General features: G+C 44.3%; 5 protein-coding genes, 1 long non-coding RNA gene and 1 other non-coding gene across 12 annotated transcripts; 5 read left to right on the top strand and 2 right to left on the bottom strand.

The window, feature by feature from the left end:
* The first annotated feature begins 4520 nt into the window (after positions 1 to 4520).
* On the top strand, positions 4521 to 67235 carry LOC135982408 (uncharacterized). The gene is made up of 3 exons (XR_010599756.1): positions 4521 to 4752; positions 66414 to 66479; positions 67066 to 67235. It is a non-coding gene; the product is annotated as an uncharacterized LOC135982408 (long non-coding RNA).
* On the bottom strand, positions 64865 to 72957 carry PSMB1 (proteasome 20S subunit beta 1). The gene is made up of 6 exons (XM_005291258.5): positions 72419 to 72957; positions 69278 to 69385; positions 67842 to 67923; positions 67116 to 67245; positions 65914 to 66020; positions 64865 to 65161 (listed from the first exon to the last, which is right to left on the bottom strand). Exons 1-6 carry the CDS (start codon positions 72517 to 72519, stop codon positions 64976 to 64978), a joined length of 714 nt encoding a protein of 237 aa, XP_005291315.1. The 5' UTR covers positions 72520 to 72957; the 3' UTR covers positions 64865 to 64975.
* A 13178-nt stretch (positions 72958 to 86135) lies between these two features.
* On the top strand, positions 86136 to 87443 carry LOC135982596 (uncharacterized protein F54H12.2-like). Its single transcript, XM_065589975.1, has 2 exons — positions 86136 to 86951; positions 87111 to 87443. The coding sequence occupies exons 1-2, from the start codon at positions 86136 to 86138 to the stop codon at positions 87441 to 87443; spliced, it is 1149 nt and encodes a 382-aa protein (XP_065446047.1).
* Positions 87444 to 90690: 3247 nt separating this feature from the next.
* LOC122174848 (uncharacterized) lies at positions 90691 to 106601 on the bottom strand. Of its 3 annotated transcripts, XM_065590480.1 has the most exons (7): positions 105651 to 106601; positions 104147 to 105524; positions 103992 to 104048; positions 103795 to 103860; positions 102672 to 102791; positions 93801 to 102545; positions 90691 to 93431 (listed from the first exon to the last, which is right to left on the bottom strand). In XM_065590480.1, exon 6 carries the CDS (start codon positions 101755 to 101757, stop codon positions 97741 to 97743), a length of 4017 nt encoding a protein of 1338 aa, XP_065446552.1. In that variant the 5' UTR covers positions 101758 to 102545; positions 102672 to 102791; positions 103795 to 103860; positions 103992 to 104048; positions 104147 to 105524; positions 105651 to 106601; the 3' UTR covers positions 90691 to 93431; positions 93801 to 97740. The 3 variants fall into 3 exon arrangements, with proteins under 3 accessions (XP_065446552.1, XP_065446550.1, XP_065446551.1); XM_065590478.1 differs by having other exon boundaries at positions 103992 to 105524; XM_065590479.1 differs by having other exon boundaries at positions 103992 to 106601.
* LOC135982597 (uncharacterized protein F54H12.2-like) lies at positions 93941 to 95248 on the top strand. The gene is made up of 2 exons (XM_065589976.1): positions 93941 to 94756; positions 94916 to 95248. The coding sequence occupies exons 1-2, from the start codon at positions 93941 to 93943 to the stop codon at positions 95246 to 95248; spliced, it is 1149 nt and encodes a 382-aa protein (XP_065446048.1).
* A 615-nt stretch (positions 106602 to 107216) lies between the features above and the next one.
* TBP (TATA-box binding protein) lies at positions 107217 to 126595 on the top strand. 4 transcript variants are annotated; one of them, XM_005291255.5, is made up of 9 exons: positions 107245 to 107351; positions 108075 to 108113; positions 109988 to 110228; positions 112054 to 112379; positions 114145 to 114232; positions 120495 to 120586; positions 124043 to 124210; positions 125033 to 125127; positions 125733 to 126595. In XM_005291255.5, the coding sequence occupies exons 3-9, from the start codon at positions 110175 to 110177 to the stop codon at positions 125810 to 125812; spliced, it is 903 nt and encodes a 300-aa protein (XP_005291312.1). In that variant the 5' UTR covers positions 107245 to 107351; positions 108075 to 108113; positions 109988 to 110174; the 3' UTR covers positions 125813 to 126595. The 4 variants fall into 4 exon arrangements, with proteins under 4 accessions (XP_005291313.1, XP_005291312.1, XP_065446554.1 ...); XM_065590482.1 differs by having other exon boundaries at positions 107275 to 107351; positions 107998 to 108113; XM_065590483.1 differs by having other exon boundaries at positions 107316 to 107427.
* On the top strand, positions 116162 to 116233 carry TRNAA-UGC (transfer RNA alanine (anticodon UGC)). Its single transcript has one exon. It is a non-coding gene; the product is annotated as a tRNA-Ala (tRNA).
* Positions 126596 to 127766: the final 1171 nt, after the last annotated feature.

A 127766-nucleotide genomic window follows, 5' to 3' on the forward strand; every position in this document is an offset into this window, starting at 1 on the left:
CATCCATCTGGTATCAGGCCTCATGTAGTTCTCCCACTCCTAGACTGGGCTCTGGGCTACAACACCCTGTATATTAGCTGTCCTTATCCAAGAGGTCCAAATGGGTTCAACCTCTGTGGTCCTTTCCTTCAGCAGTCTGTGACCCGGGATCAGACAGCCTTCTTAAACCAAAATATTGGTTATTTTGCAATGGGAACAAAGCTTTGATAGAAAAAGGGATTTTAAAACAACAGTCTACATGCATGTCTATATTACCTAAAGACATCTTACCCTGATGATAATCTGTCTCCTTCAGTCCACCCAGTGGGTGCCTGCATTTTAATCTGATTCCCCTGAACAACTCCCATCTCTCTTGACAGAAAGTCCCTTTTAAATCCACTATAGTCCCTTTGATCTTCTGTTTCCCAGGCCTTTTCCTTTCCTGGCATTGTCTCTTAACAACCCTCAAGTGGTTGCCAAGAAGTGTCTTATCTTAAGTCATTCTTTTTCCTTTCTGCTTGCTTTTCCTTACAGCCCCTCATTAAACTAAGTCAACATATTCATATAGTGAACATACAGTATTCATGAATTATTATAGAGCAGATCCAGTTGCATCACAAGCTCTGTAAATCCTCTACAGCAGCTGTTAGAGGAGTCAGCTGGAATTGGGACCATAATCTCTGCACTTTTCCTATGCAAAGGTTTGTAGATGCGTGGTCCTTCAAGCTGTAGATACAGTGGCCACATACCCTTAACCTAGGGTTACCATACGTCTGGATTTTCCCGGACATGTCCGGCTTTTTGGGCCTCAAATCCCCGTCCAGAGGGAAATCCCAAAAAGCCGAACATGTCCGGGAAAATAGGGACCCCGTGGAGTGTCCTCTTTTTGGACACTCAAAGTATGGTAACCCTACTTAACCCTACCATCTCTGGAGCATTGACACAGAGCAATGTTCTGACACACAAAGGAGTTGTGAAGTCACACCTTCCCTCCAACAGCAGGTCAACCAGGTTCCACAGCCTGGAAGCCTATACTGATGGATAAACTTTACCTACTGTGAAGTTTCTCTCTGAGGGGAAAAAACTGCATCATGTATAAGAGTATTCCACTGCTTGTTAGCATAAAAACACAACTGTCAGAGATGGAAAAGGTGTTAGATTATATGGTCTCTCTCTCTCTCTACAAATGTAAAGTACCTTGTCATAGACTCTTATAAAGATTCATTCATGATTTTCATACTTCAGATCTTCTTTGTTCTTAAAAGACAAATCGTGGGAATTCCCTTAGCCAAGTATTGTATTTTTAGTTCATTTTAGAAAACCACAGACTCTGAAATGGACAAGGGGTTATGTGAATGTTCTCTTTAAGTATTTATTTTTTTAACAAGAAGGAATAAAATAAAGAATTGTCTGGCCAGCAGACTTTTTACTTTATGTCCAGAATTCCTGGAACCTGGTTGTATTTTGATGAAGAACCTTATTTTGTGTGCTCCATTAGAAGTGGCTACTTAATACAAGATGGCAAAGTAGAGTCTGGTTTTATGCTGGAGAATTAAATTGGGCTCCATTTGATTCTTGGTTGGCATCAATTCCTTTGCAGTGTTGCCAAAGATGCTCATGAAATCTGGTTATGTCTGGTATATGTGAGGCAAGCAGATTTTCATTTTTACAATTATGTATTAAAAATTGAGTTGATCGGGTAATAGACCATTTAGTGTACTACCTCATGTTAGCATTTCCCAGTCCCACCTGGGTAACTATCTGATTTTGACCTTTTTCCAATTTTGACTTCTTTTTTATGATGATTATTTCAGGCTAAAATGAAACAGATGCCTCTCACTAAATGTCTGAGAATCCTCCATCCTATTTCAAATGATTATATGGCTAAACATGCTGCTGTAACAGAGAAAACAGATGCAGTGATAATTATCCCAGTGTCTTGCATATCAAACACTAACCAGTGGTGCTGAAAAAACGGGGATGAAATCAAGACTAAGTAGGATTGGCTGTACCAGATCAGACCACCGGATAATGGAGTCTGATGTTTTGCCTTCAGCCGTGGCCCATGCTTTGTGATTCAGAGGAAGTAACGAAGGCTTTTTAAAAGTGTTGCAAGTAGGATGCATTCCTGAGACCCAGTTATCTCATCAGTTTTACACATGTGACTCTTGCTGATTATAGTGAAACTTGAATGCATGTAATTAATGGGATAATCTGTAACCTGAATGTTTTTTTTTAATCAGCTACCTGAGTTATTTGGACAGTGTTACTCCCATTGAAATCAATAGCAAAACAACTGCTGACCTCTGATTCTGTAGTCCAGCTTGGATTCTCAGCACTTTCATTAGGTCCCCTGTTTCTCAGGAGTTTGTGCAGAACTGTGACCATTATAATTGGCTCCACTCTGTTACCATCATGGAACATTAGCTACTCCCCATGCATCCACAACCCCAGTTGCTGATGTTCCAAGACCCTCAGGAGCTGAATCAGGTAGGGTGGAGTGAATGGTATTTGCAAGATCTTAGACCAGAGTCGGGGATGAATCCTTTGGCCAAAATCACTCAGCTGTTTCTGACTGCTCCTGTTTTGTCCTTGTGTAACTCTGCAGATGATTCAATTTCAAAAATGCAATTTGGCCAAATAATTAGCCCTTAATATGGTCTAATCTCTTCTGCTGCTTACTTTAATTCATTTAAAAAGGGTTGAGATGCTGAAGTTTTAAAAATCATCTACTGAGCTTACACAGAATGTTATCCAGCAAAATTTTTTGGAGGAAAGAGAGGGTGCACCTGAGCCCTGAGAGATTGGTTATTGCCCCCAATAACTCTCCACCTTCAGAATGCCCTCTCTTGTGCCAGCCATTCCTCTCGCTGAGGAAGCTGTAAGCTGTACCCACTGCATCACACAAACACTACTCCTGACTTGGCCAGAGGGTTTCCTTATGGAGTTGCGGTAAATGCTTCTCTGACGGACTAGGCAGCCTGCTATAAAATCAAGGCAATGGATATTCATGTGCAGGAATAAAAAAAGCAGGCACATGTGTTTTAAAAATTAAAAGGGAGATATAACATTCTGCATATACCCACATATTTCCCCTTCCCCTGGCCTCCCCACAACAGCCCTAGGCACATTTATGCTACTTAGAGTTTTATAGTATGGTTTTGTGCAGAGATGATGACCCTACCCACCAATAGTGGGGGAGGGGGCAGAGTGGGGACAGCACCTTCAGCAGATGTTTCAGAGCATGCTCAGTACAAGCCAAGTGCGTTCTCTCCCTCCCCCCTGGCATTGCCTCTGGTTTTGTGGTTAAGGCACTGAATTGGCACTCAGAAAATCTGGGCTCAACTCCCAGCTCTGCTACAAGCTTCCTGTGTAACCTTGGGCAAGTCACTTAGGCCCTCATCCTCAAAGTTATTTAGGTGCCTAACTCCAATTGAAATCAATGTGCCATCCCCCCATCTGTAAAACAGAGATCCTAAGCCTTCCTTCTCCCATCTTTGTCTGTCTGGTCTATTTAGACTGTAATTTGTATGAGGAAGGGACTGTCTGTCTTTCTGTGTGTTTGTACAGCACCTGGCACAATGGGGCTCTGATCTCAGTGGTAGCTTCTCAGTGCTACCATAATACAAATAGTAGTAGTAATAGGGTATCTTATAGAGCTGCAGTTCTATGAGCAAAATTTTAGTCACTCATCAGCCTGTTCGTCTCTTTTGTCTTCACAAAATGCTGAGCATTTATATTTGACAAAATATTTGGAAATGTACTCCAGGCAACAATTTATCCTGACAGGGAAATTAATCCAACGGGTCTTTTGCCTCTCTAATTTCTCTTAGCTGTATGATGCCAATCAGGAGGGGGTGGGGAGAAGGATCCTGCCAAGAAGCATGTTAAGATGCACTAGTAGAAATAACTGCACAGCAGTCCTGGTGAAGCATGTGAAAAGCAATGCCATATCCACAAGAGGGCATGATGAAAAGAACAAGATGGCAGAACCCCAAATCTGCACAAATCCTGTCAGAACAGATGCCTGGATGTGTATAAGGTGCTGTGACTTGTGCCTACCACAGGAGAAGGGAACCAGTTCTGAACGTGGTGTAACCCATGATGAGCCCCACACAGCCAGACCAGGTCTAGATAGTCCCTGTGTATCCCAAAGTGCATTGATGGACCAATGATGTGCACTGCACAGTGAGATATCAATTTATTGCTCCTCAGGGCGATCATATTTTCCTTCTCTTTTCTGGAGGTATGTGTGTGGCTTAACTGGATGCACTCTTGACTCCTCCCACTTTTGAAAACCATGCCTCCTAATGAGGAACAAAATGGTCTCCCTGCTGATCACCATAAGAAATGTTGCCCCCAGAAAATTCAAAAATTGGAAACCATGTGTGATAGGGTGTATAAACCCCACACTGGCAGTGACAGGGTTAAGGAGAGTCAGAGAGCCCAATTAGCTCAATCTGTGGCACCTGGAGGGGAGACAGGTAATTATGAATTAGACCCAGCTGGGGAGAACCAGACTGGCTGGTTCCTATGAAAGAAGGACTGCCAGGCTAGTCAGGAAAGACTGAAAGAGGAGAGCTGTAGTAGGGATCTTAAATCCTGGGAGTAGCCTTGAAGTGAGAGCTTAGTAGCTGTGAAGAGGTCCTTCTAGCTCTAGGTAATTGCCAGAGAGAATAGGAGCCATCCTGAGACACTTTTTCAGTAACTGTGAAAATCTGTGGCAAGAGGAAACTTCAGGGAGGGAGGCTGGATGCCTACAAACAGACAAAGGTAGGAAGCAGGGAGAATTCATAAAGAACGGACCTTAGCTGCTTATTACAAGGGCTCTGGCCTAGAACCCAGAGGGCTTGGGTTCCCCTACAGGTGAATGAAAGCCTTAGAAGTAAAGGGGTGAGGACCGTTCAGTCTAGTTGAAAGCCTGGTACAGTATCAGAGGGGTAGCCGTGTTAGTCTGAATCTGTAAAAAGCAACAGAGGGTCCTGTGGCACCTTTGAGACTAACAGAAGTATTGGGAGCATAAGCTTTCGTGGGTAAGAACCTCACTTCTTCAGATGCAAGTAAACTTGCATCTGAAGAAGTGAGGTTCTTACCCACGAAAGCTTATGCTCCCAATACTTCTGTTAGTCTCAAAGGTGCCACAGGACCCTCTGTTGCTTGGTACAGTATGTGGTTAGCAAGGTGTTAAGTTACTGCCTTTTTTTTTTTTTTTTTTTTTTAATTACCCTAGAAGTAGAGGTCTGCTCAGGTCTAACTTTAAAGCCTTACTTAGACCTAAACATGGCCTAAGAGTGTTGTGATGTTTTCAGACCCAACTGAAACCCAGTGCTTCCCCCAAACCTGTGCCAGTGCTCCTGCCTTGGTGTTGGAGCTTTATTTGGGGGCTTCTTGCTCCCTGTGCATGGGATCTGTCTCAGGCTCCCTCCTGCTAATGGAGTTGGTGTGGCAGCAGTTGTGTGCCCTGCTGCTGCCTCACTGTGCTGTATGTGCTGAGATGAGAGGCACTGTGATTCATTGGTACCCTCACTCTGTAGCACACACACAACATAGCCAGATGGTGGTGGGGAGCAGGGTGTACAGGCAGCCACTGCCTTGCACCAACACCATGGGCAGGAGATTGGAGACAATATCACTGAAACACAAGAGGGTTAGATGTTTTCAGACCTGAACCCAACACTTGTAGCTAATTGCTTCAGGTCAGGTTGCATGGCTCTGCATAGAAGGGATGAGGCTTTAAGTATCCTGGTAGGAGGTCTGAGTCATGAGCAGTAACAGGCCACTGAGTGGCCTCAGTAGCTGCTGACAGAGACAGAAAGGCTATTATGCCACACCCAGCCATGAGGGGGCACACCAGACAGTGACTGAACCTTCTAGAAGACCCTCGTGTGGATGGCATGTGCCACATACACCCATGTCCATTATAGTGCTAAACTTCTCTTGCCATAGACACTAGAGATGAGGGAAAATTTGTTTAGCTAATCTCGCAGCCAATGAAGGAATGTTCTCTACAATTTATTGCAATGAACTTGCTGGCTTCTTGCTAGGTGCTCTGTTAATTAGGGTTACCATATTTAGTGCCTCCCAAAGGAGGACACTCCACGGAGCCCCAGCCCTGCCCCCGCCCCAACTCCGCCCCCTCCCCTGCTTCCCGCGAACATTTGAGTCGCGGGAAGCCTGAAGCAGGTAAGGGGGGGTGTGGGGGGAGGAGGCGCGGCCCAGGCTGGCCCCCCTGGCGTTTCCAGCCTGGGTCGGCTCGGGCCCTGGGGTGCCGGCCCCCGGCCCGGCCGAGCACCCCCGGCCCGGCCCCGGAGCCCCCGCCCCGGAGCCCCCGGCCCAGCCCCGCTCCGATTTTCCCGGACATGTCCGGCTTTTTGGGATTTCCCCCCGGACGGGGATTTGGAGCCCAAAAAGCTGGACATGTCCGGGAAAATCCGGACGTATGGTAACCCTACTGTTAATACCAAGTGCAACATTGAGCCCAGCACAGGAAAGGGGTGCACTACTTGAGGTTAGAGGGTCCTGGCTCGGGGGGCATCCTGGATTGGAGATGTAGGACAAAAAGCAATGGGCTTAAGTTGCAGCAAGGGTGGTTTTGGTTGGACCTTAGGAAAAACTTCCTGCCAATACTGGAACAAATTGCCTAGGGAGGTTATGGAATCTCCATCACTGGAGCTTTTAAAGAGCAAGTTAGACAAACACCTGTCAGGGATGGTCTAGATAATACTTAGCCCTGCCATGAGTTCAGGGTATGGTACTAGAGGACCTCTCGAGGTCCCTTCCAGTCCTATGATTCTATGGAGAGGTAGGTGGCTGGGCAGTTTGGGAGCTGAGCTGGGAAGCAGCTTGTTGGCAAGGGCACCGCTGTCAGCCTCAAGCAGCACATACCTGAGTGGCCTTCAAACAAGGGGGCTGCTTGGATAGGTCTGAACAAGACTGAGTGCTAATAGGAACTCACTGAGGGCTAGAGCCTGAAGGGCCTAGTTCTTGGAGTGCCTATGGCACTTGACTCTGAGCACATCTGACTCATACACCCAGCATATTACCAATCCTCTAGGGCACTGGAGTGTACCTCAGCGTTCACAGCAACTCCTGGCTGGGGTTTGGTTAAAATATTTCCCCGTGCTTTGCCCAGTTGTAAATAGAACAGATCCCCTTCTAAATGACATAAGAAATTACCCTTGCCAGTTGGGGGCCAAGCCGTCTGATGGTAATGTGTTAAAATGTAGTAGTTTTTCCATCATGGGGGGTGGGGGGACTGGACCACTTTGAAACATGGTAATAAGAGAGAAAGAGAGAGCACTTCATGTTGAGGGTCACCTCTTCATATCCAGCCCAGAGAGAAAGAGAGAGCACTTCATGTTGAGGGTCACCTCTTCATATCCAGCCCCAGAGAGCTATTACAAACATTTGTGTGGTTCATTCCCCATCCCCCAGTAGCTTATGTGAAAGGGATTAGTTAGTTTTCCCATTGGACAGAGACCCATATCCCCAAACCCACCACCACAACTGAAATTAATCAGCAGTCTCTCTAGCTGCCTCAGCATAGACATCAATAACTGAACGAACCACAGAAATAATTTCTCTCGTGCCCCTCTGGGTGAGGGCTGGGGAAGCTTGTATAGCCCAACACTGTGGTGTTGTCTTTGTTTGTTTTTGTTTTCCCCTGGGTGTAACAGCCATGGGGGCTATTGCAGCATTGAAGGGGCAACCTTGATACCAGTCATAGCTGCAGAGTGGCCTGGGGTGGACCTTGACCCTGGCACAACTGAGACAGATCATCAGGGGACAGGGTATGAACCTAAGGCCTTGGCTACACTTGCAGATATACAGCGCTGTGAGTTAAGCCTGACTTCGTGCAGCTGAGTAGGGAAAGCGCTGCAGTCTGTCCACACTGACAGCTGCCCAGTGCACTGTCATGGCCACATTTGCGGCAATTGCAGCGCTATTGGGAGCAGTGCATTATGGGCAGCTATCCCACAGACCACCTTTTTCCATTCTGGCACTGTGGGTTGTGGGAAGGGGGCGTGGGTGCAGGGGATTCTGGATCCTGTCCCAATGCCCCGTGATGCATCACTTCGCATCCCAGAAATCCCTTTGTTTCGGTCCACCTTTGGCGCCATCTTTCAACGGTTTCTGTGCAGCGCGATCTGTCTGCGGGAAATGGAGTCCGAACTGCTGAGGCGTATGCTGACAAGTCTCGCCAGCGCATCACGTTTGACTGTCGAACTATTCCTTAAGATCCAAAGTGACAGTGAGAGTGAGGAGTCCAACGATGCTGTCGAGCCGCGTAACGTGTACGGCACAAAATTGCTTGTGGCATTCACGGACATACTCAGCACCATGGAACGCCGCTTTTGGGCTTGGGAAACAAGCACCAAGTGGTGGGATCACATCGTCATGGAAGTCTGGGATGACGAGCAGTGGCTGCAGAACTTTCGGATGAGAAAAGCCACTTTCATGGGACTGTGTGAGGAGCATACCCCCACCCTGTGGCGCAAGGACACAAGATTGAGAGCTGCCCTGCCAGTGGAGAAGCGGGTGGCTATTGCAATCTGGAAGCTGGCAACTCCAGACAGCTACCGGTCGGTTGCAAACCAGTTTGGAGTGGGAAAGTTGACCGTTGGAATCGTGTTGATGCAAGTTTGCAAGGCCATTAATCGCATCCTACTCAGAAGAACCGTGACTCTGGGTAACATGCAGGAAATAGTGGATGGCTTTGCACAAATGGGGTTCCCTAACTGTGGAGGGGCAATAGATGGGATGCACATTCCTATTCTAGCACCACCCCACCTAGGATCCAAGTACGTTAATTGGAAGGGGTATTTCTCTATGGTTCTCCAGGCGCTTGTGGAGCACCGTGGGCATTTCATTGACATTAACACAGGCTGGCCCGGAAAGGTGCATGAGGCACGCATCTTTCGGAACACTTGGCTGTTCAGGAAGATGCAGGCCGGGACTTTTTTCCCAGAGCGGAAGATCATGGTAGGGGAAGTTGAAATGCCTGTTGGGATCCTTGGAGATCCCACTTACCCATTAATGCCGTGGCTCATGAAACCCTACACAGGGAGCCTTGATAGCAGCAAGGAACGGTTCAACTACAGGCTGAGCCGGTGCCGAATGACTGTGGAGTGTGCCTTTGGCCGTTTAAAGGCTCGCTGGCGATCTCTGTACGGGAAGATGGCTGAAAACAGCATCCCCGCGGTTATATCCGCGTGCTGTGCCCTCCATAATATTTGTGAAGGGAAGGGTGAAATCTTCACTCAGGCATGGACCTCCGAGGTTCAACACCTGGAGGCTGAGTTTGCACAGCCAGAGAACAGGGCTATTACGGGGCCCAGCGCGGGGCTGCAAGGATTAGGGATGCCTTGAGGGAGCAATTTGAGGCTGAAAACCAGCAGTGATATCTGGTGCCCTGCATGGGAGTGAAGTGCAGTAGTTCCAATCTTTAGGAATCAGTGTCTGCTAAGCAGACATTCAGTGCCTGTTTATTTCCTGGGATAAGGAGTCTTTTACTTTATGCAATAATAAAGAATGTTTTCAAAGCCAAAAAATCCATTTATTGAAAAGAAACAAGAGGGTGGAGTGGGGAACAGTACAATCACAGATTCACGTATGTCCTGTCTGGTGTGCTGTGCAGTGAGTGCTGCACTTCAGGATAGCTATACTGCATGGTGATGGGGGTTGAGTGCAGAGGGTAAGGGTCGTGGTTTTCAGGGCTGGGTGGTGAAGATACTGGTGTTGGAGGCAGCGAGTGGCGTGAAGAACACGGAAGTTTGGGAAAGTGGGTTGGAGGTGACAGTGGGGCACAACGGAAAGAGTTTTGGAGCAAGGGCTGTGGGAGTGGGGGGGGGTGGCGCTCCAGGATGCTTATGAGCCTATCAGTGCTTTGCTGCCGCTGCACGGTGCTTTGCCGCAGGTGCGCTGCGTTTTCCTGGCAGATCCTGCTTTCTCTCTCCCTCCAGTCCTGTGCTTTCTCATTCTCTTTAATAGATTGCCGGATCACTTCTTGCAGCATGTCGTCTTTGCTTTTTCGCGGTCTCTTCCTGAGTCTTTGCAGTCTCTGAACAAGCGATAAGAGGGACGGCTGAGGTCTCAAGGTTGATGCAGCTGTATAGGCAAAATGCAATATTTAACAGAGGCAGCATTGTTTATACCAGACAGAGTAATGATTCTCCCCACACTTAAGGAGTAGAAAACACACAGCATCTACACAATAGCATAATTTTCCCGTCCGAAACAGAGCGCATACATCCCACGGGAGCCTCAAAATGGTGAGTAAGGGGGACTGATTGTTTCAGGGCTGCACTGTCCTCTGGGTTTCTGTGCCTTGGGGAGAGCCAACAGCTTCAGGGGGCACCTACACTGAACACTGTCCCAACATTTTCCACAGGAGTCCATCCTGGACGATATCTTGCTGTTGAGAGTGACCTAGGAAGCAAGGGAGGGTCTTCTATTGCAATGCGGCTTCCGCCCTGGCCCATATGCAGCTTGCCTATGTGCAGCAATGGTCCCCCCGCCCCGCACGGCACAGTGGCGCGGACACGTTGTCCTGGGACAAGGACAACGGTGGCTCTCCCGATAAACCTGTGCAAGCGCATTGCTCACGTTCTGGATGAGACATTTGAGGAGATTACTGAGGCCGATTACCGCGATGTGATAAACCACATCAATGCACTATTCCGCATCTAGGCATGCATGCCTAACCCTCCTCTCCCAAAGAGCCCGCACCGAAAAAATTCCTTCCTGGGGGGGGAAAAAAAAAAGCTTACTGGGAACCTGCTCTTCTGTTTGTCCTCCACCAAGTACCGGCCGCTGCGACTGGCTACCTTCCTCCTGGCTCGAGAAGAGCTCCTGGCTGCATGGCTCCAGGGATTCCAGGGTGTCTCCATCTGGCCCACCATCATCACTCCCGTTTTCCTCCTCCTCCTCCTCCCCCACACCGGCTCTGAAGTGTCCATGGTGGTGCTTGGAGTGGAGGTGGGGTTAACCCCAAGGATTGCATCCAACTCTTTGTAGAATCGGCAGGTCGCGGGGGGCGCACCCGAGCGGCCGTTTGCGTCGCGGGCTTTGTGGTAGGCGCTCCACAGCTCCTTCATTTTAATCCTGCACTGCAGGGCGTCCCAGTCATGGCCCCTTTCCATCATGTCCTTTGATACCTTCCCGAAGGTATCGTAATTCCTACGGCTGGAGCGCAGCTGGGACTGAACAGCTTCCTCCCCCCAAACACTGAGGTCCAGCAACTCGCCATTGCTCCATGCTGGGGCTCGCTTGGCGCGTGGAGGCATGGTCACCTGGAAAGATTCGCTGATAGCACTCCACGCCATGCCGGGCTGAGCAAACTGGAAGGGGATTTTTAAAATTCCCGGGGAATGTAAAGGGTTGGTCACATGGTTGGTTACCTGAGGCCAGGGCAGTAGAGTTTGAACTGATGACCAGAGTGGCTAGAACAGGTTTTGTGGGATACTGCTGAATAATTCTGGAGGCCATTCACAGCGCATTGGGCGGCCACACTGGCGCCGCAGCGCGGCAGCGCAATACTTGCTATTCCTCTCGGAGAGGTGGAGTACGTGCAGCGCTGCAACCACGGAGATGCAGCGCTGCAAATGCCTTGCCAGTGTGGACGGGGAGTGAGTTACAGTGCTGGGGGAGCCTTTACAGCGCTGTAACTCAGAAGTGTAGCCAAGGCCTAAGAAACTTCTCTGCATTCTTCTACACAGCAGTAACAGTAGCAGGGTTGCTTCAGCAGTAATTGCCTTCCTAGCCTTTTATTATCATTTGACACTAATTAATATGCCTTGTGCTCTTTTAAGAACACAAGATAAGCACATGCAGCTTTCACTAGCCAGATGGTAACTTATATTACTTAGGCCATATTTACTGATCTCATGTTAGATATTTTTCTCTCTTGCACAGCTCTGTGGTGAAGCAGCCTGATAAGGCATTATATTCTCCGCTATTAAAAACAAACAAAAAATCCTGCTTGAATGTAATAAATTTCTCAAGAGCCACCACTTAGGTGAAATTCTCCTGTCCTTACTCAGGCTAAACTTCCACTGACCTCAACAGGAGTCTGACCTGAGTAACGACAGAGAAAAGCCTGCAGGATTAGGCTCATTGTGAGCAGCTAATTCTCTCCCTCATAAAAAGGTTTTGTTTTTCCAGGACTCAGCTGCATCTTGTTCTTAGTCAGGAGAGGAATGCAGCTTGTAAACTTTTTTTACATGCCCTCCTTTCACACTTCTAGGAGTGAAAATAATATGGTGGCCAGCTAGGCCAGTCTCTGAATAAACACTTGTGCTGCTGATTCCCATTACTGCAAAGGTGTTAAGATAACATTCTCATGCTGATGCCTCTCTGTCCTTCAGCATCTCCATGCTGGAGGTTCACTTCCGAGGCTTTGAAATGCTCATGCTCTCACCTCCTCTCATACACATGGAAATCAAATCACTGAAGGTGGAAAGGGAGAGACAGTGAATCACAAGAAATTGATAGGGCAGAAGAGGGAATATCACTTCTAAATAAATTATGAGTTGATTGTGTAGTTCTATGCTGCCAAATAAGCAGCAATAAAAGTGTAGGGGGTTTTGAGTCTGGATAGGTCAGGGGATGGGGTTTGGGACTGATCCTGCTACCAATGAAATCCATGGGACCCTTTAACTCCCTGGAAGCAGGTTCTTGCCACATAGGGTATATCTGTGTGGCAAGTCTAGTATTCCATGGATATGAGCTTCCCAGCCTGTGTTGACAGTCAGGTTAATGGGGTTCACACTAGTGCTCCAAAAATAGCTGTGTAGATGGCCGATTGGATCCAGCGTTTTGATTTGACCTGAGATAGGATCATCTGCAATGCTCAGGTCCAGATCTACATTTGAACTTCCCCAGAGTTTGGGGGGGTGCGGGGCGGGATTTGAATCTGGGACTTTTTGTTTCAGGCCCATCTCTAATACAATGCAATAAAATCTGTATTATCAGTCATTCATAGGACAAATACAAATCATATGTCTAAGAGGTGGATTTTAACCAAAGTTCCTGCAAAGTTGTGTTGAAAATCTTAGGATGACTTTAATGTGATCTCTCAAAATGGTGAGAAGCCTCTTGAAGATGGTTCTTAGTGCAGGTGTCTCTGTAGATATTAGAAAGAAACTGAAGAGCAAGCCCTGCAGTTCTGCACAGACCACCTGCCCTTTGAAACCAGTGCACTATTTGGAGTTCTCCCTTCACCAGTCAACTTGGACCCTGTGTTCCAAGACATGCATATGGAGTCTAGCAAAGTGTTTTATTACTGTTTACTAGTTATATTAGAGTGGCACCCATAGGTCCCAATCAGGCCCCTTTGTCCTAGAAATTATACAAACACACTGTGCTTAATTTGTGTCAGTGCTTGCCAGAGCTGAGCCCTCTGGCACCGCTAGGCTTGCTGCATCAGTTATGAAAATAAAAATATTGTGTGATTCCTGGCATCTCCTTCAATCCAAATTAAGCACTGCAAACCCATAGTAAGACACTTCCTAGAGCAATGAAAATGGAGTAGCGGTGGTCATTTTAGGTCTCCTTAATTTAGTCATTCCAAGGGGCATCAGATCTATACTGAAGATTGGGGTGTGTTTAGTATTTTTAGAGCTGTCTAGCATCAGAAAGACTGTAACGCAAAGAAAAGGAAACAAGGCCCTGAAAACACTTCCTCATTAGGCTGGAGGTGGAAATGGCATGTTCGCTACAGTGCATGGTGAGAACTGTTGAATGTTGGCACATAAATGCCATTGTAAGGATCATCTAGGCATTCCAGTGGTTCTGAAGTTTGACAGGTTATCTGAATAGAATAGTCTGACAGATAACTCTCGCCATCTATGCAGAAGAGGATAGCAGAGAAATAGGAAGGCAGGCAAATGGAGGGAGTGGAGCTAAGAGGAAAAGAGACTTAGGAACAAGGTAAGAGGGTCTGGACATTCTTGATGTCTTCTGGGTCCAGACAACATTTTGTTGGTTTTATCTGAATCAGGGCTAGAGTGCAGTTCCTTGACATAGCTAATAAATGGCCATGCAGGCAAGACTAAACTCTGTTATAGCATAGTTGGGCCAGTCCTGTGATTAGCATAGCATCATGCTTATCCAAGACTGACTTTGTAATGTAGACTGGAGGATTATTTTCACTGCTGAGCATTGTGGTAGGGGTCTGTTCTGGTGCTTAAACCCTGCTGTTTTTGCAGTGTAGGTGGGGACCTTAGATGGAATTTACTATGCCCCACTAGGATTCATAAGAGCCCAGATGTTATTAATTGTCTGGCATTTATAGCAGATGAGAGAGAGAGAGACAGGATTCTGGATTCTGTCCCCAATTTTGCAACGGACTCATTGGGATTGTCACTGGAACAATCTGTTCTTCCTATCCCCCATCTGTACAATAGGGATGATAATGCCCACCTACTACACAAAGGGTTTATGAGAACTAACTTTTGTAAATTGCTTGGATGGTGAATCAGACAGTTATCAGCATGTAGATACCAAGGGAATAAGCACCTGAGATATCTTAACACTAAATAGAGAGAAAAGATGGACTTAAGACATTATTGGACTGGCACTATGTAGACTTGGGTTCTGTTCCTGGCTCTGTCACACATTTCATGTGTGACTTGGGGCAAGTTACTTTCTCTGTAGCTCTGTCCATCTGTAAAATAGAGATAACAATAATTCCCTGCCTCATGGAGGTATTGTGCTGGTAAATTCATTAGTGTGAGAAGTACTCAAGATGCTCTAGTGATGGGGGGTAATATAAGTACTCAGAACTAGATGAAAGGTGATAAGTTTAGCTTTTTAGTAAGTAAAAAGCTGGTCCTGTGGGAGAACTCAGTATATCTTTGTGCGCATCATATTTTGTAAAGCACGCAGATTCCACCACAAAGAATGCTGCATGCGAGCTGAGATAGATGATAGTAAAACGGCCCTGAAACACTGAATACTGCAGTGCTATAGAATAGTGAAGTGTGAAGCAGAGTAAATTTAAAGGAAGCAGAACTATGTTGGCATCATAAGGGCAGCCCAGCTGCAGCCCCATCAATATGTAATGAGGCTAACATAGGTTAATCACGTCTTGTTTAAGTTAAATTAGAGGCTGGGAAGGAGGGTGTTGGTGCATTATAACTTTATCACACATTTCTAAAGAGGTCTGAAAGAAGCTGACTCCCTGCTGTGGGGTTCTTCTCATATCGGTGTGAATAAGCATCACTCTATCACCTGCAAAGCCTTTAAGTGAGAGACTGACACTTTACTATTCACAGCCTGCCTTTGAAAACCCAAAGGGAAGGAAAAGAAGGCTGAAAACCATGCAAGTCAAAAGGGTGCTGTTTCCATTGTTCTGTTTTCTTGACTCATCATGGGTTGCTCTCGGAGGCTCATCTGAGAAATTTTCCATATCAGATGTTTCAGATCTTGTTAATCAATAAAATACACCATGAAATATCATGTTAGTTAGTCCCCCTGACACAACTTTGGAGGAAATAGATGAAAAACACGATTTTTTTGAAAAACATAATTAAAAAAAAAAACAAGCTGATGACAATTAGATTAAAAGAACAGGAGTACTTGTGGCACCTTAGAGACTAACAAATTTATTTGAGCATAAGCTTAGGTTACATCCCACTTCTTCAGATGCATAGAATGGAACATATATTGAGGAGAACATATATTGAACAATAAATTTGTTAGTCTCTAAGGTGCCACAAGTACTCCTGTTCTTTTTGCAGATACAGACTAACATGGCTGCAACTCTGAAACCTGACAATTTGATTTTTCCTCTACACAGGAGGAAATCTTTTCTGTGTGTGGATTCTTAGGGCCTATCTACACTAGAAAATGGAACCATGTTTTAACAGTGTCCGGGGAACAAGCAGGTAATGTGGTCCCTTTTGCAGAGTAGACAGGCCTTAAATTACTAGTTGCAGTGTTTGCTTGAAATGAATGTACCACTCAGACATTATTCCTACATGAGACTGGCCCTGGTTCCACAATGAGTGGCTAGTGACAGTAAAATCAACTGCTGCAAAGTGGAGCTTTCTTTCTTCATGCATAGGGTTTGCAGTAGTGCAGCTACACTGGTTGCTGGCCACTGATTGCTAAATCCCAACCACAGCCAGGGCTTCAGGTAACTGTAGGTAGGCCTGCGCTGCATAGTAAACCTGGGTCCATGTTTCGTCTGGTTGTAAACCCCATTCTTTCAGAGCTTACCTTTTAGATGATTACTTCTACCAATCAGTGCATTGCCAAAGGCTGACTTAGTTTAAATATAGCCATTAGGTTAAGGGCTGGGGGAAAGCTGACAGGTATGGAAGACCAAACAGTTCAGACAGATGCATCCCTTAGTGGAGAATTTATTAAAGGGGATACTCTATATCCTAGTAAAGAGGGGAGGATAGAAATTGATAAAGTATAGGTAGGAGTTGAAGAGAAACAGCCAAACAAAATAATCCCATTCAATTACATCACGTGAAGGCAGACCACTAAATATTGACAAATTTCATATGTGCTTGTAGATAAATGCAAGAAGTCTAGATGGATGAACTTGAGTGCTTGGTATTAAACAGGCATCACAGAAACAGGGTAGAATGAGCCTTCAGCCTCTTGTGGAGGTAGAGTTATTATCTCACTATAGTAGGGCGCTTACAACAGTGGGATGCTGCCTTATGTCGATCTCACTGTGTAGTGTAGGCCAGCCCTCAGTCTCTTCTGTCCTACGTAATTAAACCATGTATTGGGCTAGAGAAAGTGAGACTTAGTGTTGGCTTCAGAGTTGGCAATCCTTGTTAAATCCCTTCTCATCAGGCACAGTGGGACTTAAACCAGGGGCTCCCACATCCTAGGTGAGCACTCTCACCACTGGGCTAAGCCTGAAAGTTATGAGGTACGTGATCCCCCTCTTCCCTTCCTCCCCCCGCCATTTTCTGTGGAGCTATGCAGGTGCCTAATTCATTCTCTCAAGAAATGACATGGGAGCTTAAGCTGCCTGATTCTGGGAGAGGGGCTTCTGGCTATGGATTGCTAGCAGAGACAGGTGTCTCCCTGCAGCCTGGACTTGGGCCAAACTCTGTGAGAGGTGGACACTCCACTTGTGTCAGCATCTCCCACTGGCTAATTTAGACAGCTCCCTGCCTAATGGGTTGGCTTTTGTGGATTGCATTCTAAGGTGCCTTTCTCTCCCCATTCGTTCTGTAGGAGCCTTGGCACCTAACTCAGGCTTGCTGGATCCCTGTGTTGTTCCAGTGACTGACTAGGTGCCTAATAGTTAGGTGCCAAATCCCTCTGTGGATCTGGATCTTTGTGGGTGGTTTTAGTAGCTCCTCATTTGTTATTCCTGGTTTAGATAAGCTTATTTGTTTGGTGTCTGAGCTTAAAAAGGAACCTGAATAAGGATACACGAATACATAATCTTCCATGCACCCATTCTTCTTTCATTAAAACTAAGCAACTCTGAGAAAACTGTTTGCATACTTGATGCATTATTAGGAAAATTATACTGTAGTGTCACTGACAAAACAAACAAAATGCTCTTGTTTTCATTCCTTTTAACCTAGGGAAGTCACTTCTTGTACTCAGGTAAAATGGTGTTGCTGTTTGCTGTAACTCAGGCTGAATAGCTCAGCAGCTGATCTGCATTTTTAAACTAATTAGTAAAATTAATTCCCATTTTCTTTAATGGAAATTCTCTATTTCTTTCCCTCTCCTTTAGTCATTTATTTCTCATGCCTTCCTCCTCCTCTGCTAACTGTGGGAAAAATCTTCACTTTACTAGGGTATGCCATGCATTGTAAAAGTAATTCAATTTTACACCATAGCAATGACATGATCAAGGGAAGTCTTAGAAGGCTTTGTGGCTAAGAGCATTTAACAAGTATGTGAAAAGCTTCCAAAGAAACTCCACGAAAGATAGATTATGACAATAGGACAGATAGTTTGATAGTGGCAAATTGAGTCATGGAAGTGACTCAAGCCAAGTTAGACAGAGAAAGAGCAACACTGCTATTCTCCCTGCAGGGCTGGCTCTGGGGGCCTGCTCACACCAAGAATTGTTGAATGAAGCGTTGGAAAAATGTAATGATCAGTGTGTCATGGAAGGCCTGAGCTTCGTCCGATTTAAAATCAATGGGAGCAGGAACAGGCCCTGCGAGACTAAAGAATGTGTAATAAAAAGGACAAATGTAGTTAGATTTTGGTAGCTTCAAAATGTAAGGCTGATCCATTAAGCACTAAGCAACAATGTTTTCGTTAACATCTGGGCAAACTTACAGGTGTTGAATTAGCTGCAGGTAATCTTCCATTTTGTTCCCTGTATGTAATGGAAACCTATTGAAAATTGCAATGTAAGAAATATGGGGTTGCAAATGTGTAACAGAGTGCAGGAATATTCTGGTCCCACTGAAGTCAATGGCAAAACTTCCACTGACTACAGAGGGGCCAGAATTTCATCCCATATGTGCAAAAAGTCATGCAAACTGCACTTAATTTATTGCAGTGTGTGCATGTGATTGAGTCTGTGCAAAAACACTAACACATCTCTACCATGCAAACAAGTTTAAAAGGAGAGTTCAACTATTTTTTTTTTAAAGTAACGTCTATTCAAACAGCTATGTTAGAAAAATGTTTGTCTCTTAAACAGCCAAGTCAAACAAGGTACAACTAGGGTTAGGTTTGGTTGAGGGCGGGAGAAGGAGGGCGGAGGTTTATAACTTGGCTCTTTTTCACATATGAAGTATTTTGGACCTGAATCTTTGCAATTGAGCAAAATCTACAGGAAGAGAAAATTAACACAGTGGCATATTGGCTGTTTTCTGCTTTATTTGCTCACAGCTTGAGTCTATTACCTAATAGAGATACTAGAAAATAGCCCATCTGTCCATGGTGGATAAATGTGCAAGGATTACTATACGGGGCTGGCTGGAAGAAGGGTTGCCTTTAAAGGACACCTCCTCTTTTTTTCTCCCCTGTATGTTTTCTCAACAGTAAGTATAACTTGATACTAAAAGGCTAATTTGCTTAAGAAAACCAAATGTGACTTCTATAGTTCATTGATTATAGACAACCTGTGGGGACTTCATGCCGTCTGCATGGATTGCTGAGTATGGCGACTAAAGCCAGAGTGAACCCAGATGCATCACTGGCTCAGAGGCAGAGCAGTAGGCAGTAGCTCCGCCAACAGCTGATTAGCTCTCAGCCTGCTTGCCCTGGCTAGGTTTCAATACTGAAGTGGGAATAAGGATAAAGGTCAAAAAGAGCCAGCATGGTTTTTGTTCAAACTTCACCATGGGACAAAGCCCTGCCAAAGCACTGAAAATATCAGACCTATTTCATAACATTATGAGCATCTGGAAACAGGGTTACCATGGGGGAAAATATGAAGGGGAGGTAGCATTTGCTGGGACCATTACTGCTAAGGCCCTACTTGAATCAAGGGACGATGGTCAAATAATTGCAGCTGAGTTGCAGACAAGACATGGAAAATTGCGGAAAAGTCATAATGGGCTTTTATTAATTGCCGTAATTTGGAAAAGCCAGCCATGTGTGGGGCTGCCGGCGGGGCTGACTATTAAAATGTAACATACACCTGAATTCAGCATCAAAATTGTGGTGGAAACCGAATGTTGTGGGATCCACAATATAGTGAATTAAGTAGGGCCTTAATTATTGCCAATCCCAACTCTTCAAAAACAACCAGTCCAGCCCGAAAACATGGGTGGCTTAAAAATCAGGAAGTTGGGGGTGTGGGGTTTTTTTGGGGTGAAGGGGGTTAATATATGTTGTCTCTGGGTTTTTGAGCCTTTTAAGCTTCTCATTTTCAAGCCAAGCTTTTCTGAACAGCTGTAAGGGCTAAAAACCTTTTTTAATGAAAAAGCTCTAGGAGCTGAAGCTTTAAGAACCCCCCCCCCTCAAATATCACAAGAGTGGTGAGAGTTGGTAACACTGCCAGAGCCAAAGACCTCAATCTGATAAAGTTGTCCCAAAAGGTTGGGAACAACTGGATTAGAGGAAAAATGCTCTTATCCATCCACATGTGTTGCCATTTTTGCTAATGATCTAACTTTAATCAGTTTTGCGTAGGAGGGGTGGGTGTGAGTTTGAAGAAAACAATATAACAATAAGGCTTGCACCGATTCTGTTAAATTTTCTATATGCTTAGCCTAGGTTGGAGCTCCATGAGGCAGGGACTGCAGACAGGATATTTCAAATGTGACTAGTTATGTAGGGTGCTTCAGTTTTTGATTAGACATCTTGACACCTTAAAGAAGCCTGACTTTCAGAAAGTTCGGATCACTTGCCCTCTGGTCCCTTTAAGATATCTCAAGTTGGGCACCCAAAAATGAAGGTACTCAAAATCACAGGCCAAGACTTTCAAAATGTATTAGGCTGTGTCTACACTAGCACTCTTGTTGGTCAGGGGTGTGAAAAAACACCCCGACTGACATAAGTTTCACTGACAAAAGCGCCAATGTGGACAACGCTATGTTGGCAGGAGATGCTCTCCTGCTGACATAGCGCAGCTGTACCTCAAGGTCTGTAGTGTAGACATTGCGTTAGTCTCTTTTATTGCATGTCTGCATTTTGGTTCTGCTGTGGAAGGACTGATCCTTGATTAGTTCTCCTATGTGCTAATTCAAATATAATAATAATGTGATTTTTTTTTTTTTGCACAAAATTTGTCTGCCTTTTTATCAGCCTCTATGCCAACTGCCTCTGTGCCTTCTTCCATGTGATCCCTTATGCATGGTTCATCCTCCCTGAATTGGTCTCCAAACTCACTATCCTCTCCACTTTTAAGTCCCTTTTGAAAAGCCACTTCTGCCATATTACCTATAATATGTCTTGGTGATTTATATAGAAAACCCTTTTTGTTGTTCCCTTTACTGACCTTTGTCTGCCAGTCCTTAGACTGGAGTCCTTGGGATAGGGATCATCCCGTCATGTATGTCTGAAAAGTGCCTAGCACACATGGTGGGAGCTACCATACACAAATAATACTCTAAGCCACATGCAGAGTGTCCAGAGACTGAAGTCATACAAATGTCTGTAATAAATAAGTGAACAGTGCCACCTCTCTATCTGTAGAGAGCCATGACTTATATCTTATGCAGTGTATGTATTTACACACACACATTAATTCCATCAGCTCATTAACAATTTTAACAATGCTCTTTGTTTCATAAACACTTCTTCTGTTCTGTCTCCAATAAGCTGGAGACCATCAACACTTTGATGATGATCTGTGAACTTTTATCTTCTTCCATCCTCACCTTTGAAATGACCCATGAAAGAGGCCTTGAAGATCAAAGGACTCTCCTGTACTCCCCACCCCTCTCACTCAGATATTGATGGTATTTAGCACCCATGTGGGAATATGGATACTGGTATCCAGAGGAGGGGGAGGGGAAGAGAGGATAGCCAAGGAGATGAATTACCTGGGGAGGGGGTTGTCCTAAACTTTCCAGTTGGGGTCTCAGTAACTATCACAGCAAGGTGAGAAGTCAAAAGAGAAACTACTTCCTCTGTAACAAATAAAGCAGTGGTTCTCAACCAGGGGTCTGTGGCACCTTCGAAGGCCTTGAGTTGGTTTCAGGGGGCCAAGCATGGCTGGTGTTAGACTCGTTAGGGCCCAGGGCAGAAAGCTGAAGCCCCACCATGAAGGATTGCAGCCTGAGGCCCTGAGCTCCAGCACTTGGGGATGAAGCTGAATCATGAGCAACTTTTAGTTTCACAGTGCTCCTTGTAGCATGGGCCCCCAAGCAATTGCCCTGCTTCCCACCCCTTAATGCCAGCCGTAGCTTTTATATGGAGAAAAACAGTTGTTGTGGTACAGGCAGGCTGTGGAGTTCTTATAGCATGTTGGGGGGGGGTCTCAGAAAGAAAAAGGTTGAGAACCACTGAAATAAAGTGTGTGCTGCATTTTCACTCAAGTGGGTTAGTTTTTCACATATTTCCTCCTCATTCATTTTTTACTTGAAATATTAGCTAATTAATTGCTCTGAATTCTTGTCTTGCAGACAGTATATCTGGAGGGCTTTTTCAGTAGTTAAGTGTAGACACATGTCCAGATGCTCTGTGTTTCACTGTCCAAACAAAGTGAAAAGAAAAAAGTGATTAAACAGCATATATTGGAGGGGAGGAGGGAGTATGAGGATTTTAATAATTCCTGCCTTTTTAATCATCTAGGGTATAACAGATTTGTCATTATTTCTATGATAAGAGGGGCACAGGTAAGAACAAGGGATTAGGAGTACTGCCTCTTGTGTATTCTACTCCCATTCTGCCACTGATTTGATGGGTACCTTGGGCAAGTCACCTTGTTTGCCATACCTGTGTCTACCCTACATTTATTCTTCTAAAATGTCCTCCTGTTGCCACTGCTCTACTGGTGATGTCAGCAAGCGCACTGGTGAAGACATTTAATCATTGTGTCACCTAACTCTGTCCAGGATGGACAACACAGTGGCTAAAATGCTGACAACAGCTGGCACCCTAACACTTCCTCCATTTCTACCAGTGGTAGGAACAGCTGGAAATTTTAGGGGTAGGGCAGTGTAGGTCGAAAGCAGTAGAATTATGTTTGCAACCATGTTGAAGCTTGTCTGTAAGCCTTGCTGAAAGACTTGTGTAGATAGGGTCTTAAATTGTCTTCACTTCAAAAATAGGTATGTGTTTATATAGCGATAGCTCTTTCAGTGTAAAATTCTAGTGGAGACAAAGCATTGTAATTTTTACCTCAAGGTAGGTAATGGAGATAAACCCCAATATGTGGATGGGATAGAGTTGACCTTGACTAGGGTTACCATATGTCTGGGTTTTCCGGACATTGCCTCTGTTTTGATCCTTTGCCCTCTGTCTGGGAGGGTTTTTCAAATAACAGGCAATGTCTGGATTTTTTGTAGAGCAGGCATTGCAGCTCAGAATGATTCCCAATTGGTCCCTTGCAGCTGCTGGATCCCACCCACCCAGGCCCCAGCCCTGGGGAGGGGGAGAGTCCAGCTGCGAGGCACTGACTGATGGCTGTTGCTGTGTCCCAGGTCTGTACCTGCCACCATGATAGGGAGTGACACTTCCCTCCCCCCCCCCCACACACACTTCAAGAGTGATGCCCCAGGTATGCCCTCCTGCACCCCTCAAATACCCCCCAGTACACACACACCCCTCCAGCATCCCCCAACTATACCTCACCCCCCCACACACCCCAGCAGTGTCCTCTTCTTGGAGTTGTGCCAGGAATGCACCATCAATGGGTTTTGGTTTTTTACTAGGTTTGCGGAATGAAAGAGAGAGAAACTCTTGGCCGGATCTCACTGTCACCAATAGCAAAGTACACCTCTACCCTGATATAACACGACCCGATATAACACGAATTCGGCTATAACGCGGTAAAGCAGTGCTCCGGGGTGGCGGGGCAGCGCACTCTGGTGGATTAAAACAAGTTCGATATAAAGCGGTTTCACCTATAATGCGGTAAGATTTTTTTGGCTTCCGAGGACAGCGAGGTAGAGGTGTAGTGTAATTTTTTAATAAAAACACCTTTGTGATTAACAAATAAACCACTGTCCATCTAATAGGCATCTTCTGCAAATGATAAATCATCTGTAACCAGAGTTATTTTGGGTGGGGTTAATGATCTACATGTTGTCAGAGCAGAGTGGTGCTTTCTGGTCTCTCTATTTTAATGTTATTTTTTAAAGGGTGGATTAATTAGCTAATGTATTTATCCCCTTCTGTACCACTTATCAATCAATAGTCAATCCTCCAAAAATATAATGCAAAATGAAATATGAAATTTATACATAATAGTGAAATCCTCTAGCTCAACCACAAATTACTGGACTTGGTGCAGGAATCACTGGGTGAATTTATTGGCTTGTGCTATGCAAGAGGTCAGACTAGATGATCATACTGGTCCCTTCTGGCTTTAATGTATATCAAAAGAACAAGAACATTTTTTTAAAAAGAACACTTTATGGATTAAAAACTGCTTAACTGATCGCAAAAGTAATCATAAATGGGGAAACATTCACCAATGGGGGTGTTGCTGGTGGGATCCTGAAGGGATCTCTTCTTGGCCCAATGCTATTCGATATCTTTATCAATGATCTGGAAGAGGAGGAGGAGAGGAAGGTGATCAGGAACAGTCAACATGGATTCACCAAGGGCAAGTCATGCCTGACCAACCTGATTGCCTTCTATGATGAGATAACTGGCTCTGTGGATATGGGGAAAGCAGCGGACATGATATATCTTGACTTTAGCAAAGCTTTTGATATGGTCTTCCACAGTATTCTTGCCAGGAAGTTAAAAAAAGTATGGATTGGATGAATGGACTATAAGGTGGATAGAAAGCTGGCTAGATTGTTGGGCTCAACGGGTAGTGATCAACAGCTTGATGTCGGCAGCCGGTATCAAGCCGAGTACCCCAGGGGTCGGTCATGGGGCCGGTTTTGTTCAACATCTTTATTAATGATCTGGAGGATGGGATGGATTGCACCCTCAGCAAGTTCGCAGATGACACTAAGCTGGGGGGAGAGGTAGACATGCTGGAGGGTAGGCATAGGGTCCAGAGTGACTTAAACAAATTGGGGGATTGGGCCAAAAGCAATTTGAGGTTCAATAAGGATAAGTGCAGAGTGCTTGGGACGGAAGAATGCCATGCACCGCTACAGGCTGGGGACCGACTGGCTAAACAGCAGTTCTGCAGAAAAGGACCTGGGGATTACAGTGGATCAGAAGCTGGATATGAGTCAGTAGTATGCCCTTGTTGCCAAGAAGGCTAACGGCATATTGGGCTGCATTAGTAGAAGCATTGCCAGCAGATCGAGGGAAGTGATTATTCCCCTCTATTTGGCACTGGTGAAGCCACATCTGGAGTATTGCATCCAGTTTTGGGCCCCCCATTACAGAAAAGATGTGGACAAATTGGAGAGAGCCCAACGGAGGGCAACAAAAGTGATTGGGGGGCTCTGACACATGACTTATGAGGAGAGGCTGAGGGAACTGGGATTGTTTACTCTGCAGAAGAGAAGAGTGAGAGGGGATTTGATAGCAGCCTTCAACTACCTGAAGGGGGGTTCCAAAGAGGATGGAGCTAGGCTGTTCTCAGTGGTGGCAGATGACAGAACAAGGAGCAATGGTCTCAAGTTGCAGTGGGGGAGGTTTCGGTTGGATATTAGGGAAAACTATTTCACTGGGAGGGTGGTGAAGCACTGGAATGGGTTACCTAGGGAGGTGGTGGAATCTGATCCTTAGAAGTTTTTAAGGCCTGGCTGAGATGATTTAGTTGGTGTTGGCCCTGCTTTGAGCAGGGGGTTGGACTAGATGACCTCTTGAGGTCCCTTCCAAGCCTAATCTTCTATGATTCTATTATTCTAAGAAAATATAAAATAATTACTGGTGAAATTTGCCCATGACACACACACTTGGGGGAGTGATTAAATAATGGAGTGGTAAATAATGATGAACAAGTCAGTTATACAGGCCAACCTGGATCGCACAGGCTTTTTAATACAGCCAAAGGCAAGATTATATGTCTAGGAACAAAGAATGTATGTCATACTTCCAAGATAGGGGGACTATATCAGAGAATGCAGTGATGCTGAAAAGGACAATAGTGTTATGGTAGAAAACCAATTGAACATAAGCTCTCAGTACAATACTGTAGCTAAGAAGGCACTGTGGAAGCAGAGAAAAGGATAAAGGGAATTTGAACGCAGATATCTTAGCCTAACTCCTACTTTATTCCTAAAAGTTAACACTAGCTCTAATAACGTGAGATTTCAGGCAGGGCCTGGGCAAGTGGAAAGCGAGTGAAACAAACTGTAAGAGATACTTTTTTTCGACCTTGTGTTAGATAAGAATGGAATACGGACTGTAGCAGGAACTGCTGAGAAAAGTAAGATATCCGAAGGAATATGTATAAACAAGATGCGGTTGTTGATCATTGTTATCTGTAACAAAAGGTATAAATGCTTGCCTTAATTGTTTACCGAATGGAGACCTGCCTGGGACGGGGAGAACCCCTGTCCGGGTGTTCTCTCCCCTTGCAAGTATTAGGAAAATAAACTGTCTCTGATTTGTTGCAACCAACCTGAGAGTGAAGACTGTTTTCTTCCACAGCACAAACAATCATCTGATGCATTATCAGGGGAATATCAAGAAGAAACAGGCAGGTGGTCTTACCTCTATTACGGCATTAGGGAGATAATGTCTCTTGTACTATGTCCAGTTCTGGTGTCAACGCTTCAAAAAGGATGTTGAATATTAGGAAAGAGTTCAGAAAAGAGCTACAGGAATAATTAGGTTTTTTTATGCCAGAAGAGATCATGTAGTCTAACCAACTGTATAAATCAAGCCATAGAATTTCACCCAGTCACCTGCATATTGAGCGCAATAACTTGTGTGTGATTAACCAGTGGAACAAACTGCCAAAGGAAGTAGTGGAGTCTCCATCTCTTGACCTCTTCAAGACTAGATGGTTTTCTAAAACAGTGCTTCTCAAAGCCGGTCCGCTGCTTGTTCAGGGAACGCCCCTGGCGGTCCGGGCCGGTTTGTTTACCTGCCGCGTCCGCAGGTTCGGCCGATTGCGGCATCCACGATTGCGGCATCACCGTCCCAGGCCAATGGGGGCTGTGGGAAGCGGCGCGGGCCGACGGACGTACTGGCCGCCCTTCCCGCAGCCTCCATTGGCCTGGAGCGGCGAACCGCGGCCAGTGGAAGCCGCGATTGGCCAAACCTGCAGACGTGGCAGGTAAACAAATCGGCCTGGACCGCCAGGGGCTTTCCCTGAACAAGTGGCGGCCCGACTTTGAGAAGCACTGTTCTAAAAGATATACTGTAACTCAAACAAAAATTATGGGACCAATGCATAGAGCCCTGCGTGGATACAACATTTGTATCTGCAACTGATCCACAAAAATGGTCTGCAGATATCTGCATTTTTGCAGGATGCTATTGATGCAGTGATCACTGGTGAGGTCTTTTGGCCTATTATGCAACAGGTATTACCAGATGATCAGAGTGGTCCTTTTTGGACTTAAAATCTATTAATCCAGGCTTAACTTCACATACTGTAAGTACAGTCCCATGGGCTTAAAGTTAAGCATGTGCTGAGATGCTTTGCTTGATTGGGGCATATGCTCCCAATGCCTTCTCTCCAGTAGGCTTTTCTGGCTAAAAGTTTCCCATCTCTGCTACCAGAGGTTCTGCTTCACCAGTGCTATAAGCAGTGAGAGCACTAGTGTAGACACAATGCAAGCAGTCACTGGAGGAGAGTTAAAGGATGATTCGGACACTAGCTGCCAGTTGGAATCCTGTCTGCGCTAGTAACTAGTGCTCCACCATTGCTGTCTCCAGTGAAGCTGAACCGGCAGCAGTGATGGTAGGAAGTCTGGGGGGGTGGGGAGTAGTCTCAGCTATTGCCCAATTTCCAATCCATGACTTTTTCTCCACTACACCGGTTTTAAAAACTGCCACATTTCTTCCTTTTGTCTTTGTTGCAAACCTTGATAAGCAAAACATTATCAAGCATCAGGCAAAAGTTCATTACATGTAACCAAAGCTTCACCAGGTGGTTCCTTGCCACTGAGTAATAATGGACTTGATGTTTTTCTTCACACGGAAAGTCATTTAATTTAAAAATCCTTTATCACTCAGCTTTAGGAAATGATTTACATTTTTTCACAAATGCCAATTGTAAGTAAATAATCCTTGAGTCAAAATTAAAAAATTCTTTTGATAAATTAAATGACTTCCTTCGACAACTTTCTTTTTTGGTTAAGACATCAAGTAATTTTCCAGCAGTGCACACAACAAAGCAAGTCCCAGTCCTGCAACTGGTTCCATGTTGGATGTACCTTTGAGCTCATCGAGAGCCAGATGCAGGAGCCACACCTAACTGGGTAGACAGTAATTCAAGTGGTTGTCATTGTTCTTTGTCCTTTTTAAAAATTAGTTGAAAGGAAAAATGTCTCCATCCTCACCACCGGAAAGTTTCATGTGGTAATTCTGTCTTAAGGCAAAGTAAAAAGGCAATCAGCCCGATGAACACAAGCGTAACTGTTTCTGTTATCATAGGTTTTCATGAAAGAAAATTCAGAACAGAGGACTTGTTTGTTAGGTTTTTTTTGTTTTGTTTTTTTAGGGATACATACAACCATGAAAGCGTTTCCATCATTTACTATATCTCTTTCCTCCACTCCACCTAACCTAATATCAATTTTTATTAGGGATGTCAAACAATTAAAAAATTACTCGCAATTAATTGTGAGATAAAAAGTAATTGCAGTTTTAATTGCACTGTTAAACAATAATAGAATACCAATTTAAATTTAATATAAATATTTTTGGATGTTTTTCTACATTTTCAAATATATTTATTTCAATTACAATGGTGAATACAACGTGTAGAGTGCAAACTTTATATTATTTTGATTACAAATATTTGCACTGGCAAAAAAGAGCTACAAGTCAAAGCATGAAGGGGCATACAAATGTTTAGCATATCTGGCACGTAAATACCTTGCAATGCCAGCTACGACAGTGCCATGCGAACACTTGTTCTCAGTTTCAGGTGACATTGTAAATAAGTAGCAGGCAGCAGCATCTCCCATAAATGTAAACAAATTTGTTTGTCTTTGCGATTGGCTGAACAAGAAGTAGGACTGAATAGACTTATAGACTCTAAAGTTGTACATTGTTTTGTTTTAGAGTGCAGTTACATTAAAAAAAATTCATGATAGAGATTGCACTACAGTATTTGTATGAGGTGAATTGAAAAATGCTATTTCTTTTCTTTTTTACAGTGCAAATATTTGTAATAAAATAATATAGTGAGCACTCTGCACTTTGATTTCAATTACAACACAGAATACAGAATATTTGAAAATTTAGAAAAACATCCAAAAATATTTATAATAAATTTAAATTGGTATTCTATTATTAGCGCAATTAAAACTGCGATTAATCACGATAAATTTTTTAATCTGGTTAAATTGTTTTGAGTTAAACATTTGAGTTAACTGCAATTGACAGCCCTAACTTTTATGCTTGCTTTTGTTCTCCTGCCTTTCCATCCATGCAATATAAAAATTCTCCCGTTTCAGAAGTTTTCAGTTGCATACTCCTGCCTTAAAAAAACTGGCCAAATCCTCAGCTGATGTAAATAGGCACAGCTATTTAGGTCAAAGGAACTACACCAGTTTATGCCAGCTGAGGATCTGATCCCATACTATGTGGGGTTAGACAACTGCAGGACCAAACCTGCCTTAGTAACTTATAGACTTTTCTCTGGACTTTATCACACACATATATCAGTAGATTTTATCCTTCATACAAAATATGAATAATAATAAGGGGATGAAAATATGAAAAAATAAGGGGATCTGAATTAGCTGTTACCACTCAAGAAAGAGATCTTGGAGTCATTCTGGAGAGTTCTCTGAAAACATCCGCTTAATGTGCAGCGGCAGTCAAAAAAGCTAACAGTGTTAGGAACCATTAGGAAAGTGATAGATAACAGACAATTTCATAAATCCCACTATATAAATCCACGCAACATGCACACCTTGAATACTGCATGCAGTTCATAGAATATCAGGGTTGGAAGGGACCTCAGGAGGTCATCTAGTCCAACCCCCTGCTCAAAGCAGGACCAATTCCCAACTAAATCATCCCAGCCAGGGCTTTGTCAAGCCTGACCTTAAAAACCTCTAAGGAAGGAGATTCCACCACCTCCCTAGGAAACCCATTCCAGTTCTTCACCACCCTCCTAGTGAAAAAGTTTTTCCTAATATCCAACCTAAACCTCCCCCACTGCAACTTGAGACCATTACTCCTTGTTCTGTCATCTAGTACCACTGAGAACAGTCTAGATCCATCCTCTTTGGAGCCCCCTTTCAGGTAGTTGAAAGCAGCTATCAAATCCCCCCTCATTCTTCTCTTCTGCAGACTAAACAATCCCAGTTCCCTCAGCCTCTCCTCATAAGTCATGTGCTCCAGCCCCCTAATCATTTTTGTTGCCCTCTGCTGGACTCTTTCCAATTTTTCCACATACTCCTTGTAGTGGGGCCCAAAACTGTACACAGTATTCCAGATGAGGTTGCACCAATGTTCAATAGAGGGGAATGATCACGTTCCTCGATCTGCTGGCAATGCCCCTACTTATACAGCCCAAAATGCTGTTAGCCTCTTGGCAACAAGGGCACACTGTTGACTCATATCCAGCTTCTTGTCCACTGTAACCCCTAGGTCCTTTTCTGCAGAACTGCTGCCTAGCTATTCGGTCCCTAGTCTGTAGTAGTGCGTGGGATTCTTCCATCCTAAGTGCAGGACTCTGCACTTGTCCTTGCTGAGCCTCATCAGATTTCTTTTGGCCCAATCCTCTAATTTATCTAGGTCCCTCTGTATCCTATCCCTACCCTCCAGCATATCTACCACTCCTCCCAGTTTAGTGTCATCTGCAAACTTGCTGAGGGTACAGTCCATGCCATCCTGCAGATCATTAATGAAGATATTGAATAAAACCGGCCCGACCCTTAGGGCACTCCGCTTGATACCGGCTGCCAACTGGACATGGAGCCATTGATCACTACCCATTGAGCCTGACGATCTAGCCAGCTTTCTATCCACCTTATAGTCCATTCATCCAGCCCATACTTCTTTAACTTGCCAGCAAGAATACTGTGGGAGACCGTATCAAAAGCTTTGCTAAAGTCAAGGAATAACACGTCCACTGCTTTCCCCTCATCCACAGAGCCAGTTATCTCATCATAGAAGGCAATTAGGTTAGTCAGGCATGACTTGCCCTTGGTGAATCCATGCTGACTGTTCTTGATCACTTTCCTCTCCTCTAAGTGCTTCAGAATTGATTTCTTGAGGACCTGTTCCATGATTTTTCCAGGGACTGAGGTGAGGCTGATTGGCCTGTAGTTCCCCGGATCCTCCTCCTTCCCTTTTTTAAAGATGGGCACTACATTAGCCTTTTTCAAGTCATCCGGGACCTCCCCCAGTCGCCATGAGTTTTCAAAGATAATGGCCAATGGCTCTGCAATCACATCCACCAACTCGTTTAGCACCCTCTGATGCAGCGCATCCAGCCCCATTGACTTGTGCTCGTCCAGCTTTTCTAAATAGTCCTGAACCACTTCTTTCTCCACAGAGGGCTGGTCACCTCCTCCCCATGCTGTGCTGCCCAGTGCAGTAGTCTGGGAGCTGACTCTGTTCGTGAAGACAGGGGCAAAAAAAGCATTGAGTACATTAGCTTTTCCCACATCGTCTGTCACTAGGTTGCCTCCCTCATTCAGCCACACTTTCCTTGACCACCTTCTTGTTGCTAATATACCTGAAGAAACCCTTCTTGTTACTCTTAACATCTCTTGCTAGCTGCAACTCCAAGTGTGATTTGGCCTTCCTGATTTCACTCCTGCATGCCTGAGCAATATTTTTATACTCCTTCCTGGTCATTTGTCCAGTCTTCCACTTCTTGTAAGCTTCTTTTTTTGTGTTTAAGATCAGCAAAGATTTCACTATTAAACGAAGCTGGTCGCCTGCCATATTTACTATTCTTTCTACACATCGGGATGGTTTGTTCCTGCAACCTCAATAAGGATTCTTTAAAATACAGCCAACGCTCCTGGACTCCTTTCCCCCTCATGTTATTCTCCCAGGGGATGCTGCCCATCAGTTCCCTGAGGGAGTCAAAGTCTGCTTTTCTGAAGTCCAGGGTCCATATTCTGCTGCTCTCCTTTCTTCCTTGTGTTAGGATCCGGAACTCAACCATCTCATGGTCGCTGCCTCCTGGGTTCTCATCCATTTTTGCTTCCCCTACTAATTCTTCCCTGTTTGTGAGCAGCAGGTCAAGTAGTTCTGGTCACCCCATCTCCAAAGAGATATTAGAATTGGAAAAGGTACATAGAAGGGCAACAAAAATGATTAAGGGTATGGAACAGCTTCCATATGAGGAGAGAGTAAAAAGACTTGGACTGTTCAGCTTGGAAAAGAGATGACGGAGCGGGGGGAATACAATAGAGGTCTATAAAATCATGAATAATGTGGAGAAAGTGACCGAGGAAGTTTTATTTACTCCTTCACATAACACAAGAACCAGGGGTCACCCAATGAACTTAATAGGCAGCAGCTTTAAAACAAACAAAAGGAAGTACTTCTTCACACAGTGCAGTTAACCTGTGGAACTCATTTCCGGGGGATGTTGTGAAGGCCAAAACTATAATGGGGTTCAAAAAAGAACTAGATAAATTCATGGAGAATAGCTCCATCAGTGGCTATTAGCCAAGACAATCAGGAATGAAACCCCATGCTTTGGATCTCCCTAGCCTCTGACTGCCAGATGCTGAGAGTAGACACCAGGGGATGAATCACTTGATTGCCTGTTCTGTTCACTCCTTCTGAAGCACCTGGCATTGACTACTGTCAGAAGACAGGATACTGACCTAGATGGATCATTGGTCTGACTCAATATGGTCATTCTTATGTAGAACCTATAGTTCTCTCCACTCCACACTTCTTCACTAAAGATGGCTGCAGCTCCTAGGTGGCACTATAGATTTGTCTGCAGGTTTTTGGCCCACATTTCCATCAACCTGATGTATCTATTAATCTTTTATTCATTACGCTGTAGCTTTAATTAACTGAAATACAGTAACCAATTTTTTAGAAGATAAATCTGCATAGGTGGTCAGTTCACCAGAATACAAGACTTGAGAGACTGCTAACAGGATATTCATTCTCCATGAACCGTCTCAACTCAATTTATAGTGTTCTATTGGTTTTTAATAGAAAAATGCAAGTAAGAGAGCACAGCAGTTATGTTCCTAACCCAGCTTGCCACTTTTGTGCCTTTCCCCATCCCCAGCAGAGTACAATGGTTTCTCTAGCTGTGAAAATCCATGGGAAGCTGGTGGCTGACAATACTGTCCCAAAGTTGCTTTTTTTTTTTTTTTTTTAACTGATTAAGTTAGGAGTCACCATTTTTTTTATCCCCTCTTCTTTTTTTACCACTTTCCTCCTTCCCTTCTCCATACTTTATGTATGTATTTTACTTGTTAGCACAGAGTTGCCACTTACCAGCTGTTGACAGTTCCTTTACCCCTTCCACTTTTCAGCACCACGCCACCATGAAACACACTTAAGGGAAATTGCTTCCACTCCAGCAGGCCCCTGCCCATTGAGCTGATTTAATAAAAACGCTTTTCTCTGTCTCGCTCTCTCTCAAGCTGCCTTCTTGAAAAGCTCTTTCCTACCTTGGAGGGAAAGTTGTTATATTTGCCATCCCAGCACAATTCAGATTTGCCAGTCTGTCATCCTTTAATTGATTTAGATTGATCTGGTGACTGTTTCTCACAGTCTGGGACTATTTGTCCTCCTCTCCTTTTCTCTAGTGAGCTGACCTCATTCACAAAGTGAACGAACATTTGATTTTTTTTTTAAAGGTTTCTCCCACCAATTCATAAATTCAGTCTTGAGTAATTACATTTTTCCATGATGCAACTCTACCAATTACATGTATTCCCACATCTCCAGTTAATGGTACGCAAATGAAGGCAAATCGGAGTAAAATTGCTAATCAACCAATTGCACTTTCCCATAGACACAGTAATATTGTCTACTGAAGACAGCTAGACATCTGTGAAGAGCTAATGGCTTGATGCGGAGCAACCCCATCTCCCACTGAAGCTGATGGGAGTGGAGGTTGCTCAGTTCCTCCAAAGAATGTGCTCTTTGTTTTTTATCTGGGTTATTTATTCACTTTTTTTAAAGAAATTACCCCATGGTTTAATCCCTTCTTTTTCATTCTGCTTCTTTAAGATGCCTCGACCTAGTGAGATTACTTGCTTTATCTTCTTTGAGTACAAGAGACTTTGCCAGGCCCAACCCACACCTCACCAGATACACACTTAGTCTGCATCCTTTACTCTGGAACTGTCTCTTCCTTGCCCTTCCTTTATGTCTGAAGCAACTTCATATATACTCAGAGAAATGAGTTATATTAGTAACCAGCATAGATTCCCGTCCTCATTTGTCATGTCAAGTTTCATGTCAATCTTTAAAGCACCTAAGGCTTTTAATTCACTTAAAAACCATTAGATTTTTGGGGCTTATACCCACTGGTCTGCTTACCAGTGATACCACTTCTTTCTTTTCCTATAGCTAAGGACCAAAACTAAGCATTGAAGGTTTGGTAGACCTAAAGGTGAATGGAAATATAATTCAGAAGATATCTATGGTCAGGATATGAGCCAGTACTTTTACTGTCTTCCTTTGAAGTTATGGTCAATATCCATCATCTGGAGATGCTTCTAGAATAGGGAGGATTGGATGCTGAATTGTGCTGTGAGAAGTAATTGACAGAGATGTCTCAGTTGTACAGTTTACTATAGTGTGTCCTTTCCATAGGCTCTTATATAAAAAGATACTACTCATGTCAAGTAGTTTAATCTCCCAGTTCCTCTGTAAATTAGCACCTTTAAATCATTCCTCTTGCTAAAACAGTTTTGTTTGTTTTTTTCAAGAAAACACAGAGCAGCTTTGTAGAATTGCATTATTATTAGAAATGCAGCTGGAAATGCTACCAGCATTCCCAAAACCAAACATGACCTATAAAAGAAATATTGTAATGACCATAAGATATAGAAGTTAGAGATGGAAAAGACTTATTGACACAGCTATGCCAAGGAGGAATTTTTGGTTGGGGGTTGAAATCACATGAAACTCAGAAATTTTGCCCAAATTTCATGTAACGAAGTAAAACTGAGGAGGAAGGGGAACCCAGACAAGCTAAAAATAAAGATTTTTTTTTTCCAAAATCCCTGGCAAATAAAAACTCATGCATTTCATACAGCTCAACCAATCAGGTCATTTAGTTCAGTGGCTCTCAACCTTTCTAGACTACTTTCAGGAGTCTGATTTGTCTTTCATACCCCCAAGTTTCACCTCACTTAAAGTCTATTTGCTTACAAAATCAGACACAAAAATACAAAAGTGTCACAGCACACTATTACTGAAAAATTGCTTGCTTTCTCATTTTTACCATACAATAAAATAAATCTATTAGAATATAAATATTGTCCTTACATTTCAGTGTAATATATATAGAGCAATATAAACAAATCATTGTCTGTATGAAACTTTAGTTTGTATTATCTTTGCTCATGCTTTTTATGTAGCCTGTTGTAAAACTAGGCAAATATCTAGATGAGTTGATGTACCCCCCTTGAAGACCTCTGCATACCCTAAGGGGTACGCATACCCCTGGTTGAGAATCACTGATTTAGTTCACCTTCTGGCTTATGCAGGATTGTTCTCTACAAAATATATGTGAGTGCTTTTTCTGTGAGGATGTGTGTTTTGTTTCTTTAAAAATGCAGCAGGAGATAGGCCAGGAGGATGCTGGTGAAAGTTCTAATCAGAATTTTCTCTGGTGAAGCAGAGAGAGAGAGTTGCAGAGTTAATATGGTTTTCTTTAGTCTATTAATGTTTCTTGTTCAGTGTTAGTAGCACCAACCACGAGCAGTTTTTAAAAAAAAATCATGCCTCAAGCCCCCAAAATCAGGAGATTAGCTCAAAAATCATGAGATTTTAAAAAACAAATATGTTTTGGGTTCTTTTATTTCCGTTCTGATTTTTGAGCCTTTAGGGCATCATACTTTCAACCTTTTCTCCACAACCATGAGGGCTAGATGCTTACAGGGCCGGCTCTAGGCACCAGCAAAGCAAGCAGGTGCTTGGGGCGGCAAATTTGCAGGGGCACAAGAATCCAGCATGGGAGCTGAGAACCAACAGGGAGCCCTGGGAGCTGTAGTTCCTTGGTTAGCTCCCTGCCTATAGAGCCAGCCCTGGAGCAGGGAAAGAACTACATTTCCCAGCATTCTCTCGGCCGCAATTTACAGGAAAGGGAGGGGGAAGGAGTGTGGAACTGAAATCTCATGCTGCAGCTTGCTGTAAATGGTAGGAACAGAGCCAACTCTAGGTTTTTTGCTACCCCCCACCTCAGCCCTGGGCTCCCCCCGCACCCCTGTGTTGCCCCAGCCCTGGACTCTCCCTCGCCCACACCCCCTGCTGCCCCAGCTCCGGCCCCTACCCGCACCCCCTGCTGTCCTAGCCCTGGGCTCTCCCCCCACCTGCATCTCCTGCTGCCCCAGCCCTGGGCTCTTCTCCCCCCCCCCCCGCACCCACACTCCCTGCCGCCCCAGCTCTGGCCCCCACCTGCACCTCGTGCCACCCCAGCCCTGGGCTCTTCCCCCTCCCCCCCGCACCTCCTGCTGCCCTAGCCCTGGGCTCTCCCCCAAAGAAAGAATTGGGTGGACTAAATGGACATTGCACCTCTCTATCTGAAGCCTAGCAAGGCAGGTACGTGGATCCCACTAGAATTTAAAATGAAAAGTCAGGGAGGGGAGGCTCTGGACCTGGGCAGCTTTAGATACAGTACCAGGCACGTAGGAGGATTTACACTTCTGAGCCCTGGAAGCAGAAATTGACTTTTCTTTTCCAGATTTAGCTAATATTCAGAAAGGGAATCCAGCACCTGCCTTCCAGATTTGAACACCTCAAAATTCAGGAGTGCTCAAGCTCAATTTGGGCAGCTGTTACTTCATTTCTCCCAAATCAAATATACTGATCCACTGTAACTTGCTGTAGAAAAAGTAGAATAAATTGAGCAAGAAATGCTTCCCAGTGGTTATTAGGACTGGAATTGCTATTTTCAACAGCCATTGTTTTTTTTAATTATTATTATTATTATTATTATTTTAGTTTTATTTGTTTAAAAGGAAGACAGTGATATTGCATTGGCAAATTCCCCACAGAAACAAAGAACGGAACAAAAGAATAATAAAGGCACCTCAACTTTTCCTCATTTATGGAGGACAGTCTTATAATATGCATCCAGATATCCTCCAATCACACAAGCTGAAAATTGTTCCACTTTACTGCAGTTCTGTAGCCATATGGGAACCAATCCTGTCTGTGTTCTGTGCACATCCAAAATTCCTGCTGAATGACCCACCCTGGGAGCGAATTACCAGTGACCCAGGGCTGGGGCGGCAGGAGGGTGCAGTGGGGGGGGCAGCCAACATTTTTTTTGCTTGGGGCAGCAAAAAAACCTAGAGCCGGCCCTGGATGCTTACACTTTTTATTTTAATAGAAGTTTAGATTCTTAAGTAATACGTGATCTTTGGAGCTGGGGCTTGAACAAAAATATTGAGTATCACAAGGGTTGGCAACACTACAACTGGGATATAAAAGGGTGATGGCATGCCTGTCTGAGAGGCAATGGAAACTGGCATTTGACTGGAGAGGATAAGCAAGGCAATGGAAAAAACTTAGAAACAAGAAAATTTAGGCTGAGATTTTTATTTTTTCCACAGTTACTAATAAAGCTACTACTGGGGTAAGCTGGGACTCTTTCTATAGTGCATGTATATCTGTCTGGAACAGAGTGGAAACGTCCCCTTGCTTTCAAGCATTTGTAGTCGAAGTAGTGACACTGCAACTAGACTGCTCAAGTATATTGTATTGTGCCCTGCATTAGGATGGAGTCTCCTTCCCTGTCCTGCTGCACTGCTCTTCTGGCACAGGCACAGCATAGCCGCCTGGAGCAAGCTCTGTCACTACATTTTCCCATAAGGAGGCGAGAGTTAAACAAGCCCTAAGCTGTTGGACTTTTCCTAGCCTGGGAGGCTTCGCTTCCTCCTGCCATCCTGTGAAAAGTGTAACCCGCCAGCCTGCTCCCTCCCACAACCCTCCTAGTAAATAGCATGTCCCCTGAGTGTAGGGGATCCTCAGAGGCCTCTTCTGCAGTCCTGCTCCTTGAGGGAGAGGAGAGCAGGGCCCCAGAGCCACAGGAGTTAGCAGCAGCAAGGAACTCCTGGGGGACAGCAACAATGGGGCCCAGCAGACAGATAAATATGACTAGGCCTAAAATAAGTATTTTAGGGAAGGACAACTTCCTAAAAGTAAGCCCTGAGAAAAGCACTTCCTCTTGTTATAGGGGGAAAGTGAGGCTTCCAGTAGGGAGCCCCATGACTCATAGGCAGAAGGACAACATCAAAAATATGAAAGCCACTTGGAAGCCAAATAGGATTTGGCCCACAGACTCTATTGGCAGTTTGTGTTTTTGTTGGAGATAGTTCAAAAACCGGCATTGTGTGGCAGGGATCTGATGAAATATGCAGATGCTAGATGCTATTTAATCCAGAGAGCATGATTTTTTTCTTATTTCTATTACAATGTAGCTTGTTGTCAGTTATGTTGCAATCTCTTGGAATGTTCTCACAATATTTGGAGGTGGTTTTCTTAAAGTCCCAGTTCTGTGAGAATCTCAACTTGGATTTACAAAACAAAAAAAAAAGTTTTACTCCCGTGGTTGTGGTGAAAAGCTTGAAAACATGAAGCCTAAAGGCTCAAACCGGTAGGGAAATAAAAAGGAACCTCAAATGTATTTATTTTAAAATCTCACAATCTGGGCGGGGCCTGACTCAGAATTCTGAACACTTGGAGTTGGCAAAAGTGTATCAGACCAAGAGAAGAGTATTTTAATCAAACTCATAATTCTTCTATAGGGCCATTTATATGAGGACTTCAGGTGTTTTACAAACATTAATCAATTTATCCTTACAGCATCCCAAAAATAAGTTTTGATTTTCGTTGGAGCTATCCCACATTCTATAGGATGGGGCCACAATTCAGGAAAGCACTAAAGTACATGCTTAACTTTAAGTATGTCCTTATGTCTCCATTGACTTCAACAGAATTTACATATGTGTTTAAGTGCATCCCTGAACTGAGGGCTGGGTTTGGAAAACAAGTATCTTCAGGGATTGCTGTAACATCATCACATTATGTTGGCACTAAAGCTGGACTTCTGCCCCCCCCAAAATCTATTTTCTTGCCTTTAAAAATGAATTTGCTTCATCTTGGCTTCTGCTCCCTTTGTGTTAACTTCCTCCAAACATTTGAATGATTGAGCTAAGGCTGTGTCTTCACTGCCAAAATAGTGTGTGTTTACAGCGAGATAGCTAACTTGAGCTAATCCTAGTAAAGACACAGCTCAGGTAGTTTTTACCTCAGTGTAGCTAGTCAAGATCAACTCTAGATGGCAGATTAGATGGCCTGTACAACTCATAAAGCAGCGAGGGCCATATTACTCCAAAGAAAACAGCTGAGGGCCGAAAGCCCCCGAGCGCCGCCAACCCCCCTCCCCCCCCGCGCCACCCAGCCCTCCTGAAACACAACATCCCCCCCCAGCGCCGCCGAAACACACACACACACACACACACAGTGCCACCTGCCCTGCAGAAACAAACCCTCCTTCCCCAGCGCCGCCCCACCGAAACAGCAGTATTGAACCTCAGTAATATGTTATAGCGGGCCCCTAAGGTAGTATAATTAAGGTAAAAGAAAAATGTCTTTTTGCTAGAAGTGTAATAAGATCTTCCCCCCCACTTTGTAATCAATTGCTTGTTGAATGAATGAGGTGTGAATGAGGAAGGCGTGGAAGGCAGGCACCTCCAGACAGCTGCAACCCTTGGAGAGGGCAGGGCCGGTTCTAGAATTTTTGCCACCCCAAGCAAAAAAAATTATGGGTGCCTCCCCTTTCTTTTTCGTGTCCCTCTGACCCTGGCACCGCCCCAACTCCACCCCTTCTGAACCCCTTCCCCAAATCCCCAGCACCGCCTCCTCCCCCAGCGTGCCACACTTCTCCCCCCGCATTGCTTCCTGCGGGCCCTCCGTGACCTCCCGCCCTAGCTCACCTCCACTCTGCCTGCTCCCCCGGGCATGCCGCTGCTTCGCTTCTTCCCCCTCCCTCTCAGGTGAGGGAGGGTGGAGCAGCGGCGCGTTCAGGGGAGCAGGCAGAGCGGAGGTGAGCTAGGGTGGGGGGGCACAGGAAGTAAGGGGGGGTAGAGGAACCACTCCCCGCTCCAGCTCACCTCTACTGCCTCCCCCGAGCGCCCCGCTGCTCGGCTTCTCCTCCCTCCCAGCCTTGCGCAGCAAGCCTGGGAGGGAGTGGGGAGAAGCGGAGAGGCAACGGCGTGCTCAGGGGAGCAGGCTGGGGCGGCGGGGGCACTTTTTCCCCCATGCCCCGGAGTTCACACCTATGATGGCCAGCGCCAGAATGCCACCCCTAGAAATGTGCTGTCCCAAGCACCTGCTTGTTTTGCTGGTGCCTGGAGCCGGCCATGGGAGAGCGGATGGGAGCCAGACCAGATCAGTAGAACAGGTCAGCCACCGATTCGCCGCTCACCTCCTCAGCCACCATCCCCCGGCTCGCCTACTCACCCCCCACCACTGCCCACTCACCTCCTCAGCCCCCCCCCCCCCGCCACTGGCTCGTCTGCCCCCCCCCCCGCCACTGCCCGTCCACTCGCCTCCTCAGCCCTCCACCCACCCGGCTCGCCTACTCACTCCCCGCCAGTGCCCGCCCACTCGCCTCCCTCACCCGCCGCTTGCCTACTCACCCCCACCACGGGCCGCCCAGTGAGCCCATCTACTCAACCCCCACGGGCCGCGCAGTGAACCCACGTGGGCTCCATGTTGTGCAGGCCTGGATTAGAGGTTCACTTACTCAGATAATCACACCGGAAATGGTATCGCTTAGCTCTTTGGGGCAGGGTCCATCTTTTTGTTCTGTTTGTACAATGCAAAGCACAGTGGGGTCCTGGTCTAAAACTGGGGCTTTTTGGTAGCGGCAGTGCTATCACAAAGTAATAATAATAATATGTTCTCTGAGACTGGACACTGCTCGACACAGCAGAAGACTTCCCAAGCTGCTCCCCAGGGCCCTGGCACAGAGGCATTTTAAAATAATTTCATATTGCCAATTCCAAGTGCTCAAAAATCATGAGTCAGGAACCAAAAAATCATGAGTTGAGAACACTGTAATGGAGATTAGGATCTAAGTGCACTCTTCATAGCTAGGATCCTACACAAACACACAATATTGTTTGTGAACATGAGGTGAGGAAATTATGTTCAAGTTCTACTTCCAGATAATAAATCTTACAGTAGCTTCATTCTTCTAGGATCAATGCTACAGTAAAGACCTTGGACAAACAGTGCTAAGCACAAAGTATGAGGGATTTTTTTTTTTCAGTAAGTGTTCAAGGAAATTAACTAATGCATCCAATCTCAAAATACTGCTATTTCCACTAGTGAATGCAACTAGCATGATGGCCAAACTCTATCCTACTAAAAAAAAAATTGCAATATTTTTGCTAATTAAGACCAAGTTTAAAAAAGTCACTAGCAAACAGCAACACTTCTGCATTGAAACTGTAGAGTTTTGGCCCTTGAATGAGCGTAAAGAGAGTTTTTTGTTTTGTTTTTTTATGGTAGAATATGGTTTGAAGTAAGGAGCAAGAAAAAGCAAATGCTCTCTTTCAAAAGAGGGGAACATTTTGAAGTTGAAATCATGTTTGATTTTACTTTGCAGGTTTGACTGAGACCACTGATGGGTCTCTTGTTTTTTTTGTTCTTTGCACCTGGTTCCAAAAAGGAAATCAAATGCTGTTTAGATGGGACAGTTGTTTCTGAGCTCATTTGCTAATGTAAAAATGGGGTATCAAGGAGAGACGTAGAAGATTATTTTGGAGCTGATCCCGAACTCTTCACACAGCCACAACTCTCATTGGCATGTAGAGCAATTTGGAGTCCTTCCGGGTAAAAAGTATCTCATGGGGTGCAGTTTCTACTTCACAGAGGTCTTGGGGTCAGATTGTGTCCCTTTTGCTCATGTAGGTGAGCAGCTAGTCATCACTCAAGTGAGTAATTAATCCCCAATGTGAGTAAGAAGTTCACAATCTGGCCCTGAATCTTTGTACATTGCTTTGAACACTAGCATTTATTAAATGTGCGGTATAAAAGTAAGATGATACTAAAAATATTTTCAGAGTAGCAGCCGTGTTAGTCTGTATCCGCAAAAAGAACAGGAGTACTTGTGGCACCTTAGAGACTAACAAATTTATTAGAGCATAAGCTTTCGTGGACTACAGCCCACTTCTTCGGATGCATATAGAATGGAACATATATTGAGGAGATATATATATCTCCTCAATATATGTTCCATTCTATATGCATCAGAAGTGGGCTGTAGTCCACGAAAGCTTATGCTCTAATAAATTTGTTAGTCTCTAAGGTGCCACAAGTACTCCTGTTCTTTTTTTAAAAATATTTTGATATGCTAGAGCGAAGATTTGTCATCAACTTCTTTAGTGCACTGCAGTTTCTCCTCTCCCTCTACCCCCCACTATCTGACCCTATAGAATGTTCTGAATTTTCCATATCTACTTTTTTCTTTTTGCCCCTTTTGTCTTTCGGTAACAGCGTTTGGCATTTCCCGGACAGCCTATACTCCATAAGGCCTCAGTGTTTGAATGCTAGAACGGCTTGAACGTTGCCTGCTGAGACTGAAGAAGAACTTGAGTGAAAATAATCCTCTCCTTTGTTCCGCTTGGTTTGCTTTTTGTTTGCCTGACAGATGTTCAGCCCCTGTGCGTGTGCACGGAACGGCTCCTCCGAAGAGTCGCCAGGCTCTGTGATCAGTCAGCTTATTGATTTCTGCATATCCGTGTTGCTTATCATCACTTGCACATGCAAGGGCTCCGAGGCTGAAACCTTTCTCCCTCGCACACAAATAGGGAGAGCTCCTATTGTGAAGATACTGAGGAAAGCAGATCTCTCTCCCCCTCTTGTACTATTGTGCCAAATCTAAACAAGCTTAGAAAAAAGGGAAACGGGATAGGAGGACTTTCTGTCAAACAAGCAGATGTGATGCTCCATTTTGATGTCATGACACGTAATGTCACACAGGTGAATGAGTATAAGGGAAGGCAATGTCCTGGAGCCCAAAAGGCCTGGGTGCCTTACGACTCTTACATTTTATTTCAAGTTTAGATTTATTTCACTTGACTGATGGGTGTGCGGGTCAAAGAATAGCTAGGGATCACCTCATAACCCATGGCGCTGGTATCCTTGTATGTTTTCCATTGTGTTGCTGTTTGCTGCCCCTTATTCTGATTGGTCATTGCTTCTGGTTTGTAATGACATGAGTACTACTGATACAAGATTTACTGCATTGCCAACTTGCACTTTGAAGTTAACCAACACTTATTTACCTGTATCCTTTCCTTTCCACTGTGTTCATGAATGGCTTGCTTAACTGTGCCACCGTTGCTGGCTCTGGATTGAGACTTTTCTCTTGTCACTGGCAGCATACTGAATCCAGAGTTAAACAGTGAGCAGGGCACATCTGATTGCCTTGCATAGATACACACTGCAGGCAGTTGTCCAAGTTGGGACCCCCTTGCAAAGTTTCCTCTAGGGAATATCCTGTTTCTGTGTGTGTGTATGGAGGAGTGGGGGAGGTTTTGTTTTTTGCCCTTGTCTCTGCATGGGTTTGAGCTTCTATAGACTTTTGCATAATCTATGTAGGAATAAAATCTAACACCTTTGCCTCTGCACCCTGACCTTCTCACGTGGGATAGACAACTGCTGGCTGGCCTGTAAGTAGTGATCACTTACCCTGCTCTTTAGGCACTTAAAACAATCACAACTATTCATCAGTGTCCAAGACTTTGTCTCCATTATGGGTGGACTGTCATTGGACAAAGTTCATCCAGTCCCAAGGGAGTGGGATTGGAGACTACTCTGTACTGTGCATAGGGCTAGAAATACGGCTCACTGCACCTTTGTCTTGCATTTTTCCTGCTGTAGAGGTTAGGTGCAAGTTGCTGCATAGATTTGGGGGTATGTTTGCCACTTCGTTGCCAACCCCTTAAAACTTTTTGCTATCGACAATGAGAATTTGCTCCATAGACCAGCTTCCCCTTGGAGGCATATCCTATTCCGTTGACCTTTTTTTCCCTACAGCATATCGTTTATCACAAAGCTTTTAGGAGCCCCAGTATTATGATTATTTTCAAGTGGAGGAGGAGGAGGAGGGTTTCCTTTGAATTTCATTAATGTGATTAGCATTTTATGGTCATTTAATACTGTAGTAGCTCACCATTAGTTATGAAAACAGAGTAAAGTCTGCATTAATGACTTGTTGCGTGACAAGATCTCTTACGCTGTAGAAATAAATGCAAACATGTTTGGTGCTTTGAAGTTCATCCATTTTCTGACTGAAGTGCTGTTATTGTTATGCCAAAGCCTGAGTTCCATACTCAACTTTCACTCGGTCCTTTTTCAGGCAAACCTGCCACTGGCCTCAGCAGGAGTTTGCCTGACTTCATTGAGAGCTGGCCTGAGTAGAGGTAATCCCTAATCCACCAGGCAGCATAAAGTGATGTATATGGGGGCTTGAGTTCGTAGATTGGTGTGGCATTGGCCTGGTTTGTGGTGCTGCCTGGTGGCAACTGAATCTGACATAAACCATTAGTGTTGCCAAACTCTAGCTTTTGGTAGGTGTTACTCTGCCTCCAAGAACAAATATCAAAGTGCAGTATATCTCACCTTGAAGCAGTGGTCTTGGCCGCTCTAAGTGCTGACAACAGGACAGCCACCTGTCCTTCAAGATTCTGGAGCTGCTTCTTGAATAGTCGCTGGATCCTTGAGTTCTGGCACAGACATAGCCCCAGGTTGTAGCACATGGCAGATATTCCCAAGGCCTCATGATTTTCCTCTTCCTGGATTTCTCTCAGAAAATAGGAAGATGTCAAGCATTTCCCTTCACTTTTGTAAGCAAAGTTGGGCCAGCAGAAGTGCTCCTCTCAAGGCCTGGTCTGGTTTTGAGATTTTCCTCACCATTACTGTAAGTGCCGATGGGACTTGAGCAGGTCAGGGGATGTTCAAGAAAAGAGCTGATGGTGCCACTTGGTTTTGGAGGTGACACCAACTTTCATTTACCTATAGGTTGTCAGGTTTTGGTCCTTACTGAGCCATGTTAAAAATGAGCAAGGGGGGCGCACTCTAAAAGAATAATAGTGGCCTAAAAGGTTCTCTATGAGAACTGAACGGTGCTTCACTGAACATGTAGGACCAGGTGACAGAAATCTTTTTAGAACCTGGATCTCCAAGAAATGGACATAGTCATTGCTATAGACTGCTGTAATGAGAGCTACATAAATTGCTGTCATGCAGTTTATACATTGAGGCCACTCCCACACTAAAGCCACTGGTTGTTCAGAATGAGACAACCTGCTTATTAAGTGGAAGCTTACTCTGGGAGCATGTTACACTAGTGCTTTGTGAACTGCCCTGGCTGCCAGTACATTTCTGGGTGGAGTTCAAAGTGTTGATTTTAACCTATAAAGCCTTGAATGGTTTGGTACTATGGGCTGAAATCTCCTCTCCCCCTTTGTTTTTGCTGACATGTTTAAGGTCAGTGAGGAGACTCAGGCTGGAGCTCCCTTGCCACAAATGTGGGTGGGTGAAGTGAGGGAGGACTGCATGCAAGGCTTTATTTTGTGAGGGAGTCTTGACTTTGGAATTTGCTTCCCTCTTGGTTCCCCAGAGACCAGATTTGTTAATCTTCTGGAGGCTGTGAAATGCCCAACTCTTTTCTTAGCCTTTTAGGCAGAAGATGGGTTAAGGATTTGTAGGATTCATTCTTTTATGGGTTTATTTTAGGGCTCTTTGAGCTCTGGTCAAGTGTAGCTGCTGGTGGATAGATATCTATGCTTTAAGGTAGGATGAGCAACCTTTTATATTCTTCATTGCATGACTGTTGAACCATATAAATGGGATTTTCAAAATCTGTGAGCCTAGATTTTTTTAAAGATACTTTGGTGTTGCTGCACTCAGCATGGCCCTGTCTGAGTCTCATTTTCAAAAGATATTTAGGCACTTTGGAGCCTAAATCTCTTTTGAAAAGGTTTCGCTCCTAATTCAGTTAGGTGTTGCAAAGCTAAGTGTAGCAGTGCCTAAATACCTTTAAAAATCTGGGTCATGGTCTAACGCCAATTGAAATCAGTGGGAATTTTACCACTGACTTCAATAGGAGCAGAGTTAGGCCAGCACCGAGTGCTTTTTGAAAATCCCACCACATATAAGTGCCTGGCGTGTAAACTGACACACATTGAGTGTTATGAACTGAAATAAAACACATACATCAGACACTGAATTAAACTCCCTTTTCGTGTTTACATAGTTCAAGGAGGAAGGAAGGCTAGTAAAGGAAAGAAAATGTCTATAAATCTAGAGGCTATGTTTTGGGGATTTTTAACTTTTTATCTTTACATAAATCTGCAATATGGTTAGTGACTGATATTCTATGACTTTCAGTGTTTCTTTGAAAAACCATACTAAAAACAGAAGAATGTGGTCTTTTTTTTGTGTAGCTGTTGTGGTGTTTCACCAAGCAATTTGGGTTATTTCAGTAAATGGGTGAATTAATAGAGGTGCACCATCCTATGGCCCACTCCTGCAATTAGATCTTTGTGGGCAAACTTCTGTGCTGGTCAGGAGCGACAGAAACTCCCTGAATGTGGGGGGGCTACCGGTGCCTGAACAGTAGCCCTGCCCCCTTGTACCACCTCTTTCCCCCAAGACCTCTGCCCCCACTGCTTGCCCTTATGGCGGGTAAAAGTGATGGAGTGCTGGGCCCTTTGACCCCCCATTCCAGCACCCCTGGTGCTGGTCCAGAGCCCCACTGGCTTATGTGGAGCTCAGTGTAGGTGGCATGGATTTGCTGGAAGAAGCTAGTTGATTATATCTGTAAATTCATTCTATCCTGCTGAGGTCTGTGACTCCAGGAGTAAATGGACCGATCCTGGCCTCATGCCAGCATTAAATGGGGAGGTGACATCCAGTCGGTGTGACCACAGAGCAGTGGAAAGCACATAAGTAAACAGACAGGTCAGTCCTGGTGTCATGCAAAGCAGTGGGGGACAGCAGTTGGCGGATTGCTAGTGCAAATGAGTGGTGTGTGCAAACAAACATTAGTCTGCACTAACTTCATTGCATATTGAGTTAGTGCAGACTAAATTCACTTTCAAAGTAGAATATAGAATACATATTAACTGGACAGTTGGTTCACTTTAAGCTTTTAGGACACACAGACACAGGTTATTGGAGTGCAGGCTAACTAAAGCTAGCCCAGACTCTGCCCCCTATGTAGACAAGCAGGGCCGGCTCCAGGAACCAGCCGAGCAAGCTCGTGCTTGGGGCGGCAGATTCTAAGGGGCTGCATTCCGGCATGGCACGGCCGCCCTTTTTCCCCCCTTTTTTTTTTTTGGTTCGCCGCTCCGGCCGCCCTGTAGGGGGTGGCGGTGCGGAGGAGGGGAGCGTCCTGCTGGGAGCGGGCTGCGCGCTTCGTCTGCCCCAGCCGGTGCCAGGTCTGCAGCAAGCCCGGTAGCCCGCGTCCTTCCCTCCCTACCGACCTTCAATTTACCTGCAGGCGGGAGCGGCGCGGAGCCCTCCTGGCAGGTGGTGCGGCGGGAGGGGCCAAGTGGCAAGCGCCCTGGCTGAAGGAAGTCCTGGCTGCCCCCCTTCTCTCTCTCTCCCTCCTCCTCGCTCCCTTCCCCTCCCCCTGCTAGCCGGGGCGTGCACTCTGCTGCCTGGGGCACCTCTGCAGCGCAGGGAGGGAGGCAGCCACGAGCCGCCAAGTAAGTGGCACTGAAATTTTGCACCCTGGGTTTTTTGTCTTTTGGGGGTTTTTTTGCTTCGCCGCTCCGGCCGCCCTGCACGTTTTTTTTTTGGTTTTGTTTTTGTTTTTTTCGCTTGGGGCGGCAAAAAAGCCAGAGCCGGCCCTGTAGACAAGCCCTAAAACTATTAAGTATACACAATATTTTGACTTTATTTTAAATTGCCTGGATGTTGCCAGTAATGAGAACTACTAGTGTACTGATACAATACAATTTAAAAAAGTGGGGGGGGGGATTCAATTTGAAATAAAGGCACAGCCCTTAGAATCAGGCACCTTTGGATGTCCAACCTGACAAGCCTTAAAGAGAGAGGTGCCTTTTCTGCTGAAAATCTTGGCCTAAAGTTTTAAAATTTGAAGGAAAAGAGGCTGCAAGAAATGGGCTAGTTTGTGCATTTACTAATCCAATTCAAATGAATGGGGTAACTCCAAACTGGAAGCCGTCTATTAAAAATGAGTGGTGTGTGCAAACAAACATTAGTCTGCACTAACTTCATTGCAAAAGGCCAATACTTGGCATAGGTCAAAATGTTTGGGCTTTTCGATAGGTAACGTTACAACAGTTTAAGTTCAGGTATGATGATTTTTTTTTTTTTAACAAACGTTGTTAAACTGGTGCAAAAGGCTGCATGGACACTTCTATTTCAGTTTAAACCAGGCTTATTTCAGTTTGGTGTAAGTCAGTTATGAACAGGTTACGATAAGTAAGCCAGTCTTATTTTGATGTAAGTGTTGACCTGGAGGTTTGTGCTGATTTAGTTAAAGCAGTGGAAGTTTGCCTTAGTCACTGTGACTGCTCAGAATATAGTGCCGTGGCTTCCAAGGTCTGGTCGAGGTATAATTACGTTGCTTGGGGGCACGAAAAATTCACACCCAAAATGACACAATTATACCAACCTAACCCCCGAGTAGATGGTGCCATGTCGGCGGCAGAACTTCTCCTGTCGACATAGCTACCACCTCCGAAGGAGACGGATTAAGTATGCCAATGGGAGCATCTTCATTTAAGCACTTCACTGGCGCAGCTGCATCAGTGCAGCTGCTCTGATGCAGCATTTTAAGTGTAGACCTGCCATGAGTGACCAAACAACTTTGGAATAGGTTATTTCCTTGTTGGGAGAGAAATGGGTTAACGCAGCCAGAGGGTACCGTGTCCTAATCTAATTTATTTACAACTGTGTATGCTCATGAACTGGGCTATTAGATGACAAAGCACAATACAGCTTGTAACTCAAATGAGTACACTGCTACAAGAACCAACAGTCGGGGCTAGATTAAGCATTTTATAAGCTGTGCTGAGGGTGAATGAGGGGAGGGCCAGCCCATCAGCAGTGTTCTCCTGCACTGCCTCCCATTGAAGTGCTGTGAGTCAGGGACTCTGTGGGCAATATGACAAGGTGAGTGGTTGAGGGCTGCTGGCCAGAATGCCTGGTATGCACTAACACCATTCCCTGTTGGGTGTTAATGGATGCCGCTAAACAAATGTACAATGCAATTTAACTGCAAGTGGAGCCAAAGTCAAACCATGTCCAGCATTGATTTATGTGATTGGCCCTTAGCTGCATTTACACCTAAACTCTGCGCACCATTTCAGCTGCATCCATCACTAATGGTGTGAGTAATTTCACTAGTGTTAGACAAAGCTTTCCTGGTCCTGTACATTAGCTCCAAGCACTGAAGGGGAATTCTTAAACTGAAATATTTTTTTTTGTTTTTTCAATTAAATCTGACATAAAACCCCATTTAAATGATGAGCCTAAACCATTCACTGGTGTTCCTTCAAATATTGTTTTCACCCCAATTTCATGAATTACCTGAAAGGAGAAGTCTCTCTGCTTTTGTGAAGCCAGAAGTTTTTGTGGCTTGCTTGAAATCAGTGAATGAACACATTCTGCAGAAACTCCCTTTAAAAAAAAAAAAAAAAAAAGGTCCCTCTAATTCTGGTTAGTCAAGCAGTTCCTAAGTACATAAGAGGAGAGAGAAATGGAACATTTTGACTCAAACAACTGTTAAAACTATCAACCAGTTTCAAAATACTTGGCAAAAGTTGTAAATATAGCACAACTAGCAAATAAATACCTTCCATACCAAAAGGTTTGTTGCCGTGCGTACTGACGGAGACTGTATTAACTCTTCTACTCTTAATCTTCCATTCCATTATACTATATTTAAAAGGACATGTCAACATGAACAAATCAAGTGTAAGGGCTGCCAACCAATGCGATCCAAAATGCAGCTTCCCTTACAATATTGTTTGTCTAAAACCTCATAAGAATAAAAATCATGTAATGATTTTTCTAACTTAATGAAAGCTTCTTTTTTATTTAAAAAGTGTTATTAACCCAAATGGAAGAGCGGTGTGCATGGCAATAAGAGGGAGATAAAGATAAACAGAGTGACATACACCAGTTTAGTTTCACTAATCAAGCTGACTGGAGTGTAAGAAATATAACAAAGCACAAATCCAATTAAACTATAAAGCCTTTGGGCCAGTGGATTGTGTTATACCACCTAGCCCAATGGGCCCAAAATTGTGGTTTAGCTTTTGGGGACTAACACAATACCCAAAAAAAAGGTGAAAACTAAGAGCCAAATTGTGTCCCACAGATCTAGATGTGTATCTCCCAGGTTTTGGATGGAATAGATGGAGCATAGCTATTCCTGCAACACTCCACTCCATCCCCCACCTCCCCCTTACACCAGATCCCTGTGGAGGGCTCTTTGTGGGATGAGAGGATCCCAGAGTGGGGAAGGGACATTGATGCATCAACCTTGCAGGGATTCCACCAAAAAGTTCAGGCAGCTTGAATCTGCTTGCACTTTCCAGTGGAGCACACATTGTACTGTGGAACTGCTCCCACCTTAGGGCAGATTCTAGGAGCAGTAGTAGACCACAATGCTGCTAGTGAACAGGTGCAGAGGAACAAGGGTTACAAAATAGAAAAAGCTACGCCTGTGATCTTGGGGAATCCCCAGACCTCAGGAATCCATGGGCTTGGATAAGCCAAATCACTTTATTTTCAAGAAGGCAAATTCCCCCTTCCCCTGCTGGAACAATATATGGGAAATTGTGGTGGAATCACCACAGTTTTCTGCCTCCTGCCCCTTTCCCACATCTCCCTCACCAGAGGGGGCATTCAGATCAGACATTTTTTATGTACAGTTCTGTTATCTTTAATAAATGTGAATAACAAAAACACTAACACAGATTTATTTTTGTGCCATCATTCTTTGCAGATGATGCACAAATTGGGGGAGTGGTAAATAATGAAGAAGACAGGTCACTGTTACAGAGCAGTCTGGATCAGTAGGTAAACTGGGCTCAAGCAAACAATATATATTTTAATATGGCTAAATGTAAATGAATACATCTAGGAACAAAGAAAGTGGGGCATACTTACAGGACGGGGGACTCTATCCTGGGAAGCAGTGACTCTGAAAAAAGATTTGGGGGTTGTGGTGGATAATCAGCTGAACATGAGCTCCCAGTGTGATGGTGTAGCAAAAAATGGCTGATGTGATCCTTGGATGCATAAATGGGGATTTTGGATAGAAAGGGGAAGGGATAGCTCAGTGGTTTGAGCATTGGCCTGCTAAACGCAGCGTTGTGAGTTCAATCCTTGAGAGGGCCACTAAGGGATTTGGGGCAAAATCAGTACTTGGTCCTGCTAGTGAAGGCAGGGGGCTGGACTCAATGACTTTTCAGGGTCCCTTCCAGTTCTAGGAGATAGGTATATCTCCATTTTTTTTTTTTTAAGTAGAGAGGTAAACCTCTGTATTTGGCACTGGTGCAACTGCTGCTGGAATACTGTGTCCAGTTCTGGTGTCCGCAATTCAAGGATGTTGGTAAATTAGAGAGAGTTCAGAGAAGAGCCACAAGAATGATTAAAAGGTTAGAAAGTATGCCTTACAGTGATAGACTCAAGGAGCTCAATCTATTTAGTGTAATGAAGAGGACAATGGCTGACTTGATTACACTCTATAAGTACCTACATGGGCAACAAATATTTAATAAGGAGCTCTTCAACCTAGCAGAGAAAGGTATAGCATGATCTAATGACTGGAAGTTGAAGCAAATTTAGACTGGAAATAAGGTGTAATTTTAATAGTGAGAGTAATTAACCATTGGAACAACTTACTGAGCATTGTGGTGGATTCTGCGTCTCTAACAATTTGTAAATCCCAACTGGATGTTTTTCTCACAGATATGCTCTAGGAATTATTTTGGAGAAGTTCTGTGGCCTGTTGTATGACATGGTCAGAATAGATGATCATAGTCATGGTTCCTTCTAGCCTTAGAATCTCTGAATCTTGGCCCTGTTCCTTTAACCTTTCTCTTTTTGCTGAAGTTAATTATCGTAAGTTACAGTGATGGGCTCCTTTTAGGAGACTCTTTCTCCCCACCCCTTTCTACTCCTCTGAAATGATCAGCATTGGATCTGAGACTTGCCAGCAAAGGGCCAGGAGCACCCTAACAAAAAAAGACATGGATAAGTTATTTACCAAAGAACCCAATTTTTAAAAACCCATGAGTGTTTTATTGCAGTGTCACACAACAAAGTGCCTACAATAAAATGACAACTTAGCAATGCAGAAGGAGAATGCAGTAGGAGAATGCAAAGCGTTGCCCAGTCCTGCAGCTCTTAGGGCTTGTCTATACTTACGCGCTGGTTCGGCGGCAGGCAATCGAACTTCTTGGTTCGATTTATCGCGTCTAGTCTGGACGTGATAAATCGAACTCAGAAGTGCTCCCCGTCAACTCCGGTAATCCTGCTCGCCGCGAGGAGTACGCGGAGTCGACGGGGGAGCCTGCCTGCCGGGTCTGGACCGCGGTAAGTTCGAACTAAGGTACGTCGACTTCAGCTACGTTATTCACGTAGCTGAAGTTGTGTACCTTAGTTCGATTTGGGGGTTTAGTGTAGACCAAGCCTTACTCAGTTAAAACTGCCTAGGGAGTTGTGCCTGAGAAAGGAGTTCAGGACACAAGACTCTGTTAATGTCATGCCCATACGTGCCATCTTGTCTGGTTTATGACTGCTCCAAATAGCCTGAAAGCATTAAACAAAGCAACTGATGAAGAAAGGAAAGAAGCGGGGGAAGGGGGGGAGGGAAGGGAATTTCTTTTTCATCTCCAAGTCCCAACACTTCATGGTCACTCTCACTTACGAGGCCTAATCCTGAGCAGTGCTCAGCATCTCACAGGAGGAGGCCAAGAATAAGAAAAAGACTGTCAGTTTGTTTCTTAAATTGACTTTTGTTTAGATCTGGGGGAAACGTGACTTTCATTTTGCAGGGGTTTGTTCTGCATTGGTTCTTGCCCCCTCAGTTTTAGGTGTAAACCAACCCCAAATTAGTGTTACCATATCTATTAAATAAAAAAAGAGGACCCTCCACGGGCCCTGGCCCCGCCCATTCCCCCAGCCCCGCCCCAACTCTGCCCCTTCCTCGCCCTAACTCCGCCCCCTCCTCCCTCCCACTCCTAGCCACGGGGAAAGGGCTGCCCGAGCGCTACTGGCTTCACGATTTGCCGGGCAGCCCCCAGACCCTGCGCCCCCGGCCAGTGCTTCCCCAGCGCAGCTGGAGCCCGGGAGGGGAAGCGCCCAGCCGGGGGCGCAGGGTCTGGAGGCTGCCCGGCAAACCATGAAGCTGGTAGCGCTTGGGCTTCGGGCAGCCCCCTTGCCTCCAGACCCTGTGCCCCCAGCCGGGCACTTCCCCTCCCGGGCTCCGGCGGCGCAGGGTCCGGAGGCATGGGGGCTGCCCAAAGCCGGTAGCGCTCGGGCAGCCCGGCTCTGTTTAAGAGCCGGGCTGCCCGAGCGCTATCGGTTTCGGGCAGCCCCCATGCCCGGCTCTTAAACAGAGCCGAAGAGTCAGAGGAGGAGCAGAGCCACCGCGGCTGGAGGCTCTGCTCCTCCCCTGACTCTTTGGCTCTGTTTAAGAGCCGGGCTGCCCGAGCGCTACCGGCTTCGGGCAGCCCCCGTGCCTCCAGACCCTGCGCCGCCGGAGCCCAGGAGGGGAAGTGCCCGGCTGGGGGCACAGGGTCCGGAGGCAAAGGGGCTGCCTGAAGCCCATAGCGCTCGGGCAGCTCGGCTCTTAAACAGAGCCGAAGAGTCAGGGGAGGAGCAGAGCCGCCATTTTCCCGGACATGTTCGGCTTTTTGGCAATTCCCCCTGGACGGAGGTTTGAGTGCCGAAAAGCCGGACATGTCCGGGAAAAAGAGGACGTATGGTAACCCTACCCCAAATCTCAAAGGTCAAATTCGGTTGCCCCCACTGAATTTCCCTGGCTTGATGACTGTTGGGCTTCTGAAACCTTTTGATAAATGTGGGGATTTCAAGTTTGTAACTCAATTGGTATCAGGTTGTTTCATTCAGTTTCAATGAGAACGTTTCAAACAGTTTTACTTTTAATAGCATTTGACAATTTCTGAGCATCTTATTCATCCCAGGAAATCATAAGAGAATGGAAGCAGTCCACTCATATGTCCTTGTACGACAGCAGTTAGGGCATGGGCACAGGCAGAGATTTGGGTTAACTGTAGAAGAAAAGGAAAAACTAATATGGGGACTGCTTAGTATTGTCCTCAACTTAAAAAATAAACACCTTAAAATTCATCCCAGGAAAATCTTGGTTTTAGTTAAAATAATTAGATCAGCTGCATGGTGTTGTCTTTTCAAAGGACAAGGCAGAGAAATATCTGTTGGGGGGTAAATAGGACATACATATAGAGGTCTCAATCCTGCAATGTGCTGTGTACTTTCACCTCCCATGATTTTAACCCCCCAGTATGCAAAATGTGTGTGCAGTGTATACAGTGTTTCCCAAATGCCTGTTCAAATCAGTCAAGTCTGTTTACTATAAAATTTTCATTACAAACATAGTCTTTGGGCCTTGAGGCTGATCTCACGCAGGCATTTATCAGTTGCTGCTGTACAAACTATGCAGCAATATGCATCCATATGTCTGAGATCAAAATAAGGCCTTCAAAATTAGTAAGGCAAAGCCTATCGCAGTAGGGAAGCCAGTACAATACTCAATGGCTATTTTTACACACACAACATAATTGTTTTGAAGCCTGTGATGGCAACTAAATATTGCCATCTGATGGTTCCTCTTAGCACTGCCCCAGATACAATCAGTTCAACTCCATGTCTGAGAGCGATTTCCCAAAACACATCTCTGCAATTTGCAGGCTCTGAGCAATGTGGCTAGTACGTGGGGGGCTGCTGGAAGTGTTGTGACCCAGCAGAGTGATCAGCTCAAAGAGCACTCGCTATCCAAAAACTAAAAGCACATACCTTAAATAAATAAAAGTTGTTCCAGTCTTTCTGCAGAAGGGGAGGCCTCGGTAAAACAGGAATTCTGCAAGATAGAGAGGAAGCAAATTTCCCCCTCTATTCATTTTGATAGATAAATCTAATCCCCGGGCTCAAATAATTAAATCTAACCCAGTCCTCTGCTACCAGCAAGCACTAGCTATATTCTGGTGCTTGATATGTCTTATCTTATTGTTACTCCTTTATGAGTACTTGTATTGCAATAGTGCCCCACATCCTCCATTGCCTCCGTAATTCAAGGTGCTAGTCAAAGCACTTTATAAACATTAAACGTTTAACCAACACCACCATGATGTAGCTGACAATTTCTTGTAGACTGAGGCAGAGAGCTGAGGGAGGCCACAGAGGACCGCGTAAGGGCCAGAGCTGCGACTAGAACTCAGGAGGTTCCTACCTTCTAGCCCTGTGCTCAGACCCATGTTTTTTTATTGTGGATACTTGGGGCTCTACCATCATATAAAGGCCCCAGGGAGGATTGGAGACCCAATGTGTTGGGCATGTGGGTGTGTTAGAAAACATGCTTCATAACTGTGATGAAATCGCTCCAGTGTTTACCTATTCTAGGATGAGTGTTTAAATACAAGCAATTCAGACAATATAGCTGTTTATCAACCAGCTTTGTTTAAAAAGCAAAGGAAGTTGGTGTAGTAGCTAGCCTCTTTAAGCAGGGCCCGCCCACAACATTTTGGAACCTGAGGCGGGGAGCTCAAATGACGCCCCCATACCCTCTTGCTTGGGCCAAAACTTTGAAAAGTCTCAATTCTGCCTTCTTCCTGTTCTACTCCTTTCATGGTACTGCTCTGCTACCTACCCCAATAAAGGAGAACTAACAACTTAAAATGCCTTGTTCAAAAATTGTAAGTAACACTTAACTTTCAAACGCCTGAACAGCAAAAGTAACTTTTCTTGTCTGCATAGTAAACCCTGGCATTTTTATCTGTTTGAATAATCAAAGTGGTGCTTTCCGTGCCTTCTTGGTTGCAAAGATTTGAACTGCTTCCTGAAGGTCCACAGTCTGGGCCAGCTCATGCTCTATTGAGATGGTTGCAAGGCCGACCAGCCTCTCCTGTGTCATTGTGGAGCGTAGATGTGTTTTTATTAACTTCAGCTTGGAGAAGCTGCGTTCTCCACTGGCAACTGTTACAGGAAGTGTTAGAAGTATGCGCAGAGCAACAAAAGCATTTGGAAAGAGGGTGGTCATCTTATTTGTGCACATATTCCAGAACAGCCTTTGGAGTTGATTCTGCTGAAAAGTATTTTGAAAGGGCTTTCAGTTCATCACCTAAATCACTCACATCAATATTGCACGTCATCATGTGTCAACACTGTCTCTAGTGCCCTGCATTGCTGGTGTAGGTCTTCTTCAGGTATAGTGAGGAGTTTTGGAATATCATACAACATCCCAAATATACTGTGTTCCTTGAGCTGCATGAAACATTCTTCAAATGACTGTATTGCACAATCTAGCACCTGGTTAAAGAATTCAACTTTGAATTGTTGTTTGGGGTCTCTTACGGGATTATCCCGTGCCTCGTAATCAAAATGTCGTCTTCTTCAGTGACTCTTGTATTCTTGAATGGGTGGGAAAATAGCTTCAGTGTGAAGTTCCTCTGCCAACTTCTGTGAACTCTTCAGAATGTTTTGAAATCCCTCATCTGACTGGTAAGACTGTAGGTATGACTTTGCTTTTTCCAGTTGTTCCATTGTTCCAGATATATCAAGGTCAACACCTTGGAGTCTCTTGCTTACAACATTTATTTCAAACAGTATGTCATGCCACAACACTAAGCCACACAAAAATTTGAAGTTTATGTATGTTTCTGGTGATTCCATTTCCCTCTGCCACTGTTCTCCCACGAACAGTTCCTGTCATAGCATTATCCTCTATAATGGCAACTATGGCATCATCTATCTTCCCAATTTGGTGTTTGATAGGCTTTATCGCCTCCACTCGACTTTCCCATCAAGTGGCACTCAGTGGTGTCAGTGTCAGAGAGGATGTTCCCAGATGTTGCTTCAAAATTTGCCATCGATGAGTTGATGCAGAGAAAAATACATAGATGCTTTGAATTACATTAAAAAATTCAGTTGCATCACTGACCACCAAGTTCAATGAAGGAGAACTGCATGGGACAAAAAAAGCTCGAGGGTTTAACTCTTGGATCCGTGTCTGCACGCCTCTGTTCTTTCCTCTCATGTTGGCACCATTATCGTAGCCCTGACCTTTCATGTCAGCTATCGCAATTCCTGTATCTTCCAGCTTTTTAAGAGGCACATTTGTCATATCAGCTCCTGTAGTATCAATGTCAATAAATTCTAGAAAATGCTCTCTGACAGTCACCATTGCAGGGACATTTTCACTAGGTTCTGTTGTTGTTGTTACAAAACGCACCATTAAAGTAATTTGTTCCGTATGGCTGATGTCAGGTGTGCAGTCCAGAATAACAGATTAATATCTTTCTGACTTCAGATCTACCACAATCTTCTGTTTTGACTTTTGTTGCCAGTAACTGTATGATCTCATTTTGAATTGTTTTTCCAAGGTAGTGGTGTGTGTACATTTCTTGGGTGGTGACTCTTCTTTGATGCTCCTGGAGTACAGCATCAAACTGAGCCATCAGCTCCACAATTTTAAGGAAGTTTCCCTTGTTTGACACATACAGTTGATCTGAAGGGCCACACAGTGCTAGGTTTTGGGTAGCAAGCATTCTTACAATGGCAATGAGCCTTTTCAGAACATTTTGCCAGTAAAGAGACTCTGATGCAATCTTCTCTTGATGCTGATCATTTATGGTGGCCTTTAACCTTAGTCTCATCTCAAGCTCTTTCCACCTATGGAATGCTCTCTGGTGATTTGCTGCCTTCTCATGGCATGCCTGATTTTTAGCCAGATTTTTTCCAGTCCTTTGTTCCTGTAGAACCCAATGTGGCTGGAACATTAGACTGGAAGAGTTTGCAACAAAAACAACATGCAGCATTCTGGGTATCTGAGTACATAAGCCATGGCCACTCCACTTTGTCACCATTGGGGGATTTCATGCCAGTAATGTGTTAGATGGAAACTTCTATTTTCATTGTCTTTGGGGAACATGAAGTTTTTCACTTGCTGTGGCCCATGCAGTACAAGGAAGTCCCTCAGGCTACTGCTGAAGTGGGTCCACAGTCCTGGATCATCTAGACTTAAGGAACTAAACTCAGCAGCAGCTGTTTCTTGCGCCACCAACAAACTCTTCTCTGATTTACACTTTTCTTCAGGAATGTGCATGGTTACACCATTTGAGATGGAGATATGGATGCTGCAATAGCCGCCAGGTCACCTGCACTCTGACTAACAGGAAGATCAGGCATCTCTTCACCACTCACATCCTCACTGGGGCCGGAAGGCTCCCCGTGAACATCTGTGTCTATGTATCTCAGGAGAGCTCCTTCCTGCTTAGATAGAAAAGCTTCCTTTGCTTGCTTGCTTGCTTTTTCTGAATGCTGCCCCAGAGGGGCGTTTTCTTCTTTCACTCATGACTGCTGTTCTGTGCCAGCTATCGTGGCTTTCAACACTCAATTGAAGGGGACAAATAAGCAGGCTGGTAGCAGGGCCTGAGTGAGGGAAGATATGTGTCTTAAGGGCCTAACTGTCTCCTACTACTTCAGTTGACTGTCTATTCTCCTCAAGTGGATTCAGGGAAGCAGCAGGAAACAGGAAGCTCCCTGAGAAGCTGGTGATAATCAGTCCAGGCTCCTGGGGGTGCTAGAGAGGTACATAAGAGGCTCCTCCTTCTCCTCCTCCTCTCTTCCTGCAACTCCTGCTGCTTTCTGTTATTCCCTTTCACCTTTTCTCCTGCCTGCTTGTTGTGTCTCTTGTGCCCTCCTTCCTCCAGGACAGCACTCCACCATCTCTGTGCATCTAGAGCAGAGAGAATACATATGCACCAGCAGCAAACACAATTGTCTACACTCTGGGTCCTAGTGGCGCCCCCCCCCAGTCTGGCACCTGAGTTGGCCGCCTCAATTCGCCCCATGGTAAGGCCAGCCTTGCCTTTAAGGGATTTATGATGAGTGGATTATATATTGTAAATTCTTCTCTTGCTTTATTGTGTGCTTACTTGTATAGTACACATGCAATCTAAAAACACCATAAAAATAGTTGTAATCCAACAAGGTAACCAGCTCACTTTTCTAGCTGAAGAGTAACCTATGGAGTCCTTTCATTTACTTTTTCCTGGCAAACCTGTAAAGGCTTGAGCACGAGTGGTGATGTCATCAAGGCAGGGCTTGAATAGGGAAGTCTGACTTGGTAATGTGATACAGGCCTTTCTATGTCACTGGATCTAATACTTCCTAAAGTGGGAACGAATGCAGTGTTACCGTTTCCTGGCTGCTCAGCAAGCAGCATATGTGAAATGAGTTTGGTAGTCTCAGCCTAGTTACCAGTGAATAAGCATCCACCACAACTGGTATCAATTGGTCCTTGGTTGGGCATTCTCCGGAGACTGGCTAAGGATTGAATGTGCATAGTTATTTCTAGAGATGAAGGGAATTGGATGTTCCCTGCTGGTGGTAGGGAAGTACAGTGAAGCTTGTATACCACTCTCTCTTATTGTATCTGTTCTGAGTATAAGCAGAACTTTAGGTCTTCTCTAGATCAGCTGTTCTCAACCATGGGTCTGAGGCCCCCTGGTGGGCTGCGAGCAGGTTTCAGGGGGTCTGCCAAGCAGGGCTGGCATTAGACTCACTGGGGCCCAGGGCAGAAAGCCAAAGCCCCACCTCCCCAAGCCTCACCACCCAGGCCTGTAGCCAAAGCTTGAGCAGCTTAGCTACATGGGACCCCCTGTGGCGTGGGGCCCTGGGCAATTGCCCTGCTTGCTACCCCCTAATGCCAGCCCTGGCTTTTATATGCAGAAAAACAGTTGTTGTGGCACAGGTGGGCTGTGGGGTTTTTATCGCATGTTGGGTGGAATGGAGGGAGAAAGAAAAAGGTTGAGAACCCCATGTCTACATGACAAAGTTGCACTGATATAATTTACGGTGCAAATTTAAACGGATATATGTAAACTGGCACAAACATTTATTTCAGTATGAGTGTCTTATTGCAGTTCTGCTTAAATCTATTGCCTACAAGTTTAAATTAATCCAAAATAAAAGTGCAAACAGCGTGGTTGCACAGATTTTAATATATTAATTTACAAACTCATTTCAGTTAAACCAGTGCAACTTTCCCATGTAGACAAGGTCTTAGTCCCCAAGGTTATCAGGCATCTTTAATGCTCACTAAGTTCATTAATAATCATTTAAACAAGGGGAAACATTCCTTTCCTTCAGTCCTCACCTGTTTTTATTATTAAATTCTTTCAATATCTTAACCAAGGAACCAGACTTCTAGGTTACTAGTCATAGCCGTGTGTGACCCTTTCAACATGAAACCCAGGTACATATGAAACTCACCTGGTTTTGTTACAAAGCTAGGATCCATCCAGCCCCAAATCATCAGTGCTCACTAAACTTTAAGTGACTCTTCAATAATTTATGGTTTAATGTGAAAATTACACAACTCACTATTGCATATGGATTAATATGAAACCACATAATGCTCAGCTGCTTCAACTGAATTGCACTTGGGTATTGGAGTTTGAACTTGAAACTCAGGAGGTTCAAAAAAACACACTAATCATTGGTTCAAAACCCTGCAAACAAATTGTTACAGCTCTGTCCTAGCCAGCTGCATACATCAAAAATTATTGCAGTAACTTTAAATATGTATCAAATCCTTTCAGATGACTTTATCAGAATTAACTTGCTTTATCAAAAGCTAAAAAAACATATGTTTCAATGAATAAATAGTTGAAAGAATGTTTCTAATTCTGTGTCCATTTCCCTCCCCCCACCTCCAACACACATTTGGTTGTGGTAACATCAAGTGACCTCAGATCTCTAGTATATTAGTCAGGTTGGTTGTCCTCCAGCCATAATATCCATGGATATGAAATCTCTGCTTCTTACAAGGAACAAGAGTGGCACCCAGTGGTCAAGTGTTTTAATAAACTCCTTGAAAGATCACCGTATTAGTCAGACTTTGCCATTCACTAGACTTAAATATAGCGTGGCTGTGTAACAATTGTGGATGGGGGACTAGCCCAACATTCAGACTGACTTGAAGAGGCTGATAATGGGAATGGGTAAAATGAGTTACAACAAACAGGGGAGTGAGTAAACATCAAGAGCAGGCAGACTGGGAGAACCAAGGTGTTTTTCTCTGTAGGGTAGAGATGTGCTGGCAACTGTGTAAATTGGGCAGAGCATAGCAATGGGAGGAAATGAGACTGGCTAGATATAGGCACCACCAAGAGAGAGGGTAGAAAGCAGAGAAGTGTCATTGCTTTAGTGTTATTACTTTGGGTGTCTGTCTACTATTCATGGAATAGTCACAGTGATTTGAAGGCTATGAGAAGAAACAACCTGATTCAAACTAATTAAAACTTAAATCCTTAAGGCACTCACTTCAAAATCATTAATTTTGTATAAAAATGGCCATGTCAGAGAAAGGAAAGTCAGGCTCTAGCTTAATGGGATGTAGTTTTCTGTAGGAATGTGATATAGTACCATGTATTCTTTTTTACACTGTCCTTTTCCACCTGTATTTGACTGTCTAGTACTTCACAAAAAAGCCAAAAGAATTGGCGGGGGGGGGGGGGGGGGGGGCGTGATGTGACAATCTGATCCTAGTAGTGCTAGTCTCACTTCAGGTGGGGAGAGTACAGCTAATACTCAGTCCTGCTACATTTGGCAAGAAACCTCCATTTTTAATTTAGAGGTAGGACATGGTCTCAGCATATCTGAGTAAAATCACAGGCCATGGCCTAGAAAAGCTGTTTGCAAAGGCACAAGTTTTCATGTTAAGCTAGTCTGAAATTACTGCTTTACTGACTCATACAATTCAGGTCTGCTATTGTTTACCTAAGACCTAGCAGCAGGTAAATGAAGAAACATTTATGTCTGAAATGAAATGCTTCAGTCCAAACTACTGCACTGAATGTGTTAATGTAAAAAGTGTATGGATTGTGAAAGCATCCAAGAACATATAGTACACAGGGCTATATTTTGCCATTGAATATGCAACCTTCCACGGGAGGACAGAAGATTGAACTGCTCAGCCTTCAAACCAAATCATACAATTCCAGCTAAGGTTTTTGTCCCAGTAGTCATTCCCAGGGGCTTTCACTTTGCTTGAAAGTATTAGTGAGACCACATCTGTGTCTTGCACTGCTGATTCATGGAGTCAGGAATGCAACAATCCTTCCTTAGCCTACATCCACACTTGGAGCTAGGGGTGTGATTCCTAGCTCATTAAGAAATACGCTAGCTCAATGAGAGCTAAAAATGGTAGCGTAGCTACCATAGCATGGACAGCAGCAAGTGGCAGCACAGGCTAACCACCCTGCGTATGTGCCCCCAGGGTCCAGGCAGGTTTGTACTCAGGGCAGCTAGCCTGGGCCATTGTTGCCCATGGCTTATTTAGCTAGCGTGAGTATGTCTCTGGAAGCTGGGAATCACAGCCCTAGATCCAAGTGCAGATGCAGTCTTGGTTTCAATGTGTATACTGGATTGACCACAGCAGAGAAGTTATAACATGAGACACTCTGCTGTAAACAAAATTATTGCAATCTTAAATGCTTTTCTGAAAAGACTGAAAAACTGGAAAGTGAGCTCCCAAGTGGGTAAACGTTTACAACTAACTTTTTTTTTTAACATTGCACTAGCTTTCACAGTACTACTCAAACACTCTGTATTTACTAAATGTTATAGTTAGTGTGAGGAATCAAGCCTGGCACCTCACTCATTTAACCCATTACGTTTTCACAAGGTGGAACTCAATTTATATGTTCAAACTTATTGAAAACAAGAACAGTGACCAGGACCACCACTGACTCCTGCATACTGGAATATTGATGAATTTATCTAGTGCAGTGGTTCTCAACCTTTCCAGACTACTGTACCCCTTTTTAGGAGTCTGATTTGTCTTGCATGGCCCAAGTTTCAACTCACTTAAAAACTACTTGCTTACAAAATCGGACATAAAAATACAAAGGTGGCACAGCACACTAGAACTGAAAAACTGCTTACTTTCTCATTTTGTCTGTATGAAATTTTAGTTTGTACTGACTTTGCTAGTGCTTTTTATGTAGCCTGTTGTAAAACTAGGCAAATGTCTAGATGAGTTGATGTACCCACCTGGGAGACCTCTGTGTACCCCCAGGGGTATGCATACCCCTTGTTGAGAATTGCTGGTCTAGTGAAGCCACTTGATTGGAAAGACTAATGCTGATCAACCCTGTATCTCACTTGTGTATTCTTTGAAAATACATTTGGAAACCAAAGTTGCAGGTAAAACTTTTTTTTAATTATAGGATGCAGTAATTGCAATATTTATTATTGACCCAGACCAACATCCATAGAAGCCAACTGACAAATTCTTATGAACTAAAATTAGCTTTGCATTGGGTTGGGTTATCATAAGTGAGTTTGGAAATGAATAATCATTTTAAACGTGGACCAGCATCCAAAGAACTATAAAATGTTAACCCTAACAAGTGAGAAGATAATTCTTTGTTATATTTATGCTTTCTAGTTGATATAGAAATATTCTAAATTATACCTATCACTTATTAAATTAACAGAATTTACCTTAAAGCACTACTAAAATATCTGATTTTGTGACTACGGAAAGCCAAATCTTGAAAAATCCACTCACTCCTGATTCTTTTCCAGGCTAGTGCCATCAACATCTTTAGAAGCTAGTTTTTGTTTAAAATTTCCAGGCCCTACCAGTTGGGAAGAGAACCTTCCAAATTCTGCAGACAGGTGTATCTCCATATTATAATAACTGTCTCATAGAACTGGAAGGTCATCAAGTCTAGCCCCCTGCCTTCACTAGCAGGACCAAGTACTGATTTTGCCCCAGATCCCTAAGTGGCCTCTTCAAGGATTGAACTCACAACCCTGGGTTTAGCAGCCAATGCTCAAACCACTGAGCTATCCCTCCCCAGTTGAAGTGCCTCTGCTGATGCTCAGAGCTTCCCAAGCTGCTGCAGAGTGAGAACACTAAACAGTCTTATCAGCTCCACTGATGCTATTCAGCAGGTAAGTCAGTTGCTCCTTGGGAAAGCTCTGAGCAGCAACAGGTGACAAATGGAGCTACTTCTGAGATAGGAGAATCCAAAAGTGAAGAGTTTAGGACATGTGTGTGGGTTGTGGAGACATTCTCAACACAGCAGTCGCATGATATTGTGGAGGTGATGGGTGGGCTTCAGACTTTGGTCTAATTAATCTGAGGCAGATGTGAAAGATGAGCCCCTGAGCAGGGTCCAAGGAAAACAGTGTTAGGAATCCCTGCACCTTTCTCTCTTTCCAAGCAGGAGGGAGAACTGGCTTCTCACCTCAATACTGGTTTCTGGCTAACAGGTTTACTTCTCTAGCTATCAGGTAAGATTTTCAAGCCCTGTATGGATGAGGATGGGCAGGAGAGATAAATGGCATAAATTAGAAGAGTAGCACAGATTTTGGAGAAAGAGCAAGTTATATGGGCTACAGAGCAAAGGGGGAACACTGAAACCAATCCAACAAAGAATGCCATGATAGAACAGAGGAGGAAGAAAGTGGATTGATAAGTTTTTTTTCATCCTGAGTAGTAGGCTTACTACTCTTACTAACAACTGCAAAGTTAGCTCACAAAATTAAAACTGGCAGCTGTAAACTGAAGGGTAATTCAATCTATCACATGCTGTCAGTCAAACATTTGATCTACTGTGCAGCATTCTTTCTGGTTTTTTCCATTTATCAAACCAAACCCATATCCCAACCAGTGAATGCATGGGTTGCACCAATTTCATCAGGAAACACAATCACTTTTCAAATCCCAGCAGTACTGTCTGAAGACAGCAAACATTCAACATTTTGATAGTTAACTTTTGTTAAATTCTTTTAATAAGACAAATGTCCCCACAATACAAGTAAATCAGACTGGTTACAACTTAGATTACATAATGCAGATTTAATTGACAAGTATTCTGAATTAGTCTTTCCGTAATTGAAGTGTCTCCTCCTTAATACCATCTTTTGTGACAATGGAGATCTTAAGTGCATCTCCAGTGTATACATCTCTCTCAGCTGCAGAAATAAAGACATCTTTAACTAGTTGCATAGCCTTTTCCAGGGACAAAGGTACATGCTCCACATTTTGCATATTCTTGAAGCCAACCTAGGAAAGAAAGTGACATTGGATTACTTTGTTTCACGGGTTTTTAAAAATTCAAGTAAAGGGAAATTGTAAAATTAGTTTAGTCAGACATCAGAATTGCCAGGCTTAAGTGTGAACAGAAATTCTAAAACAGATCTCTTCTGAACACCCAAACACTTGCAAAGGGATTTGGTTCAACACTTTAAACTTTGATGTAAGGCTGCTCAAAAGCTGGTGCATAAAGGGGTGTGTGCGCGCACGCACTAGTAATTCTATTATACCTACTGAGTAGAGAGAGCAGGAAATTGAGCTCAGGATAAGGCAAGCATATTTTTTCTCATCTCCAACTAATATAGAGTAGTTTTATAAAAACCACAATGAACATTCAAACTGAACCAGTTCGTACAGAGGCTTCCCATTCTAGCACTGCTCAAGAGAACTACCACACTCACAGCATTATATGCTGGATCATCCAATAGGACACAAATCTGTTTACACATTGCTTTGCAGTCCTCTAAGAACATTAAGAATTTGTTCACACTTGTGCATTCAAGTTTCTAAAGGTTGTCCAAGACTTTCACTTTGTTACATTTACCCTTAACAGAAACAGTGCATGGAAAGAACCACAATTCCACAGCCTAACTACGTTACAGCCCTATTACATAGGAGCCATGGTAAAATCGTTCGGAAGGAATGACACACAGGTTACCGAGAGGCAAAATAAATATTTTTTGACCCCCCCCCCCCCAAAAAAAAAATCAAGACTACTTTACCTGGTTGTCAAGTAGGGGCTGTAGCATGGCACTTGCTGAACCACCAGCTTTGAAGGCATCTCTCTGGTATGAACCTACTGGGTCAAAGCTATACACTGCTCCCTTCCCTTGAAAAGAAAAATGTTTATATTAAATCTACATGCCAGAAAGTTATTTTCTTAATGATATACAAGATCTACTGCAAAAACACTACATATACTAGTTTCCAAGCCATCCTGAGACAAGATTAATAACTTGACCTCTGAAGAAAAGGTTATTAGATGTTTGAGGATAAAGACCAGCTTGGATTCTTGGTCAAAGCCATAGAATAGAGGATCCTAATGGTATTGTGGCTGGAGCTCAATTAAATAATTGGAAAAGCTTAAAAGCCAGAGATAAGAGCATGCTTCTGAGGTGCTAAAAGTGTCAGTTACCTTCCAAGTTTTATTAAACTGCTACTTTTGTATAATCCATATCTCCAAAGGTTTTGATTTGAAACACTGTATTTGTTAATTTCACAGGCCCTTCTGAAAAGGAATATGCTGCTGGAACAGCCCTGCCTACCAATAATGATAAAGGATCTGAAGGTAAAGTTAGCATTAAGATGTGAGTTGGTAAAACATTTCATCACTAAAAATATTTCATCTTTAAACTAGATGTATATGCTTGGCCCCCAATACAGGCAAAGTCCTGTGAACAATGACAATCCATGCCATTGGCATTCCAGTGTTCTGCACTGTTGCTTTTCCAAATAGCCTGAAATACAAGCAATGTATTCCAATCCACCTTAAAATATTAAACATGAAAAGACAAAGGTAGAAGTGTTTTTAGCAAAGATGTTATTTCAGCTGTTTATAAGTCATTTGAAAAAGTAGGATTTAGCCATCTTTAGATTTTGGAGTTCATATACACTCAGACTCTTCAGAGATTGACAGCAGTTATATATCAAGATGTTGGTGAAAACTATAAGATTGGTCATATAAACTATGCATTAGTTTACTACTAAAAGGGATTATAATACTTACCAAAACTAATTTTATAAAGTGCTTTGAGATCCTCAAAAAAAAATTGTAAGTGAAGAGCAACATTATTTCACGTAAGAGAAGCAAGCATACAAGCTTCAAACTGCACCACCAGTCTGCTTCAGCTGAAATGATTGCCCTTCACCTGCAGAAATCAGCCGCCTCTCCCTTTGCTCTCCACAAGCAAGTCTAAGTCTTTACCTTCTTCATCGAGCCCACCAATGATGTTGTAAACGTAGTACGGAAAGAAGCGCCGAGAATACAGGATTGTAGACAGCATCGCTGCAATAGCCCCAGTAGTCATGGTCTTATTATTGGAATGCTTGTACATCTGCAAGCACACAAAAAGGTGGGTTAAACAGTAATATCAGAATAGTAAGTGGACATAACCACTGTATTTATAACAAGTAAATTTCAAACTAGAAGAAAAGAGTGCATAGCAGGAGTATAATTCAAATACATTTAATGATTATGAAAATTCAATTAGTAATCTAAAAACAAACTATCGTGTTTAAATGTGTGTGTACATATTGGTTTCTTAAAGTAGTTTAGGCACAAAATGTAGGTTTCATACAGAAGTTTTTATAAAACAGATGTCATCTGGTCACCAACACTAAAATATTAAAATTGTGTTGTTTTTTTTTAAATATGCCTTTACTCTTCACAATTTGTGTGTCCTAACTGCCTTTGCATTTTACTCAGTTTGGACAGTAAATACATATAAGTATTTCTAGTTCTTTCACTAGCAGTGCTACAATGTTTGGGGTATAAACACTTTAGGGGAATGTTTGAAACAAAACAGCTACCTGTACTTTGTTACATTTTTATTTCAGTTCCTTCACCTGGTCTAATTATTACTCTCTTCTCTAATATTTTAATAAGGGTTTATTACTTTCATTCATACATACAAATATCAAATTTAGCTACCTTTAGTCTTGCTTCAATAATTTTAGTCAGTGTAAGGCAATCTCCATGAAAACCACTGCATCCAATGACTGTTTGATCTGTTCTGTAAAATGCAAAATTTGATAATATTTCAGTGCTATCAACTACACCAGTTTCTTACATTGACAAACAACACTAAGAAAGTACAGAATGTATTCTTAGCATTTTTTAATGCAATGCATCAGCGGGTAACAATGATCAGCTAACTCTCTATAGACTATCAGCAAGTGATTTGCAAATCAATATGGCTCTCTATTCCAGTTTGGGAACCACTTATCTAGCAGTTAAGTGCAAGACTGTGAGAAAGGAGAAATAGATTCTATTCCCAGTCCTGTCAGCTAATTTTGTAATACCATGGATATGTGATTTAACCTCTGTGCCTCAAACTGCCAATCTAAGATTGGAACAACAGGATTTACACACCTTACAGGGCTATTGAGAGGTTTAATTAACATTTTATAAAGTGCCTTGAGATCACTGATTGAAAGAGCTATAGAAATGCAAATCAACATATTAAACTTTTATATAAAAGAGGGTCAATAGTTATTTCAAGCCTAACTATTTACAAATTATACCATCTAAAAATTGACAATATATTTTATTCAGAGCTGTTAAGTGTTTAACTTTAACAACCTAAAGTGAAAGCTTTTTCTATTACTACAAGACTACATCAATGATCAGCAGCCACCATATTTCAGCAGACCGAGATGGTACCAAGGTAACTCACCTCTGGACACTACCAAGAAGTTACTGATATGCTAAGGGGTTAGCCAGGAGAAACCTGAACTCATGTGAACTGTCAAAGAAGACAGAGGATTTGCATCTGTAGCTGGTGGCAGTTTGGAGTGTAAGTGAGGCATTTGCCACATTTAAAAGCATATAATGATAAACTTTTTAAAGGGGACACTATCCAGGTACACTGAAGGAAATATAGGAGGAATGTGAAAGAAGATTGATAAAGGAATTGCTGACAGATTAACTGCTGATTTCTGCTAGGGAGCTCTTTGAAGTGCCACATGGTCTACTGAAATAATAATGGACTATTGACATTCCTGATATACAGCCACCAAAGGAAACACTTTGGCACCCCAACTACTGGGTGTCAGGAACAGGCAAAGCTATTCACAACAGCAACTCTAAATGCTGCTACAATTAGCTACACACTCTTAGGGGTGCCTATCAAAAAAAGCAGATCTACTTACCTTGTGTTTAGGAAATCAAAAACATCAGGTGTCAGTGAAATTCAAGCAGCAAAACACAAACTAAGAAACTTGATCTCATTTACAGCATCACAACAGAGCCCAAATTAAACCCTTACAAATTTGCTTCCTGTCTTACTGGAACTTTTTCTGGGACAGAAATGAAAATTCTGGTCATTCAATCTCCCCAAGATGCCATACTACAAGATTAAAACTTACAGTTTATAGCATTTTGGACTGTCCCGGCTGTGAATTGCATAACCTTCACTCAGTCGCGTGTCTGAGGCAACAATAGAAAAGTCTTCTCCAGCAATTGCCAACACCGTCCTTAAAGAAAACAAAGACTAATGTATAATCATGATTTCTAACAAATACTCACTGAGGTGATAGGGAAATGTAACTAGTGCATGGTTCTCAAACTGATTTGAGAAGCTTTGTCACAACAATGGAGCGTCTTTCAGTCTTTAAGCAATTATGCTTCCAACTAGATGTCATACTGTCCAGGACTCAAGATTTCCAGAAGGTTTTTTGAAAAAGATAAAAAAATGCATTCATTCACCGTAAGTGGCTGCTTCATGTCTATATACTTTGGGTGGGGGGGTGGAGGGGGGGGGGGTTATCTGTAAATTCAGTCACAATCAAATTTATAGACAACACAGAGAAGGGCAGCACACAAGTAGGATGGCAAAAACTTTATAGGGACCTGTGCAAAGAGGCTGAGGATGAGTGGAGTATCGATCCTAATAAACCTGATGAGGTTCAACAAGGACAAGTGCAGAGTCCTGCACTTAGGACGGAAGAATCCCATTCACTGTTACAGACTAGGGACTGAATGGCTAGGAAGCAGTTCTCCAGAAAAGGACCTAGGGGTTACAGTGGACGAGAAGCTGGATATGAGTCAACAGTGTGCCCTTGTTGCCAAGAAGGCTAACAGCATTTTGGACTGTATAAGTAGGGGCATTGCCAGCAGATTGAGGGATATGATCATTCCCCTCTATTCAACATCAGTGAGGCCTCATCTGGAGTAGTGTGTCCAGTTTTGGGCCCCACACTACAAGGAGGATGGGGAAAATTGGAAAGAGTCCAGCGGAGGGCAACAAAAATGATTAGGGGGCTGGAGCACATGACTTATGAGGAGAGGTTGAGGGAACTGGGATTGTTTAGTCTGCAGAAGAGAAGAATGAGAGGGGATTTGATAGCTGCTTTCAACTACCTGAAAGGGGGTTCCAAAGAGGATGGATCTAGACTGTTCTCTGTGGTACCAGATGACAGAACAAGGAGTAATGGTCTCAAGTTGCAGTGGGGGAAGTTTAGGTTGGATATATTAGGAACAACTTTTTCACTAGGAGGGTGGTGAAGCACTGGAATGGGTTCCTAGGGAGGTGGTGGAATCTCCTTCCTTAGGGGTTTTTAAAGTCAGGCTTGACAAAGTCCTGGCTGGGGATGATTTAGTTGGGAATTGGTCCTGCTTTGAGCAGGGGGTTGGACTAGATGACCTCCTGAGTCCCGCCCAACCCTGATATTCTATGATTCTAAAGGTAAAATCTTACACAAAGGAAGTGAAAACAGCTCAGACACATATGATGGGAAGATGCAACTAAACACCAATATCTTCACATTTGAGAGTTTCATTTTCATCTTGTCTTAATACTATCCTAGTTTTTTCAAATAACCAACTGCAGTAGTTGCCACAAGTAAATTACAGAATCAGAAGACTGGAATAGGTGGTGGGAAACCCCAAGGATCTGTTTTTAGAAGTGGTCCAACATTATGAAAAATTCTGTGAACCAACGAACTAGTGTACCTGTGTGCCCAGATCCAACAGTCACCTAAGAAAAGTGTCAGAGTAGCAGCTGTGTTAGTCTGTATCAGCAAAAATAACAGGAGTACTTGTGGCACCTTAGAGACTAAAAAATTTATTAGAGCATAAGCTTTCGTGAGCTACAGCCCACTTCTTCGGATGCATATAGAATGGAACATATATTGAGGAGATGTATATACAGTGTATATATATACTGTATATATATATCCTCAATATATGTTCCATTCTATATGCATCCGAAGTGGGCTGTAGCCCGGAAAGCTTATGCTCTAATAAATTTGTTAGTCTCTAAGGTGCCACAAGTACTCCTGTTCTTTTTAAGAAAAGTGTATTGATAAAATGTCTAATCCACTGGTAACAGTTATCCCCAGGTAGCTTTCAACACAGTGGTTATAACTTTTATAGGATGATGTTGCCACTGTACTTTCTGAACAATGAAAGGTGGTTTACCTTAAGAATATTGAGGATAACAGAGTCTAAAATGCACATGTTCTAGAAAAGCAGCATGCATCCGAAGAAGTGGATATTCACCCAGGAAAGCTAATGCTCCAATATGTCTGTTAGTCTATAAGGTGCCACAGGACTCTTTGCTGCTTTTACAGATCCAGACGAACATGGCTACCCCTTTGATACATGTTCTAGAAAGAAAGGGATAATCTGCCAGGATAATTTGCCATTACAATTTCAGAGAAGGGAGATGAGATTACAAATGCAAGCCAGGAGATCACTATACCTTGCTTTAGATTTAAATTAGAGCCTTTTGTTGGATGATCCCTTCTAAGTGTAGGTAATGGTGCTTCTAAAAAGCTGAACACAACACAGGCATTTTTCATCGGACTAAATGCTGCCTTTTAACGTCCCTTTGCCATGAAAGCCGCTGCACTACCCAGCTCCAATATAGAAAAGCAGTTTCCAAAGCTCCTTTCCTCAACATCAGTCTTTCAAACAACATTCAAGTGCACGGACGGCATTCGTACGCCACCCAGAGATGGGGGGCAGGTGCTCAACTAGTCGTGAAAACAGTAAGCTACACGCTGCCACTGAGACATTACAGCCACGAGTCCTCTTTACATGAGGGTCTTTTCATTACGTTGTTCGCCTCCCTTCTCTGCAGGCAAAGGGGATCCCTGCAGTGTAAAGGAGCAAGAGAGGAGGCAAAACCCCACACTGAGCAGCTCAGCGCGGGGAAGCTGCTGCGGGGCTCCGAAGGCACCAGGGTTTCTGTGAATTCCCCCGCGGGCTGGTTCGCGGCCAGGCTGCGGGAAGCAGCAGCGGGAGGAAGCTCGGGTCTAACGTGCGGGGAACGGGAGCGGGGGCTGTGACCCGGACGTGGCCCCCGCGCCTTGGTCCCCGATCCCGGCGCCGCGCTCGCAGGCTGGGGCAGGGGCAGGGACAGAGCGGGGGGCGCCCGCCGGGCTCGGGGATCTACCGGGGACAGAAAGTGAAAGCGACGGGTCCAGCAGCGCCGCGAGCGCCCGGAGGGGCAGAGGCGGGATCGCGGGGCTGAGGGTCCCAGGGGCGGGGGCCCGGCTCTTTACCCTCCGTTGAAGGTGTAGGGGGAGAACCGGTGCTGCACGGGGGCGCCGAGCTGGTGCCCCATCCCGGGCCTGGGCTCCGCGTAGCCGGCTGTAGACAACATCCTCGCGCGGGTTAGGAGCCGGTTCGCTGCTGCTGTCTCACGGTAAAATGGCGGCGCCGGAAGCGGAACTCCTCCCCTTACTAACGGCGTCCGCTCTAGGCTCACGCTGGCCTGGTCTCCACTGCTCCGGGCTCTGCGTTCTCCCGGCGCCGTCAGCGCCGCCTGCAGGCGGGAGGAGTGAACGTCGCGCGCCCGGCCTGCAAGGTTCGGCCTCTGCAATGAATGCTCCTCGGGGGGGCGGACGGAGGAGGCGTCCACAGGGGGCGCGTTGCCTGCACCGAGCCAAGGGTCTCCTCACATGACGCCCCAGAGTCTCAGCATGACACAGGCCGAGTCCGGAAGAAAATGAACTGACACAACTTGAAGAGCAGCTGCCCAGACATTCAGCCAGCCCCAGCGCTGCCCTCTAAGGCCCTCGTCCTTTCACTGAGCTGATTTGGTTGAGGGAGAGTTTGTTTGGGCAACAGCTCCTCAGTCAGGTGGCATGCTGGAGTTAAAGGGCCCATGGCTGCTGAGAGGGAATGTGGGTCAGATATGGGACAGCTGAGGAGAACCCGTGCTTCCTCCTCTCAAAAAACAAAAAACCACCCCGTGTTTAGGAAAGTAAAAGCTTTCAGGGTTAAATCCTAGAAAGAACAGGAGTGCCATGATGTGGTTTCACACTGCTCATCCCATGCTTTTAAGTAGGACAACTGCACCTATGTGATATTGCTGCCTGCCTATATATTTGATACAATCTCTTCTCAGAATCCTGTCGCACCCCCAATTAAGTAAACAAGCATCTCATCAGTCACTATCTCCCCCTGCACAGAACACACAGCCACTAAAGTCACTAGCATTAAATTATCCTTTTCCTGTTGGGTGCACAGCCCAACACTCACCCAAGCACTCCCAGTCTGCTGCTCAGGAGGTCCAGCCAGGATAAGCCCCTCCCGTGTTGACTCAGAATCGCCTGCTCAGGGGAGGGCTGCCACGTGCCTCCTCCCTCCACAGGCACAGCAGCTGTTCGCTGTTGAGGGCGGGGAAAAGGCTGGGGGGAGTCCTCCTCTCTGACCCCCCAGGGCAGCCTGTCTGCTGCACACCAAACTCCTCATCTCTGGCCCAGTACCACGCCCCCTTCCACACCCCAACTCCCTGGCCCAGCCCAGAGCCCGCACCCAGCACTCCAAACCGCATCCCGTACTCCCTCCCAGAGCCTTAGGCAGGTGTGGGGAGGGAGGCGGGACTTGGACCCAAAAATTATACAAACCTGCCCCCCCTGTTCTTCATTACTGTGGCAACAAAACCTAACTGCACTGACTGTTGGCTCACACCTCAATTAGAAAAGACAACATTATTACTTGTGTAGCTAGGTAAAACAACTTCAACATTTTTTGCAAGGAAGTATAGTTGACTATCAGGCCTTGCTGGATAAATTTGGCATGGTTACCAGTGTGGTGCACCCCAGCAAAATGCCAATATAACACATTTCAAGACCAAATTGCTCCCCGCAGTGCACAGACTATCACAAATCTATTTTGAGTAGACTTGTTCCAAACAAGCCATCTCCTGTAGGGACACCATGAGGCATAAAATATGGACAAAACTAATGTTGTTAAAAATAAATTTAATCTAATCTTGGACCACCAACACCGGAACACCCTAATCATAGTTGTACAGCTATTGTATGACATAAGAGTTGAGAACTAAGTGCCCTAACTCTGCATTCCACTACCATAATATATATAGATTTCTTTTAAATTGAAACTGAACTCTGAATTTCCTGGGTTTGTAGTGCTTGCTCTTTGGATAATTACAACATCCTGATAATGTTTTTTACTCTTAATTTTTACTTAATTTATGTACTTTCAACCTTAATTTTATATTTACTTAGCTTTTGTCTGGAGATTTATGAATTGGCATGTGTGAATAAGACTACTGAACATTAGTTTCTAGCTTTAATAACATAAAAATTACTCTATAGACCCATCATTATTTTCTGAAATTTGTATTTGCTTGAAAAAAGACTAGGGAGCGTGTGGTGGGGAGGCAGAAAGTTAATGCAGCTAAAGGAGGATAAACATGGGATTATATATCTATTTCAGAGGGGAAAGGTCTGTCTAGGTGGGGAGGAAAGGCCAACTGGATAAAAGCCATCAGGAAGCATGGCGTTAGCTAGGTGCTGTAAGGGATATCCAACCAAGGTTTTTAAGACAGTGACAATGAATCATGACCAGTCTGTGGATTAGAGGAAAAGCAACCACCCAAAACAGCATCAGTTGGATCAGTTTACACTCAGGATGAAACCTGTATTTACATGATCCTTAAATTGAAAACAAAAATAATCTCGAGTGTTGAGTTTCCACAGTAAGGCACTGCTCCTGAAAATTGCTCAGCACGTGCAGTAACTGGAGGTAGCCTGGAGTGCAGATAATTTTGAAAAGGAGCATAAAAGTGAAATCTTTGGTGAGTTTAAACACAAAAAGGAAGCTTACAAGAAGTGGAAACTTGGACAAATGACTAGGGAGGAGTATAAAAATATTGCTCGAGCATGCAGGGGTGTAATCAGGAAGGCCAAAACACAACTGGAGTTGCAGCTAGCAAGGGATGTGAAGAGTAACAAGAAGGGTTTCTACAGGTATGTTAGTAACAAGAAAAAGGTCAGGGAAAGTGTGAGACTCTTACTGAATGGGGGAGGCAACTTAGTGACAGATGATGTGGAAAAAGATGAAGTACTCAATGCTTTTTTTGCCTCGGTCTTCACAGACAAGGTCAGCTCCCACACTGCTGTCCTGGGCAACACAGAATGGGGAGGAGGTGAGCAGCCCTCAGTGGTGAAAGAACAAGTTAAGGACTATTTAGAAAAGCTGGATATGCACAAGTCCATGGGTCCAGATCTAATGCATTGGAGGGTGCTGAGGGAATTGGCTGATGTGATTGTAGAGCCATTGGCCACTATCTTTGAAAACTTGTGGCAATCGGGGGAAGTCCCGGACGATTGGAAAAAGGCAAATATAGTGCTCATCTTTTAAAAAAGGAAGAAGGAGAACCCGGGCAACTACAGACTGGTCAGCCTCACCTCAGTCCTTGGAATAAGCATGGAGCAGGTTCTCAAGGAAACCATTTTGAAGCACTTGGAGGAGAGGAAGGTGATCAGAAACAGTCAACATGGATTCACCAAGGGCAAGTAATACTTGACCAACCTGACAGCCTTTTATGATGAAAAAAATGGCTCTGTGGATATGGGGAACGCAGTGGACGTGATATAACTTGACTTTAGCAACGCTTTTGATACGGTCTCCCACAGTATTCTTGCCAGGGAGTTAAAAAAGTATGGATTGGATGAATGGACTATAAGGTGGATAGAAATCTGGCTAGATTGTTGGGCTCAGCGGGTAGTGATCAACAGCTCGACGTCTAGTTGGCAGCCGGTATTAAGCAGAGTACCCCAGGGGTCGGGCCGGTTTTGTTCAACATCGTTATTAATGATCTGGATGATGGGATGGATTGCACTCTCATCAATTTCACAGATGACACTAAGGTGGGGGGAGAGGTAGATATGCTGGAGGGTAGGGATAGAGTCCAGAGGGACCTAGACAAATTGGAGAATTGGGCCAAAAGAAATCTGATGAGGTTCAACAAGGACAAGTGCAGAGTCCTGCACTTAGGACGGAAGAATCCCATGCAGCGCTACAGGCTGGGGACTGACTGGCTAAGCAGCAGTTCTGCAGAAAAGGACCTGGGGATGAGAAGCTGGATATGAGTCAGCAGTGTGCCCTTGTTGCCAAGAAGGCTAATGGCATATTGGGCTGCATTAGTAGGAGCATTGCCAGCAGATCGAGGGAAGTGATTATCCCCCTCTATTTGGCACTGGTGAGGCCACATCTGGAATATTGCATCCAGTTTTAGGCCCCCCACTACAGAAAGGATGAGGACAAATTGGAAAGAGTCCAATGGAGGGCAACAAAAATGATTGAGGGGCTGAGACACATGACTTACGAGGAGCGGCTGAGAGAATTGGGCTTGTTTAGTCTGCAGAAGAGAAGAGTGAGGGGGGATTTGATAGCAGTCTTCAACTACCTGAAGGGGGGTTCCAAAGAGGATGGAGCTTGGCTGTTCTCAGTGGTGGCAGATGACAGAACAAGAAGCAATGGTCTCAAGTTGCAGTGGGGGAGGTCTAGGTTGGGTATTAGGAAACACTATTTCACTAGGAGGGTGGTGAAGCACTGGAATGCGTTACCTAGGGAGGTGGTGGAATCTCCATCCTTAAGAGGTTTTAAGGCCTGGCTTGACAAAGCCATGGCTGGGATGATTTAGTTGAGGTTGGTCCTACTTTGAGCAGGGGGTTGGACTAGATGACCTCCTGAGGTCTCTTCCAATGCTAATTTTCTATGATAGGACACTTTATTGCATGCTACCCTGCTGGAGGGCCTGTACGGAGTAGTGTGGCATCAAGGACTGTGATTTTTATTGTTTCCCCCCTCCTTTATAGAGCCATTTATAGAGACAAAAGAGCACTGACTGAGGCTTTTCTTCTACTTAGGGTGACCAGATGAGAGGAGTAGTATAAGGGCCCTACCATCAATCAAACCCTAACCCCGCCCCTTGACCCCCTTGGCCCCTCCCATCCGTCACCGGAAGTCCCACCCCAAGGGGTATTACTTCCGGGGTCAAGGTGCCACCTGGCCGGAAGCTAGGTGTGTCATGTGACCCCTCTAAGAACTCCTCCCACCACCCTCTACCAATCAGGAGGGGTTTTGTCCCGATAGGACCGCCCCGAGAGGAGATTTTGACCAATTAGGGTGACTTCCGGGGCGGGGTGACCCGTCCGGAAGCGGGTCGTGTGACCCCTCTAAGAACTCCTCCCACCAACCTCTACCAATCAGGAGGGGTTTTGTCCCGATAGGACCGCCCCGAGAGGAGATTTTGACCAATCAGGGGGACTTCTGGGGCGGGGTGACCCGTCCGGAAGTGGGTCGTGTGACCCCTCTAAGAACTCCTCCCACTGCCCTCTACCAACTAGGAGGGGTTTTGTGCCAAAAGGACCGCCCGAGAGGAGATTTTGACCAATTAGGGAGACTTTTGGGTTGGGGTGACCCCTCCGAAAGGGAGTTGTGTGACCCCGCTAAGAACGCCCCAAGGCCCTCCGCCAATCAGAGTGCAGCACCATTACCCCATAAGTCCCAGCGCCAGACAGAGGAGGCGGCCATCTCTTACCAAGGACACCTGCTTTCGAAAGCGCGGAAAGGCTGCGGAGAGGAAACATGGCCTCCTTTACCACTCCCGTGAGAACTTCGGACTTTGTTTTAGCCCCGGTCTTTGACCGTCCGCGGAGAAAGCGCTACATCAGCGACAGTTCTGAGGAGGACCCTTTGATGCAGCCGTTGATGGATACGGCGGAACCCGACCCCGAAACCCTCGTGAGAGAGCCCGATGAACGTGACGGCCTCTCTTTGTCCACCCCCTTAGAGGTGGAAGGCGATCGCGGCTCAGGGGAGGAACCGACGGACAACGCGAACGGAAAAGACGGCGCTCAGGTAAATGAATGCTTAAGAAGCGGTGGTTGAGGAGCCTGGGTTGCATAAATTAAAAAACAAGCAGTGAGGGGCGCTTACATGGTTTTTTTCTGAAAATTTTTCAACAGGTCGACGATGCCTTTTTAGAGGCCTTTAAGAACTTACACATTGGAAGCCCTGTGGGAGTAAACATATCGTGCGTTAGCTGCCTTTGCTCATGTCTGAGACACAGATCTCAAGCCGAAAAGGACAAAATGGAAGAATGAAACATCTGAGACGCCCTTATGGTAGGGGTCATGGCATCCATTTTACAGGTGGCTGTAAAAGGTTGTGTTAAATCAGGCGATTAATAAAACTTATTTAAATGTGTTAATATGATTGTGTCCCCTTTTATACTTGTGGTAGTAAAAGACGGTACCAGTAACAGTCATGTCTACACAGACGGCACTGTTAAAGAAAATATATTACGCCCCCGGGGAAGTTGGGAGCTTTGGCGGGGTTAACCCTCTTTTTCAAGCGGCCAGAAAGCATAGTAAAACTTTAAACAGAAGACAGGTAACAGCATGGCTTTCAGACCAGGATGCTTACACTTTACACAAACCGGCTCGAATACGTTTTAAAAGAAACAAGACCATTGTTTCAGAGGTGGATGCGCAGTGGCAGGCAGATTTGGTGGATATGCACCGGTTCTCCAAACACAACAGCGGTTTTAAGTACATCTTAACAGTGATAGACATTTTATCCAAATATGCATGGGCCTTAGGCCTAAAAGACAAGACGAGTGGTGAGGTATTCAAGGCCTTTAAAGCTATTTTCAGTGAAGGTCGCGTGCCTCAAAAATTACAAACCGATCGGGGGAAAGAATTTTTAAACAAACCTTTAAGTGGATTGTTAAAGCGGCATGGAGTTTACCATTTTGTTACCAATAATGAAGTCAAAGCAGGGGTTGTGGAGCGATTTAACAGAACTTTAAAAACTAGGATGTGGAGATATTTTACAGCCCATAACACCTTTCGCTACATTGACGTCTTACCTGACTTTATAAAGAGTTACAACCAAAGCGTTCACAGAACTATACGTACCAGACCCATTGATGTTAACCCTTCAAATTCTTTGAAGGTATGGAAAACGGTTTACGGAGATAATTTTAAAATAAAACCGGGTGTTGCCCCTTTTAGAAAAGGTGACCACGTGAGACTATCTAAAACCAAAGGAGCTTTTGAAAAAGGTTATGAACAGACGTTTACCGATGAGATATTCATAGTGGATAAAGCCTTAACCCGGGGCCAGAGACCTGTATACCGCTTAAAAGATTACGAGGGTGAGGCAGTTACTGGATCTTTTTACCCTGAAGAATTACAAAAAGTAAACCCCAAACGAGACAGGATTTACAGGATTGAAAAAGTTTTAGCAGAAAAAGGAAAAGGGAGAAAAAAGCAGCTACTGGTGAAATGGTTGGGGTGGCCTGATAAGTTTAACAGTTGGGTGGAAGCTTCTCAACTCTGTGACATCTAGACACGAACAAACAAACAAACGATTCCTTCTGCAAGGACAGAGAGAGAAATGAGTGACGGCGGGTTTTACATTACTTTGCCCAGCAATGCCAGCTCTGCAGTTTTTCCCCAAAACACCATTTCGAACTTTACAATACGGCTAATTAAGCCCTTGGATCTCCTGGGGGCCTGGGAGGTGGGGTATAAGGTAGTATAAGGGCCCTACCATCAATCAAACCCTAACCCCGCCCCTTGACCCCCTTGGCCCCTCCCATCCGTCACCGGAAGTCCCACCCCAAGGGGTATTACTTCCGGGGTCAAGGTGCCACCTGGCCGGAAGCTAGGTGTGTCATGTGACCCCTCTAAGAACTCCTCCCACCACCCTCTACCAATCAGGAGGGGTTTTGTCCCGATAGGACCGCCCCGAGAGGAGATTTTGACCAATTAGGGTGACTTCCGGGGCGGGGTGACCCGTCCGGAAGCGGGTCGTGTGACCCCTCTAAGAACTCCTCCCACCAACCTCTACCAATCAGGAGGGGTTTTGTCCCGATAGGACCGCCCCGAGAGGAGATTTTGACCAATCAGGGGGACTTCTGGGGCGGGGTGACCCGTCCGGAAGTGGGTCGTGTGACCCCTCTAAGAACTCCTCCCACTGCCCTCTACCAACTAGGAGGGGTTTTGTGCCAAAAGGACCGCCCGAGAGGAGATTTTGACCAATTAGGGAGACTTTTGGGTTGGGGTGACCCCTCCGAAAGGGAGTTGTGTGACCCCGCTAAGAACGCCCCAAGGCCCTCCGCCAATCAGAGTGCAGCACCATTACCCCATAAGTCCCAGCGCCAGACAGAGGAGGCGGCCATCTCTTACCAAGGACACCTGCTTTCGAAAGCGCGGAAAGGCTGCGGAGAGGAAACATGGCCTCCTTTACCACTCCCGTGAGAACTTCGGACTTTGTTTTAGCCCCGGTCTTTGACCGTCCGCGGAGAAAGCGCTACATCAGCGACAGTTCTGAGGAGGACCCTTTGATGCAGCCGTTGATGGATACGGCGGAACCCGACCCCGAAACCCTCGTGAGAGAGCCCGATGAACGTGACGGCCTCTCTTTGTCCACCCCCTTAGAGGTGGAAGGCGATCGCGGCTCAGGGGAGGAACCGACGGACAACGCGAACGGAAAAGACGGCGCTCAGGTAAATGAATGCTTAAGAAGCGGTGGTTGAGGAGCCTGGGTTGCATAAATTAAAAAACAAGCAGTGAGGGGCGCTTACATGGTTTTTTTCTGAAAATTTTTCAACAGGTCGACGATGCCTTTTTAGAGGCCTTTAAGAACTTACACATTGGAAGCCCTGTGGGAGTAAACATATCGTGCGTTAGCTGCCTTTGCTCATGTCTGAGACACAGATCTCAAGCCGAAAAGGACAAAATGGAAGAATGAAACATCTGAGACGCCCTTATGGTAGGGGTCATGGCATCCATTTTACAGGTGGCTGTAAAAGGTTGTGTTAAATCAGGCGATTAATAAAACTTATTTAAATGTGTTAATATGATTGTGTCCCCTTTTATACTTGTGGTAGTAAAAGACGGTACCAGTAACAGTCATGTCTACACAGACGGCACTGTTAAAGAAAATATATTACGCCCCCGGGGAAGTTGGGAGCTTTGGCGGGGTTAACCCTCTTTTTCAAGCGGCCAGAAAGCATAGTAAAACTTTAAACAGAAGACAGGTAACAGCATGGCTTTCAGACCAGGATGCTTACACTTTACACAAACCGGCTCGAATACGTTTTAAAAGAAACAAGACCATTGTTTCAGAGGTGGATGCGCAGTGGCAGGCAGATTTGGTGGATATGCACCGGTTCTCCAAACACAACAGCGGTTTTAAGTACATCTTAACAGTGATAGACATTTTATCCAAATATGCATGGGCCTTAGGCCTAAAAGACAAGACGAGTGGTGAGGTATTCAAGGCCTTTAAAGCTATTTTCAGTGAAGGTCGCGTGCCTCAAAAATTACAAACCGATCGGGGGAAAGAATTTTTAAACAAACCTTTAAGTGGATTGTTAAAGCGGCATGGAGTTTACCATTTTGTTACCAATAATGAAGTCAAAGCAGGGGTTGTGGAGCGATTTAACAGAACTTTAAAAACTAGGATGTGGAGATATTTTACAGCCCATAACACCTTTCGCTACATTGACGTCTTACCTGACTTTATAAAGAGTTACAACCAAAGCGTTCACAGAACTATACGTACCAGACCCATTGATGTTAACCCTTCAAATTCTTTGAAGGTATGGAAAACGGTTTACGGAGATAATTTTAAAATAAAACCGGGTGTTGCCCCTTTTAGAAAAGGTGACCACGTGAGACTATCTAAAACCAAAGGAGCTTTTGAAAAAGGTTATGAACAGACGTTTACCGATGAGATATTCATAGTGGATAAAGCCTTAACCCGGGGCCAGAGACCTGTATACCGCTTAAAAGATTACGAGGGTGAGGCAGTTACTGGATCTTTTTACCCTGAAGAATTACAAAAAGTAAACCCCAAACGAGACAGGATTTACAGGATTGAAAAAGTTTTAGCAGAAAAAGGAAAAGGGAGAAAAAAGCAGCTACTGGTGAAATGGTTGGGGTGGCCTGATAAGTTTAACAGTTGGGTGGAAGCTTCTCAACTCTGTGACATCTAGACACGAACAAACAAACAAACGATTCCTTCTGCAAGGACAGAGAGAGAAATGAGTGACGGCGGGTTTTACATTACTTTGCCCAGCAATGCCAGCTCTGCAGTTTTTCCCCAAAACACCATTTCGAACTTTACAATACGGCTAATTAAGCCCTTGGATCTCCTGGGGGCCTGGGAGGTGGGGTATAAGGTAGTATAAGGGCCCTACCATCAATCAAACCCTAACCCCGCCCCTTGACCCCCTTGGCCCCTCCCATCCGTCACCGGAAGTCCCACCCCAAGGGGTATTACTTCCGGGGTCAAGGTGCCACCTGGCCGGAAGCTAGGTGTGTCATGTGACCCCTCTAAGAACTCCTCCCACCACCCTCTACCAATCAGGAGGGGTTTTGTCCCGATAGGACCGCCCCGAGAGGAGATTTTGACCAATTAGGGTGACTTCCGGGGCGGGGTGACCCGTCCGGAAGCGGGTCGTGTGACCCCTCTAAGAACTCCTCCCACCAACCTCTACCAATCAGGAGGGGTTTTGTCCCGATAGGACCGCCCCGAGAGGAGATTTTGACCAATCAGGGGGACTTCTGGGGCGGGGTGACCCGTCCGGAAGTGGGTCGTGTGACCCCTCTAAGAACTCCTCCCACTGCCCTCTACCAACTAGGAGGGGTTTTGTGCCAAAAGGACCGCCCGAGAGGAGATTTTGACCAATTAGGGAGACTTTTGGGTTGGGGTGACCCCTCCGAAAGGGAGTTGTGTGACCCCGCTAAGAACGCCCCAAGGCCCTCCGCCAATCAGAGTGCAGCACCATTACCCCATAAGTCCCAGCGCCAGACAGAGGAGGCGGCCATCTCTTACCAAGGACACCTGCTTTCGAAAGCGCGGAAAGGCTGCGGAGAGGAAACATGGCCTCCTTTACCACTCCCGTGAGAACTTCGGACTTTGTTTTAGCCCCGGTCTTTGACCGTCCGCGGAGAAAGCGCTACATCAGCGACAGTTCTGAGGAGGACCCTTTGATGCAGCCGTTGATGGATACGGCGGAACCCGACCCCGAAACCCTCGTGAGAGAGCCCGATGAACGTGACGGCCTCTCTTTGTCCACCCCCTTAGAGGTGGAAGGCGATCGCGGCTCAGGGGAGGAACCGACGGACAACGCGAACGGAAAAGACGGCGCTCAGGTAAATGAATGCTTAAGAAGCGGTGGTTGAGGAGCCTGGGTTGCATAAATTAAAAAACAAGCAGTGAGGGGCGCTTACATGGTTTTTTTCTGAAAATTTTTCAACAGGTCGACGATGCCTTTTTAGAGGCCTTTAAGAACTTACACATTGGAAGCCCTGTGGGAGTAAACATATCGTGCGTTAGCTGCCTTTGCTCATGTCTGAGACACAGATCTCAAGCCGAAAAGGACAAAATGGAAGAATGAAACATCTGAGACGCCCTTATGGTAGGGGTCATGGCATCCATTTTACAGGTGGCTGTAAAAGGTTGTGTTAAATCAGGCGATTAATAAAACTTATTTAAATGTGTTAATATGATTGTGTCCCCTTTTATACTTGTGGTAGTAAAAGACGGTACCAGTAACAGTCATGTCTACACAGACGGCACTGTTAAAGAAAATATATTACGCCCCCGGGGAAGTTGGGAGCTTTGGCGGGGTTAACCCTCTTTTTCAAGCGGCCAGAAAGCATAGTAAAACTTTAAACAGAAGACAGGTAACAGCATGGCTTTCAGACCAGGATGCTTACACTTTACACAAACCGGCTCGAATACGTTTTAAAAGAAACAAGACCATTGTTTCAGAGGTGGATGCGCAGTGGCAGGCAGATTTGGTGGATATGCACCGGTTCTCCAAACACAACAGCGGTTTTAAGTACATCTTAACAGTGATAGACATTTTATCCAAATATGCATGGGCCTTAGGCCTAAAAGACAAGACGAGTGGTGAGGTATTCAAGGCCTTTAAAGCTATTTTCAGTGAAGGTCGCGTGCCTCAAAAATTACAAACCGATCGGGGGAAAGAATTTTTAAACAAACCTTTAAGTGGATTGTTAAAGCGGCATGGAGTTTACCATTTTGTTACCAATAATGAAGTCAAAGCAGGGGTTGTGGAGCGATTTAACAGAACTTTAAAAACTAGGATGTGGAGATATTTTACAGCCCATAACACCTTTCGCTACATTGACGTCTTACCTGACTTTATAAAGAGTTACAACCAAAGCGTTCACAGAACTATACGTACCAGACCCATTGATGTTAACCCTTCAAATTCTTTGAAGGTATGGAAAACGGTTTACGGAGATAATTTTAAAATAAAACCGGGTGTTGCCCCTTTTAGAAAAGGTGACCACGTGAGACTATCTAAAACCAAAGGAGCTTTTGAAAAAGGTTATGAACAGACGTTTACCGATGAGATATTCATAGTGGATAAAGCCTTAACCCGGGGCCAGAGACCTGTATACCGCTTAAAAGATTACGAGGGTGAGGCAGTTACTGGATCTTTTTACCCTGAAGAATTACAAAAAGTAAACCCCAAACGAGACAGGATTTACAGGATTGAAAAAGTTTTAGCAGAAAAAGGAAAAGGGAGAAAAAAGCAGCTACTGGTGAAATGGTTGGGGTGGCCTGATAAGTTTAACAGTTGGGTGGAAGCTTCTCAACTCTGTGACATCTAGACACGAACAAACAAACAAACGATTCCTTCTGCAAGGACAGAGAGAGAAATGAGTGACGGCGGGTTTTACATTACTTTGCCCAGCAATGCCAGCTCTGCAGTTTTTCCCCAAAACACCATTTCGAACTTTACAATACGGCTAATTAAGCCCTTGGATCTCCTGGGGGCCTGGGAGGTGGGGTTAGTGGAAATACAATACCCGCACAGCTGGAATACTATCAACGAAGACACCCCTTTCGAAATCACCTTTGGAGCTACAACGTGGAATTTTATCCTACGACGAGGTTATTACTCGAACATACCCGAATTACTGGAGCATATGAACAGCAACATGGCTCGGCATTCCGGACCGCCTGAGGTGGTCATGAACTACGACCCTGTGAGTAGAAAAGTGAGACTTAAATCTTCCGATTTTATGTACGTGTTTTCTACTGGCGGGGAGCTAGCTAACATTCTGGGTTTGGGCCACAAACGCAACGTTCAAAAATTTCCCTTTTCGGCAGACATTACAGGCGGTTTTAACTCCTTGTATGTATACACGGATATCGTAGAACACCAATTTGTGGGGGACTTTTCTGTTCCCCTGTTACGCTGCGTCCCTGTCCAAGGAAGGAACAATGAGTTTGTTACCATTACCTACGACAAACCTCATTACGTCCCTGTCAGTAAACACCACATCGACACCATTACCATTGAAATAAAGACAGACCAGAACAGAGATGTCTCATTTCGCTTCGGCAAGGTGATCGTCAAGCTGCATCTGCGGCCGCGGAGAGAGCGAGGTTTCTAAAAAAAAAAAAAAAGCAAAACCCTATTATGGCAATCCCAAAAAATTATGGCGACCCCACCATCTACAGAAACTATTACAAAGCCCAGGCTGGATACGCCCTTCCTGGATATCATGGAGCCCCCGTGATGTACGGGGCGGGTGTGGGTGGAATATTTCGTAGCCTCTTTCGAAAAGCCGTACCGCTTTTGAGGAGGGGGCTAGAGATTATTAAACCCCACGTAAAAACCGCCGCTCAAAACATAGCTAAAGATGTGGTAGGGCATGTCTCCCGTGCTGTTCTGGAGAAGGTGGGGAATACAGCTTCACAGGAAGGATCGGGGCTAATGTACATTAAAAGGAGGAAGAGAAAGAGAAATACGTCATACCCGCGACGCACAGGTCCCCCGAAACCCTTTAAAAGAAGAGCTTTGACACGCAGGGCCGGCCATAAGCGAAAGTCCAAGAGGAAGCCTGGGCGAAAGAGGAGACACGCTTTGCCTGGTAAAAGAGATATATTTTAATCAACATGGCTTTTGTTCACTGCGGGTCTGAAGAGTGCACCAAATCCGAACTAGACCTGTTTCAAATAGCCCCTACGCAGACCAGCATCGAGAAAAGCATCTACATCGAGGTTCCGCCTTTATCGGCCATTACAGAGTCTGCCCCCATTGACTTTTTTATAGCAGGGAATGGCATAGATTATATGGATTTAAACAATACGCTGCTGTACCTGTGTTGCAAGATTGTAAAAGGAGACGGAGCTGAACTCGCCGCGGACGCAGAAGTGGGTTTGGTGAATTACCCCGTGGCCTCTATTTTCAGTCAGTTGGATGTTACGCTGGGAGACCGCCTCATAAGCCAAAGCAACAACTGCTACCCTTACAGGGCCTTTATAGAATCGGTGCTCAATTACAGCGACGACACTCTCGCCACGCAATTTTCCGCCGGCCTGTTTTACAAAGACACTGCTGGACAACATGAAGAAACAGAGTTGGATGGAGGGAATCTAGGGTTTGTGAGGCGTGCAAAGCTGACGGCCAGGAGCAGAACGGTAGAGCTGCTGGGCCATTTACATAGCGACCTGTTTTTTCAAGAAAAACTTTTGTTAAACGGAGTGGATGTAAAAATTAAACTGACGCGCAGTAAAGACGCTTTCTGTTTAATGGGCAGTGCGGCTGAAGGCTTTAAACTGCGCATTGTATCAGCGTCCCTTTTTGTGAAGAAAGTACGGGTGGCCCCGGGAGTTCGTCTGGGGCACGCGGAGGCCCTGCTTACCGCTAATGCTAAATACCCTGTGGACCGCGTGGGAATGAAAGTGTTTAGCATTCCCGCGGGCAGCAGGGTCAGTAACCAGGAGAACCTGTTCTTGGGACAGTTACCCAAAATGCTTGTCCTAGGGTTTGTGGATAACGATGCCTTTAGCGGAAGTTACACTAAAAATCCCTTTCATTTTAAACATTACGATATTAATTTTGTGGCCTTGTATGTGGATGGGGAACAGATACCGACCAAGCCTCTGCAACCAGACTTCGAGGCAGGACGCTGCGTGAGAGAATACATGAATTTGGTACAGACAGCTGGTAAACACATGAAAGATCGTTCTCTGTTAATTGACCGTGAGGAGTTTGCACAGGGTTACACCTTGTTTGCCTTTGACCTGTCTCCCGACCAGGAATGCGCTGATCACTATTCCCTGATTAAAACCGGGAACCTGAGAGCAGAAATACGTTTTGGGAGGGCGTTAACGGTTACCGTTAATATGATTGTGTATGGGGTTTTTGACAATGTCATAGAAATAAATCAGAGGAGAAACGTTCTGTTTGACTATATGTGAACATGGACACCGTGCAGCTCTCACGTGTCTTATCAACGGACCCTTACACGAAAAAGAATTTCTTAGATGTGTTAGATGTAGTATAAGGGCCCTACCATCAATCAAACCCTAACCCCGCCCCTTGACCCCCTTGGCCCCTCCCATCCGTCACCGGAAGTCCCACCCCAAGGGGTATTACTTCCGGGGTCAAGGTGCCACCTGGCCGGAAGCTAGGTGTGTCATGTGACCCCTCTAAGAACTCCTCCCACCACCCTCTACCAATCAGGAGGGGTTTTGTCCCGATAGGACCGCCCCGAGAGGAGATTTTGACCAATTAGGGTGACTTCCGGGGCGGGGTGACCCGTCCGGAAGCGGGTCGTGTGACCCCTCTAAGAACTCCTCCCACCAACCTCTACCAATCAGGAGGGGTTTTGTCCCGATAGGACCGCCCCGAGAGGAGATTTTGACCAATCAGGGGGACTTCTGGGGCGGGGTGACCCGTCCGGAAGTGGGTCGTGTGACCCCTCTAAGAACTCCTCCCACTGCCCTCTACCAACTAGGAGGGGTTTTGTGCCAAAAGGACCGCCCGAGAGGAGATTTTGACCAATTAGGGAGACTTTTGGGTTGGGGTGACCCCTCCGAAAGGGAGTTGTGTGACCCCGCTAAGAACGCCCCAAGGCCCTCCGCCAATCAGAGTGCAGCACCATTACCCCATAAGTCCCAGCGCCAGACAGAGGAGGCGGCCATCTCTTACCAAGGACACCTGCTTTCGAAAGCGCGGAAAGGCTGCGGAGAGGAAACATGGCCTCCTTTACCACTCCCGTGAGAACTTCGGACTTTGTTTTAGCCCCGGTCTTTGACCGTCCGCGGAGAAAGCGCTACATCAGCGACAGTTCTGAGGAGGACCCTTTGATGCAGCCGTTGATGGATACGGCGGAACCCGACCCCGAAACCCTCGTGAGAGAGCCCGATGAACGTGACGGCCTCTCTTTGTCCACCCCCTTAGAGGTGGAAGGCGATCGCGGCTCAGGGGAGGAACCGACGGACAACGCGAACGGAAAAGACGGCGCTCAGGTAAATGAATGCTTAAGAAGCGGTGGTTGAGGAGCCTGGGTTGCATAAATTAAAAAACAAGCAGTGAGGGGCGCTTACATGGTTTTTTTCTGAAAATTTTTCAACAGGTCGACGATGCCTTTTTAGAGGCCTTTAAGAACTTACACATTGGAAGCCCTGTGGGAGTAAACATATCGTGCGTTAGCTGCCTTTGCTCATGTCTGAGACACAGATCTCAAGCCGAAAAGGACAAAATGGAAGAATGAAACATCTGAGACGCCCTTATGGTAGGGGTCATGGCATCCATTTTACAGGTGGCTGTAAAAGGTTGTGTTAAATCAGGCGATTAATAAAACTTATTTAAATGTGTTAATATGATTGTGTCCCCTTTTATACTTGTGGTAGTAAAAGACGGTACCAGTAACAGTCATGTCTACACAGACGGCACTGTTAAAGAAAATATATTACGCCCCCGGGGAAGTTGGGAGCTTTGGCGGGGTTAACCCTCTTTTTCAAGCGGCCAGAAAGCATAGTAAAACTTTAAACAGAAGACAGGTAACAGCATGGCTTTCAGACCAGGATGCTTACACTTTACACAAACCGGCTCGAATACGTTTTAAAAGAAACAAGACCATTGTTTCAGAGGTGGATGCGCAGTGGCAGGCAGATTTGGTGGATATGCACCGGTTCTCCAAACACAACAGCGGTTTTAAGTACATCTTAACAGTGATAGACATTTTATCCAAATATGCATGGGCCTTAGGCCTAAAAGACAAGACGAGTGGTGAGGTATTCAAGGCCTTTAAAGCTATTTTCAGTGAAGGTCGCGTGCCTCAAAAATTACAAACCGATCGGGGGAAAGAATTTTTAAACAAACCTTTAAGTGGATTGTTAAAGCGGCATGGAGTTTACCATTTTGTTACCAATAATGAAGTCAAAGCAGGGGTTGTGGAGCGATTTAACAGAACTTTAAAAACTAGGATGTGGAGATATTTTACAGCCCATAACACCTTTCGCTACATTGACGTCTTACCTGACTTTATAAAGAGTTACAACCAAAGCGTTCACAGAACTATACGTACCAGACCCATTGATGTTAACCCTTCAAATTCTTTGAAGGTATGGAAAACGGTTTACGGAGATAATTTTAAAATAAAACCGGGTGTTGCCCCTTTTAGAAAAGGTGACCACGTGAGACTATCTAAAACCAAAGGAGCTTTTGAAAAAGGTTATGAACAGACGTTTACCGATGAGATATTCATAGTGGATAAAGCCTTAACCCGGGGCCAGAGACCTGTATACCGCTTAAAAGATTACGAGGGTGAGGCAGTTACTGGATCTTTTTACCCTGAAGAATTACAAAAAGTAAACCCCAAACGAGACAGGATTTACAGGATTGAAAAAGTTTTAGCAGAAAAAGGAAAAGGGAGAAAAAAGCAGCTACTGGTGAAATGGTTGGGGTGGCCTGATAAGTTTAACAGTTGGGTGGAAGCTTCTCAACTCTGTGACATCTAGACACGAACAAACAAACAAACGATTCCTTCTGCAAGGACAGAGAGAGAAATGAGTGACGGCGGGTTTTACATTACTTTGCCCAGCAATGCCAGCTCTGCAGTTTTTCCCCAAAACACCATTTCGAACTTTACAATAAGGCTAATTAAGCCCTTGGATCTCCTGGGGGCCTGGGAGGTGGGGTATAAGGTAGTATAAGGGCCCTACCATCAATCAAACCCTAACCCCGCCCCTTGACCCCCTTGGCCCCTCCCATCCGTCACCGGAAGTCCCACCCCAAGGGGTATTACTTCCGGGGTCAAGGTGCCACCTGGCCGGAAGCTAGGTGTGTCATGTGACCCCTCTAAGAACTCCTCCCACCACCCTCTACCAATCAGGAGGGGTTTTGTCCCGATAGGACCGCCCCGAGAGGAGATTTTGACCAATTAGGGTGACTTCCGGGGCGGGGTGACCCGTCCGGAAGCGGGTCGTGTGACCCCTCTAAGAACTCCTCCCACCAACCTCTACCAATCAGGAGGGGTTTTGTCCCGATAGGACCGCCCCGAGAGGAGATTTTGACCAATCAGGGGGACTTCTGGGGCGGGGTGACCCGTCCGGAAGTGGGTCGTGTGACCCCTCTAAGAACTCCTCCCACTGCCCTCTACCAACTAGGAGGGGTTTTGTGCCAAAAGGACCGCCCGAGAGGAGATTTTGACCAATTAGGGAGACTTTTGGGTTGGGGTGACCCCTCCGAAAGGGAGTTGTGTGACCCCGCTAAGAACGCCCCAAGGCCCTCCGCCAATCAGAGTGCAGCACCATTACCCCATAAGTCCCAGCGCCAGACAGAGGAGGCGGCCATCTCTTACCAAGGACACCTGCTTTCGAAAGCGCGGAAAGGCTGCGGAGAGGAAACATGGCCTCCTTTACCACTCCCGTGAGAACTTCGGACTTTGTTTTAGCCCCGGTCTTTGACCGTCCGCGGAGAAAGCGCTACATCAGCGACAGTTCTGAGGAGGACCCTTTGATGCAGCCGTTGATGGATACGGCGGAACCCGACCCCGAAACCCTCGTGAGAGAGCCCGATGAACGTGACGGCCTCTCTTTGTCCACCCCCTTAGAGGTGGAAGGCGATCGCGGCTCAGGGGAGGAACCGACGGACAACGCGAACGGAAAAGACGGCGCTCAGGTAAATGAATGCTTAAGAAGCGGTGGTTGAGGAGCCTGGGTTGCATAAATTAAAAAACAAGCAGTGAGGGGCGCTTACATGGTTTTTTTCTGAAAATTTTTCAACAGGTCGACGATGCCTTTTTAGAGGCCTTTAAGAACTTACACATTGGAAGCCCTGTGGGAGTAAACATATCGTGCGTTAGCTGCCTTTGCTCATGTCTGAGACACAGATCTCAAGCCGAAAAGGACAAAATGGAAGAATGAAACATCTGAGACGCCCTTATGGTAGGGGTCATGGCATCCATTTTACAGGTGGCTGTAAAAGGTTGTGTTAAATCAGGCGATTAATAAAACTTATTTAAATGTGTTAATATGATTGTGTCCCCTTTTATACTTGTGGTAGTAAAAGACGGTACCAGTAACAGTCATGTCTACACAGACGGCACTGTTAAAGAAAATATATTACGCCCCCGGGGAAGTTGGGAGCTTTGGCGGGGTTAACCCTCTTTTTCAAGCGGCCAGAAAGCATAGTAAAACTTTAAACAGAAGACAGGTAACAGCATGGCTTTCAGACCAGGATGCTTACACTTTACACAAACCGGCTCGAATACGTTTTAAAAGAAACAAGACCATTGTTTCAGAGGTGGATGCGCAGTGGCAGGCAGATTTGGTGGATATGCACCGGTTCTCCAAACACAACAGCGGTTTTAAGTACATCTTAACAGTGATAGACATTTTATCCAAATATGCATGGGCCTTAGGCCTAAAAGACAAGACGAGTGGTGAGGTATTCAAGGCCTTTAAAGCTATTTTCAGTGAAGGTCGCGTGCCTCAAAAATTACAAACCGATCGGGGGAAAGAATTTTTAAACAAACCTTTAAGTGGATTGTTAAAGCGGCATGGAGTTTACCATTTTGTTACCAATAATGAAGTCAAAGCAGGGGTTGTGGAGCGATTTAACAGAACTTTAAAAACTAGGATGTGGAGATATTTTACAGCCCATAACACCTTTCGCTACATTGACGTCTTACCTGACTTTATAAAGAGTTACAACCAAAGCGTTCACAGAACTATACGTACCAGACCCATTGATGTTAACCCTTCAAATTCTTTGAAGGTATGGAAAACGGTTTACGGAGATAATTTTAAAATAAAACCGGGTGTTGCCCCTTTTAGAAAAGGTGACCACGTGAGACTATCTAAAACCAAAGGAGCTTTTGAAAAAGGTTATGAACAGACGTTTACCGATGAGATATTCATAGTGGATAAAGCCTTAACCCGGGGCCAGAGACCTGTATACCGCTTAAAAGATTACGAGGGTGAGGCAGTTACTGGATCTTTTTACCCTGAAGAATTACAAAAAGTAAACCCCAAACGAGACAGGATTTACAGGATTGAAAAAGTTTTAGCAGAAAAAGGAAAAGGGAGAAAAAAGCAGCTACTGGTGAAATGGTTGGGGTGGCCTGATAAGTTTAACAGTTGGGTGGAAGCTTCTCAACTCTGTGACATCTAGACACGAACAAACAAACAAACGATTCCTTCTGCAAGGACAGAGAGAGAAATGAGTGACGGCGGGTTTTACATTACTTTGCCCAGCAATGCCAGCTCTGCAGTTTTTCCCCAAAACACCATTTCGAACTTTACAATACGGCTAATTAAGCCCTTGGATCTCCTGGGGGCCTGGGAGGTGGGGTTAGTGGAAATACAATACCCGCACAGCTGGAATACTATCAACGAAGACACCCCTTTCGAAATCACCTTTGGAGCTACAACGTGGAATTTTATCCTACGACGAGGTTATTACTCGAACATACCCGAATTACTGGAGCATATGAACAGCAACATGGCTCGGCATTCCGGACCGCCTGAGGTGGTCATGAACTACGACCCTGTGAGTAGAAAAGTGAGACTTAAATCTTCCGATTTTATGTACGTGTTTTCTACTGGCGGGGAGCTAGCTAACATTCTGGGTTTGGGCCACAAACGCAACGTTCAAAAATTTCCCTTTTCGGCAGACATTACAGGCGGTTTTAACTCCTTGTATGTATACACGGATATCGTAGAACACCAATTTGTGGGGGACTTTTCTGTTCCCCTGTTACGCTGCGTCCCTGTCCAAGGAAGGAACAATGAGTTTGTTACCATTACCTACGACAAACCTCATTACGTCCCTGTCAGTAAACACCACATCGACACCATTACCATTGAAATAAAGACAGACCAGAACAGAGATGTCTCATTTCGCTTCGGCAAGGTGATCGTCAAGCTGCATCTGCGGCCGCGGAGAGAGCGAGGTTTCTAAAAAAAAAAAAAAAGCAAAACCCTATTATGGCAATCCCAAAAAATTATGGCGACCCCACCATCTACAGAAACTATTACAAAGCCCAGGCTGGATACGCCCTTCCTGGATATCATGGAGCCCCCGTGATGTACGGGGCGGGTGTGGGTGGAATATTTCGTAGCCTCTTTCGAAAAGCCGTACCGCTTTTGAGGAGGGGGCTAGAGATTATTAAACCCCACGTAAAAACCGCCGCTCAAAACATAGCTAAAGATGTGGTAGGGCATGTCTCCCGTGCTGTTCTGGAGAAGGTGGGGAATACAGCTTCACAGGAAGGATCGGGGCTAATGTACATTAAAAGGAGGAAGAGAAAGAGAAATACGTCATACCCGCGACGCACAGGTCCCCCGAAACCCTTTAAAAGAAGAGCTTTGACACGCAGGGCCGGCCATAAGCGAAAGTCCAAGAGGAAGCCTGGGCGAAAGAGGAGACACGCTTTGCCTGGTAAAAGAGATATATTTTAATCAACATGGCTTTTGTTCACTGCGGGTCTGAAGAGTGCACCAAATCCGAACTAGACCTGTTTCAAATAGCCCCTACGCAGACCAGCATCGAGAAAAGCATCTACATCGAGGTTCCGCCTTTATCGGCCATTACAGAGTCTGCCCCCATTGACTTTTTTATAGCAGGGAATGGCATAGATTATATGGATTTAAACAATACGCTGCTGTACCTGTGTTGCAAGATTGTAAAAGGAGACGGAGCTGAACTCGCCGCGGACGCAGAAGTGGGTTTGGTGAATTACCCCGTGGCCTCTATTTTCAGTCAGTTGGATGTTACGCTGGGAGACCGCCTCATAAGCCAAAGCAACAACTGCTACCCTTACAGGGCCTTTATAGAATCGGTGCTCAATTACAGCGACGACACTCTCGCCACGCAATTTTCCGCCGGCCTGTTTTACAAAGACACTGCTGGACAACATGAAGAAACAGAGTTGGATGGAGGGAATCTAGGGTTTGTGAGGCGTGCAAAGCTGACGGCCAGGAGCAGAACGGTAGAGCTGCTGGGCCATTTACATAGCGACCTGTTTTTTCAAGAAAAACTTTTGTTAAACGGAGTGGATGTAAAAATTAAACTGACGCGCAGTAAAGACGCTTTCTGTTTAATGGGCAGTGCGGCTGAAGGCTTTAAACTGCGCATTGTATCAGCGTCCCTTTTTGTGAAGAAAGTACGGGTGGCCCCGGGAGTTCGTCTGGGGCACGCGGAGGCCCTGCTTACCGCTAATGCTAAATACCCTGTGGACCGCGTGGGAATGAAAGTGTTTAGCATTCCCGCGGGCAGCAGGGTCAGTAACCAGGAGAACCTGTTCTTGGGACAGTTACCCAAAATGCTTGTCCTAGGGTTTGTGGATAACGATGCCTTTAGCGGAAGTTACACTAAAAATCCCTTTCATTTTAAACATTACGATATTAATTTTGTGGCCTTGTATGTGGATGGGGAACAGATACCGACCAAGCCTCTGCAACCAGACTTCGAGGCAGGACGCTGCGTGAGAGAATACATGAATTTGGTACAGACAGCTGGTAAACACATGAAAGATCGTTCTCTGTTAATTGACCGTGAGGAGTTTGCACAGGGTTACACCTTGTTTGCCTTTGACCTGTCTCCCGACCAGGAATGCGCTGATCACTATTCCCTGATTAAAACCGGGAACCTGAGAGCAGAAATACGTTTTGGGAGGGCGTTAACGGTTACCGTTAATATGATTGTGTATGGGGTTTTTGACAATGTCATAGAAATAAATCAGAGGAGAAACGTTCTGTTTGACTATATGTGAACATGGACACCGTGCAGCTCTCACGTGTCTTATCAACGGACCCTTACACGAAAAAGAATTTCTTAGATGTGTTCCCTTGCGATTGGCTCCCAGAACGCAAGCTGTTTCAGAGACCCCTAGGCTTGGTGGTGAACACGCATCCACACAACCAACCGGGTGAACACTGGCTTGCCTTGTATCTGGCGGAGCGTAACCGTGGAGAGTTTTTTGACTCATATGGGCACTCCCCGAACAGTGTGTTGTTTCCTAAAAGCATTATGAAATTTTTAAACAAAAATGCCACAGACATCGTGTTTCACAATAGACAATTACAAGACCCCCGCTCCGTCGCCTGCGGCTATCACTGCGTGTTTTTCTTACATCAACGTAGCAAGGGTTTATCTTTTGATCGGATTTTAAATTTGTATTCTAACGACTTAGTGCAAAACGACCGGATGGTGATGAATTTTGTAAAAAGTAAATTTAAATTCTTGGGCATGCCTAGCCTTGCTCAAAACATGTTTCAACAAGCCCAGACATGTGTATCTTGCAATGATTTTCATAGCCATGTTACCCAATAAAGCACCCCAGGTGAGGGGTTTAAAGACAAATAATGTTTGGTGTGTTTTTTGGGGGGGGTTTTTTTTGAAAACCAATTGAGGAAAAATGTACACAGATTTTTTTTTTTTAAATTATAGAAATGTTTTATTTAAAGCAAAACATTACCAGTTTTTAAATTAAAATGTTACACACTAAGCCATTCGGCTCTTTTAGCCAATTTTCGTTTTTTAGATGGCAAAAAAGGGGTCACGGTTTCTCGATCCACCCCGGTGTCAGCAGTCGAGGCCTTGAGGCGTTCCAAAAGATTTCTGTTGGCCGCATTGCCCATGACGGAAGATGGCACGTTCAGTTCCGCCATGGCGTTCATAAACACATCCCATCCTTTAGGTACATGCCTGCTAGGAACAGAGCGAGTCTGGGTGACGGCCCTGACTAAGTCGAGCATGTTAGAACCATTAACCACAGAGCCTTTGTACACAAAAGCCCCTTTATCGTTCCACGAAGAGAGATTTTTATCCTGGCCCAGCTTATTTAGCAATACTATTGCATTTTTCTTATAACGCTTATTGATGTTATCCAACACCTCCTGAGCAACAAAGTCTGAGTTCTTTGGTGTTTCTGGGGGTTTGGCAGTCACACTTTGTTCCTGTTCCGGTAGAAACAGACTTATTTTCCCTTTATCCGCTTCGCTCTGTTTCACGTACATTAGGTACCTTTGAAGCACGGCGCTGTAAAGTTTAGCCTTTTCATATTCAGCCAAGTCAGTTCTTTGAAGAACAGACTTCATTTCAGCATCCAGTAAGCGAGTGGCGGTTGTTCTGATATTTTCCTCTGCCGGAGGGGGAGCCCTTAATTGCTCCAACTGGTGGCTGGGCACCAGGAACATTTTTTCTGCATACTCCATTATCGATTAGTTAAAAGCCCCGTTATCAGAGGGATAGCAAAACTTAACAGAGGTCCGATAAACCCCCCAGACTGCTTTACCAGATGCTTTTTTCTTTTAAGTGAAACCCTTTTATTACACAAAGTTTTTATAAGCGTGCGTTTCTTTTTCAGTACACGCACTTGATTCTGTGTTAAAGGAACGTTTCCTTTTAAGGTATTGAGCGCTATTTCTAAGATGGCCGCTACTAGATCGTCAGAGGCTGAACACAGTATAGCCCTCCTTTGCTGTGGGGACGATTTGCTAAGTAATTTTAAAAGGCCCAGGTTTCTTTTTAAGCAGCTAGACATGTTTTCGGTAGCAGCCCCGGGTGTTAAAAAGGGGCCTACCGATAAGTTATCTCTTTTTATACCCGGCTGTTTTTTTCAAAGTATAAACCGCCGGCCAGTCTGGAGGAAAAAGACCAGTTCTTAGTCTATAAGCTTCTGGTGTGGAAGCATTTAAATCCACCACCAGGTAGCCGTAAGGTTTTTTGGTAGCATCCTCAAAAGCTTCTAGAAAGAATTGAGCTTTGCCGGGGTACATTTGCCGAGCGAGCGTAGCGATTTGTAATTTATCCCTGGGGTTTTTGAACAGAACCATGTACTTTGTGTTTAGGTTAATTGTGCGACTTTTTTTTCCCTGACAAAATAAGTTTTGAACTATATACATAATGCTCAGGTTTCTGTGATGCACGTACTTGGTAAAAGCTTTCTCGATTTCATCACTTTCACAAGCCGAGTTCATCAAATCGTCTATGATAATCATATTTACTTTATTAGTAGGAAACAAACTGTCATCGTCAAAAGCCTCAGGCAGGCCCTCCACAAAATTAATAAAGGGATATTTACAAAGCAGTTCTTTATACAGAGGTTGCCAACAACTGTAACACCACACGATATTCTCAGGCATAACAGAGAGTGTGTGTTTGGCATTATCCAACACGTTTTTTATAAAGTAACTTTTCCCGCAGTTGCTAGGCCCCGCGAGAATTGCAGAAAAGGGGTGTTTCCACCTCGTATCCATTTTTTCAAAAGCCGTACGGCAGGGTTTTAAAATCTTCTCCTAGGACCCTTTTGTTGTAAACCACTTTTTGTGTCTTTTTAAGGGTTTTTGTTTCTATTTGCCACTGTTTTTTGTTTCTTACGATAGAGGGCTGCTGCACCTCTATCTTTTTTGAGGTGTTTTCTTGCAGACCCGTGCAATAGTCCAAGACTAGGTCTTTCAAACTGTCGAAGTTGATTTTTTCGCAGTTTGCTACGTTTAGGGTAATACCTTTGACTTTCATACAGGCCTTTCCACCCGATAGCTTATACCCATAGGTTTTTGGACCTGCCGACACAAACTCGGTGATGTGTTGATCTGGCGGAATTTCGCTCGTAAGGTCCCCTAAATAATCCCCCAGAGGGGGATTCCAGTCACCCTCCCTTTTCACAAAGATCACCGAGTCAGTGTCGTGGTACAGGCACCGCTCTTGCAAACCGTCTAGGAGACTGTATAATTCTAAGCGGGCATAAGCAGTGGTGAAACAGGCTATGAAAACATTGGTATTGCCAGAGACAGAGTACCGTTCTTTTGCGTGCTTCCACGACACGCACGCTGTTTCATCATCGATAAACTCGCAGGATGAAACCTCATAATTGGGGGAGAACAGGTACTGCAAAAGTTCGTCAGGGTCTCTCACGATGCTGGTGTTGGGTAGGTTGGATCTTTGGCCGAATTTACCCCACAGAGAATTTAAAAACAGTTTAGCGATTTGGCGTTTAGCAGGGTTTGATCTGATCTCGTGTTGGCGTAAATGCACACCTTCTTTCTGGTAGAAATCGCTAACGTACTTATTTTGTTTTTCCTCGTCTGTGCACCAACTGGGATACCCTGAAGCCTCTTGTTTCTGACGGAGGTGTAATTTTATGTACTCTGAAAAGAGTTTATCAGATTTTTCATTAAAATGCCAGATTTCATAGATCTTAGCCACCGTGTACCCCTTTGCTATGGCCGCGTTCAATTCCACCGTGCACCAAGTCCCCAGGATGGCCCGCTCCTCGTCAGTATGGGTGCATGTCTCCCGCTGCTCGGTTTCCGCACAGGTTCGGCATAGCGGGAACATAAGCTTGCCACCCACTCTGACGGGCAACAATGGGAAAAAGAGGCCTCGCGGGGGGTACACTTTAACTTTTGCAATTCCAAAATAATTTGCAAGGGGCCCAAATTTGTCATAGACTATATCGGGGTGTCCGATAGGGTATTCTTTGGTTTTGTTTACAAAAGGGTACAGGCTGGTAAAATCATAATAGTGAATTTCTTCCCCGGGGTTAGGCTTGTAATATAGGCGGATAGCATTTGTCCTCCCCCCAAAAAGAGCATCCCTAGGCACGAGAGGCTGGGGTAACCGGGTTCGGTTTAAAAAGTCTGCAAGCTCCCTGTCTGTTTCTTTCATCACCTCCCACTCATGCTCCCAAAGAGTCCTCACTACAAAACCAAGGCGCTTCAAATAGTCGGTTTTGAGCTGCGTCTTGTAATAAAGAAACCCAAAAGATGTCCCCGTCATAGGATTTTGTGCTTTTTCACAATAACAGGTGACACAGCCATGGAAAAAACAACCGTTAAACTCAAAGGCTGTGCGTACCCCATCAACATTGGCATAGCCGTCTAAAAAGTAGGGGCCTACCTGTAGTTCCCCACCCTGTAAAGCGTGCCGTATTTGTATATTTTCTTTGTGAGAGATATACAACAGCCACTGAATAGATGGGGTTGAATATCTCTTTTTTTGCCTGTGATAGTTGTCTGGAGGGAGAAGAGCTACCGTGTTAGGCTCCAAAAACATAAACCTGTACATAGCCATGCAAACAGATGCCAGTGTTATGTACCGGAATGGATCTATACACAGTTTTATCTCAGCGAATTTACCAGGTTCTTTCTCTACTACATCTCCCTTTTCCGTCATTTTCATAATCTCTTTTCTGTATAGGATACAGGCCTGTCTCAAAATTTTTACATCCTGCTGACAGTAATACGCGAGCTCTTTTTGCAAGTCAAACACCTCAGAGCTGTGGTCCCGATACCAGTCGAGAAACTCTGCTTTTTCTCTGGGCATCATGCTTTCTACACCATAGTGCTCCATACCGGGCATAGGCCCCACGTAATTTTGATTTTCTAACGTGTTAAAAAAGTGTGGAAAATACCCTTTGCACCCTTCAAACCCCATCGCCTGCGGTAGCTTGCTAAGCTTCATGGGCAAGAAGTTTAAAGAGTCTATAAAACGAATGCCCAGGGCCTTAACTTCCACGCACATTAGTTTACTACCCTGAGTGATCAGTTCTAGGCCCATCTTTTCCTTGAGTAACTGTTTAACAATAAAGTATGCATCATAACCTTTAGAATTGTGTGCTAGGAACGTGTAGTCCCGAAACGCTTTGCCAATAAAGGTCTTCACAAACACAGAAAGACACTCATCACCCTTAAATTCCCAGGATTTTTCTGGCTTTAGGGACATAGCAAAAATGTAATTGGGAGTGTGCACCCCGGTCTCCTGCGTGCATTCAAAATCATAAAAAATATACTTTTCTGAAGATTTAGGCTTTCTAAGGCTGTCCATAAAACAGAGGTGGCCGTCTACATCACCAACGATCAACTCCTGACACTGCTTACAACGTCTCCCTTTACACCTATGCCGCTTGTCCACGTAAGACTGACACTTCTCACACAAAGTTTTAGATAGGCATTCAACTTGGTTTTTTGATGCACAGTCGATATGTCTGTCTAAACACTCTTTGGACCGGCAATACAGTCTACAGCTAGGACACCGCTGCTGCTCGCCCACGCTGTCTGAGCACGTTACGCTCAAGCAGAGGCGGCAATGATACCTGCAAGAGTGGTCGTGGCTGTACACCATGTGGCAAAACTCACAATAATTTTTCGCTCCGAACAACTTTTTTACATCCAAAACCCCATAGTAATGCTCATCGTGCAACAGGATAAAATAAGTCTCGGGGTACACTGTGCCCCCCGTTTTAAAAAACCCCCAGCCGCCTTTTGCCGTATACAACACCACCTGTATGTTAACTCCTAAATGCTGTTCAAACTTTGCTACGTCGCTGAGCATAACCTTTTTTTGATCTGACCACCCCAGTTTCTCATGTAACTTTCTTGCCTCCGCTAACAATTCCGCGTCCGTAGGTTTACGATCGGACATGACGGCCAAGAGCCCACCCGCAAAACACAAATTGGTACCGGTGTAAGTCAGGTCTACTAAACACTGTCTCTTTTTATGAATAATTTGACTATTAAGGATAGTATTTAAAACTCTACGAGCGCCCCCACCCCTGTTTTTTACAACTGTCACAACAAGGCGCAACGTCCCATCGAGATGCAACTCTCTATTGCTCTGTAGCAGTTTTGAGGTCTGATTTAAAAAATCCTCAGCAGACAGCTCATTTCTAGTTCTTTTGACCGAAAACAAAGAATTAGTTAAATTACGGCTCTCTAAACGTAACTGAACATAATCATCAGGGCCTACCCTACCGTTAATGTCATCGAGCACTAACTGTATCCCCCGGTGTATGGCTTCAACAACCTGCTGAGCTGAATTTATTTGCTCAAGATTAACAAAACGAAATTCCTCACAATACACCGCCCCCCCAAATCTGGATACTTCACGTTGCCAACTTCTCACTCTCTCCATATACACCTCGGCATTTTCGGGGTTACTTGGGGGTTCCTCTACGGAATCATTAGCGGCATCTTCTACATCAGATGCTATTTGAGAGTCAAACTCTGAGGCGCCTCCATGAAAGTCATTGGGAGTAGAACGGGCCCCATCTAAAGAGCCCTCTGGGGAATTTGCTAAACCAGAGTCTAATTCCACCTCCCCATTTTCAGACAAGCCAGTTTGAGAGCCTCCAGTAGGGGGCATCTCTTTTTGTTTTTGTTTTTTTTTCCTCATTACCTCTTTAGCCCTCTTTAAAATTTTTACAACAACCCGGGCCTGGAACTTTTTGGCAGCCATCTGCTTATCCCCCAAACGCTGTCCCCCCTTTTGTTTACACATAAACTGATGTGTACCCTGGAGGGTGCCCCTTTTACCCAGGCCCCTTTTTGCGACTAGTCATGCCTGCTCAGAGCCACCCTTTTCAGCCCTTATATTTTTCAGCATGGCTCTGAACCAAGCATCATATTTTTCCCATTTCTTTCTAGAATCCCGTTCTTTTAGCCTACCCAAGGATATATCCTCCACCACTTTTTTGAGGAAAGCCTCAAGCCCTTCCCAACTACTAAAATATGGGGGAGCTGGGCCAAGCTTATGGTTCTGGGAGAATGGTTTGTCAGTTTTTGGTTTTTTATTCACAACCCCTAGAGCGCATGCTCCGGGTTTGTGAATGTGGGCATTTTTGCTCACAGTTTCCTCAGGGTTTGGTGTGGTGGTGACCGCTGAGGAACTGGTGTGCTGATTGTGTGATTGCAATACCTTAGTCCATGGTTTTTTAAGCGCAGCCCTTACAGCACATGCTACGGATTTGCGCATATTCCGAACCCCTAGAGTGCGTGCTCTGGGTTGGTGAATGTGTGTGTTTTCGCTCACAGTTTCCTCAGGGCTTGGTGTGGTGCTGGCCACTGAGGAACTGGAGTTGTGGTGGCGTGGTTGTTTTTTACCAGAGTCTTTTGTTTTGTCCTTGGGTTTGACGTATATGAGGTTTGGATCGCCCGGATGTTTCACCTGCGCTCTTGCGCTGTTTTGCGTTGTTAAAGGTCTCAAAGCAGATTTCTGGTTCGTTGGCAGTTCTGGAGGAGATGTCCTTGTATCTCTGACTACAGTATTGTCAGAAAAGTTGCCCAGGCCTATGACAGGGGAAAAACAACATTTTACAAAAACTGAACTTTAGCACCCCTCACCCACACCTATGTATTTACTTAAAATACAAAACCTCATAAAACAGCCAAAACCAATAAGCAAAATGTATTTACAGGGCTTCATCCATCCATCCGTCACTGATGCTGGTGAATTTTCCTTTTCAGAGGTCTCTTTCCTTTTTCTTTTCAGCTTGTTTTCCCTCTGGTCTAAGGATCTCTCATGTATTGACTGTACTGTGGAGCAAACAACAACATTATTATAAAACACATAAAACCCTCTTGTAAACATACATTACACTTACTTCATTAGGTTATTTTTCTATTTAAAAAGTCATAGCTTTACAACAAAATAATCCATTTCAGGCTGTACAACAAACAGGTTTTTAAATACATCTCATTTTGCAAAATAAAAACCAAAACAGCTGTTAAAAACCATTTTGCAAAAAAAAACAAAAAAACCCTTGTTAGTTTAAAAGCCACATGGTTTGTTCTAACCCCAGCCATGTGACCAAACCAAGTTTGCAGCCATACACTTTTCAAAAACCCCACATGCATTTAAAAGCCACATGGTTTGTTCTGACCCCAGCCATGTGCCTTTGGTTTAGTTAGCAGCAGCCACCCCCACAGTGCCTTAAACCCATCACATTATACACAGTAAAAACCCCTGTGCCAAGTACTTTAAAAACCTCTGCCTTGCACACACACCAGCAGCTTTATAAAACACACCAAACCAAGTTTGCAGCCATACACTTTTCAAAAACCCCACATGCATTTAAAAGCCACATGGTTTGTTCTGACCCCAGCCATGTGCCTTTGGTTTAGTTAGCAGCAGCCACCCCCACAGTGCCTTAAACCCATCACATTATACACAGTAAAAACCCCTGTGCCAAGTACTTTAAAAACCTCTGCCTTGCACACACACCAGCAGCTTTATAAAACACACCAAACCAAGTTTGCAGCCATACACTTTTCAAAAACCCCACATGCATTTAAAAGCCACATGGTTTGTTCTGACCCCAGCCATGTGCCTTTGGTTTAGTTAGTAGCAGCCACCCCCACAGTGCCTTAAACCCATCACATTATACACAGTAAAAACCCCTGTGCCAAGTACTTTAAAAACCTCTGCCTTGCACACACACCAGCAGCTTTATAAAACACACCAAACCAAGTTTGCAGCCATACACTTTTCAAAACCCCCACATGCATTTAAAAGCCTGTTGCAAAAAAAAAAAGTTACCTTTCACTATGGGATAAAGTGTTGCAGGCACATGGTTGTTCTGTTCCCCCTCATGTGTGCTTAAGCCTTCAGGTTCAAAAACAAGCAAAAAATGTTAGTATTACCACCAAATCCCTATGCAGCCTGTGTAATACTTTTGTTAATTTAACAGTATTAAGCACAACTATAGTTAAAATGTTTTTTTTTTTTTTTTTTACCTTGGCCTGGTGGTAAAATGCAGTTTAAAGTTACTGGTTCCATGCTAACAGATCACACTGCAATAAACATAGGCACCATTATTTACTAAAACAGCATGGGCAAAAAGTGGCCTTATATAATATATAGTTTTAAAGTTAAACACAGCAAGTCTTACCTCTTTTTGCAGTCCAGCAGCTATCCAAGTTGAAAAAGGACAAACTGCTGCATACCTAAGGTTTTTATACCCTCTTAGCCCTTTGTTAAGCAAAAATTCAACATAGTTTGCTAACAGTTTAATTTAATGACCCCTCCCATAGCATTCCCATAGCATTCCCATAGCATTTTTGTAATCTGGAATAGTGAAACCAGTTTGTCTGCGTGGGTGGGTGGTTGGGTGGGTGTATGTGTGTATGGTTAAAACCCCATTCAGTTTAACAGCCTAAGGATAGCTCAGTGGTTTAAGCATTGGCCTGCTAAGCCCAGGGTTGTGAGTTCAAGCCTTAAGAGGGCCACTTAGGGCTCTGGGGCCAAATCAATATTTGGCCCTGCTAGTAAAGGCTGTTCTATGAGATAAGTATATCTCCATATTAACTCTATTGTACTCAGACACATGTCTGAACTAGCCTTGGTTTTTTTTTTTATTGTAAGCACATTTTTAGGTTTTTTTCCCCCACAACATACATTTCAGCTTTTTGCTACACACACACACAAAACACAAGAGCTAATTCTCACAAACAATTTATTTTTTTTTATTTAAAAAACATACAGCTTCTTAAAAACAAAAACAAAATGCTTTATTAAAACTTTTTAACGCACTTAAAGGCCTTCTAACAAAACACAAATAGTCACAAGCCCCCCTTTAAAACAAATTACAGCTACCAAGTTTTATATCGCATGTTTGTCCCCTCACCATTCTCTAACTTAATCCTTTTAGATTTCTTACAAAGAGTTTTTTTCTTAAGCAGGGTTTTGTAACTCTTTGTGCGAACTAGACGGTCAATATAACGCTCTAAGCAGGCATCTTCCGGTTTGGTCATTTTCCTTAGAACACGGTCAGGGTCTGCACTAAATTGCACAGCATTTATCAAGGTCACCCCTTGCGCTAAATGTTCTTGGGTAAGGCACAAACATTGCATACCATAGCCTATGGCAACAACAGTGTTTAATAAGCTTTCCAAACACAGCTCAGCACACAGGCCCCGGAGCTTGCAGTTTATATCCACCGAAGTCCAAGTCACACAGTCATGGTGCCTTTGGCCTGGCGCATCTATGACACAGCCCTCACAATCTTCAAAAAGCTTTTGCCTAAGGCAGTGTTTAAGGATAGCATAAACAGCAACGCGTACAATAGTCCTCATAACTCTTTTACGCTCACGATGTGGCACTGGCTCAGTTAGTTCTATGCCAAGCCGCCTCCTAAACTCCTCATAGCCATCATCCTCAGAGTCCTCTTCAACAACTCGTATTGGCGTTGAGCAAAAGCATGGTGGGCCCAGTTCATCTTCACTGCTTGATGCATCGCTGTCCGGGTCCTCTAAAAAGGCATCGTCGAGCTGTTAAAAATTTCAAAAAAGAAAACGTGTAAGCACCCCCGCTGCTTGTTTTTTAATTTACGCAATCCCGGTTCCTAACCCATTACCCACCCCTCCTCGACCGCCGCTTCTTAAGCATTCATTTACCTGAGCGCCGTCTTTTCCATTCGCTTTGTCCGCCTGTGACTCCCCCGAGCCACGATCGCCTTCCACCTCTAAGGGGGTGGACAAAGAGAGGCCGTCACGCTCACCGGTCTGCCTCACAAGGGTTTCGGGGTCGGGTTCCGGCGTATCCATCAACGGCTGGGCCAAAGGGCTCCCCTCGGTCGCTCCCTCCTCCTCGGAACTGTCGCTGATGTAGCGCTTTCTCCGCGGACGGTCAAAGAGCCTCGGGGCTAAAACAAAGTCCGAAGTTCTCACGGGAGTGGTAAAGGAGGCCATGTTTCCTCTCCGCAGCCTTTCCGCGCTTTCGAAAGCAGGTGTCCTTGGTAAGAGATGGCCGCCTCCTCTGTCTGGCGCTGGGACTTATGGGGTAATGGTGCTGCACTCTGATTGGCGGAGGGCCTTGGGGCGTTCTTAGCGGGGTCACACAACTCCCTTTCGGAGGGGTCACCCCAACCCAAAAGTCTCCCTAATTGGTCAAAATCTCCTCTCGGGCGGTCCTTTTGGCACAAAACCCCTCCTAGTTGGTAGAGGGCAGTGGGAGGAGTTCTTAGAGGGGTCACACGACCCACTTCCGGACGGGTCACCCCGCCCCAGAAGTCCCCCTGATTGGTCAAAATCTCCTCTCGGGGCGGTCCTATCGGGACAAAACCCCTCCTGATTGGTAGAGGTTGGTGGGAGGAGTTCTTAGAGGGGTCACACGACCCGCTTCCGGACGGGTCACCCCGCCCCGGAAGTCACCCTAATTGGTCAAAATCTCCTCTCGGGGCGGTCCTATCGGGACAAAACCCCTCCTGATTGGTAGAGGGTGGTGGGAGGAGTTCTTAGAGGGGTCACATGACACACCTAGCTTCCGGCCAGGTGGCACCTTGACCCCGGAAGTAATACCCCTTGGGGTGGGACTTCCGGTGACGGATGGGAGGGGCCAAGGGGGTCAAGGGGCGGGGTTAGGGTTTGATTGATGGTAGGGCCCTTATACTACTGAGAGGAACAAAATATCGAGACATTGGGGGGGTGGGAGGGGAGGTCTGTGGGTGGAGAAAAAAAAAAAAGCCGAGTGCTGCCGGCAGAGCGAAATATCGGGACAAATTGCGTCCCGACCAGAGATTGGTCGGGACGCAGGACAAACACTGAAAAATCAAGACGGTCCCGATTTTATTGGGACGTCTGGTCACCCTACTTCTACTCCACTCAGGAACCAAATCTAAAGAAGTCCAGACTGTCGCATTATTTTGGTTCCCCCCCATAAGATTGCCACCTGTCCAGGTTTTCCCAGGATTGTGGCTGTCCCAGGGGCTCTGTAGGGTTCCCAGGACACGCTGCCACCTGTCCGGTTTCATGGGCTAAGGACACGGCGGGGGCTGCAATCGCTGGGGGCGGGGCTGCGTCCCGGGGCTGTTTGCAGCGGAGGGTTTTCGCCCTGGGTTCTGTGGCAATAAACAACGCCCAGTGCAGCGGCCCCCGCGCGGCGGGATCGGGGCCTCTCCCCGGGCTTTTTGGTTTATCCGCCCTCCCACCAGCTTCGCCCTCATTCAAGATGGCCACCGTGGACAAGCGCAAGGGGAGCTACTGGCGGAAGTGACGCATTATGCGCGCGCCGGAGCAGGGCGCGGGGGCGGGCTGCAGCAGGTGGGGTCGGCGCCGCCGCCGGGTCTGTGCAGCGGCTGGAGGGAGCTGGAGCGGCAGGTACCGAACACCCCACCCCGGGCAGAGGCGGCGGGGCGCGTGTCTGGCGGAGCCTGGGCAGCGCTGCGGGAGGCCGGTGTGTTTCTCCCCCTGCCCCGGGCAGGGTCCCGCAGCCGCCGCCTGGCGCGAGGGCCCCGTTCCCAGCCAGGCTCCGCGTCCCGAGCCTGTCCCCATTGCCCCGACTTCCTCCGGGTCGGGCTCGACTCCGGGCCCGGGCAGCGCCCGCTTCTCCCGCCGGGCTGCACCGGCCACGCTTCGTGCGGGGCGGCCCGGGCCCAGGCGCGGCCCCTTCCCGCCGCCTGGGAGCGAGCCCGGCCGTGCCGCGCGGAGGCCGAGGTCAGACAGTCAGAAATGGGGTCCCAGCCCCGAGCTGAGCGCGGCCTTTCCGGGGCTTTCCTCGCACAGGCTTGTCGGAGAAGCGCCGTCTTGTAAAACCCGTCGTGTGCAGAAAAGAGAAGCTGCGCTTCTTTCTGTGCGTCTGTTACCCGGACCTTCCCTGGTGCTCTGGCCTTCCTGAGCCTTTTGGCGTGGCTAGGAGGGATGGAGACGGGGGGGGGAGGGGGCACTGATGAGTTCAGTGTCGTCCCGATAAACCAATCATTGTAGTATGTTGGCAACAGTAATTCTGATTTGGCCCGTGCCACAGACTCCCTTGGTGTGATGTTGGGCGAGTCACTAAACTGCCTTGTCTCTTTCCCCATCTGCAAAATGGGAACAATGCAGTATTGGAAAATCAGCCTCACCCAGCAGCCTGAGGAGGAGGTTAGTTATTTGTTATCCAAATAATATATCCTGGGGTGTTCATGTTTGCCCTTATAGCAAAAGGGAGGGCAAAGCAGGTTTCATTAGTTTTGCAAGGTTGGGGTAACACAATTCTGTATATTATTAGGTTATTATGAAGCTTATTGTTAAGTGCTTTGAAGATGGAGAACGGTATGCAATTGCTAAGTATTATTACAGAGCCAAACCTCCCGTTGAAGTTAGTGGGTTATTCTTCTATCAGAAGTATTGATTCAGGCTCTCTGCAAGTACATAAGTTCCATTCATGTTTAAACTGCTCCTCTTCGTATGCATTATTTTGTGTTCATGCATAGTAGTACTAAGGGGGGAAGCTCAGTGGCGCTGAAGGCACGGTATCCTCAGAAGTCCCCTTGCCTGTGGAATTTGTTGCTCGCACAAATGTAGCTGAACTCAAAACAGGCCATATTTACACTGTGTTGCAAGACATTGGTCTAGTCTTTTTACTAACTGTGGGTCAAGGAATCCCTGGTTTAAAAAACAAAAAGCAGCTGAACAGGTTTTCTTCAAACTTTCGAAACACTTACCTCAGTCAGATTTCAGCCCAACAGGTAATTGTTTTAGGAAGCTGAAAGTTATTAGAAGTGTTTGATAGGGGCTATCCTATTTTAAGCTTCTAACTGCCTTGTTGTTAGTGCAGCACTGCCATTTGGGAAAATCAGAAGATTGCTGTGTGGATTAAAAAGAGATGCATATATGTCAATTGGAAAACCCCAGTTTTTTTCTAACTTTTTTTCTCCTCTGTAAGGTGCATGTAATTCTTTGGTGAAATGTCTCCGTGCTTCATTTTTTTTGGTCTGGAGTTGGCAAAGGAGACTTTTTTTCTTTCTGATTTTAATTTTGCTGTTAAATCATTTCTAGCAGCTCAGGCTTCAAGAACAATCCCACAACAACAAATGAATGTACAAGCACAAGGACTAGAAATCTTGGTATCAAGCTAGTGAAGTTACTGTAGAGTAACAAAATAATTTTAAAAACATTGGTGCCATTTCAAAAAAATCAGACCAAACTCTACCCTCAGTTGTACTAAGGCACTCTGACTGAAATCAGTTGAGTTGAACTGGTGCAGTTTAGAGTAGATTTGGGTCTGCTGTGTTTTGGAAGCACTACTCGATATATGAGGAGCTATAAATATCAAATTCACTTTATTTAGTATCTTGGTAAAATTTGTGCAATATTTGAGTATCTCATATTAATTTTAATGCTAAGATGTAATCTTTTAGTGGAATATTAAGACACAATTTTAATATTATATGAATAAATCTACAAACAGATTTCTACTACATTATGTTTAAGGCTTAAGTAAAACATATTAAGTGTGTTTTGGTGGCAAAGTTTGGAATCGTTATAACTAAAGGCTCGGCCCTGTGAACACTTAGGGCATGTCTACATTAGAAATGCTACAGTGGCGCAGCTGCACTGCTGTAGTATAGATACCAACTACAGCAATGGAAGGGGTTTTTCCATCGCTAGTAAATCCATCTCTCCGAGAGGCAGTAGGCAGGTTGATGGAAGAATTCTCCCGGTGACCTACTGCTTTCTACATCAGGGATAGGTGTAGAAAAGGGGAACTGTGTCTTGGGTGTGAATTTTTCAGACCCCTTTCTAGTGTAGACCAGCCGTTAGGCATGTGTGTAGTCCCACTGAATCCAATGGGTCTGTTCATGTGAGTAAAGTCACACACATACATAAGTTCTTGGTGGGAGTGAAGTTTCAAAGGCAGCATAATGTGCACAAAGAACTATATTTAAGGACTGCTATGTTACATGGCAGCTGGATGTAATCATACAAGTTGTTTTAAACATATGGTTATCAAGAGACTACTTTTTCCCTTTCAGGTTTTGGACTGTATTTTAGACTTACTACACAGACTTTTCTGGAGCTGATGTTTTCATAAATCTTCAAGAGTGGCTGAGAAACTAGTTGCTGGAATGCTTTAGGGGGAAAAAACCCATGAGGGTGTGGAATTACTTTTATTGAATTGGTGGAATTATTTCTATCCCGACCAAAGAAGTAATTGGAATCATGGATCAGAACAACAGCTTACCACCCTACGCCCAGGGGTTAGCATCCCCTCAGGTAAAAAAAAAACAAATTATTTCAAATTTACTCGTGAGATGAATTTCTTTGTAAAAGAGATTTCAGTGTCTTGAGTAACAATATGGATGCTTATGGATATGAAAGATTGTTTAGAATCTAGCAATATGAATGTGCTTATTTGCTAGAGAAGGGTCTAATATTTGTTGCTTTTGGAACTACGTTATATGATAACAGATACTAGGATAAAAAGTAGTTGTAATCTCTGGAGTATTGTCCTCCATTTCACCTTCAAACATGTAAATTATATATTTTTTTGTTTTAAATTAAACTACAATTTCATTGCAATTGGGTTTTTAACAGTATTCTTATTTTCAAGATGTTGAAGTACAATTATTCTACAAATACCAAATTTTCTTGTGTGAATTGCTTATCTAAAACAGAAGAATATTAATAGGACACTAAAAAAAAAAAACAATTTTTTAAAAATTAGTTAATTGTCAAAGTCCACTTTGTGGTAAAGCCCTCTTTCATGTGCGCACACACGAGAAATTTCTTCAGGGTTTTTCTACTGCCCTGTTAATGTTTATAAGGATCTCTTCAGTATGGAAGAAACATTCATTCTTTGATGTAATTCCATTGACTTTAACGTAAACGTGTTATGTAGTGGAAAGGGTGAAACTGATTATTCAGATACAGTGTAAGCAAATTAAATAGATATATTTTTGTAAACTTAAGGTTTACATGAATGGAGATTTCAGAAATACATAAATATATGGAATTCTCATTCTTTATCCTTGTTTAGATTTAAGTAAAACAAATGTTAAGTGCATTTTAGTGGCAAAATTTGAAATAATTGAGCCTGGAGTGCCCATCACCCCCAAATATCACTGCAGTTGGCACCCCAATTTGTTTCTTTACTCAGATAACTGAGCATTAACTTGACATGAGCCTGAACTCCCTTTTAATTTCTGGAGGTTCTCTCCAGGTCACATTTTGAAACATACCTGCAAGGTGCTATGAGGAAGCTGCCACTGCTAATGCTGTATCTCTTCTTTTTGTAAAAGGACAACTTCAGTCTCCAGGGCTTTTAAGTAGGCATTTTCCGCAAGTGCCAAATTCACTGAGTTTGTTTCCTTTTTTGAAGTGAGCTATTAGACGTTAGCATATTCTTCAGCTATTAGACGTTAGCATATTCTTCAGGAAAACAAAACTCCGGAGTATATACTGAAGAGAATAATCCTTCACTAGCTAGTGGAGAGGAGTACTGGATGGGACAATTTAATGGAGATAAAAATAGTTCTAAGTACTGTGCAGTAAAATGAGCTTCTAAGGCCTGGCCTACACTACAGAATTAGGTGGACGCAAGGCAGCTTATGTCGACCTAACTGTGTAAGTGTCTACGGTAAAATTTCGCTCCCGCTGACGTGACTGCCCTGCTAGGCTGACTTAATACTCCACCTCATGAGAGGCATAGAATCAATGTTGATATAGCTAGGTCGACGCAGTGTCAGTGTAGACACTGTGTTGCTTACATCGACTGTTACTGCCTTTCAGAAGCTGTCCCATAATGCCCCATACTGACTAACAATCAGTACAAGTGCTCCTGGTGAGGATGCTCACTGCTGACACAAGGAGTGTAGTGTGGACAAGCAAAAGTGGTATGCCAGCATATGTTAGGTTGACATAATTTTGCAGCGTAGACATGTCCCAAGAGTATTAATTTCTAACAAATCCCCACCCTAGCTGGAAGTGTACAAACCACCATTCTTGTTCTTAACCTCATGCAACAAATGTTTGATTTTTCTCATAAAAGTATATGGACTCGATTGACCTCAAACTTTATTCTTTATACTCTCTTCTTTAGGGTGCCATGACTCCTGGAATTCCAATTTTTAGCCCAATGATGCCCTATGGCACTGGACTGACACCACAGCCTGTCCAAAGCAGCAACAGTCTATCTCTTCTGGAGGAACAGCAGAGGCAGCAGCAGCAAGCAGCACAACAGTCCACATCACAGCAAGCAACACAGGGAACATCCAGTCAAACGCCACAGCTCTTCCATTCACAGACTCTTACTACAGCTCCTTTACCAGGAACCACGCCACTCTATCCCTCTCCAATGACTCCTATGACCCCAATAACGCCTGCAACACCTGCATCTGAGAGCTCCGGGATTGTGCCACAGCTGCAGTGAGTGTACTTGGTATATTTTTTATTATACAGTCTCTCCCTCCCATACAATGAGCCTTTAAAGATTTAGTGACTTATATGATTTAAAACTTCTGTTAGCGTGGTGGTTCAGTAGTAGAAGTGGGACTTCTTGCTGATCTTTGTTAGCCATATATCTAATATGCACTGGGTTGGGCTGCTTAATGTCATCCTATGTCATCTGCAGAAAAGGACTTAAGGGTTACAGTGGACAAGAAGCTTGATATGAGTCGACAATGTGCCCTTGTTGCCAAGAAGGCTAACAGCATTTTGGGCTGTATAAGTAGGGGCATTGCCAGCAAATCGAGGGACGTGATCATTCCCCTCTATTCGACATTGGTGAGGCCTCATCTGGAGTGCTGTGTCCAGTTTTGGGCCCCACACTACAAGAAGGATGTGGAAAAATTGGAAAGAGTCCAGCAGAGGGCAACAAAAATGATTAAGGGGCTGGAGCACATGACTTATGAGGAGAGGCTGAGGGAACTGGGATTGTTTAGTCTTCAGAAGAGCAGAATGAGGGGGGATTTGATAGCTGCTTTCAACTACCTGAAAGGGGGTTCCAAAGAGGATGGAGCTCAGCTGTTCTCAGTGGTACCAGATGACAGAACAAGGAGTAATGGTCTCAAATTCCAGTGGGGGAGGTTTAGGTTGGATATTAGGAAAATCTTTTTCACTCGGAGGGTGGTGAAGCACTGGAATGGGTTACCTAGGGAGGTGGTGGAATCTCCTTCCTTAGAGGTTTTTAAGGTCAGGCTTGACAAAGCCTTGGCTGGGATGATTTAGTTGGGGATTGGTCCTGCTTTGAGCAGGGGGTTGGACTAGATGACCTCCTGAGGTCCCTTCCAACCCTGATATTCTATTATTCTATGTCTTCATGTGGTAGCTTTATAATACTGTAACTGTTTTTGGCTATATGCAGTTTCAAAAGTCCAAGAAACCGGGAGTGAAATGTAATCTGAATTGACAATCTAATATGTCAAAATACATATAACCGTTAAATATATTCTCAGCTGTAACCTATTGAATGCTTGCATATTGTGACTGTTTTTAAAATAACCTCTGTTTCCTGGTTATACTAGTTTATTAATGAGGCTTATTAAAATTGAAAATGTAAATCTAAAGTGGAAAGGGAATTAAAAGAGGAAAAAACCCTGTTAGTCAACTATAGATGGAATTGTCCCTAATATCTTGTCTTCTTTTCTAGTTGACTACTGAGTATGAGTTTATGTTCAGGGAAGAAAAATATAGAATTAGTTCAAGGTATTGGGTCTGAAAAACTTTTTTCACTGTACTTTGCAATAAAGGGAAAACATTAATTAAAGTTTTTATTTAATGGCAATTTATAGAAAAAGTGCCAGTGGGCATTTTGTACTCAAAACAACCTTATTTTTGAGTGCAGATGACATTATAATATGCTGTGATATAAATTCAACTTGGCTCTCTAAATTTAACAAAAATCCTTTGTTTTTAACTGTTGAGAAAGAAGAGAACCTTGTGATACCTGGGGAAAATGGAGAGAACTTTAATATACTTCAGTTTGATCGTTGCTACCACCCCTGTGCTAAAATAATATTTGGTGTAAATTCATCACAGTCAATAGCGTTACCATAGATGTATCTGACCCAATCAAACATGCTTGAACAGCAAAATCTCAGTATCAAGTCATGTACAGTTTAAAAAAAGAGAGATCCCAGGAATCCTTCACTAAATCTAGCCTTACCAACTAATCTCTCTAACTTGTCTTCAGGAATATTGTGTCCACTGTGAATCTTGGTTGCAAACTTGACCTAAAAACCATTGCGCTTCGAGCCCGAAATGCTGAATACAATCCCAAGGTAAGAGAGATGTATTAGATTTGAATGGGGGACAGACTTTTCACTAGCCATCAATGAAACAAGTTTAAGTGTAGTCTACACTTAAAAACTTTGCTCGTAGAGCTATACTGGCAAAACCCACCTATTGTTGATGTTTATATGAGGGAAAAAAAGACGTTATAAAAAGAGCTTGCCAGTACGGCTTATATTGGTTCAGGAAGTGAAATAAGTTGTACTGGAAAAAGCGTTTTTATACTGGTATATCTGTGACTACACTGGGGCTTTTCCTGGTATAGAAACATCACCCGCTCTTCCCCCCCTCCCCCCCCCAATTCACACCCCCAACCAACATTGCTAGATTGGCAAAAGCTTCTTGTGTAGACCTGTCTGTAGTAGTTTAAACAGTGCTTCCTGCTCTCAGGGGTTCCTATGTCTCCACCCCCTACTTCTTTACCATCTCCATCCTCAAGTGTAATTGTAGAGTCAAATGTATTTGTTTCCATTGTGGGTCTGTGTAGTTCAAAGCCAAGAGCCATGGCTTTTTAGAGCGTCTACACCAGCCGTTCTCAAATTGTGGGTTTTGGGGCCAAAGCCCCGCTACCCGGGATGGAAGCTGAAGCCGGAGCCCCACCGCCCAGGGTTGAAGCGAAAGCCTGAGGGTTTCAGACCTGGGTGGTAGGGCTCAGGTTACAGGCCCCCTGCCTGGGGCTGAAGGGCTTGAGAACCCCTGCTCTACACTATGAATTGACAATGTTTGAGCACAGTTGTTAACATGGCTGGCAACCAGTCCCTCTCAAGCTTCACTTCTCTTTTTGGTTCCATGATATTCAACTGAGATTTGCATTATAGTAGCAGTCTCAAAGGAGCAAATCAGGGCTCCGTGGTGCTAGGTGCTATGCGAACCCATAAGAAGACAGGTGTGTCAGTTTCAGGGCAACTGCACCTGTATATTCTCTCTCCCCCCCCCCCCCCCCCCTGGTCTGCCAAGGGCACTGATTTACAGGTTTCCAGTACCCGGCCTTCTGGGCAGAGACCGACATCTCACTGCATTCTGACCAGGGTTTTTAAGACTGCACAGCTCCCTGATTTACACTGATATCCCAGCAAGCCAGACTGCCTACACGCAAGCACTGGCCTTTTTGCTGTCTCTTTGATGGGTATAACCAATGTATTGCCCGCAGTTATAGTTTGCCACACAGCTCCTACTATGCTAGTACATTTATTCTTAAGGAAAAAACATTTACAGAGAAAACATAACAATAAAAACTAAAATACATGCTAAAAAGCTTACCAGAGGTCACTGCCTAACCTAGGGCTCTAGTATGTTTTAGTCCTTCAGAACCCACAACTGGGTTTTCCACATAGTTACAAGTTCATCTGTCTTAGATCCTGAGCCAGAAAGCAGACTGGGCAGACCAGCTGTTCCTTATACAGATCAGGCCTTTGATACTGGCCTTTTGCAACAAGTGATCAGCAGACAATGGCCCCATTCCTCATGGCATAGCTTCAGAAGGCTGGGTTTTTGCATAACTGGCACTGGGGAATTTGCATTAACCTCTCCGTCAGGATTCCCTAGGAAATCCACTTAACGCTTATTGTCCCAAATGTCCATACTTGTCTGGCATATTTTCAATAGTGTTTTGAACTCCCTGGTCTCACATCTGTCACATCTTTCCCCCAGAGAGGTTACATACAATCCCAGCCCATAGTAATGAATAAACTTAATACAATAAGGTCAAGTAAGGATGTTTCAGGAAATTGCTGTATCTGTTACAACAGGGTCCCTGCTCTGAAGGCATTGTCTTCACTAGTGCGAGGTAGGGAGTGTGTCTAAAAATGTGTATTAGCTAATACACAAGAATGGCCATACTAGGTCAGACCATTGGTCCATCTAGCCCAGTATTTTGTCTTCCAACAGTGGCCAGTGCCAGATGCATACACAACCCATCTGAGGATGTAGCTCAGTGGTAGAGCGCCTGCTTTGCATGTATGAGGCCCTGGGTTCAATCCCCAGCATCTCCAAATTCTCTTTTCGGAGGGATGAATAGCTCAGTGGTTTGAGCATTGGCCTGCTAAACCCAGGGTTGCGAGTTCAATCCTTGAGGGGGCCATTTAAGGATATGGGGCAAAAATCTGTCTGGAGATTGGTCCTGCTTTGAGCAGGGGGTTGGACTAGATGACCTCCTGAGGTCCCTTCCAACCCTGACATTCTATCTTTGGAGGGAATGAACAGAACAGGGCAATTATCAGGTGATCCATTCCCTGTCATTCAATCTTAGCTTCTGGCAGTCAGAGGCTTAGGGACATCCAGAGCATGGGGTTGCATCCCTGACCATCTTGACTATTGATGTATCCTCCATGAACTTGTCTAGTTCTTCTGTGAACCCAGTTATAGTTTTGGCCTTCACAACATCTCCTAGCAAGAAGTTCCATAGCTTGACTGTGTTGTGTGAAGTACTGCCTGATGTTAGTTTTAAACATGATGCCCATTCATTTCTTTGAGTGACCCCTTGTTCTTATGTTATGTGAAGGGGTAAATAACACTTCCTTATTCACTGTCTTCATGCCATTCATGATTTTGTAGACCCCTCTCTAAACTGAACAGTCCCAGTCCTCTTAATCTCTCCTTATATGGATTCCTAATAATTCCTAATAATTTTTCTTCCCTTCTCTGTACCGTTTCCAATTTTAGTATCTTTTTTTGAGATAGGGCACCCAAAACTGCACGCTCTGTGTGTGTGTGTGTGTGTGTGTCTATATATATATAAATATATATATAGACACACACACACACACACACACACATACATATATATATTTATATATATATAGACACACACACACATACATATATATAGAGAGAGAATGATATTTTCTGTCTTATTAGCTATCTTTCCTAATGGTTCCTAACATTCGGTTAGCTCTTTTAACATGTGTTAACAGGGCAATTAGTATTCTACCATGTTAGCTGGTAGGGGTCAATCATAGGCACTTTCCTATAGTTTACCCTCTACCAAATAACTCAGGATAAAATACAAATTTCCCTGTTTACACTAGGGAGTTGGTGTATGTATGTACACTCCTTCTTTCCTAATGTATACATATCTGAAGGATATACAGTCTTAATTAAAGATAGTACATGTGAGTGATTTTAACAAACCGCAAGAGGGAGGGAGGCTGATGGGACAAGAGTAACCTTAAAAGATCAGGTTACTCAAGTTGTATACACACTTGGGTAAGAAGGTGTCTATAATGGTGTGGTGGAAACTCTCTCTCTCCACATTCCAAGCTGCTGGAAAGTGGGGGTTGCTGTTCCTGGCCAATGATCGGGAGTTCCATCTTCCATATCATTCCTCGGAGAATACATGTCTGTACTTTAATCCTTCTGTTCCATCTAGCTGCTGGAGAAGAATCAATGCTTTTTCTGTGCTTCACTGCCACCCCAGGGACTTACGGATGTGCAGGGGTCTGCCCCTCCCTCAGCATGGAGTGGGACGGTCTCAGTTACTTCACCTTCCCTCCAATCTCCATTTTTGGGCCTTCTTACTTAGTAGTTCCAGTGTCCTTCTGAGCTGATGTTCAGAGGTTTCTGATGAAGCAGCAAAACTGTGACAGTATCCTGATTTTTTTTTTTTTTTTTTGTCCATTTTGCTCTTGTCCACAAGATTCTAAATATCAGCAGTAAAAGTTGGTGGCTGTAGTTTACTTTCTCTTTTCTACAGCTTGGGAAGCTCTGAACAGCAAGTAGAGGACCTGGAGCTGAATCACTGAATCAGGAAAATATCATTCTTCATCTTTTGTACTCATTTCTTGTTAGGAAGGTTCTTTGCAACTACTTTACTTAAAAAAAAAAAAAAATCATATGAAAGCTTAAATGTTGCAGAATTGATGTCTCTTGCCTTGGGCAAAAGTTCCTACTTGGTAGGAAGCAACTTGGTAGGGTGTGTGCGGATTTTTTTTTTTTTTTTAAAGCCCTGGACAAGGAAAGTGCTAGTTTAAATTCTAGTCATAGAACAATAAAAGCACACGTTTATGTAAATTTGAGATGGTAGCCATAGTTGTACTATAGCTTATTTCCATAAAGGCAAAAACATTAGTTACACAACCACATGTGAGTGGGATGTGACTTCAGCAAGAGTAGTTTTGGGCAACAGCATGATGCTTGTGGTTTTTAAGGTAGGTAAGCTATGTAAAGTTTGTGAACTCGGTAATCAAGACGAATCATCAGATTCCCTAGCTGGGAGAAAGAGGGATTTGTTACACCCTGAACTATCATCAAAACAAACTTTATTGTTTAATCTAATCTAAAAACCTTTTAAGGAATTTATGGTATCTCTAACTTTCAAGCCATTCATCTGCATTTACAAGGAAGTATAGTGTCGTTGTAGGATAATAGCTCCACATCAGATTGGGCGAATGATGGTTTTAAATTGAGTTGGGATATTAGCATGAGCAATAGGCCCAAGGTATGTGACCAAAAAGAATGAGCTCAGGAGAAAGAAGAGTTATGTTGTGACCCTTCAAAATAAGGGTGTTATCTTATTTAAGGTTTGGGTTGAAGTAATAGAAATAAAACAGTTAATTGGGTACCAGGTGCAGTAAATAATTGGCTATATAAGAAACTGCTTCATTTGGCCTTAGCTAAGTTCTGATCATTGGCAGTGACATCACTTGTTTGTTAAAGGGTATAAAAAAGTAAACTCTTAAAGGGGTTCATATGTTAATACCTGCCTGATCAAGTTGGAGGTGACCAATATGGATCTAAGCACCCCATTAGTAAGTACCTTGATCAAATGTTTTGTTACTGCTTGGATGTAGTAAATTGCTTAATATTTAGGCATTTTAGGTATGTTTAGAGTAATTGTATAAATACCATTTGGCCTTTGGATTTAATAAAGGAATTTATGGTTAAATTAGTGTTGTGGTAATACTCTGCATAAATAATAATTAAGCAGTGGTGTTGGAAATAATTTTCCTAATAATTTTATTAAGGTTTACCACAAGTCAGTTTCCACACAAGCATTCCTTTATTAAATCCAAAGGCCAAATGATGCTGGTTACAACCAAAATACAAACATAAGCATATCTACACACCTATATTCTATACCCTACCACAATACAGTTAAGTGTTGTCTAATATACTCACAATCGGATCACACGTGGGAGTCCCTTCCTTTCATGGCATGGTTCCAGAGGGTTAAAGAAAAGCTCTGACAAAACATCTAGAAAGCCTTGCTTTTTTTATACATTATAACCAACAAGCGACAGAATTGCTGGTTATTAGGCCTTAGCTGAAGTCAGCTGAAGCAGTTGAGGGCTTCACTCTGCTTTATTCAGGGTTATTTCCCTTATCTCACTTTCCCATATTTTTCCCAACTACTGGACTAAGCATTTCTAACCAATTATTTACTACACCTGGTGCCCAGTTAACCATGTTTTCTTTATTTCCCAAATGTTGAATAAAATAATGCTGGTAATTTGCAAAGGGTCAATACAAGTTTAACGCAAACAATCCTTCTGATGAGTTCATTCTTTTTGGTCACATGCTTTAGGCCTGTTGCTCATGCCAATATCCAAACACAGTTTAAAACCATAGTTCACTCAAATGTGGGCCTAAATTCCTACACATGGAGATTAGAGCCCAGAACTATGACTAATGATGCTACTGGTGTATGTTTGCAGTAATTCAGCTGACTTCCATTGACAAGAATTGGTTTCTACCCATAACATAACCAACATTCTGAAGTTGGCCGATCCTTCAGTTTCCCTGTTTTAGTTTCTCATCAGTAAAATAAAGATGTAAGAGTTGTGTACCTTGTAAGGGTGTTGAGGCTTAAAGGACAAAATCGAACGTCTCTCTGGAAATTATTGGTTGTTACAAGCAATGTTAGGTATAACTGAAAGATTGCAGAGAGCCTGTTCTTTTTTCACATAATTTACTTGGTACATTTAACAACACAATGTTCCCTTTTTATAGTAAGATTTCCTCTCTTGTTTGTATCGATCTTTCACACACTAAAATAAACATTTTAATAAAAAAGGAAAATGTGATTGTAAAACCACATTTTTGCGGGGTTGGGGGTGTGTGTCAGGCATAGTATTTAAAGCTACTTTTCATTCATTTTTAAAAATTGTTTAGATCTAAAGTTGACAGCTTTCAGAATTTAAGAAGGCTGTGTAAGTGGAAAGTTGGTTAATACTGTTTAAAATTTGGTTATGCATTTATTTGTATAGAATTCTTCCAGCAATAAAATCACTAACAGCTTCAAGTTATGCATTTCAGCGTTTTGCTGCTGTCATCATGAGAATAAGAGAACCACGTACTACTGCACTTATATTCAGCTCTGGAAAAATGGTGTGCACAGGGGCGAAAAGGTTTGTGTAACTGTAACTTGTAACTGCTCATTAATCAGCTTGTAATTCAGGATCAGTTGACCATTCCAGTCTACAGTGTTTACTGGCACTGAATATATCTTGACATACAAGCAAGCTGGCAGCCCAAACACTTCTTTCCAAATAACTGATTAAGTTAGAACAACATTTTTGGTGCATGTGCCATAGTCCGAATGGGGTGCAGGCTTTAGAAACTTCTGTGGTTTCACCTATTTTCATTAAAACAAAGCCCTCATTTTAAAAATGGAATGTTACAGGCACAGAATTGTAGGTGTGCGCTAATGCCTCTTGAGAAATGTCTGACTGGGTGGAGGAGAGTGAGAATAGGAGAGCGATTTGAGTTCTCAGTAATATCCCTCATCCATCCCAAATCAATCACGATGACCCTCACAGATTCCCATGTTCAGAGAGACACCCCTCCTCCTGGAGCTTGTCAGTGCTTCTGCACTGGCCAAAGGGGATCCTGTAGAGCAGTGGTTCTCAAACCTTTGTACTGGTGACCCCTTTCACATAGCAAGCCTCTGAGTGCGACCCCCCCCCCCTTATACATTAAAAACACTTTATATATTTAACACCATTATAAATGCTAGAGGCAAAGTGGGGTTTGGGGTGGAGGCTGACAGCTCACGACCCCTCATGTAATAAACTTGCAACCCCCAGTTTGAGAACCCTGCTGTAGTGAAGCAAGATATGCTCTCTCCATATGCAATCTGGGCAGAGCATGATACCTGAACAGTGTTTCCAGTGCTACCCTTTGATTTTTCCATTAGTATGAATGCATGGCTTAACAAAACACATGATACATTAAATCCAAGCAGTGAGGGTATTATATTTTTTCACCAGCCAATAACTAAGACACACTATGTAATACTGATAGCTAAGTGACTTCCTAGAGAGAGTATTAGGGTTCTTCATGGAATAAGAAAGCATTGAAAGTATTTTTATAACTTTCAAATGACAATGCACATATTGTTGAATATAAAATTCCATTAAAAGGAAAAGCCTAGTTTAGGGATTTTCTTCAGCTTTTTCTTTAAACTACTTGACTTTAATGTTTAGCTTTAACAATATGGTTTACCTCTATTGTGTTTTGATCAATGTCTAGCTAGAGATATGCAGTGTTGTGGTAGCTGTGTCAGTACCAGATTAGGGAAACAAGGTGGGTGAGGTAATATCTGTTATTGGACCAACTTCTGTTGGTAAGGGAGACAAGCTTTCGAACTTACACAGAGCTCTCTTTATTGGACAAAAGTCCAATTAAAAGATATTAACCTCACCCACCTTGTTTCTCTAGTTAGAAATATAACATATACCCATTTTTACTGTAAAAACTAAAGACTGAAGGAATTTAATTTACTAAGTCAAATCACTGCTTGGATAAGGCATATATGTGTTGTCCAACTTTTGTAACTGGCTGCCTTTCATTTCAAGAGATCAAGTGGATTACCAAAACGTTTGGGCTCTACTACTAATGACCGAGGGCATCTTTTTAGTTTTAATTTTTTACCCAAATTTAATTTTAATGAAGCATTTTTTACTATTGACTTTAAATCATGTTTAAAATCATTTAAATCTTGAATGAAAACAATCCATCCTGTCTGGTTTCTACACTGACTGATCACTGATGTATGTGATTTTAGGCACTTAACCAGTATGCCTCAGATTCCCCATTTGTAAAACTATCATATTTGCCTTATAGAGCAGCAGGGGGTTAATGTGCTGAGCACTTGATGGTGAAGAGTTCTATTAGGGTTTATATTTATTTGCTTATATCAGAGATACTCAGACTGAGGCTAGCGAGCCACAAGAGGCTCTTTAATGTGTCTCCTGTGGCTCTTTGCAGCACATGATATTAAAACAGGGTGTGATTTAATTAACCACCAATCAGGCTGCTTTTACTATGTTAACCAATTGTAGTTGATAAAATAAGTCATTTTGATGTGAGAATAATATATATGTATATAAAAACTAAATATTTCCCTTCATACTGTTTAAATATTAATATATAGTAAATGAAACCATTAATTCACCCTACTGTGGCTCTTTTGGGTAATCTTGATAGCTAATTTGGCTCCTCAAGCACTGAGGTCTGAGTACCACTGGCTTATATAATGCTCATCACTGCTTCTGGATGCTTTACAGAGATTTTAAAATACCGTATATACTCGATCATAAGCTGGTTCATTTATAAGCTGACTCCCCGCGGCCTCCCCTCCCCCCCAAGATGGATACGTAAAAATGGAAATTTTTTTATAACCCTTTCATAAGCCGACCCTATAATTCAGGGGTCAGCCGCTGGTGGGCCGAGATGGTTTGTTAACCTTGAGCGTCCGCAGCCACAGAGGTAAACCTAAGTAAACAAAGTGTCCCGGCATGCCAGCTGCTTACCCTGACAGGCCGGGACAGCAACTGGTGGGGAAATGTTTTTGGTAGGGAGAAGCTGCGAGTCAGGGAAGTAACCCCTCTGACTACTCCCCACATGACCCCACCCCTAGCCCGGGACCCCCACACTCTCCCCATCCCATCCCTTCCCTTCCCACCGTATCTGGGAAGGATGTCTCTGGTCTGGCTGGAGCTGCTCCGGCAGGCTAGGCAGTGCGGCCAGTCTGCTCCGGCGGGCCACATCTGGCGGCGCGGCCACAGCATGGTCCAGCAGGCTGGGTCGGGCAGCACGGCCGCAGCGTGCTCTGGCGGGCTGGGCCGAGCGGCACGGCTGCAGCCTGCCAGTCCCGGAGCTGCAGCTGCTTCGGAGGCTGGGGGGAGAGCAGCATGGCCAGAAGCAGGAGACTCTGGCCCCGCCTCTTCCCTTCTGGCTGTGCTGCCTCTCCTTGCTCCCTCTGTTGGGGGGAGGGACTGTGTCCCACCTCTCCCTCTCTATACCTGTTCATAAGCTGACCCCCTTCTCTGGTGCTTCCCTTTTTTACTAAAAAAATGTGGCTTATGAATGAGTATATATGGTAATTTAAAATAGACCTAGACCCAGTGGCCAAGAAAGAAGCTTTACTCTGTGAAAAGAAGAGCAAAGAACAACCATCCAGAAAGGAAGAGCTAGTAAAAAGGACAAAATAATCAGACTAATGAAGTCAATTGTCTGGTTTTACTAGGCCTTGTAGACTACGGGTGGGCGGGGAGAACAGGACTCTGGCGGCATACTGAGAGGGATTTGTACAGAGTGAACACTTTTATTGTTAATTACATAAACTGTAAAGACCAAAGTGTAAAATAATTGTTTTGAGGCTTCTGAAAGGATATTAACAAGATAGAAAGCAATGTTAGTAGTTGCTAACAATGTATACAAGCATTTTGACATACAACTTTACAACTCCTCATTCCCTTCAGTTTTTCCACATATATATATATATTTATTTGCTTTTTAAAGCTGGTCATTTCAGTGATACTTACATGAGGGAATACAATGAATGTCTTTTCTCCCTTCAGCGAGGAGCAGTCCAGATTGGCAGCAAGGAAATATGCCAGAGTTGTTCAAAAATTGGGCTTTCCAGCAAAATTCTTGGATTTTAAGATTCAGAACATGGTGGGAAGCTGTGATGTGAAATTTCCTATCAGATTAGAGGGATTGGTACTTACACATCAACAGTTTAGCAGGTAAATAAAACAGCTTAATATGACTCATTATTGCTGAATACTTGATCTAGTGATTTCAAAGGGTGTACTGTATTGGTTAGATTGGGCGTATCCTACACCTTCATTCTTCTTGTTCCTTTGCCTCTGGTTTTGTCAGCCAGATGCTAATCCACCACAAATGCCTTCCCCACTAAATCTTTGTGGAGCCCCTTCCTGGTCAGTAAGTTTTGCAGTACTGTACATGGAAACACAGGCAGGTGGAGCTGCCTGCAACCATGCAATTCTGCAGGGAAGTTGTCAAGCACAAAATGACCTCAAATGAACGAAACAGAAAAGACTGGTATATCGTAACATTCAGTATTGAAAGGGCAGTAAGAATAGCAACATGTAAAATTATCTGACTAATTTAAACAACAAAACACTGAAACCTTTTATTCACTGTATGTGTTTTTGTCCAAAATAGATGAAAGAACATGTTTAAACAGATATTGGGTCATTTTATCTGAGCCAACATGGGAAATCATGGACACTTAAAATACTAGCTTAGAAACTGAGACATAAGTTAAGCAATTAAACTTAAGTCATTTAATATTTAGGCTTGCACTTCTTCTAGCTAATTCCTTGTGAGTATGTTTAACTCTTGGATACCTCTGGTTTTCAGGCATCAGTTACTAGTGCTAAATTATGCCAGGAAAAGCCAATTCTTAAACACCCTTCCCAAAAAAGGTGGAGGTGGGATAGCTGTTTTCTGTTGCTAAACATGAGAAGAGTGAATCTGATCAGCTAACATCAATTTCAGACTAGTTTGTTTGTTTGCTTGACCTTCTCTCTCTTTCCTTTCAGTTATGAGCCAGAGTTGTTTCCTGGCTTAATCTACCGAATGATCAAGCCAAGAATTGTCCTGCTTATTTTTGTTTCTGGAAAGGTGGTTTTAACTGGTAAGTAACCAAGCCAACAATATTGATGCTTTTAACAGTCTAGGGTTAGGCTACAACACCAGGAGCATACATCTTTCTTACTAAGGGTGTCTTTAGAATGCTAAACTACACTAAATGAAACTTCAGAATTTAAAACCTTTCCAGATCAGAGAAGCATATTATTTACTACTCAGTTTGTTGGCATGGTGGACATGCTGAGAGCAAAAATGGGTTATACACTATCCTTATTTTTACACTGTTATAAAAGCCTTTCTTCTGAATAAAATATGAAGTTATAACTCATGTTTACATAAGGAAATGTCTACAGGAAATCTCTAAACTACAAATATTCAACCCTCAGGTATAAATACAGTTATACTCTATTGGAAGTGTGAAACTGTATTCATCATATGAAGTACGTGATAATAGAAAACAAGCCAACAAAAATAGTAAATCTAAAGCAATCCCAATAGTGTAGGGAAAGAGGGCAAACAGGGAAGAGAGAGTGAGAGATTGGGAGCTGCCTCATGTGTCCAGTATTTGGATCAAAACTAATAACTAATTGTGAAACATAAGTATGTGTTAACTTTCAGAAAATGTACTTTCTTATTTTTGTCTGTTTCTAGGTGCTAAAGTCAGAGCAGAAATTTATGAAGCATTTGAAAATATATATCCTATTTTAAAGGGATTCAGAAAGACAACGTAACAGTTTTTACATACTTTCAAAGAAATTTTTGGGGTACATTTCAAAAGGTATTGAGTATGGATGGCACAGTAGTAACAAGAGATGGACTTTCAGTTACAAACTGCAACACCAAGACTCGGGAGTGTTTTCCAGTTAGTGCCTACTTCCCTGATACTCATGGGAAACTATTATTTTTATGGATTATGTCTACTGAGTTACGATGAATTGCTTTATTGAGCTGTTCTTGGAGCAACTCTTTCAAGTTTTATTTATATTTTAGCTTTTGATTAATTTTAATGTCAATTCTTTTAGGCACCCACAAATTGGTAAGTTGGTTTGAGACAAATGCAACCATGCCACCCCAAATGTATAAACCACTTCAATTGCTGTGTTTTAACTTTTTCATAAATGTTTTTTATAATCTTACTTCAAAAGTTACAATTTTAAAAGTTTTTTTTTGTTCTCCATTTGTAGAATTTTTTCCCCCCCCCGCCAGACATTCCCTCTTTCCAGTGTTCAGCAGGACAGAATAAATTTATTAATGAAAATGGCTGGCTGTATATATTCCCCTTTTTTGGGAAACGAATGTCATGTTTTTTCAGCTATATATGTATATTAAATACTGTTTATAAAACTATGGGAAGACCCTTAATGACTTTTAAAAAGTAACCCTGCTTGACCTTTGCTGCTGTTAATGTGGTAAGTGCATGCTGTAGAAATATGTAATGTACTGAATACTTGAGTCTCTTTTATATAACTTTCTTAATAACAAGCCAGTATTAAAGCAGTGCATTTGCCATGTGATTTTTTTGACCCTATTTTCTCAAAATAGTGATTCCGCCCCCAAAATCTGGTTTGGTTATAAGCAGTTGGGTATTTTAGACACCAGTATTAACATTCTGATTTCACTGGGTTTCTTGAATATTTTTTACTTTTACAGAATCTTCTCTTCTGCCTAGTGTTAAAGACTTTTAGTATGAAGTCACTAATCAGTTTAGGTCCATGTTCTGTTTCATCTGAATGACACAATATTTGTGCAGACCAAATATATAGCTAATGCTTGGCTAAAAATATGAATTGAAATCTTGCTTTAAGTGGTGATGGTAAAGAGAGTCTGCTAAATTCAGGCCTAAAATCTTACCTCTTCAATAGTCCTGATCTGCTAAAGTCTTGTGTAATGTCACAATAGAGCCTTTGTCGTGACATTTTTCTAAGTACTTTATGTTCCAGTGCAGTCTCAAAGCCCTCATGTCCCAAATTTCAGCATATAAATAATGAAACTTCCCTTTGCACTGCAGCTGGAGTTCAACAAGCTGAGGGCTGAAGTTAGGAAGATCCCAGCCTCCTCAGAGCAGAGATGGCTCAGTGTAATTGTGGTGGTGATAACCCTTCCAAGCTTTCTGGGTGCCTTCAAATGTTTAAAGATAAAATATAGACAGGACACAAGAATGAGAGGCCTGGCTGAATTCACGTTTGCTCAGCTTAATTGAGGGCCAACTTTTTAAACTAGATAACTGTGAAAACTGCTCTTTCCATATAAGTCCAGACAAAAGGAAAAAATTGTGAAGCTGCAGTTGTCTTTCCCAGAATACGGTTTCAAAAACAACCATGTGGGAAATCTAAACTTAAGGTTGGCCATGTCTCTTTCACTCCACCCTTCCCCCTCAGTGTTGTATACTATCTTTTATAAGATTTAAATAACTTTAATTTTCAAATATATTTTGAGAATGGTGGACAACCAACCACTACCTTTATTAAAAATTTTTGTTTGGGGGTTTGTTTACTTAAGTGACAAGCACTATTTTAACTGCACATTTTAAGATGCATTTCAGTGGAGCTATGGACTTTTCCATTATTAATGTTTGGACCTGTAATTCCCAACTGCTATGTCTCCTTCAGTGGATGCTGTAGTGTAGTCAGAACTTGAGTGGTTTGAGCTGCATCCTTTGGGAATTACAGGCCTAAGAACAGCAGA

This window comes from Chrysemys picta, chromosome 3 (assembly GCF_011386835.1).
Source record: "Chrysemys picta bellii isolate R12L10 chromosome 3, ASM1138683v2, whole genome shotgun sequence".
Classification (NCBI taxonomy): domain Eukaryota; kingdom Metazoa; phylum Chordata; order Testudines; family Emydidae; genus Chrysemys; species Chrysemys picta.

Bases quoted from the DNA above. Each gene is read 5' to 3' on its own strand.
- PSMB1 (XM_005291258.5), bottom strand. From the start codon at position 72,519: ATGTTGTCTACAGCCGGCTACGCGGAGCCCAGGCCCGGGATGGGGCAC. The intron at 67,924-69,277 runs GTAAGTTTTAAT...TGCATTTTACAG, and splicing joins AGTCCAAAATGCTATAAACT to AACAGATCAAACAGTCATTG. The intron at 65,162-65,913 runs GTAAAGTAGTCT...TTTCTTTCCTAG, and splicing joins AGCCCCTACTTGACAACCAG to GTTGGCTTCAAGAATATGCA.
- LOC135982596 (XM_065589975.1), top strand. From the start codon at position 86,136: ATGGCTTTTGTTCACTGCGGGTCTGAAGAGTGCACCAAATCCGAACTA. The intron at 86,952-87,110 runs GTCAGTAACCAG...GATGGGGAACAG, and splicing joins GCATTCCCGCGGGCAGCAGG to ATACCGACCAAGCCTCTGCA.
- LOC135982597 (XM_065589976.1), top strand. From the start codon at position 93,941: ATGGCTTTTGTTCACTGCGGGTCTGAAGAGTGCACCAAATCCGAACTA. The intron at 94,757-94,915 runs GTCAGTAACCAG...GATGGGGAACAG, and splicing joins GCATTCCCGCGGGCAGCAGG to ATACCGACCAAGCCTCTGCA.
- LOC122174848 (XM_065590480.1), bottom strand. From the start codon at position 101,757: ATGTGTAAACAAAAGGGGGGACAGCGTTTGGGGGATAAGCAGATGGCT.
- TBP (XM_005291256.4), top strand. From the start codon at position 110,175: ATGGATCAGAACAACAGCTTACCACCCTACGCCCAGGGGTTAGCATCC. The intron at 112,380-114,144 runs GTGAGTGTACTT...ACTTGTCTTCAG, and splicing joins GGGATTGTGCCACAGCTGCA to GAATATTGTGTCCACTGTGA. The intron at 120,587-124,042 runs GTTTGTGTAACT...TTCTCCCTTCAG, and splicing joins GTGTGCACAGGGGCGAAAAG to CGAGGAGCAGTCCAGATTGG.